Source organism: Sebastes umbrosus, chromosome 13, assembly GCF_015220745.1.
Source record: "Sebastes umbrosus isolate fSebUmb1 chromosome 13, fSebUmb1.pri, whole genome shotgun sequence".
Lineage (NCBI taxonomy): Eukaryota > Metazoa > Chordata > Actinopteri > Perciformes > Sebastidae > Sebastes > Sebastes umbrosus.
The window spans coordinates 2,208,366-2,322,781 of NC_051281.1; the positions used below are offsets into that span (position 1 = coordinate 2,208,366).

General features: G+C 40.7%; 4 protein-coding genes across 8 annotated transcripts; 3 read left to right on the forward strand and 1 right to left on the reverse strand.

Annotated features, from left to right (window-relative positions):
* Positions 1–19,639: 19,639 nt before the first annotated feature.
* rnf17 (ring finger protein 17) lies at positions 19,640–43,746 on the forward strand. Its single transcript, XM_037790427.1, has 38 exons — positions 19,640–19,795; positions 22,617–22,729; positions 22,885–22,982; positions 23,116–23,200; positions 24,091–24,180; positions 24,326–24,429; positions 25,012–25,183; positions 25,368–25,444; positions 25,705–25,779; positions 26,493–26,782; positions 26,874–26,963; positions 27,618–27,776; positions 28,227–28,398; positions 28,750–28,891; positions 30,273–30,460; positions 30,547–30,676; positions 30,903–31,065; positions 31,723–31,838; positions 32,162–32,279; positions 32,508–32,646; positions 32,836–33,072; positions 33,312–33,459; positions 33,735–33,847; positions 35,073–35,163; positions 35,384–35,505; positions 35,798–35,984; positions 36,987–37,098; positions 37,212–37,375; positions 37,747–37,866; positions 37,970–38,050; positions 38,146–38,268; positions 38,363–38,419; positions 39,873–39,983; positions 40,160–40,283; positions 41,189–41,324; positions 41,547–41,733; positions 42,851–42,982; positions 43,514–43,746. Exons 1-37 carry the CDS (start codon positions 19,729–19,731, stop codon positions 42,944–42,946), a joined length of 4,797 nt encoding a protein of 1,598 aa, XP_037646355.1. The 5' UTR covers positions 19,640–19,728; the 3' UTR covers positions 42,947–42,982; positions 43,514–43,746.
* Positions 43,747–43,822: 76 nt separating this feature from the next.
* Positions 43,823–57,201, reverse strand: cenpj (centromere protein J). 3 transcript variants are annotated; one of them, XM_037790428.1, is made up of 19 exons: positions 56,919–57,163; positions 55,592–55,977; positions 54,595–54,721; positions 54,248–54,472; positions 54,001–54,124; positions 53,704–53,809; positions 51,835–52,575; positions 50,915–51,722; positions 50,163–50,295; positions 49,898–50,063; positions 49,563–49,694; positions 49,107–49,244; positions 48,851–48,941; positions 47,317–47,486; positions 47,071–47,163; positions 46,669–46,809; positions 45,944–46,028; positions 45,168–45,288; positions 43,823–44,408 (listed from the first exon to the last, which is right to left on the reverse strand). In XM_037790428.1, the coding sequence occupies exons 1-19, from the start codon at positions 57,058–57,060 to the stop codon at positions 44,216–44,218; spliced, it is 4,122 nt and encodes a 1,373-aa protein (XP_037646356.1). In that variant the 5' UTR covers positions 57,061–57,163; the 3' UTR covers positions 43,823–44,215. The 3 variants fall into 3 exon arrangements, with proteins under 3 accessions (XP_037646356.1, XP_037646357.1, XP_037646358.1); XM_037790429.1 differs by having other exon boundaries at positions 55,592–56,021; positions 56,919–57,160; XM_037790430.1 differs by lacking the exons at positions 43,823–44,408; positions 45,168–45,288; positions 45,944–46,028; ... (1 more) ...; positions 47,071–47,163; positions 47,317–47,486 and adding an exon at positions 47,539–47,827 and having other exon boundaries at positions 56,919–57,201.
* A 236-nt stretch (positions 57,202–57,437) lies between these two features.
* Positions 57,438–69,696, forward strand: ttf2 (transcription termination factor, RNA polymerase II). Of its 3 annotated transcripts, none has more exons than XM_037790431.1 (23): positions 57,438–57,528; positions 58,645–58,750; positions 59,251–59,337; positions 59,724–59,793; positions 60,236–61,132; positions 61,651–61,771; positions 61,930–62,112; positions 62,691–62,848; positions 63,010–63,091; positions 63,297–63,419; positions 63,526–63,676; positions 64,074–64,179; positions 64,340–64,524; positions 64,852–65,005; positions 65,139–65,230; positions 65,360–65,445; positions 65,541–65,683; positions 65,790–65,972; positions 66,475–66,533; positions 67,117–67,270; positions 67,514–67,596; positions 68,334–68,408; positions 68,541–69,696. In XM_037790431.1, the coding sequence occupies exons 1-23, from the start codon at positions 57,453–57,455 to the stop codon at positions 68,683–68,685; spliced, it is 3,519 nt and encodes a 1,172-aa protein (XP_037646359.1). In that variant the 5' UTR covers positions 57,438–57,452; the 3' UTR covers positions 68,686–69,696. The 3 variants fall into 3 exon arrangements, with proteins under 3 accessions (XP_037646359.1, XP_037646360.1, XP_037646361.1); XM_037790432.1 differs by having other exon boundaries at positions 65,544–65,683; XM_037790433.1 differs by lacking the exon at positions 57,438–57,528 and adding an exon at positions 57,865–58,012.
* A 2,001-nt stretch (positions 69,697–71,697) lies between these two features.
* mphosph8 (M-phase phosphoprotein 8) lies at positions 71,698–104,703 on the forward strand. Its single transcript, XM_037790434.1, is given in 16 exon segments — positions 71,698–71,952; positions 75,432–75,593; positions 76,193–77,287; positions 77,625–77,721; positions 78,694–78,948; positions 79,102–79,224; positions 83,155–83,243; positions 97,010–97,048; positions 97,050–97,151; positions 97,333–97,419; positions 97,742–97,813; positions 97,815–97,897; positions 98,117–98,268; positions 99,383–99,507; positions 99,786–99,869; positions 101,384–104,703. Coding segments are annotated over 16 exon segments (2,709 nt in total). The 5' UTR covers positions 71,698–71,850; the 3' UTR covers positions 101,426–104,703.
* Positions 104,704–114,416: the final 9,713 nt, after the last annotated feature.

Consider the following 114,416-nt stretch of genomic DNA (forward strand, 5'->3'; position numbering starts at 1 on the left):
TATTTTTCAACCCTGTTTTCCCATGCTTTAGTGTCTCAGTGTGACAAACGGGTACATCAATTTTAGAGAGAATGCTGCAGCTGCTAAACGAGCTGTAATGTCAATGTACGTCCACTAAAGGTCTTGTTTTTGCTGCTGACAGGTTCAGATTGTTATTATACGTGTCTGACAACATCATGGACAGGACCCTACAGAGGAATAAAACCCTTTTCTTACCTTTCACGTTAGTGAATGTACATCGACGGTGAGGTGTTGCCCCAAATGATTACATCGCAGCCCATTTAGTGGCAGCCGTCTGCAGCGTTCTCCCTCAATACTGGAACAATTTCAAATACTGTTGTCCCCATTAGACACTTAGACACAAAAACAGGGGCAAATAGAGTTGAATAGGGTTGAAAAATAGCAGTAATACCACTGTGTAAAAATAATAATAACTCTTGCATTCAAAACCTGAATATACACAACAGAGTCTCACGGCAGTTTGTGAAATAGTCACGAAATTCAATCTATTCTGATTCGTGTAAATAGACACGTGACGCTCAGAACGACTTTCAACAACGTATTTTTTGTGCGTTTTCCTACGAATGTCCAGCAACACGTGACGCACATGTCAATTTCCGCTCCAGTCTTTTCAAAATAAAACTACTTAGTTAGGTTTAGGAATAGATCGTGGTTTGGGTTAAAATAACTCCGGTAGTGCTGTAACTTAAGTACGGAAGTTACGTGACAAATAAATCAACGTTGACTTCTGGTTTCACACGGGGACACAAACACCGGGTGAAAGTCTGGTGTTTTTTGACTCAGACATCCTCCCGTCCCTCCCTGAGTGGCGTTCGCCGATCTCTATACTTCCGTTATGTGGTTACATATTACAAATTGATTTCATGCTGACCATCACGAAAAAAATTTTGAAATTCGCGTCTATGTACACAAATCAATACATAACATTTCTTGGCTATTTCACGAACTGCTGTGCGACTGGGCTGATATATAATCAAATAATATACATAATAATATAATTAAAGTACCAAAAGTAAAGTACTCATTATGCAGAATGACCTTTGCCAAAAAACAGTCGCCTTTGGAAATGCCTTTGCCGAATAAATTCTGACGTAGCGAACATTTAAATCACATGACTGATCAGCTGTTTCTGCTGTCGGCGTGTCCTCAGATATATATTTATATTGTCTTCGTCTCCGGACAACATAAAACCTGACCAATACCAGCTGACATGAAAGAACTATTAAAACTGGCCAATTGTCCTGAAGACCTCTCTCCATGTTTCTCTCGTAGATGTAGATGGGGACTTGTTTTGTTTCTGGTTAGCAACTTCTGCTTCTTCTGCTTCTTCGTTTACTGGCGGATTACACCCATGCATAGCCTTCAGCACCAACCTCTTATGAAACTACAGGCTGCAGAGGTCACATTTAATGCATGTTTTTAAAGTTTAAACCAGTTTCTCTTTTTGTGACATTTAAAAAATGTGCTTTAAATTGGCTTGTGAATCGACTACAGTTTCCTTGATAAAATAATGAGTGAAGTTTCAAGTGAAGTTGTTGCAGCATAATGATGTTAAAGTTGTCACGTAGCTTTAAGCACTAACGTCATTACAGGAACTCCAACAGTAACACATTACACTACGGTGTTTCTGGGAATGTGATCACTGCATGTTGTTACACGTTACTCCGTCGTCACTGATAAAACCAGATAAACACATCACACCGGCAATAAAACTAGTTTGCTTTGAGGCAACAGATCAGTGAGCTTCTGGCCACCTGGTGAGGACGACGTCGGTTACTTTACCTTTTTAATCATTACTACTATGATGAGAAAACAATCCACAGCGATCCATCCTCCCTTCTGTGAACTGGAGGCCAAGAAGCTCTGCCAAGGGGAACACATCTCTAAGAAAAACACGTTTCTCTGCCAGCTGACCAAACCAGGCAGCCACCCGGAGATTTACTGTTGTTTCAGTACTAATCAGCTTCTCTGGCATTTAGTTCTCTTCTTTATTATTTCAGTAAAAATATCAAATACAAATTGGTGGTAAAGCAGAGGAAGAGGAGTAATTTGGGTTTCATACTGTGCATCTTTTTCCATTTTAAAAACATGTATTTTACAATGTTTTTATTGCACTTAATTCTATTTTCTATTTATGATTCTGGACTTTTCTTTTCTTTCATTTATTGTTATGCACCAAGGGCCAACTTCCTCATATGTGAAAACCTACTTCCTGATTAAAACATGAATATTCACATTGTCAAATATAAATGAAGTTATTTAAAATCAGTACCTGTCCCGCTCTATAGGTGTTAAATAAGTATTTATGTAACTTTGGGAGTTAGATAACTATTTAAAATAGTGTGTGTTGACAGCACACACACACCATCAGTGTGTTTATGAAACATCCCTCTGAAAGGATGTCTGGTCTTCTAACACATTACCTAACTGCAGGTGTTTTCACAAAACACATTTCCTTGAAGGTAACACATGACCCCTTCATTATTAATTAACCTAATGATGAGTTCTCCTCCAGAATATCCAGCTGTGTTTATATCCAGGTTGAAATGTATTACTTTGAATTCATCATTCACGTCTCAAGAGATGTCCTCAAACATTCATTATTTGGGATATTTTACTTTCTATTGCAGCACCTGGATGTCTTTCATGCATTTATACTGCCACAGGTGATTGATGAAAGTTCCCTTATTGATCTCACAGTACAGACTAATTGTGATTTCAACAGACTCTGTGACACCTATTAATATGTTCCAGGTTGAATATTTCAAAAAGAAAACTGTAACACCATCAATATATTCTGTGCAATGTCAACGTTTCATATTTCATATGTGCAAATTAGGGCTGTCAAAGTTAACATAAATTTGTTTTAACGCAACTAATTTCTTTAACGCATTAACGCAATCGATCTTTCAGAGGTTTTAGAGGGCTCAGTTATAAAGCTAGAGTCAAGATAATGGCCTCATATGACACTAGAAAACCTGATGGATCCATTGGTACCAACCAGGTCATACTAGCAGGTCATGAAGGAGGTTAAATAACGTTACGAACTTACACATACACGGACTTTGTCACTCTTTATACTACATCACCTGACTTCCTTAGCAGCAGCCCTGCACGTCCTGGCTCACGATTTGTACGTTATATTATATTATATATTATTACACGGCTTTGTTGAATACTCAATTCTGATTGGTCAATCACAGCGTTTTACAGTCTGTTATTTCTTCATAACAGACTGTTGCTATGTATAGCAGACCGTTGCTATGTATAGCAGACCGTTGCTATGTATAACAGACCGTTGCTATGTCTAACAGACCGTTGCTATGTATAGCAGACCGTTGCTACATATAACAGACCGTTGCTATGTATAGTAGACCGTTACTATGTATAACAGAGCGTTGCTATTTATAACAGACCGTTGCTATGTATAACAGACCGTGGCTATGAATAACAGACCGTTGCTATGTATAACAGACCGTTGCTATGTATAACAGACCGTTGCTTTTTGTGTCAAATAATTGATTTCTTCAGTAAGTAGCCGTGTAATAAGCGGGATAATGTACAGCTAGCAGGGCATTGTTGTGAAATGAAACCCCTTCAGGGGTGCCTTAAGCATCGGTATCTAACGCCGGCCGACGGCTGCGACAAAGCATCAGTATTTGACGCCTTGGGATTGAGAATGGACTGAAAGGAATGGAGGTGAAGGAAAGGAGCAAGCCTGGTTAAGAGGAAGGGAGTTAAAGGAGGAGGGAGGAAGAAAAGAGCAGAGTTCAAGGGAGGGTAAGACCAGGGGAGGTAGGGAGGAGGAAGAGGAAAAGCTAGTCCGGTTCTATTTTGGACTGAGACCCGGTGTGATCGCAGTTCGGTTCCAGCCAGCACCAGTCACCCCCGGTTAATCACCACCCGTCTGGACGCCGGCTGGCACTCAGAAAGGCCCGGAAGCAATCTGTGCCGGTCCACTGATCCGTCCACCCACAACTCCCCATCTTCTCCCCTCTCCACCCCCAAAGTCTGGGCAGCCCTCCGGGATGACTCGCCCATGTCAGACCTCATCTCGAGGTCTACATCCTGTGGCGTTTGCTCCGCCGTCGACTCACCTTAACATCACTACTGTTGCTCCGACACGGTGCCGTGACTCGGCGGAATCCCTCTTTTCAACCCCGATCCATATCTCTGTATTTACAGCAGAGTTAAGCATTAAACGCACATGAGGGGTCAGCTTAGGAATGCCTATTGTGTTCCTGTTGATCAGGTGTGTTGTAATCCCGCGCTATCAACAGTCAGACCCAGCTCTTGACGCTTGTTATCAACAGAGCTCACAGCCAAAGTCAACTCCTTTTGTGTGTGAAATTCCTCTCTGTGTGCAGCATGCCACTTGCATCATTACTGTACAAAGATCCTCCAGACAATGAGAGGGTGAAAGATGAAGTCATCTTTAATTTTGAAACATGCCAGGCATGCATCTGGGGTTTTATTGTCATCTTGAAATGGGGGATTAAGGAACGTGAGGCGTCGAGGAATGTGGTGGCGAAGGCACCGATCGGGGCAAAAGGAGTGTTTGTATTTCACTCTGTGAAACGAGTCATTCTCTGACCTACATTTAGCGAGACGGTACGAAGATCTGACGTTCCACACGGTAAAGCAAAGTAAAGACACACCAGGAAAAAGCCACACTGTGCTCAAATATTTACATTCTGATTCAAACAGAGAGCTGGGGAGATTTTACGATAGCCGCCACGCAGTGTTTTTCCAAAGCAACTCTTTTTTTTCCTGTTGTCTTTACAGGGTAAATGTACTAAACCAGTCCAGTGATGTTGTACTGGTAGTTTGACAGGAATAAACCTTAATACACATTAATACTTAAGCCTCATTAAATCTGTCTCTAAACCGTTTTCTTGGCAGGTGCAACGTGATATCTGCAACATCTTCCTAAAGAAAAAGTTTATTTTATGAAGTTTACTTAAGTAAAGTTCAAGTATATATTCCCCATGTAGAATTTATGCAGTAAATATACTAATATTAATGTACTAGTAGTATACGTATAAGCGTACTGCTCTTCTTGGGACTAAATTGTCCCACTTTTTAGTTTATAAAAGTATACTTTAAAGTATACTTTAAAGTATACTTTAAGTGTAAGAATAGTAAACTTTGGCTACACAACTAGTTTACATTTAAGTCTTATTTTGTACTGCATCTATAATATACAGACATATACTTATAAGTGTACTACTTCAATACTTCTTGGGACTAAATAAGCCCAGTTTTTAGTTTATTAAAGTATACTCTTTAAGTGTAAGTATTGTACTGATAGTTTACTAGTTTTATACTTCTAGCCCACTTTTTAGTTTATGAAAGTACACTTATACTCTCAGTAAACTACTAGTTTAATAGTTTTTATACTGCAAGTATACTTGTATATACTTGTAGCCCACTTTATAGTTTATTCAGTAAACTACTAGTAAAGTACTTTTCTTGATCAAAAGATTAAGTACAAGTATAAACCAAGTATACTTAGACTTTTCTCTACACTTGTCAGTATGAGCCAAGTATACTTAAGTATACTTTTGTTAAGTATATCTCTAATAAGAGGAACTATAAGATAAGAAGTATACTAATAGCTCACTTAGATAAACTTCTCTTTGGTAAGGGCATGCTGCAGGAATAAACCTTAATACGCATTAATACTTTAGGCTCATTAAATCTGTCTCTAAACAGTTTTCCTGGCACGTGCACGCTGATATCTGCAACATGTCCCGTTGTGACACAAGCTTTTAACAAAAGTCCAGTAATAGCGTTTACAGACAAGGCCGGGCCAAGACAAATACAAATCTATTCCTGGATCACGTGCACGTGCGAAAAAAACACCGACGTCATCCTTACATCCTTGGCCCCGTGCACTCTCTTTTCAGTGCACTTATAATCAACTCCATGTACTGTATGTCTCCCAACACCACCTGTTGCCGTAGTAACAGATAGTTTTACAGGATGATGCTGGCGGAGCGAGGCAGCAGGCGTGCACAGATAGAATGAGTTCCATGTGTGGATGTCGGTGGCGATGGTGGTGGTGGTGGTGGTGGTGGTGTTGGTGGTGGCGGCGCCGCAGCGAGGGACGAGTCATTAGTGTCAGTGTAAACAGGGAGGGTGTGGGCCCGATGTTGCCCGGCTCATGCTTCTCCTCAGACTAACACACAGTGAAGGCTCTGGAAAGAAATGAAGGAGAATTCATGATGGATTAACTAATGCTAGAACTCCAGCTGATTTTGCACGCTGGACTCCATTAATCCAAAAATAACATGACGCCGCTGTCGAGGCTCCCCGTCAGGTCCAAGGTCAACATCAAGAATCAAGTGGTTGTTCAGTAAACAGTGTTTGGTTAACCACGCTCAACAATACCGTCTCTTTTTTATATGTTTATATGGTTAGTATTAGGGATGCAAAACCGAACCATTGCAATGACGTACAAACCGAACCGTTGCACCACTATTAAACACGGACCTGCTAATTATCTGATGAGGTGCCAGAGTCATAGAAGAAGTAGTTATCTTCAGTTGAGCAGAGATGTTTGACAGGTTTTGATGCACATGAAATATATAATTTCAGTGTTTAATTGTACAGATCTGTTCATGTACTGATTATCCTGTGAAGCAACACGCTGTAAATGAGTCAGGAATGACTGACCTGACAGGCGTCTCATCAAACAGACAGCAGCGTCTGTTTACCCCACCGAGTATCTTTTCATTATACTGACATCCATCCCTCTGAGTCAAATGTACAAGTACTCACATGCTTCGCTATATGTGCATCGGTGCTTGTTGTCACGCTGCAGAGCAATGTGTCTCCTCTTCGTCTGCGTGCTTCAGCACTAATAATGTAGCTAATGTCAACGTAGAGCCTGAAGCTGAGAGCTGCACACTGGAGTTAACGAGAGGGGACGTCTAGTGAGCCGTTATTATGAAGGCCCATTTATGGGAACATATGAAACGTGACTGGCAGCGAGCAGCAGCAGCTCTGGGAGGGGACGGACAGACAGACAGACAGACAGACAGACAGACGGAGATGGGAAGGAAGGTCAACTAAGAGCCTGGAGAAACCAGAGAGAAGAGATGGAAGAGAGGCGATGCAGAGAAATGTGAGGGCTCGTACAGCAGGCGGAGGGAAGATCTCTCTACTGTCTATTGAATAAAGGCCCCCCTATAATAACTAATATGTAAAGAAGGATTATTGTAGCCTGGAAGGTGTTCTGTGCAAATGAATGCATCAGTTGTGAAAGCTGTCTGATGGCCTTCAGCAACATTTATCAACATCATGCAAACAAATTCTTTCCTGGACAAGAAGATGTTTTAAATTCTCTGGCTGTAAATCACTCAGTCTTCAGTGACACAAAGTAAAAAGTGAGATCAGGTGTCACACACACACACACACACACACACACACACACACACACACTGCTCCGATACATAACTGGAATTCTGTTGTTCTCCGCTGTCATCTCAAACATCCTTTTGTTTTTCAGCTCTCTTCCTCCTCCTCCTCCTCCTCCTCCTCCTCCTCTTCCTCCTCCTCTCTTCACTGGCAGACAGTGAGTCTCTATTATCACCCTCCTCTCTCTCTCTCTCTCTCTCTCTCTGTGCGTCACCGTAGACAGACAATGACAGCAATGCCATCAGCTGCCAAAACCAACAACCATAATTATAGCCCTCACAGCGAGCCGGGCCGTCCTCCTTGTCAGTCAGAGCCACAGTAAACCGTGACAGTGGCCGCAGAGGAACACCTGGGCAAATGTCTCAGAGGTGACGAAAGGCTAATGCGGTGGTGAAGTGTGGCGCCGCGCCACAAGCTCATCATGCACTCGTGGCCCTGTAATCTGGGGAAGGTGGAAGGAAATGAGTGACAGAATGACTTCCTGAAATGTTAGATCTGCAGTTACACAATCAGGAACGGAGTCGTCTCCTCTCACAGGGCCAGATGGGTGTGACGGTCTGAGCAGAAAGGATTCAGAGAGGATTGTTTTCACTGTTAATGTCTCTAAGACATTGGTGATGGAATTATTTTAAATACTTGAATAATAACAAATGTTCTCATCTGTGATTTTTGCACTTGTTTCCTCCAAGTCTCCATTAATCTCATAATGATAAAGCAACAAACATTGACAAAATGTTTTGCATATTTGTGCACTGATCTTCCGACCTGTCACTCATTCTCTTCTTTTTAATGAATTAACTCTTTCCAGGAACTGCTCACAGTACTTACAAAGGCATGTTTAGTATGTAAAGCTATTATGTAAACATGACAGCTTGTTTCCTCTTCTTTGACCAATTTGTCTTTTTTGTCACTAACTTGTGACATAATTGTTAAAAGACAGTTCAAAGCTGACTGATGGAAGTGTGTCTCTTGTTTTCTAGTTCAACATGACTGAGGCACATTATGTCCAACCCAGTCGCACTGACATTGTATGTATTGATTTGTGTACATAGACACGACATTTCACAGAGTCAAACTTTCTTTAACTCGTCAGTGCCTTCCTTTGTGTGAGGAAAGGAGGACAGCAAATGCGTTTTTGAAAGGCTAAACGGCAACAAAATATGGATTGAAGCAGAATTCACAAATCATGTTGTGAACTTTGGGAATGATTACATCTACCTTTTTTGCAATAAATCTTTGACTTTTGGACTTTACAACGCTCTGGAGTTATTAGAAATGTTTGTTGGAAGTCAATTGGCCAAAATGGGTTTTCTCAGGAGGGTGGCTGGCGTCTCCCTTAGAGATAGGATGAGAAGCTCAGTCATCCGTGAGGGACTCGGAGTAGAGCCGTTGCTCCTTTGCGTTGAAAGAAGCCAGCTGAGGTGGTTCAGGAATCCAGTAAGGATGCCCCCCCCCTGGTGTTCTAGTCACGACCAGCTGGGAGGAGGCCACAGGGAAGACCCAGGACTAGGTGGAGAGATTATATTTCCACACTGGCCTGGGAACGCCTCGGGATCCCCCAGTCAGAGCTGGTTAATGTGGCCCGGGAAAGGGAAGTTTGAGGTCCCCTGTTGGAGCTGTGGCCCCCGCGACCCGACCCCGGATAAGCGGTTGAAGATGAGTGATGAGTGAGTGGCCCTTACAATGGCACGTCGACCAGGGTTGCAGCATCAGTCACACTAAATTTCTGACATTGTCATAATTTTTCTGATGCAGGCTCTCATAACTTTGTAATGTCATTTGGGGGAAAACCCAGTTATTAATCTCTGAGCTTGAAGGATCAGTACCGAGAAGCCAGTTTCACAATCCCCCCTCTGCACACACAATATATTTCATGCTGCCTGCGAGGAAGCCAGAGAAGACGCTGCTTTAAAATCCCTCCTGAGTCTTTTGGACTCGCTTGCTCAGACACAACGCCAACTTTCCTTTCATTTGTCTCCTCCGTCCTGGCTCAAAGTATCACTCCTGCCTCTGGACCAGGTGTGTGTGTGTCACTGTAAATACTGTAAATCCCATCTTATTTAAACACAACATGCCTGATGATTAACAGTATCTGTGGTTGTACTTCACGGCAAAGCACATCTTAACACATAAATTGTGGTTTAAACAGCCTCCTCTGGTGAACCTGTCAGCTCACCACTCTACCGGGAAATGAATTAAGAACAGCTGATTCCTGCCAACGAGCCCAGGTGTTTGCCCCCCTGCAGTTCCCAGGAAAGACAGGTGAATTTGTGATTCAGGATTATGACGTAAGGGTGTTGATGTGGCTCTGGGGAAAGAACCGGTTCCCATTTTTGAACTCCAGTAATCCAACAGCTCCAGCACGCATTGGTGCTTCTTCATTTGATACCTGTTGCTTTAAATAAATCAAGTTTTCACCGCCTTAAGATACATTTTTAGAACAATAACCAATCTGCAAACTAAATAGTTTCCTCTACTAAGTACATACATAAACTAGAATGGCACTCGGAGAGCGCAGACCTCCGCCAAGCTGCCCGAGTACGATTGACCACCTCTCTGTGCAGCTGGCGCCATCATCCACGTGTATTCTTGTTTATGTTGAGATCAGCTGTACGTAGCGGAGCATCGTAAAACACTTCATTCAAACTGGACAGAAACAAAGTAAAACTCACCTAAACCGTCGTCGCTTCTCTTTCCAACAATCACCAAGTGTGTTCTGGTCGAACTTAACTCTAATTTCACAGAGTTTAATGTGAAAAAACGCAGAATCTATAGGTGTGCAATAAGTACGCCTTTCTTGATTTCTTTGTGTCATTTGTACGCCATATAGTCTGTACTGACTGCAATGTAAACGCATCTGCGTATAAATGCTACGATAAGAGTTAGTGATGTAGTATAAAAAGAGAGAAAGACCACACATTGAGGTAGACGGGTCCAACAATCACCGTACTTTTAACCAGGAGGCCGCTGTTGACCGCTGTTTTGTTTTGTAAGTTATGTTAATGACGTTTGAAATGTGACGTTTGTCACATGTTTCTGTAGTTGTGTTATGTGTTATGTGTTTCTATATTTTACTTAGTTTACATACTTTTTTTAAGCTCAACGATGACGTTTTCCCTTACCCTAACTAAGTGGTTACCTGAACCTAACTGTGGATGTTTGCGTAGCGTACAAACGACATGTGAAAAGGCTAAATGCGTTATCATGACACGTAATATCTGTGTAATTCCCGGTTGGAATATTTAATATGTACTCCTCTGTGGTACTGCTAGAAACAGTTCTTTAGTCTAAATTATTCAATAAATACTTTAAAGGTGCAGTGTGCAGGATCTGGCGCCATCTAACAGTGAGGTTGCAGATTGCAACCAACTGAAACTTTTCTTGTGTGCCAAGCGTGTTGGAGAACTACGGTGGCTGACCCGTAAACATGAAAACGTGAATGTCCATATCTAGAGCCAGTGTTTGGTTTGTCCGTTCTGGGCTACTGTAGAAACATGGCGGACTCCGTGAAGAGGACCTGCTCCCTATGTAGATATAAAGATAACAAAAACACAACGGTTCTTATTTTCAGATGATTATACACTAATGAAAACATACTTATTGATTTTATTATTAATATGCACACTGCTCCTTTAAAATACCCTTCAATTAGGCCACATTTAAATGAAAGACATACATGAACATGGAGAACATGATTCCTCCTGCGTCATGGGGCGTTCCAACATAAATCAGACGCATGTACATAAATCAAAGTTTCAGCTATAAACAACACTGTCATCATATTTCAGCTCACAGTGAAGGAAGAGTCTTTCTCTTTCTTCTGCCAAAGTTTTAAATTCCAGTTGAGTCACCCGAGCATCTGTTCCTCCGTCTGATTCATGCATTAATGATGAAGGTGGGAGAGCGGTTCAGCGCCTCGGTGGATGCCAGAGACCCGATGGTGGAGGAATGCGTCCCGGCCGAATCATGTCTCCTGACAGATGTCACCTCTTGACAAAAAGAAATCTGTCAGCGGTACGTTTTACCATCAGTCAGACGACACAGAAAGACATTCTGCTCTGCAGAGAGGAGACGTTTTTCCTTTTGTGTCTCAACGTGGACGTAATAACTCCTGCTGTGTCCATCAGCAGCTGGACTATTTCACTAATTACCAAGTTTATTTGTCTAAAGTCAAAATATCTCATAACATTTAATATAAGATACAATCTAACAAGTAGCATTTCAGCGAGATATATGTAGGGACTTGTTTTTGAGTATCCCGTTAAGTGAACAAATACTACTTTTGAACATTACAGGCTTATTAAGACACAAAACTCCCTAAAAGCAGTGAAATATAGTTCAAAATGAGTTTACAAGCTAATTTCAAGATCTCTTTTTTATCTCTAAAGGCCTAAATATTACATCTGATTTCAAGAAATCTTACCAAGCTAATTTTTACTTTTTCCACTGGCAGATTTTTTTTTACTTGTTACAAGTAAAAACACCTTTTATTTGTTTATTTGTTTATTTATTTGTTTGTTTGTTTGTTTATTTGTTTATTTGTTTGTTTGTTTGTTTATGTATTTATTTATTTTTTAAGTGTCTTTTTACAGTGTAGTTTCTCAAAGGTTTTCATTTAAAGGACCAGCGTTTAGGGGGATCTTTTGGCAGAAATGGAATATAATATTCATGACTATGTTTTCATTAGTGTATAATCACCTGAAACTAAGAATTGTTGTGTTCTCGTTAGCTTAGAATGAGTCCTTCATATCTACATAGGGAGCGGATCCTCTTCACGGAGTCAGCCATGTTACACCGTCATGTTTCTACAGAACGGCAGAACGCACACTCGAAAAAAAAATGTTGTCATATGGTGGCCGTCCAAAACGTATTACAAATGATCTTTAATATACCCATATAATTCAGCATCTCAGATATGTTTCTCCTGCATGTATTCTTACAGTATGAATGTGTCCTACTTCTAAAAGACTGGGGGGGTGTGTTTGGGTCTTTGGGTCTTGTGATAAGGTAAATCAGCCAACACTAACTTTGCCTTCCCTCCTTCACCCCTTCCTATCGCCCACCCAGGAAGGACGAGGCTCTCACGGCCTCGGTCCAACCGCGGGGCAGCTGACAGGTAAGAAAAACACACACACACACACACAAACACACTATCACACTTATACATGTTCTTTCTCACACACACGGTCAAAAGTGTCTCTCTTTCACACACACACTCCCACGTAGATCTGAGCCCTCTGTGCCGACCCCCACCTCGCCCTGAGAAATGTGCCATATCGATGCTGAGAAGCAGGTCAAGCATTCTGTAAGTGCAGCAAAGTGAGATAATTGCAACAGAGACTGCTCTCGGCTTACTATTAAAAACACCCCCGCCTCCCCGAAACCACCCAGGCTCCGCCCCCCCTTTAGACGCAACCCTTCTCAACATACAAAACAACCTGCTCTTCCAAAGGCGGCGGCCTCTGGTGTAAAAGGCCGAGCGGCGGTGGTGGTGCTGAGCTGATCATTTTGAGGATGGACGGGTCACGAGATGCTAAGCGACAGAGCGATACGTGAGCCCCGGCTAACGAGCTGCCCGATTGGTCTGATCTCTCGCTCTCTCCCGATCCTTCCCCTTGATGTGGATCCGTGTGATGTTCGGCGGGTTTTAGGTCACAGAGCCGGTCTTAAAAATGTACAGAATGACTGGCACCTCGTCCTCTAACCGCCACCGCCACCTCCGCCCTCTGACTATGCCTTTGAGGGGATGAAGAGTTGAGTGTGCAAGGAAGTGTGACCAAGCACATGTGAATGAATGTGAATGTACGGGAGGATGTGAGACAGGAGGGAGGGTGACTGAAGGTACAGAGGGTCCTTTGGGTTGTTTTTAATGAGGGCTTGTTGGAGCTACTGTGGCCTCTCTTTAGGTGGGATGTACGCTGCTGGCACCGGTTTGTTGTAGGGTTAACTCCACAGACTCGGATGTACACAATCCTGAAATAAATACTACCTGTGTGACAGACCATTTCACATTTAATTCCCACGTATGTAAATACGTTACACAGTTTATTGGGAACACAACTCTTCATGTGTATAAAGCCTCGGTTATACTTTACAAAAGGACATGAGCTGACGTGGAATTGTGACGAGGAAACGTTTGGATCTTTTATACTCCGTGTCGGTTCTCCTCGTGGCAAACCATCATTCTCAAAGCTCCTTAAAGTTCTGTATTTTCTACGCCGATCCGCATCAACGTAGTTACAAAAATTAGGATGTGCACGGACAGGCAAAAACCTACTGCACGAAACCCCTGAGAAGGGTCATGTCTGGTGGCGTGACGTCTGTTTGGCCACGCGGACACTCGCAACTCTCGCGGGTACAGCAAGCATAAATCATGCTTTAGTAAGGTCATATTTTGCCGCAGCCATCTTGACGCAGAAGGTTTGTGTGTGCTTAATGTTGTGAATCGTGGCGGTTAGGTTTGGACAACAAAACCACTTGGTTAGGGTTAGATAAAACGGCATGGTTTTATTTTTAAATAGGTACGCATGTTATGGAACTTAAGCTACAGACATAGCGTCATGTGACGTTACGTTGATGTTGATGACGTTGATGTTGATGACGTTGATGTTGATGACGTTGATGTTGATGACGTTGATGTCATGACGTCGTCAGTCAAAATAACTTGGTTTCACACGGGACACCAACGCCGGCCAAGACAGCGTGTATTTGGACAGACTACAGTAGGTTAAAGAGACCTCAAAAGGCCCCGAGCCTTATAAATCACTCAGGGCTGTATATTGGAAATCTGTAACCTCTGGATATAATGGGTCCATTTTGAGTGAACAAATATGAAACATCCCCCCACCCCCCTAATATCAACATCATTGTGCGTCACTTCACATTAAAAAAAGAGCAGTCCTGTGTGTGTTTGTGACAGCTGACCTGGATCTAATTATAACCTCCACTCTCAGGCAGACGTCCGCCAATCAACAACAAAACAGAGACGTAAAAAATGATGTAAAAATGTGTGAAACTATGTGTATGAAATTTAAGGAATTAGGCTGAATTATACAGCCAGATGTTACTCTGGTTTTTATCGGCTCTTCACTCTCAGATGTGCTTCTTCTTTGTGTGACGGCAGGTCTTTCTCTGACCAGACAAAGAGATCGGGGGAAACTACAAAGCAACCGTCATTTGCCGTCGCCCCTGCTCTCTTAATGCTGCGACCAAGTGGCCTGCAGGCGGGGCAACCACTTAAAGCCAGTCCATGAGTCTCCTGGGCCTCGCACGTCTCCTGACCTTTTCTTGTTTTTCTTCAACCTGAAAAGAGGGCAGAGGTTGTTACTGCACCATGCTCCCAAAGCTAGTGGGTCAGTGGGGCGTCTTCGGAGATTCAAAGGGAGATAAAAGGTTCCTTAAATGGAGAAAAACAAAATCCATGATGCTTCCTCGGAAGAAAATCTACGTGCTGACAATCGATTGGAGGAATCGGGTCCAAAATCAGCTTTATTCTTGTGTAATGTGTACCCAGCATTATGCAACAAAACTACTTAGTTGGTTTCGGAAAAGATCGCGGTTTGGGTTTAAATAACACGGGAAGTGGCGTAACTTAAGTGCGGAAGTTACGTAACAAATAAATCTACGCTGACTTCTTCTTTCACACAGGAAACCAGCAGCGGTCTGCTGGGTGAAAGCCTGGTGTTTTTTGACCCACCCATCCACCCGACCTCCTCCCTACACGGCGTTCTCTATACTTCTCGGTTCCTAATTAATTTTGTGCTGACCATAACAAAAAAAGTGTAATCCATGTCTATGTACACGAATCAATACATTAAATTTTGTGTGATTATTTCACAAACAGCTGTGCGACTGGGTTGTGCGACCTTCTGGAGGGAAACAAAGGAACAGGAGGGAGGTTGTGTGTTGTTTAATAAGACCTTTGAGGTCCACACAGATAGACGGCGTCCTATAGACATCATCCCCTGTCACCAGAGATCAGCCCCCGATAAGTGATTCAGGAAATAGCTGGATGATAACAATGAAGCGGACGGATGGTTGTACAATGTGAGACATCAGGAGGGAGCTAACGAGACCATGCCGCTTAATTAAGAGCATCGTTAAGTGACTTGATAAGGGTTATGGGCGGAGGGGGGTTATTGTTCGTACGGAAGCACGAGGGAAATCACCCGAGGATGGGAAGTGACCCACATTTGGGAAGATGGGGGGCGACCCCCCATTCCCCTAACCAGCACCCCCTCATCCCCCCCTGGGCGGCCTGCTGATTGGTTCATTACCCAGTAAACACGTCTACGACCCCCCACCCTGGTACACACGCACGCACACACACCCTGCCCCCCCTTCCAGTCGATCATCCGATGGCCAGATTCCTTCAGATTCATACATAACTCCACATTCGCTCCATCTGCTGGAATTCAGACGAGAAGATGGAGGGAATATTCTTTTGTTTGACAGAAAATTTAACAAAAACCTGTTGACAGACACGGAAAGAACAGATCTACAGTACTTTATCAATCTAAAGCAAGTTTTACAGGTTGTTTTCATTGATTAGATTCTTTTACACGAGCTGTGAATTAAAAAGAAAAACAGGTTCAAAGATGATTTTGTTCACAGAGGTGAAGTTAATTCATTCATTCATTCAGCCTTTAGAGATTTACGATGTCATCTAGTCAATTACAAAAACAAAGAAAACAACAATGAGATATACAAACTAGGTCAATCAATTAAATATATAATCGTGATTAATCACATGATTGTCCATAGTTAATCACAGTTAATCTTGCATACAAAAGTACCGGAAAACAGACAAACAAAATCAAGTATAAAAAGATAATCCCCATAATAATAATAATAATAATAATAATAATAATAATAATAATAATAAATAAGAATAATAAGAATAATAAGAATAAGAATAAGAATAATAAATAACAATAATAAATAAAAATATATATTATAATAATATAAAACTGACATTAAAACTAAAAAAAACAATAAAAGACAAGGTGTGCATGGCGCTTTAGAGTAAACAAATTCTATAGCAAATGATGAAAACAAACTTTACTACATCTCACAGCTGCTCACTTGTTATTTTCCTAATAAAGACAGAGGCTATGTCAGATCCATTAGTGGTGTTAAACCTCCCTGGGCCAGAGTGTTAACTGATCTGGGATGTGTTTCTGCCTCCTATTAGCACACAGGTGTATTTTTATACCTGCAAGCATTGGGACACCCCTCACCAAGGTGGTCTACTTTCACCTCAGATCAACGCCAGCAGCTGTATTCATTCGGACACTTATGCAGAGGTGGGAGTTGTTCTGTTAAATCACATGTACCTCAAGTTGTATCTTTGGGGCTGCATCCTGCCAACTCCAAAAGAACAGACCTCCCGTGATGCGCTGCACTTTCATCCCCCCATCCCTGCAGGGATTTGGGCTGAACGCTCTCTGAAGGTTAAAGTTTTGGTTCGTGTTGCATACTAGATGATTTTACCTTTACCATCTGATGTCTGTGCCTCTCTGCTCCCCATCGGCTGTCACTTCCTGTTACTGCTGCCTCGCTGGGTGGCTGTCCGTTGTCCTCCGGCGGCGGTGCTGCTGCTGCTGGAAGAGACGTGCTGCCATTAGGTGGAGCCTCGCTATTGGTTCAAAAGGAAACAAAAGAATATATCACAACATACAAGAGGATTGTGATACATAACAGAGATGATAAAACAGATAAGAACATACAAAAAGTAAAAACTAGGGCTGTCAATCCATTAAAATATTCAATCGTGATATTTTTCATCTGATCTAAATGTAACTTAAAGGGAGATTTGTCAAGTATTTAATCCTCTTATCAACATGGGAGTGGACAAATATGCTGCTTTATGCAAATGTATGTATGTATTTATTATTGGAAATCAATTAACAGCACAAAACAATGACAGATATTGTCCAGAAACCCTCACAGGTACTGCATTTAGAATAAAACAATATGCTCAAATCCTAACATGGCAAACTGCAGCCCAACAGGCAACAACAGCTGTCAGTGTGTCAGTGTGCTGACTTGACTATGACTTGCCCCAAACTGCATGTGATGATCATAAAGTGGGCATGTCTGTAAAGGGGAGACTCGTGGGTACCCATAGAACCCATTTACATTCACTGATCTGGAGGTCAGAGGTCAAGGGACCCCTTTGAAAATGGCCATGACAGTTTTTCCTCGTCAAAATTTAGCGTAAGTTTGGAGCGTTATTTAACCTCCTTCAAGCTACAAGCTATGTTGCGTTAATGCGTTATTATCGCGTTAACTTTGACAGCCCTAGTAAAAACACAACAGGTTAAAAACATGGTTAAATGATGCAAGCTCATACTGTTAATTCCACACCAGACACTTAAATGAGGCTTTCCTTGCATACGTAAGCATCTAATATCCATACACCATCACCTGCAAGCAGAGATCCAAAGACAAAGAGATGTCAAATTGGATATTTCCAACAAATGGAGATGTCATGTGATGCCAGAAAGATGCATATTTACCGTTTTTCAGGCTGTCTCACATAGTATCTGTCAAAAAAAAAAAACATAAAGTGAATATTTGCACATGTGAGGAGCTCTAGGGTATAATTTTCCATGTGGCCTTTGTGAACCCATCATCTCACAGAGCACCTGTGTAACTGCCTTAGTCTCTGTTGCCCCCAGGTGGCCACAGAAAAGAGCACACCGTTCAAAATAATGACATTATTAGCTGATTTTACTATCTCATTTCTATTTATGTTGCCATAACTGACATCAATATTTTCACTGAATGAAAACAACAGATTATGTCTTAGCTATATATATTATTAGAAACAAACAACAGACGGACAAAATTATATAATTGTTGGTATTTTTTTAATGAATTGCTTTTTTGGGGGTTGTCCCATATATTATTATTAATATGTAATTTAACACTGAACTTTGTAGTAACCTCAATACAATAAAGGGAATTTCATCAGTGATTAGTATGATGACAAAATGAGGGTCAGGTATATTTTTCAACAGATCAATCAATTAAATTAAATTAATTAAATTAAATTTAATTTAATTTAATTTAATTAAATTAAATGTAATATTTTTAAACACATTCAGACACGCTTACCTGTTTCTCCTTCTATTTATAAATCATTTGACAGTTTATGTAGGAATACTGTTCTTGCAGACCACGCTTATAAATAGCTGTGAAAGTTGGTGGAACAAGATAAAACCTACAAAGACTTCACATCTAGTGACACAATGCATGCCCATACTCATGCACACATCACCAGCATGTCAATAGAGCTACAGGGAGAATATTACCTGATGCAATAAGGCAAGACACATTAAAGTGCATTTAAAGTAAATGACTGAGCTATTAAAGCCAGAAAGGCAACGTAATTAGTTTGGTAATTAAAACACATTATTCTTCATTAGTCAAGGTTAACTCTCATGTGAACTGGGCCCTGAACGCACCTTCCTGGTCACGCGACAAACACTGGCCTGTCTAGAAGGGGAACCAGCAAACTGGGAAAACTCTCGCGAGATTATTAAGGTTTGGCATTTATCTTGAATAGTTAAGATTAGGATAGGTCAGGGGTCATTTTAGGCAAAAAGTCGGAATCTGACGAAAATAAAGTCATAACTTTACAAGAAAAAAAGATAGATAGATAGTAACTTTATTGATCCCGAGGGAAATTCAAGTCGTAATATTTCGAAAATAAAGTCATAACTTTACGAGAAAAAAAGTTGTAATATTAAGAGAATAAAATCATAACTTTACGAGAAAAAAGTTGTAATATTACTAGAATAAAATCATAACTTTACGAGAAAAAAAATCGTAATATTAAGAGAATAAAATCATAACTTTACGAAAAAAATCTTAATATTACGAGAATAAAGTCATAACTTTACGAGAAAAAAAGTCGGAATCTGACGAGAATAGAGTCATAATTTTACGAGAAAATAACACGTAAAATTACGACTTTTTTCTCGTTATATTACGACTTTATTCTCTAAATCTCAGATTTATTTTTCATACCGTCGTACCATAGACCAACAACAATGATAAATAAAAATGAAAATGTAAACAAAAGAACAGTTATTCATTTCCATGTTTATAACTCTGGAGAGGGACTGAAGAGCTGCAGGTTGCTGACCTCTGGGTTAGGTCGTCGGGCAGCAAGTCTCGCGAGATTTTGCAGTTTGCGGGATCCCTTCTAGACACCTGCCGCACCTTGCCGGTTGAGAGGCAGAAACTCCCCAAAGAAAGACATTAAAGACATTAAAGATGGACCGAGGAGACAAGCCCAGCGCTGGGATCTGCAGGTTCTGTGGAGAAGCATTCACTCTGCCTGGTAGGACATTTACATCCATTTAAATACACTTTAACGCTCCGTTATATCGAGTTTTATGACAACTAGAGTTACCGAAATACGTCAATGAACTTCTGATAGCATGCTAGGTGGTAGCAGCTAGCAACCGTTACAGTCCAGGCAGGCGAGGGTCAGGGGTTAGGGGTTAGGGGTCAGGGGTGAGCAACTCATTCAAAGTCATGGAATCAGTAGCTGAAATAAAAACGAGTAATACAACTAATAATCATATAATCTATTGATTTGTTTCAACCTCGCTGGAGGTTGTTGTTGATTTCCTCTGCGATGTGCTAAGCTAACGTCAGCTAACAGAACTTCAGCTCCACGCTGCATCGAGAACTTCACATTACAACATGGCATAGTACAGAACAGTTCACAACTACAAGGGAACAGACACGCCTGGGAATTGGTGTACCGTACATAAGAGTGTGGATGAAGAGAGAGAGAGAGACTTTTCAGACTTTTTTATCGGACATTTTTCAGACTTTTTTTTTTTTCATTTTTTGGACTTTTTTACAGGACATTTTTCAAACTTTTTTTTTTTTTTTTTCAGACTTTTTTTTCGGACATTTTTCAGACTTTTTTTTTTTTTTTCAGACTTTTTTTTCGGACATTTTTCAGACTTTTTTTTTTTTTTCATTTTTTGGACTTTTTTACAGGACATTTTTCAAACTTTTTTTTTTTTTTTTTTCAGACTTTTTTATCGGACATTTTTCAGACTTTTTTTTTTTCAGACTTTTATCGGACATTTTTCAGACTTTCTTTTTTCATTTTTTGGACTTTTTTACAGGACATTTTTCAAACTTTTTTTTTTTTTTTTCAGACTTTTTTTTCGGACATTTTTCAGACTTTTTTTTTTTTTTCATTTTTTGGACTTTTTTACAGGACATTTTTCAAACTTTTTTTTTTTTTTTTCAGACTTTTTTAATCGGACATTTTTCAGACTTTTTTTTTTTTTTTTTTTTTTTTTTCATTTTTTGGACTTTTTTATCAGACATTTTTCAGAATTTTTTTTTTTTTTTTTTTTTCAGACTTTTTTTTCGGACATTTTTCAGACTTTTTTTACCGGACATTTTTCAGACTTTTTTTTTTTTTTCATTTTTTGGACTTTTTTACAGGACATTTTTCAAACTTTTTTTTTTTTTTTTTCAGACTTTTTTTACCGGACATTTTTCAGACTTTTTTTTTTTTTTCATTTTTTGGACTTTTTTACAGGACATTTTTCAAACTTTTTTTTTTTTTTTTTTCAGACTTTTTTAATCGGACATTTTTCAGACTTTTTTTTTTTTTTTTTTTTTTTTTTCATTTTTTGGACTTTTTTACCAGACATTTTTCAAACATTTTTTTTTTTTTATTTAAGACTTTTTTTAATCGGACATTTCTCAGACTTTTTTTACCGGAAATTTTTCAGACTTTCTTTTTTTTTTTTTTTTTATCGGACATTTTTCAGACTTTTTTTTTTTTTTTTTTTTCGGACATTTTTCAGACTTTTTTTACCGGACATTTTTCAGACTTTTTTTTTTTTTTTCATTTTTTGGACTTTTTTACAGGACATTTTTCTGACTTTTTTTTTTTTTTTTTTTCAGACTTTTTTATCGGACATTTTTCAGACTTTTTTTTCAGACTTTTTTTTCAGACATTTTTCAGACTTTTTTTACCGGACATTTAAAAAATAAATAAATAAATAAAAATATATACATTTGAAAATAATAAAAATAAATGAGGGAAAATTAAACAGAAGACTAAATAAATAAGGGAATTAATACAATGATAAATGAATAAAGAAGCAAATTAAAACAGAAATATCAATTTATGTCACATTTTATCAATTAATTAATGGCTATATTTATTTTTAATATTTTTGCTGCATCTAATGACTTATTTATTGAGTCATTTATTTATTTATTAATTTATTTTAGATTTTGGCAGGTTCCGAAAAAAACACAAAACTATTTTTCAGACTTTTTTTTTATTTTACATTTTTCAGATTTTTTCTTTTCATTTTTTGGACTTTTTTATTGGACATTTTTCAGACTTTTTTATCACACATTTAAAAAATAAATAAAAATATATACATTTGAAAATAATAAAAATAAATTAGGGAAAATTAAACAGAAGACTAAAAAATAAGGGAATTAATACAATGATAAATCAATAAAGAAGCAAATTAAAAAAAAAATATCAATTTATGTCACATTTTATCAATTAATTAATGGCTATATTTATTTTTAATATTTTTGCTGCATTTAATAACTTATTTATTTATTTATTTATTTATTGAATCATTTATTTATTTATTCATTTATTTTAGATTTTGGCAGGTTCCGTCCTCCCTAGTCACCATCAACATCTTGAGTTTGTGCCTTTTCTTCTATTGAATATCTCACATGACTATACATTGCGTTAGCAGAACAGCTGAATTAAATTGTATAGAGTCAAGTTTGAATCAACACATCTCAGATTTTGACAAATGTGTCTGTATTGTTTTCGTATGGGATTATGGACCATCATTTTTTACACAACAATGCAGTACTAATAATAATCGATAACATGTCATACTCACAAATGAATTATACAACTACTAAACATGTGATGCATTGATAGTAGTATATATGCCAGCTTTTATGGCAGTGCAGTTCATTTAACATTATTTTAGATTCTTATCATCTAATAGTTGCTGCAGAGCAGATGACAGGGTCAACCTCCTTATCTGTGCACGAATTCATGTTTAGATTGCATTATTTCATTACCCTGATGTTGCATTATTCCTGCTTGTCTTTATTGTGTATTTCTTTTTCCTTTTCAGAGGATGAAGTAGACGGCAACCTCCCTCGAATGCTTTTATGTAGCCACATCTACTGCACATCTTGCCTGATGTCCATTCAATGTGACGGTGCCATTAGATGTCCAGAGTGTGAGGTAGGGCTGCACAATATGAGGAAAATATGCGATGTGCAATATCATTGTTCAATATTACGATGACGCAGTTGTGCAGCTCTAAATTTGCAAGTTCAAGGCTGCAAATGTTCAAGTGGTAGGATGACAATGAAAAAAACAAAGCTCACTCTCTGCAGGTTGAGTCCACTCTTCCTGAAGCCGGGGTGTTTGGCCTGCAGGAAGATAGCAGAATCATTGGCCTCATCTACACTTCTAAAATGAACAAGATGAAAAGGTAAAATGTCATTTTGAATGTTCGATGAACCGCACTACTGACACACCTGTAGTTTAACAAATCATCTCAACAACTTTGGCCTCCTCTTTGTGTAATCAGATTGTATAATATAAGTATTTGCAATCTCCTGAAGGTGTGAAAGATCAAAGAATCGCAAAAGGTACAACTTGTCACCATCAACAGACAGCAGCCACGCCAGTACCGAGGATGTAGAGCAGGTATGTTTGGGTGAACACAGGAGTGGCAGGTGGGGAATTCTAGTTGTCATGTCAGCCCTAATGTTAATGTTTAAACTGCCTGTCTTAGGGCTGGGCGATATGTACCAAAAATCATATCTCGGTAGGCTGAATGGCGATTCACGATGTACTGGATATCTCGGTATTTGCTACTAAGTGGGCTAAATGTTAAGTTGTAAGTCAAAGCCACATGTGAGAACACTTGTATTAAAACCAATATCATATCATATGACGTGGTTTAGCTACCTTTGAGACAAATAATTGAGGACTGCTTTAATTTAACAATATTATAGTGCTATTTTCAACCATTTATTGTTCTGGATTACTCATCTATAAAGTGTTACTTTTTTTGTTAAACAGACCAGATCTGTATTTGGACTAACTGACCAAATATTAAATGGTCACTATCTTGCCTGAAAACATATTAACACTTAATAAAGTGACACATATGAACAGCTTTAATCCTGTCGCTCCGCAAGTAATCTGATATTCAATTATATTCAATATGTTTAATATGTCTAGGCCTCTATCTTTATATGTTTCATAGGCTATGCAATGCTGTCAGAGAATATGCAGTATGTTGCTGTAGAAATAAAGATTTGATTGAGGAATAAAAACGCATTTGGTATATGCAAAATCTTTATGTTTTTTTTAATTACAATTAATTATTAATGTTACCAATTGATTTAGGAAAGAGCTTACAATTTGCAACCCTAGCTCAAATTCTACTTTGAGCATTTGCATTGCTGCATGGTGACATAAATTTATTGTCCGCTCTTAAATCTGTGAATTGGGCAGGAGGATAAAGGCTAAAGTTTTATGGTGAACATAAATGATTCAGATTAAAATGGATAAACTTCTGTTTTATTCAGCCAGCTGATATGGGCAAGATCAAGAAGGTGGTGGATGAGGTGTTGGCCCGGGCTGCAGAAAATCTTACCCTTCTGGACAACATCCATGAGGTGAAAGCTGCACTACACCAACAAAAACTGCATGCACTTTGTAGAACTCAACATTATTTTCAGAAAGGAAAAAGTAGATGAATAAAGAATTTTGTTCTGTGAGTGTTTTTCTGGAGTGTCCAATGTCTATGTTTCATCTGTGCAGACTCTGACAACCGGTCTGGCAGAACGGGTGAAGAGAGAGAGAGCTCGGCTGGAGGTTGAGATCAAGCAAGCTGCAGACAAAGCTTTACATGCTGTTCAAAAGTGGTACGGATATTGAGATGAAACCTGTGATACATACCGGTCTTTTCTTCTCTCTTCAGATTGTTTAAAGGGATAGTTCAGGTGTTTCTCACTGTAGTTGTATGAGGTACTTCTCTATAGTCTAGTGTATTACCTACAGTAGATGGAATTTGGAGAAACAGACAGGAGTACTAGCACGGGAGCAAAGCATTGTGCACAACACATTTTAGACGCCTACAAAAATCAGTTTAAGTGTACGCTATATTTAGAATATCTCACCGTCAGACAGCCCTTTCTGACGGGGAACTGAAGCTGTTATCTATGCTCTCTTCAAAGCCACCAGGCTCCATTGACAACCCTTTAAAACACCAAAGTCACACAATTACACAAACTAACTAACCGATCGAGGCAGCGGTAGACCAGCAACTCCCACGTTCTGCAAAGTAAAATGACTGTTTTTGTCAAAGGAGTCTGGTGGCTTTGAAGAGAGCATAGGTTATAACTCTTGAAAATCAAACAGAATAGTATCAGGTTAGTTCTCAGGTTTTCTGAAGAAAGTCTGTAAATCGACATTTCTCTTGATGCCTGTCATTTCTTTGTCAACAGGAAGGATGTGCAGTTGAGTAAGCTGACACAACAACTGGAGGCCCAATTCTCCACCAGCCAATCAGAGGTGTGCTGTGTCCAGAAGAGGATGAAGGCCCTGGAGATTGCCATGCAAATAGCCAGAGAAGTCCGCCGTGTCCCCTTCCTGGAGCAGTACTGCACCCTGGATAAGGTATGAAATGTTATGCTTATTTACATCCCAACAGATACTTCCAAGTAAATGCTGGTTAACACTGGCTGCAGCTTTTACATTCTTTTTTTCCAACAATTTTCTCCTTTTAAAGAAATAGAGTCAAACAAAATGATTCAAAGTACCATGGCTGCTTTTTATTATGCCGCTTGTTTGGTGGTGACAGGTTCTGGAGACGTTGCAGGCTCCTGTGGATAACCAGTCCCTCGATATGAAATGCATCACTATGGGCTCCGGTTTGAGGTTCGTCATTTGCAGTGTTTTATAATAGACCTTATGTGTTATTTCACCATTGCAACTGTATGTGCATGACACAAATAAACAGCAATAAAAAGTACAATATACTGTATACAACTGTGAAAAACTGAAACACACAGACATTTGAAATATTCATGTACTTGCCACTGATCATTTCCCCTGCCCTTCAATTTTCTCTTAATGCATGAAGCATGGGAGGCTGTCCAACGTGACGGGCTTTGACTTCTACTGTATTTGTGTTGTAGCTGTGTTTTCCTGTTAGAAAGTCTGAACCAGAGTCTGACTTTGTCTCTGAAGATGGAAGTCGGCGACCCAAAGATGTGAGTCCTTAAATATCTTCCAATTAGGAGTGGGGCTGTGTATTGTATAAGTAAGGAGATATATTGTGATTTTTTTTAAATCTAATTTTAGGAAAACTGACATGGTATAAAGAACACACCATCTTATGCATCAAATCTCAGAAGTAATTTTGTTATGCAATCAGAACAGTGGGATCTGCATTTGCATTTATCACAGTCCCTGTAACATCATAGCACTACTTTGACAGGACAGATACACTGAGAGGTTGCATCTATTTGCAAATTAAATAAAGTATTGACTGAGTTCATCTTTGCATGTAAACTATTAATTAAAAAGCGGTAGTGTTTTTGAGAATCAATGCAGTATCACAAAATGAAATATCGCAATATTTTCTTACACCCCTAGTTAGGGGTGGGCGATATATCGAATAAACTCGATGTAATACGAACATTGAGTACAAATTATCACATACTTGGAGGGCAGGGAGGTGCGTTGGTTTAACAGATTGTCTCACCAAACACACCTGTAACTCTTATCTCATTAAAAAGTAAGGGGATTCACCTGTTGGTGTGGTTAATATATTTTTGATCGGTTAAATTATTAAAGTTAATTAACCGATTACCTAATTACATAAATATTATGTGTGAATGTTTTAAAATGACATTCTTCTTCTTTCATCTGGCTCTTAACTCATGTGGCGTCTGTGTTTTGTCATCTTGCTGTTCTCTTTTAGCTTGTCCGAGTCTCCACCCAAAGGCCACCAGCCGAGCAGCTCCAACAGGAAGTCCCCCTGGCAGAGTGCAAAGAGCAGGAACAGAAACTGTGTCTCACCGCTGCTCCCCATCCTGCAGAAACCGGACGAGGAGAGCCCGGCAGCTAACAGTCCGTCATCCCGAGGCTCCTCTCCAAGCCCGACGCTTCGTTCCAACCGGTCCAACCGTTCTCGCCAAAGCTCCGCCTCAGACCCTGGATCTCCAGACGTGCTTGTCGAGGAGCTTTTAATCGAGGGACAAGAGAAGAACGGTGTGTTTGACTTTGATTTAAATATAGTCGGATCCAATCAGAACAGTAAGTCTTTTATGATGGAGGTTAAACGCTTTGTGTCTTTCCTCAGCTCTCCCTCTCACCGGTCCTGAGCTGGCTAATGACAAATGGAGAATCCACAGGAGAAGGAAAAATCAGTCGTTTGGCAATAGGAGGAATGGTAGGAAGAGTCAACTGTTTAATCGTATAGTTGTGTTGTATATTTATAACATGATACAACATTGGCCTGGATATAAGACAACCCACATTTTAAGACAGCCCCTTTCTTTGTCTAATTTTTACAGTCTCAAGATGTTCAGCTTCAAATCTTCTCACGTGACATTTTGTGACTTTCGACAGATTAATCTAATGTCTAGTTCACACTACACAACTTTAGCCCTGATTTTCTGCCCCAGATCTGAGGCAAATCGCCGTTGGCTCGCCGCTCGCACATCGGCCCTCGAGCGTCTTGTGTGAACTGCTCAAAGACGAGAGCCAAGAGGCTCACGGACACATTTCAGATAACTAGCATGCTAAATATCTGGACCTGTCGAGGACTCGGGTCACGAGCTACAGCCAATGAGAGCGCGAGACACGGGTTGAGGGTAAACCTCGGTGAGGAGGGGTCGCCTGTAACAACAGGAACTTACTGTATGTGCTGCATTTACAACACGGAGCAAAGTTGTTGTTGCATCTAGAGGAATAAATAGTAAAAAAAGAGTGTGGAAACCTTTTGTCCTTTTTCTCTCTTATCTCTGCCTACTCCCTTGTTTCCTCTCACCCCTACTACTACCGCCTCCCTCCCTCTCTGATTCTCTTTGCTCCTCTCTCCTAGTCACCCAGTGGGTGGTGGTAAGCCATGTTGTGAATCCAAGTCACTTCTACGTCCGCTACGTGGCCGAGAAGAGGGAATTCGAGATCCTATCTAAGAAGATCAACCACATGTGCTGCAGAGACAGTTGTCGCTTCACTTCCAGAGACACAGTGGAGACCGGTGTGTGTGTGTGTGTGTGTGTGTGTGTGTGTGCGTGCGTGCGTCCTCATGAAGACAATAATAAATATATACATACGTATTTGCAAAAAGCAGCATATTTGCCCACTCCCATGTTGATAAGTGTATTAAATACTTTTCTTATCTCCCTTTAAGGTACATTTTGATCAGATAAAAAATGTGTGATTAATCGTGATTAACTATGGACAATCATGCAGTTAATCGCGATTAAATATTTGAATCGATTGACAGACAGTTTATATTATAAACCATAATTAACCTTCTGGTTTCTTAAGGGTTCTGTCCTCGGGAGAACACTCTTAAAACTGTAAATTGAGCGCTATTATTATAAAAAAAAAACTAAATGTGATAACATTTTTGGCCATATCATCCAGCCCTGTTGTTTCCATATAGCAATGATGATTCAGCTGTCATGCCTGTGCTCCTCTCCAGGCTCCATGATCTTTGTGAAGTGGAGGGAGGGACTCTGGAGTCGGGCCACTGTGGTTGAAATCTTGCAGAACGGATGTGTGGAGGCGGTGAAATCCTGCCCAGTGACCCAACTGGCCAACATCCGAGTCTTCTTCCTCGACTGTGGCCTCGGCAGAACCCTCACCATGCAGAGGTACGCACACGAATGGACAGAAGGTTTACCGCGTTTCCAACAGGTTGAAAATGGAGGCTTGCAGCTCGGGCAGGGAAGGAAGCTATTTTAAAGACCCTGGACAGGTCTAGATCTGAATTTGAAATATATATCTGCATAATTTGCATATTTTTTTCCATATAATCCAGAACCGTGTCCCTTTCTGTACTGAATAACTGAAAGATGCAAGTCATTATATCAAGTTATTGAAATATATCAGCAAAACATCTTAACATCTCAGCATTGCTTCAGTTTAAAGAGATCATTCCACCAATGTGTTTTGACTGATGCCTATTTCTTCTGAGCTCCACTCTTGTCTCTCACCTTCTCCAGTGAGGACGAGACCACTGAGTCTTCATTGAAGGCTGTGAACGGCCTCCTGAGGAAGGTGGGCGAGGAGCTGAAAGCGGAGCTGCGTTACTTTGTTCCTCAGGCCATCAGATGTTCACTCAAGGACCTGGTCCCCTACGACCTGGTAAGACCACTGAGACTTCTCTGATGAGGGACACAAGAAAAGCTCTCGAGTTTCAAACATTTCAGAAAACACATTAAGGAAAGCAAAAATTAGGGCTGTCAAAGTAAACACGATAATAACGCAAATTCATTTTAACGTCACTCATTTCTTTAACGCAACTTGCGATTTTTAAGTTGCATCATCATATGCATCATAATTTAGCTGGGTACTGTAGTTTTTTGTCAAATATTACTCAAAAAATTTAAAAATTTAGTATTAGTTGGGGACTATTTTTTACTATTACAACAATTGAGCTCTATGACACAGAGGAATAACATACACTCACCGGCCACTTTATTAGGTACACCTTGCTAGTACCGGGTGGTCTTCATCTGCTTCAAGGTTGGACGTGTTGTGCGTTCGGAGATGGTATTCTGCATACCTTGGTTGTAACGAGTGGTTATTTGAGTTACTGTTGCCTTTCTATCATCTCCAACCACTCTGCCCATTCTCCTCTGACCTCTGACATCAACAAGGCATTTCCGTCCACACAACCCCCGCTCACTGGATATGTTCTCTTGTTGGGACCATTCTCTGTAAAACCTAGAGATGGTTGTGCGTGAAAATCCCAGTAGATCAGCAGTTTAATACTCAGACCAGCCCGTCTGGCACCAACAACCATGCCACGTTCAAAGTCACTTAAATCCCCTTTCTTCCCCATTCTGATGCTCGGTTTGAACTTCAGCAAGTCGTCTTCACCACGTCTAGATGACGTAATGCATTGAGTTGCTGCCATGTGATTGGCTGATTAGCTATTTGTGTTAACAAGCAATTGAACAGGTGTGCCTAAAAGTGGCCGGTGAGTGTATATAGAACTTTAGATAATACATTGTTGGTTTTGGTATTTTCATGAGATTTGTTGAAGTAAGAAAAACAGAGAATATTGCCGGACTTATCCTTTAGGTTGGGATGCAAAGTCTCCACTAACAAGTAAGCTAAAACTAAAAATGTCATTGTTTTGTTTTCGGGCTGTCAAAGTTCACGCGATAACACTATGAAAACAAGATGTTTTTTTTCTTATCTTGGTAAAAGTGCTCTTGGCTACTCTTAAAATGTTCTCTTACCTAAGAAAATAAGAAAACATTGGTGTATCCAAGCACTGGTTCTAACAAAATAAATACAAATCGTGGAAACAAACAAAAATAAGAGATTTGTTGGTATATTTCTTTCTGCATGAGGTCTGTTGTTTCTTAAAAGGATGTATTTAATATTATGTATTTAATGCAGTGTTTTGTCTTTGATTTGTTTTGTGAAATGTAGTGTTATGGTGTGATGTGTTTTTTGCAAACGCAGCAGTAGTAGTAGTAGGAGGTGTGTTTACTGTGTGTGTGTGTTTGTTCAGACGAAGGGCTGGAGTAAAGAGGCTCGGGTTGAATTCGTCAGTGTGGTTGGCTCTGCAGCGGTGGAGATGAGGCCTTTGGGTCAGGACAGAGACTCTCTGTTGGTGGACCTGAGGAAAGCTCCCATGGACCAGTCCAGTGATCTGCCCATCTCTGTCAGAGAGTACCTTGTCTTCATTGAAGTGGCCAGGTACACATTATCACGTTATTGAATATATATAATTTCTGAATATGGAGCCCTGCTACTTAAGTCTAACTCTGGCTGTGCTCTTCCAGATATTATTCTCCAGTGAAGTTGGGCAGGAGGCCTCTGCTGTACTACCCTCCGAAATATCCCAAGATCAACACCGAGCTCAACGCTGTGGTGTCGCACATCAACGACCCTGCTGACTTCTACATCCAGCTGGTACTAAATATGCACACATGCACTATAGTGTATTATTCCATCACTGGAAATATGTGAAATCGCTTGAAAAGCTGTTTGGTGTAAGGTCGGCATTAGATTAACTAGAGACTAGAAATGTTAGCTTTTTCCCATCTTCGTCCTTTTTATTGTCACTACATCTTTCTTTATGTCTCTCTTTTCTTTTTCATTCTTTGTCGATTCCCTCACCTCCCCTCTCTCCCACAAGGTTGATAACATGGAGTTCGTGTTGCTCTCAGCAAAGCTCCAGGATTGTTACGATGCGACGACAGTGACTGGAGAAGATGACCTCAACATCTACTGCCCCGTCATAGAACAGGCCTGTGTGGCTCGCTATGAGGACAAGTTGTGGTACAGAGCTCAGGTCATAGGTGAGAGAGAGAGAGAGAGAGAGAGAGTGTGTTTGTCACATGATGGAATAAATGTCTGTTTTACCACTGGGTATTTCTTTTTTTTTAATTCTTTATATAACTGTACGTTAGCTGTGAGCTAGCCAGAAATGGATGCACCAACTGTGTCTGTCTCTTTGGGTGCAACCGAGTATAAACACGTGCAGCTCCAGTTGTGGTTTCACATCACAGTTACTGTCGGCGTAAATTTTCATCAATGAAGGTCGGTTGGAGTCGGAGCAGCTCCGCGAAACTTGAGCATTTTCAAACAAGCAACACGTCGCTCAGCCTGTTCGCTGACGCAAGGAGCAGAGTCTGAGACTGGGGCTACTTGCAAACTAACGTTAGCTACTGGAATGTTTGCTATTAACCTATGAGCTAACTGTACATTTCAGCTGAAGATTGCTGGCTTCAATCACATAAATTGACACACGTCTTGAAGGTTAGAACATCTTCACTGGGAAAAAACAAAACAATCTGATGTTCGCACGTTCGCATCGCGTCCAGTTGGGAAGAGGTTTGAATGCTGTGGATGACTGACACTGCCGTCCCGATTTGTCGGCTGAAGGGTTACTTCACAAACTAACCAGAAGAGGAGCACACTAAAGTAACCGTGATGTGTTTTGTGTGTTTTTATAGGTCATCCAGGGGGCAGAAAAGTGGAGGTGCGGTACGTTGACTTCGGCAATAGGAAAATCTTGTCAGTCAGCGACTTGAGGAAGATCAAGGATGAGTTCTTCGCCCTTCCTTCCAGGGTGAGAACAAAGCGTTTCACTCATCAACTGAGATTTATTTCCTGTGCCATGCCGTGGAAAACAGGCATTTGTCCGTCCTAACTAAAAATCCTAAAGATTCTTGATAACATCTAGATCCTGTAAGCTGCAATCAGGCTGTTCATTTATGAAAGTTGGCTAAGATTAGTTCCTGGACATAGTTTAGTTTCCTGTTCATGCTTAGTAATAGTCCTCCAAAATCCTGTTTACATTGCATTATTTAATTTACTCATATGTTTATATACTTTACATTCTTGAAGAGTGCTGGGTTAAGGCAACAGGAAGTGTCTCTTCTGCTCTTCCAGGCAATCCACTGCCGTTTGTCAGATGTGATTCCTGTGGATGGAGACACGTGGAGCGAGGCCTGCAGCAACCGATTCATCAGCCTGGCTCACCAGAAACTGGTCACCATCGTGGCTACAGGTACTGTGTGCACGGCCGAAGAGTCTAGAAGCAAAGAGACGAAACTGACTTTCACTTCTTATCAATATATGTTGTTTGGCGTGGCTGTGTGTGAATTAGTAGTAACATGAAGTATTTGTTTGATTCTGACTTCTTTGTGTGCGTCTGTCAGATGCTAAGCTTGTATTTTTGATACTCGTGACTTTGTTTTTATCACCATATTTATTCTCTTCCTTGTACCCCTTCCAGTAAAAGTCCCTAAGTCAGAGCCTCTGCCGGTCAAACTGTTTGAAAGCGGCCTGAACGGACCGCTAGACGACATAGCTGAGCTGCTCGTCAAAGAGGAGCTGGCCTCCTTCAAAGAGGAGCGGGATTCCTCCAAAGAGGGGTGAGACTTCAACAATGTTACACTTCAACAGTGTTGTTGCAGTCAGATGTGATGAACCACATCTGAGGGCTAATAATGTAAATGGTGTAGGGGAGAAATGAATATCTGATTGGTAATGTAATCTGCAGATACTTGATGTCGTATGACCCACTCTCTCTTCTAATTCCTCCTCCTCCTCCCCTTCTGCAGACTCAAGTCCACGGATGGTGGTGAGGAGTCTGCCATATGGGATTCTCCGCTTCAGCTCGGCTCGGCCACGGAGGGCGTCGATGCCGCGGACCAAAATGTCCCCGAGGAGCCGCTGGAGTTTCAGCCTCAGCTTCACCTCCCCGATCAACTCAAAGACCTGAAAGTGAGAGTCAGCCACGTCAAGTCACCGAGCAGCTTCTACGTCCAGTTCTCCCAGTACGACTCTCAGCTCAAAAGGTCAGCAGTTAAAAACCAAAACCATGATTTTAAAACGAGCTATATGTGAGTAAAATTCTGACTGTCGATAAATTACTTTAAGCAGTTTATTAAGCAAAGATGACAAACTTTAGCTGGTTATGGCTTCTTAAATGTGAAGATTTGCTGATTCTCTCTTTTTGATATTGTTGTAAATTGAATGTCTTTAAATTCTTTGCAGTGATAGTAGGAAAAAACAAACAATTCAAAGTCTGTTTCAGGGTGTGTGAGATGGTGAAGAAGGAGTCTGCGCTCATAGAGCCCCAGGATGTGGTGTGGAAGGCAGACATGTACTGTGCTGCTCACATTAACGGGGTTTGGGAGAGAGGACAGATCTGCTCTGACGTCACATCCAGCAACATTGCAGAGGTATAAAAACTGTTTCTCCCAAAGAAAGTAGAGTTTGTCTACTATTACTTCACAGGAACATTTGAGTCCGTACGTCAGGGTTTTGGTATTTGTGTCCTCGTTTTACGATGATATGCTTCTGGGCTGCAATGTGAAGAGTCACAGGTATATTACCCATCGTACTGAAGAGAACGTTAGTTCATTCATTAAATGGTTTTATGACTTAAAGAGTCTTTGAATTGATAGCAGTGACTCTCTCTCTCTCTCTCTCTCTCTCTCTCTCTCTCTCTCACCAGGTGATGCGCTGTGACCACGGCAGCACAGCGAAGCTCCACGTCAGCAACCTGCACCCCCTGTCATCCTCCTTGACAGGCTCTCTGGCACTGGAGTGCACTCTCACAGACATCAGGTTACACACACACTGTATTTAAATATAGATATATATAGCTGTCAGTGTGCTGACTTGACTATGACTTGCCCCAAACTGCATGTGATTATTATAAAGTGGGCATGTCTGTAAAGGGGAGACTCGTGGGTACCCATAGAACCCATTTACATTCACATATCTTGAGGTCAGAGGTCAAGGGAACCCTTTGAAAATGGCCATGACAGTTTTTTTCTCGCCAAAATTTAACGCAAGTTTGGAGCGTTATTTAACCTCCTAGTAGTATTTGTATCTTCATTCTACCTTTTAAAACTGAGCATTCTACAACCGAAAAAACTAAACTTGCGTCAAAGAAATTTGCACTAACGCGTTAATTATCACGTTAACTTTGACAGCCCTATTTCATACGTCTAGTGTCGATGTAGTTTTTTTATGAATAAGGTATTTTCACCAAAAACAATAAATAGTTGTATGATATATAGCATGTTATTTTCAATCTTATATTGACTAAAATATGACATCAAACACAAACACAGTGGAAACAGTTCCGTTCTGACTCGTGTGCAGAGTTCCACAGTGACCGCTGCTCTTTAAATGTTTACATTCAGTTTAATGTGATCAGTTTGTTTCATCTCCACTCAATAAGTCAGCATTTCATTTAAGGGTTAAATACAGATGTTTTTAGGATTCGCCACAATTGCTTGTTTGTGCATACTCTTAAAATACGTCCATGTATGTGAGTTTAGAAGAGTAAGAATTTTCCCACTAACCCCCTACTTTTGCCGCTGACAGGCTCAGATTGTTACATATTTATTTATTAATTTATTTGACAGAGACAATACATGTAGGCATTGTTACACTTAATTAAAGTGCAACCGATGCAACGTATATAGGACTTCTAGCCGTAGCTAGTTTGCAGACCTTGTCCCTGGTTAGGCTTTTAAGAACAAAATAAAAATACATATTACAACATGGTACATGAAATCACATATTACAACATCGTACATTACAATCAATTTACATTTGTCACATGTTCCATATGTTATTATAGCCTAAGTGTCTGACAGCATTATGGAAAGGACCCTTCAGAGAAACACAGCGTTTTTCTTTACCCTTCACTTGATCCGGTCTGTTCGTTATTGCGTCCAAGTCCTCGTTGTGAAATCTGAATATCCGTATTCTAGAGAGACAGTCTTTCATGGTTCACTTTTATTCTCACCTTGACTCACTCTCCTTTTCTGTCTTCCAGGCCAGCAGGAGGCCGATCCACCTGGACGGCTACAGCCTGCGACTTGATCTCCTACTACCTGACCGGAGCCTCGGCTGTCGTGACCATCAAGGTCTTCCTCTCTTCGTCATGCCCGCATTTCTTTCTCCCTTTCCTTTTGCTCAAGTTTCCTTTCTCTACATATTGTAGTTTGTAAAGACGAATCATTTCTTCGAGTCAACGTCTACAGCAGTGCTCTTGAATACTCTTTGCTCTCCACTATGCACCTCTTTTCTTTGTTGCTGCACTGACCTAGTTTCAGCGTGTGTCCCTCTCCTCTTCTTGTTGTCCAGGAGGTGACAGATGAGCGTCCGTGTCCCGTCACGCTGTTCTGCTCCAATAAGATGGGACAGTTCGTCAGCATCGCAGACTTTCTGGTCAGCGAGGGCCTCGCCCTCAGGGAGAGAAAACCAAGGTCTGTGTGTCCGTGTGTGTTTTATTAGAATTTATCGGTCTTAAATAACAAAAGCAACCTTTCTTTTATCTTTCTTCTCCATACTGTATATCTCTTCCTGGTAGACATTATGTTTTATCTACTTTTGATGATCATTATAATCTTCCATTGGACTATTTTGCTAGCTTTTCATTATCTTTTTGAGAGCCAGTACTTTGTGCCGATAGTCAGTGGCTGATATTCTGTTTTTAATGTCCATCTATTGTTGGTGGACACCTGTTTTTTTCTTAAGCGTGTTTCTATCCTCTTGCAGAGATGCTGTCGTTCAAAAATCTAAAGAAAGTGATGCCCAGTCTCCAGCGAGCGAGACCCAGACTGATGGCTCTGATGCTGAGAAAAAAGAAACTCCCCCAACTCCTTCCGTCATCCCTCTCCCCGCCCCATCTTCCCTCGTCGCCACTCCAAAACCAGCCCCCCGCACCATCATGTCTGCTGAGAAGGTGATGTCACAACACAAACACTCTCTGAGCAGGAAACCATTTCTATCCACCTGGATTCTGTGTAAATACAAAAATACATGTTATGCTAAATGCAGTACCTGTGAGGGTTTCTGGACTATATCTGTCATTGTTTTGTGTTGGTAATTGATTTCCAATAATAAATATATACATACATTTACATAAAGCAGCATATTTGTCCACTCCCATGTTGATAAGAGGATTAAATACTTTACAAATCTCCCTTTTAAGGTACATTTAGAACAGATAAATAATGTGCGATTAATCACGATTAAATATCTTAATCGATTAACAGCCTTAATATTTACAAATCTGCATACGCTTCTTAACCTTTCTCTGTCCAAATTAAATATCAATGACATTCATAGAACCCATTTTCATTCAGATATCTGGAGGTCAGAGGTCAAGGGACCCCTTTTGAAAATGGCCAGTTTTTCCTCGCCAAAATTTAGCATAACTTTGAAGCGTTATTTAGCCTCCTCCCCGTTAAGCTAGCACGCCACGGTTGGTACCGATGGATGTCTTAAATTGTCTAGTTTCATATGATACCAGTTTTTTCGCTAGCTTTAAAACCGAGCCCGCTACAACCTCTGAAAGACAGTCATATCGATACTGCAGGTCTTAGAGGGTTAGACTACATTTGGGACTATTTATTCAGATCTTGCACTGTAACTTTACTATAATTTATAATTTGTGTGTTTTTCCTTGGGTTTCTTTTATATATGATCTTGTCCTAATGCCTTTTATGTCTTATTTAAAGCTCTTTGAATTGTCTCATACGTATAAACCTGCCTTGCCTTGTAAAAGATTTGAGGGACATCATGAAGAGAACATTTTTCAGACTCTAAAGTATATAACAAAAACAAAAACACATATATATATATATATATATATATATATATATATATATATATATACATATATATAAATAGAAAAGTGTACGTGAATAATATACTTGTGGTTGTGTTGTGTGTGTATGTGCAGGTGAAGACTCAGTTGTACGAGCCCCCAGAGCTGCCGTGCCTCGGTCACATCCAGATAAGTGTTTCTGCCATCGGAGAGGACGGCCTCATCTACACCAGAACACAGAACGCAGGTGAACATACGAGCACATCGTCACTGAGACGATGCTGAAATGATTCTGGTCAGAGAATAGAACGACAGATGAAACTAGGAGCTACATGAATGTTTGTTTGCTGTGTGTGTCAGAGTGTCAGCTGGAGCAGCTCAGGGAGAGGATCCAGCAGAGCATGAGCACGTTGCCCAGACAGAAGCCCTACACCTGGAAGTCGGTCCAGGGCTGCGCCGTCATCGGACCTGACATGTTGTGGTATCGAGGACAGCTGCTGGAGGTGCTGGGAGGACACGTTAAGGTCAGGAAGACGCTCACAAAACAAGGAGACCTTTCATGAACCATTTAAACTACATTCAACATCCAATAATAATTAAACAACAGACAAATTTATACTTACATATTTTACCTTGAGAGATAAAAGCCTTTTAAGAAGGCAAAGTTGGTAAGGTGGTGGCTGTCTACATTTTTATCTTATATTTTACTCATCAGCCCCCGAGCACTTTATCTTTGTCTTTGTTATTATTGTCTACTACATTTCTGGTTTCGTGACATCCCTATACCGACCACATTATATGCTAAACTGCATATACAGTAAGCCTTTCCTCACAACTCTAATGTGTTTTGTTGGTAAATGTTTATGTGTGTGTGTGTGTGTGTGTGTGTTACCAGGTCCAGTATGTGGACTACGGCCTGGTGGAGAACATCCCAGTGGTCCATGTGTACCCGATGCTGCTGTGTGACGATGTTCCTCAGCTCTGTATGCCCTGCCAGCTGCACAGCATCAACCCTGTAAGAGTTTGTGTGTTGTGTGTAGGTATAGCCAGGTAAACCGTGTTGTATTTATATGTTTAAATCCATGATTAGTGGAGTGATCTCTTCTCTGTGTCTTCAGGTTGGTGGGAGGTGGCAGCGGGACGCGGTGGCTTTGCTGAGGGAGGTGTTGCTGAACCGCTGTGTGGACATGCAAGTCATGGTAGAGCTACACTCAGTACCTTGTTATAGTCTCACACCTGAAGGAGCTGGCATCCCCTATTGTGTATATTGTGTATATTTGTGTGTGTGTGTTAGGAGATGCCGGCGGACCGGAGGGGACCCCTCACCGTCGAGCTCTTCTTGGACGGCCTGAGCCTCAGCAGGATCCTGTGTCACCACGAACACGCCACCGTGGACCGGACCGTCTCCACACAGAAGGTCCGTCTGCGTGTTTGTGTTGGTTTACTGTTTCCCAAGATGAAGCAGTGCTGCCACAGTTCGCTCAGGAATATGTGTGTGTGTTTCTCTGCAGGGACACTCGGTGATGTCTCCAGCCCTCCTCCTGGACGACTGGGACATCGACACCAAGGTACTAGAGTTAGAAGGAAGTTTAAGAACAGTCACTTGAATCCTTTGAACCAGATTTACAACTATAATTTAAAGTGTCAATAAAGCAGTAATTTGCTTTAACTTCTCATTATGAAGTAGTTAAAGTAGCTGTTGATTGCACAATGTAATGGCTGTAGAATAGTGACACCGTCGGCATTCAGCGTTGCCAGATGTACGATAATTATCGTATTAGTACGACTGTAACTCACTTCATTTTGAACTGAGATTCATGAAATCTGTTTTGTTATAAACGTGAGAACTTGAACATGATATTATGCAGACGCATAGCAGCGACGCACAGCAGCGACGCATAGCAGCGACGCATGGCAGCGACGCACGGCAGCGACGCACGGCAGCGACGCACGGCAGCGACGCACGGCAGCGACGCACGGCAGCGACGCACGGCAGCGACGCACGGCAGCGACGCACGGCAGCGACGCACAGCAGCGACGCACAGCAGCGACGCACAGCAGCGACGCACAGCAGCGACGCACAGCAGCGACGCACAGCAGCGATGCACAGCAGCGGCCAAGCGTACATCCGGCCTTGCCTCATCTTCTTCTTCTGTTAAGAGTGTTGCATTATGTCTAGTTCACACTACACGACTTTAGCATTGATTTTCCGCTCCCCGACAGTTTTTGGAATTCCCCGACAAAAGCCCCAGATCAGAGGCAAATCGGCGTTGACTTGGCGCTTGCACATCGGCACTCAAGTGTCATGTGTGAACTGCTAAAGAGCCGAGAGGCTCGCCGATGCCTCGCAGACACATTCCAGATATCTAACATGCTAAATATCTGGACCTGTCTGGGACTCCGGCCACGAGCTACAGCCAATGAGAGCGTGAGACACGGGTTGATGGTCGCCTGTAACAACAGGAACTTACTGTATGTGCTGCATTTGTAACACGGAGCAAAGTTGTTGTTGCACCTAGAGGAATAAATAGTAAAGAAGAGAGGGGAAACAAGCTATTTTGTAAACACATGTGCCAACGACAACATCAGTAACGTGTCTCGGGGATGGTATCACGTCATTTACCGTGTATTTCTCACGTGTTTTCGTGACAAAACGTAGTTTGGAGACGTCATCGGGGATTCCTCCTGGTGAAAGATAGTGTAGTAGTGTGTGACCACCTGACGCCGGTCAGTCATGTAGAGTGAAATCCACAACGACTTAAAGATTCCCGATTTCAAGACAGCAAGTTGTGCAGTGTGAACAGTGCAGTGATCTGATGACTTTGAAAGTTGTGTAGCGTGGACTTAGCTGTACCACCATCTGCTGGACTGTCCCTTGCCCCGTCTGTTCCGGCGTTGCAATGGCATGTGTGGAAAGGTGCAAGATGTAAATGTTCCTGAATGTAGTATATGTGTGAATAGTGAAGATCACTAGCGGTAACTGTGTGTGAAAGGGGCTTAAGACTGATGCTGTGTCTCCAGGATCTGAGGGGCCCAAAGGAGCCGATGCTGGGGCCCTTTATCTACCCAAACCTGCCACAGGAGGGAGAGCAGTTTCAAGTCAGGGTCAAGCACCTGTGGACCCCCAACGAGGTAACCACTAACCACAGATTCTCTATTTACCCATGAACTAACCAAGTACGCACTGATGACAGGATAACGTTTAAATGATTACAGATGTCAGCTGTCAGCCATTAACTGGTGATAAATGAAGCTAAACTGATGTTTAAACTGATACTAAATGCTTTATCTGTCCATCTGTCCTGCAGCTGTTCCTGTGGCCTTTGGAGGGAACAGCTGACGTGGAGGTGGATGGAGAGACGCTGGACGAGGCTCTGACCCGGATCAATGCCGACCTCAGTGGTCTGCAGAGACTCACCAACTTCCCTCGGGGTAACGTCTCACCGTGTTCACTGCCTGTGTTTCCACGGATGTTAAGAAGTTCCCATCATATCAGCGTTACCTTGGCATTTATTTACAAAAATGAACAAGTGACAAACAGTCAGTTTTGGAAATGTATGTACATCTTATCTTAAATATTCTGATGCCAGATGGATCTTTGAATATCCTACTGTGATCTAAACAGTTTTTAATCTTTTCATCAAGTGTTCCAGTGGCCTTGCACCTTTTAGTAATGTGAATAAAATTATTATTTTATCAGAAATTAGATAGATAGATGGAATGATTATCAGAATATACAGTCAAATGTTAGGAAGCTTATATGTAACCACAGAGAGAATTAGTTGAGTTTCAGTACATGATGTGGAAACATCTGCTCATAATAATAATAAAGTTTATTTGTATACCTCTTATCAAAACAAAGTGCTTTACAGCAAACACATAAAACACAACAATAAAATACACAATGTTTGAATAACCAGGCACGAATAAAGGAAAAAAGTTGTTTTTATCTGACAAAATATTCTGCTTCATCCATATTTGTTGGTGTTTAGCCTTTCAAAAAACAACATTTTCCCGGCACCGACGAGTTATATTCATTAAAGAAAGTTGATTTAATACAAAAAGACCAACTCATTAAATACACTGAATCCCTTTATTCAAATTTAAGGATTTTGTTTGAGGATTTAAAATGTTTTGAGTGACGACGTCATGAAATATGACAAACGTTCAAAGCTTCATTAAAAAAAACCTCAATAGAAGCTTAGAATGTAAAACAGATGACACGAAGTACAGAACTAATCGATAGCTAAGAATACAAATAAACCTCAAAATGAAAGGAGAAATGATCTTTGGATAAAGAGAAGTCTTGATGCTGACTTGTTGCTGGTGGTTTTCAGGCGGTCCGTGTCTGGCAGAGTACAGTGATGGGAAGTTCTACCGGGCCAAGCTGATCAAGTTCACCAGCGTGGAGCCCGTCATGATCCTGGTCCAACACGTCGACTTCGGCTCTGACGACACGCTGCCCACCAGCAAGTATGAACTTCACACACTTATTCAGATATCTATAATAAATTTCATTATTTAACCAACAACAGGACGACAACAGTCCTCAGGTCAGGACACAGACTTTTAAATGACGTCATGTAAACGTGGTTATTAGAGAAGTCATTAGAGGTTTTCAACGTGTTTGTTTAGCTCCAAGTTGATCTACGGTTGCTATGGATACACTGATGTTCTTCTGTCGCTTCCTGTCAGGCTGCGTCAGATGTCGGCCGAGCTGCTGCGGTTTCCGTCGCGGGCGCTCAAGGTCAAAGTCGCCGGCTTCAAGGCTCCGAGTGTGAGCAGGCAGGAAGACGTGCTGCCATACAGCCCCGGCTGGAGCGTGAGGGCGGCGATGGACATGATCGACATGCTGCACGGCAACATCACCGCCTCTGTCGTGGTAAGAAATGCATTTTGTGGCATCCTTTTACATGAACAATGAAGATCTTTAGTTTAGTCTAATGGATGTTCAATATGAAAATATGATGTAGAAACTACAGACGCAGCTCTTGGGTGGACTTCATCCGTCTCTTTACATGATAAATGAGGAAAGGGAGGTCACTCAGGTTTCTGTCCATCGCCATTCTGCGTGCTCCAAACCTCGCCTTCAATCGCCCAAAAGCACATTCAGTCACCATTCAGCCTCCACATGTTTAATGTGTTCCTGCTTTGGTTCCTTGAGACTGGAACGTTTCTCAAATGTAAAGTAGGAATTAGTCCGGGCAGTGCTAACAAAATGTAAAAAAGCTGGTAGTCCACCATCTGTGTTATTGTTTCTGGGGCATGCTCATTTCACAAAGCAACAATGGGCATGAAATGAGTTCCAATTCGCTCCGTTTTACATTTCCACGCCGATACTTATTACACGGCTTTGTTGAATACTCGATTCTGATTGGTCAATCACAGCGTTCTACGGTCTGTTATTTGTTTATAACAGACCGTTGCTATGGGCGCAGTTCTGATGTCGGACTCTGGCGGACCGTTTTTGTGTCAAATGACTGATTTCTGAAGTAAGTAGCCGAGTAATAAGTAGGATAATGTGGCATCGCACTGTCGGGGTTTATTTCACAACAATGACCGATTGGCTGTATTTTATCTTTTATAAAGTAACCAGAGCTTTTAAAAATCTGTACCTTTAGAAGGCATTTTCTAAAATATCTGTTTTTGCGTGTGGACAAGAGGCCAAAACGTAGAGGAAAATATTAGTTTTTTAAAATCTGTGTATACGTGTGGACACGGCCTGAGTGTCTTCCAGTGCTTCATCCTCTAAACACCACAGGGTGGCGACTGGAACACACAAGCTGCAAGATACACTGCTTCTCTGAACTTAGATATCACACAAGAGATCATCTCACATCCCATTCGCTTCTCAACTCGCTACTTCAGGCTGCGGCCGACACATGGCCTCTCTTTTGTTCCTGATATCTTAATATTGATTTTGGGACAATGACATGGCTGGATAGAGAATATTAATTAATGTTCGTATTGTTTTTTTCTTCTTCTTGTTGTCTGTTAAGGCCCGGGAACCAGAGCTCACAGTGCTGCTGTACAACGAGGATGAAGAGTTGGTCCATCTTCCTCTGGTGAGCAGCGGACTGGCTGAGATCGAGTGAAGCCGAGCAGAGACGACCCTTCAGGGTTCAGTTCATGTAAGTTCTCAGCTTCATTTCAAAACGCTTTTTAAAGGTTTCTCTGAACTTGGATGTTATTTTTACGGAGTCTGATTTGTAAACATCACATTACGTAGATTTCGATTCCAGACTTTTTATACACTAAACAATTGATCAGTTTAAGGGAAAGTTCACCACCTTTTATGTGGATGTCGAGTCAGTGCTGATGGTAAATGTACATGTAGGCATGCCGTGTCGGCTCTGCCTACATGTACCAGGATGCATTGCACATGAGCAGCGAGTTTACTACGTCTGATAAATAAACCTTTATACATAATGTCAATGAGCCAGCCCAAGTCTAGAGTAAAAACTAAACTGATGTTTAAATTTAAACTTTAATTTGAAGCTAGTTTTAAAGTCTGGTGCAGGATCATTTAAAGTTAAACCATGATTTTGATCCTTGTTGGTGCAACCTAGCCTAAATGTTGTAAACAAGTGAAACCAGCTGAGTCTTTAGGACCTAAAACAACGAGCTGCTGTTAATAAACTCCCCGTCTCGTCTTCCTCCAGGTTTACTGGCGGACGTCCTGTTTTCTCTTGATTTCCCTCCTTTGTGCTGTTTGACTGCTGATTTTAGTTTTTACATGTTCACAGTGATCCTGTACGGCAGCGTTTTATTTGAAGTTTGTTGTGTTTCAGTGAGCCGTGTCGACGTGGCACTTTGTTTTCTAGTTATTTGACTCCTGTGAGACGGCCGTGTCTGTGTGATGAAGGTGCAGATTAAACCTTCCAATGCTGTCAAACCTTTCTGAGGTGTTTTCTTTAAGTCAATAATATTATAAAATGTCCAAACGACAAAAACAAAGATTCATGATTCTAAAAAAAAACACATACATTTTTATTTTACAAAAAATATACAGTCAGCTAAGAAAATAAATATGTATTTAACATTTATACAAATTAAAATAGTTGTAAACAAACACTTAAAACCAAAAACACTCCACTCTGAAGCAGTTGTGTACAGCAGGCCTTCACTGAATGATGTAAACATTTAGATTCATAAGACTGATCATAAGCCCATAAATATCCTGTTACAAACAAAAGACTTAATAACGGAGTTCATCGCAAAACTTCAGACACAAAACATATTCTGTACATCATTAAAAGGTTCCTTCTGGTGTTCCTGTTAAGAAAACGTGTTGAGTAAAACTGAGGTAAAAAAATGTGTAAGTCTCTGGGGATGGTATCCGTACTGAGACGGCGTGTCCCTCCCTACGCTCCGCTGTCCAGGACGACGTTTCCGTCTTTGTCTTTGACCCGGAGCCGTCCGTTGGGATAGCGGGTTTCCTGCCTGCCGTCGCTGTAGACTGTCTTCACGGTGCCGTCGGGATACTCCCTCCTCTTGTAGTCGGCCGTGTGGATCTCCTTCTGGCCCGTGTTGAACAGGATCTCCTTGGTGCCGTCCCTGAAAGACGCAGCACGCGTTCACACCCAGTTAGTGCTCATTTAAGGTGGAATTTGAAATAGAGACAAACTTGTGTCACAACGGAGGAAATACTCCAATCTGTTGTCTAGAGCTGCAACAAGTATTCCATTAATTCAGTAGAAAAATAGCTGCCAACTATTTTCAGGATCGCCTTCGCCTAACCTTCGTCATTTCTAAAGCAAGTCCCGTATGTCTGTTCCATTCTCGGGAGGGAATTTCCTCACATTTGGCACAAACGTCCACTTGGACTCGAGGATGAACTGAATCGAATTTGGAGGTCAAAGATCACCGTGACCTCACAAAACATGTTTTTGGCCGTAACTCAAGAATTCATATGCCAATTATGGCAATTTCACACAAATGTCTAACAAGATAAAATGATGACAACTGTAGTTTAATGTAACTTGTAAATACAGTTGGAGTAGAAGTATGAAGTACCTCAATATTGTACTTAAAGGTACATTTTTTGTTATATTTGAAATTAAATTATAATTGAAATTCTCTTTACATCCTGACAGCAATCAATAAATCAAATACTCTGACAAAACAAAATCTGGTATCTGTGGCTGCTAGCTTGGATCATTTTAAAATCAAACTCTCCCACCTGCAGGAAGTGTCAACACTGGACAACAGTGAGCATTTTTAAACAGAAACTGTAATGTTCCTCCTCACTTGATGTAAAGTTTTCCTCACAGACTGAATTAGTTGATTTAGTACCAACAGAAGCAGTTTCCTTACGGGTTGACTTGTATGATGGTGCCGTCCGTCAGCACGCTCTCCTCCCGGCCGTTGGGGAAAAGATTCTTGACCGTCTGGTCTGGGAAGGTGATTTCTTTACGGCCGTCTGGGAAATGTTTCTCTGGAGCGGAAATAAAATAAACCAGCGTATTAATGTACAGAACAGTGTAGTAATAACCAAGCTGGTTTCAGGCGTTGACAGCCTGGGACAACATTTTCATTTTGCCATGCAAAATTCATTACCAGCTTTCATTTTATTATTTATTTTTCAATGTACTCCTTGTACAAATTTAGCCAGTACGCATATCATTTTTATTTTTTTTTATTTATCTGCCAACTGGATTAAAATAAAATCAGCAGTCTGTCAAAATCCAATGGTGGAACGCAACTAAGTACATTTACAGTTTTGAGGAACTTGTACTTGAGTAATTTCATTTTATGCTACTTTCTACTTCTACTCCAATACATCTTAAATGTTGTACATTTTACTGCACTGCATTTATTTGACAGCTATAGTTACTTTGCAGTTTCAGATTATCAAAATATAATTTATACAATTATTTATACAAAATATAAATCAAATAAATTATGATTATTTATTAATATACATTAAGTTGCACAGCAGTTTATAAAGTAGATCAAATGAGCCCCACCTTTACTATCTGCATCATTAAAGTGATCATCACACACTGATGCATCAATAAATATAATCAAATACGCTGCAACTGTTTTGATAACGGATTGATTTCACTGATGACTCGGTGAGAGCCTCTCACCGGTCTGGTTGTTGGGGAAGTGCAGGACCTCGATGCCGTCTGGGTAGGTGATGTGAGTCGTCTGGGCGTCGGCGTAGAAGTAGATCTGAACACAAAGAGCAGAGCCGTGATGAGAGAGTTACCGGGAGGTGAATTCAGATTTATGACATTAAACTGTGAGCTCTCAAGGTACACAAAGAAAAATCAACTCCTCTATTATTAGAGAAACTTAAAGTAAGTTCAATTGTCCACGTCAATGTCACAGCCAAGACTTTTCATATATAACTTCACAGTGCTTACAACCTTCCTCACTTTAACGGTGAAAACAAGTTTATTTCTACAATAATTAAGTCTTCAAAAGTCCATAAACAGCCTCACTAGAATACAGTCCATGTAAAACAATATAATCTCCTTTTTAAGACTGAAGATACCTTTTGCCAAAAAGATGGTATGAAAAATGATAACTAACAATTTGCTCAGTTTTAGTATTCCACATGGAGCATATCTGTGTTGAAATCCCAGCAGAGCAGGTAGATGGTGTTCATTTAAGCCCAGCTGGGTGCAGGAGAAAACAACAAGAGACCTTGAAGGTTGAATCATTACATCATAAACTATTTATGAGTTGCAGTATTCAGTGCGTGCGGGTTGCCTCTCGTTTTCCTGTGTTCAAATCTCAACCAAGGAAGTTTGACTGGAAAAAGTTAGTCAAAAGCGTCTGCCACATGAATTTAATGTAAACGTCTCACCACTCTCTGGTCGGCTGCGACCTCTTTGGTGTCTCCGTTGAAAAAGGTGACTTTAACCGTCAGTCCGTCGGCTGAAACCTCCTTCTTGGTCCCGTTGTTAAAGACGATGAGGCGATCGCCACCGGCCAGAACCTTCTCTATCTGGAAAGATCACAACACCAGCAGAGCTCCATCAGCAAAAAAACAACTACAAAACAACTTCTCCATACTAACACCAACTGGTGTGGCTTTGGTGAATCTGAACTAACCCTTTAAAACACCAAAGTCTCACAATAACACTAACTAACTAACCGATCAAGGCAGTGGTAGAGCAGCAACTCCTGTGTTCTGAGAGGTAAAATTACTCTTTTTTTCCAATGGAGTCTGGTGGCTTTGAGGAGAGCATAGATAACTGTTTCTCACCCTCCCATCAGGGTGTGTGATGACCTCCTGAGCTGATTCTGGCTCTTTGGCTTCGCTGCACTCTTTTGGTTCTTTTGGCAGAGAATCTCTTTTCTACGATGAGAAGATGATAGAAAACAAAACATTATTAAACAGTGGTAGACAGCAGCATGTCCACGACCCTGAACAGGACGAGAAGGTAAAGAACATGGATGATTGGTGGATCTGTTGAGAGGAGAGAGCAGCACTAACGTAAGCGTCTCTTACTGGAGAGCAGCTGTGTGAGTGTTCTTGGTTTGGCGGTCTGTCCTGGATCTTGCTGGCAGGTGTTGAACTCTCCTCTGTCCTCCTGCCAGGCAGCGAGGAAGAGGAGGAGGAGGAGGAAGATGAAGAGAAGACTGGCGCTGATGGCCTCCTCAGGCTGCTTTTTATCCCGCCTGACAATCGACCCAAAGCAGAAACATTTTAAAAACAAATCTCGACCTTTCTCAGATATTAAAATGTTCAAGGTTGATTAAATTAATTGTGGAGACTAAAATTGGGGATGTTGGATTACAACTAATTAGTTTTGCAGCCTGCAGGACTCAGGGGGTTTTGTGAGTCCAGTAACTTTTTCTTCTTTTCTGGTCTCAGACCAGCTCCTGAGGGAAATCTCTGTCTCTTTAGCTGTCAAATGATCCACTATGTTCACCAGCTAGTCCTTCACTTAGTCTGTGGTGCTGATCAGTAGTGTACAGTGGGTTTATCTCAGCTTTGCCTGCTGCGGCTGAAAACGACACTGAAAGCAATGAGAGTGAACCAAAACAGTGAAGTTACGGACTGAAAGTCACTATAAAGCCCCATTAACCAAGACATTTAAGCGGGCATTGGTAGAGTGCAGGTAAACAGTCCATGTAGAGAGCAAAAGAGGTGGAACACATTGCCGAAATGCCGGCTATCGTCTTGACGATTTAGCATTTATTAGCTAAAAAATAAACTGTTAACGGAGGGTAAATTGGCTACTTGTGGAGCTGCAACAATTAATCAATTAGTTGTCAACCATTAAATTAGTTGCCAACTATTTTGATAATCGAGTTGAGTAATTTTCAAGAAAAAAAAAAGTCAATTCTCTGATTGCAGCGTCTTAAATGTGAGTATTTTCTGGTTTCTTAACTCCTCTATGATAGTAAACTGAATGTCTTTGAGTTGTGGACAAAACAAGACATTTGAAGACGTCATCTTGGGCTTTGGGGAACACTGATCCACATTTTTCACAATTTTCTGACATTTTATAGAGAATTAATCAATTAATCAAGAAAATAATCAACAGATTAATAGACAATGAAAATACAGTAGTTGCAGCCCTAGCTACTTGTGAAAAGATCCAGTCGTCTCCCCAGAGGCTGAATCGTTGTCAGACCTACGGTATAGCCGACGGGCTACGAGATTGTGTGATCCTTCGTTAATATAAAAAATATTGATTATAGCTGCTTAAAAGTCAGATCTTTGGGGCAAAACAACCAAATGTGAGTCTGGTTACATATCTGGTGGATTAAAGAGCTCAACAGTAACACCACACAAATGGTTTAGTGATCCAAGGTAGAGTACTGTCCTGTATATCAAGCTTTGAAAAGAATTTGCTGTTTGAAGAACCTCCGTAGTGCCGTATGTTTCCATCAATGCTTAATTGATTTCATCCTCAAAACAAAGCACCATTATGAGGTTACGGGTCTGCAAAAAACCTGTAGCTGTAGAACCCATGTGCCAGATATCTATACATGGTGCTGATTTTGTTTTCAGTAGTAGAACTCTCCCACCGTACCTGTAGTACTCTGACTGATCTCTCTGGAGCTCCTTCTAGCCGCGCTGCTCTCTGGAGGACTGATGCTGCTTCTTCTGGTGTCAAGAGGACTCTGAAAACACATTTCAATATTATAGCAAGGTAAGTAAAACACACACATCGTCCAAGTCGCACTGATTTAAAATATTTAATTCAATGTTATATTTGTGATCCTACAATTGAAAAAAGTGATCTTTGACAATATATAACCAATAACAACTAGTATAAACATGCTTACAGCGAATTTCACTCCTTTGGTCACAGATGTCCCGTTGTTCTCACATATTTTGGGAGCGTCTTTCATTTCGTTGTCCTTCTCTGCAGTGACAGGGTTTTTCTTCCAGGCACTGAGGCGGAGCTTTTCCAACATACGGATCTGAAATTAACAGAGAAATTAGACTTTAAACATATTTAAATGGCTGCAACTACGACTAAATCATGACAGCAAAATAACACAAGAGTGTTATTATTCAGAGACTCAAAGATTATTTAACTATTACACTTTAGCTACAAGCATTCAGCAAAGATAAACACGTTTTTTAAAACAAATTTCATCCGATCACAATGCAAGGCTGACCACCTCAGGATGTGGTCTGGCTTTCTGCATTTACACCTGGCATTAACATGTGTTTCTCCTTATCCAGATACAGATGTGTGTGAATGGGGTCAAAGGGGTCAGAGGTCAGGTGGGTACCTCGTCCCGGAGAGAGCCGTTCTCCTGGCTGAGGGAGTCGATCTGCTGCCTCAGCCGGCTGTGAGTCGACGCCCAGCGACTCTCCCTCCCCCTCAGCTCCTCCTGGAGCGAGCCCAGCTGCTGCTTCAACACCTGGCCGGGACCACAGGGACAGATTAATATTAATATCCTCCTTTTGTGCTGCTCAACAGGTCAATTGTCTGTCAACTTGTTAGCAGACAGTTGCTTATTTACACATCCAGCAAACGTTGAAGTTTTAAGGAATGTGCATGTAAAGTTCATAAAAAGTCAACCTAACTATCCTGAGACCGGGCATGATTGACGTGTGAATTCACCTGGATTTCCTCTCGCTCCTTCTTGTCAGGGATGGCTCTGGCGGCCGACGCGTGCTTCTCAAACAGTTTGCGCTCCTTCTGCAACTTCCTGTTCTCCTCTTTCTTGTACTCCTCAAACTTGGCCAGCTCCTCCGCTCTCCTCTGCTCAAACTCCAAACGCTCTTTCCTACAAAGTAGACATAAAATTAACAAGTGAAGGAGGAGGAACAGGAAATCCAACGCTGTGGAAGGTAATTGAAAGGGTAAACATTAAGGGATGCATCACCTGAGATGTTCCTGGTTTTTCTCGTTCTCCTGTCTCAGTTTGGCAAGGGCGGCGTTCTCCTTCTTAAATCTCTCGATCTCGATCTCCAGTTCCACCAGTCTCTCCCTCAGCTGTCTAGACTGGACCTGCTGGCCTGGACACGAGGACACAAACACACATAAATTAAACACCAATTGAACTGTCTCTGTGACCAAAATCACACTGAAAACTAAAACTGCTGATCTGTAACCTTTTCTATTGGAGCTGCCTGCACCAATATGGAATTTCGGGGCCGATAATTATCTGTTAGATGTGGCCGATTACGATACAATGATCATACAAATGCAATAACGTGAAGAGGGCAATAAATACCTAAATTTTAGATTGACAAGTTTGTAATACAACACCAATAAAGATGTAAGGTGAAGTGGTTGATAGTGCACTTGTCTCCACAAACACATTTCAGAATTTTTTTTTTTAAAAAAGCTGCTGTTGATAATCAGAAGATTTTTAAAATTTAAGCCAGGACATATTTCTACCGTTATATAAATTCTTGTTGAGGTCTCATCTTCAAGTCTCATCATCAATAGGTAAAATCATAGGTAAAATAATAAGAACCGATATTGACAATGAAAATAAGTCATGAATCAAATGCCAATCAAATTCATGTGTTAACAGCGTTGAAAATGTGCTTCCTGTCTGACTGTAAATAGTGAAAATAAAAGTACTGAGTCAGGTTATGATGTTTAAAAGACCACAGGTGTTAATCTCACCTGTCTCCTCCTCTGACTTTTTGGACTCAGGAGCAACAGGAGCAGCAGGAGGAGGAGGGAGAGGTGCAGTCTGGGCCTTTGGCTTCAGTGAGGGGAACAACCTGGTCATGAGCTGTGAGGCAGGAGGAGGAGGAGAAGGAGGAGGAAGAAGATCCGAGCCCTTATCCAGCTCCACTACTTTGCTCGCTGCCACCTTCCTCAACAGAGTCCGCGGTGGTGGAGAGATCCCATTGGCTGGACTAACTCCTCTACTGTCATTGGCCGTGCCGACCGCGGTGTCCTCCAGGTCGTTCCACGTGTCGTCGTCGTCAAACACAACTCCACCCTGCTGCCCGTCTCTGTCCTCTATCAGAGTGGACTCGTCAGCGTTGCTGAGCGCGCCATCGCTCTCCCCGCCGTCGTCGCCTCGTGTCACATCTGAATCCCTGCAACTGTCCTCGTCCTGATACGACCGCTTGTCGTATGGCGGGTTGGACTGTGCGGGAAAGCAAAGGCTGCTGGGAAACGAAGCTGGTTTGACCGCCACTTCCTGGTCTTCAGATTCAGAGCTGCCACAGGATGAAACATCAGAGATCTCCTGTCCTTCCTGCTCCTCCTGATCCTCGATGCTCGCCTTGTTCTGGAGGGCGTCGTCTCTCATCTTCACCACGACCACTTCTGAGTTCACGGAGCTGCTTTTACACGCCAAGCCACCGCTACTGTCAACACCGCTGCACCTCTGACTGCCTCCTCCGGGTGGCGACTTGATGGGGGTGGAGGAGAGCCGCCGTGGGTGCAGCCCCCTGTAATGCTGGTCCATCTGGAGAACCTGCAAGTACAGAACAGAGTCTTTGAAACCACACAGTCGACAGGTCAAATATAGTTGGATAAAATCCACACAATCAGGTCTGTCATATTTGAATAAAGGTTGAATAAAGCACCTTTATGACAAAGGAGGAGTTGGAGGAGAAGGACAGCTCCTCGGCCGCTTGCTCCAGCAGCTCAAACTCTCCCAGCTCCATGTTCTCCACCTGCAGGTCACAATCCCAGCGCCCGAGCTTCTCCTGGAACGACAACTCAAACGACTCCTGTGGAACTCCGTCTGCCGTTTCCACTCTTGAACCACAACTTGTCTCTCTAGCAGCATCGTGTTCAGCCTTCTCTGGTCCTCTTAACACACCCACCTGTTTGGTTACAGGGTTTGGCTGCGTGTTAGGACCGGTGTTCCTCACAGTCTGAGCCAACTGACCCACTTTCCTATTATCCTGCTCCTTTACTTGCCAAAGGTTATGTTTGGTTTGTCTCCCCTCCGGGTCAGTTTGAATGGACTCCGGTCCGTCTGTGTTCTGTCTTTGATGACTACCCAAAACCTTCATCCGTGCTGCCTTACTCTCAACTCTGATGTCCCGAGGTGGCGAGATGAGACCTCTCAGTCGGTTTTCCTTGTTGAGCGTGGCGGTTTTACGCTGAACGGGAAGCCGCTGCTGGACGCCACCTCTCTGGATAGCTGTAGGCTCTGAGTTGCTGCGGGAGATTACTCTGGCCTTGAGCGGTGGTTTTAGGTCCTTTTTCACCCCCATTTTTGGTAGCGAGGCTTTGCGATTGTTAGTAAATCTCGAGAGGCCGTCGCCTCGCTTCAGGAAGGCCCTCTTAGGAGGGACAGCTTCAGCTCCATCTTGGCTCTGTGAATGTCAGGAAACACAATGAAGGTAATGTGAATTTGGATGTTTGTTGCAGCACTTAAAACAACTTGGTATTGTAGCAACTCTAAAGCCTGATGCAGTGTTCACACTACAAGTGACTGACGTCTGACACTTACAGTGAGAGGGGATGAAGTAGCAAAAATGAAATGATAAAAATGGAGATGATGAAATTGCATGTGAATTGAAAAATGGAGCCATAAATATGGATGTGAAATGAAAAATAAAGGGATAATTATCAAGTGATTTGATTAATTTAAAAGCTGATTTGACTAAAACAGTCGTGAGATGATGAAAACAGAGCCATGTTTCATCATTTTCACCATCTTACATTCATTATTCATTATTCACAACACCCAACTGACATTTGTTTATAGCACACAATTGTTTTTACTTCCACCCTATCATAAAAAAAAAAAAAAAGAACACATCCACTCAGCGAACCGCAATCTCGACTTTGTGCAGACATTCGCCTGCACTGTAGTCAGTGGGCGTGGTTTTTGATTGACATTTTGGGAGGAAGTAACAACAATCACGACTGTTTTAGTCAAATCAGCTTTAAATTAATCAAATCACTTGATAACGTATCACTCCATTTTTCATTTCACATCCATTTTTACGGCTCTATGTCTCAATTCACATGCATTTTTATCAAGTAATATTTGTGACCTCCACCCCTCATAGACACTGGTGGCTGCATGATACACTACACATTAAAGTTGAGCTGGCTTCTTTTTTTCAGCGCTCCAATGACGCAGCGAGTGTCAACAAATCATATTTTTTGTTTCACCCCACAATTCCTGTTCCGTTACATCTAAAAGAATTAAAGAAAAACATATTCTTACATCTACGAGCGCTTGAGCAACACTTCAACGGCAACTCAGCGACAATATAGCTGGCCACACGCTGACCGTTTAGTTGCTTTTGTTACTCGTAGTGTGAACATTAGATGTCAAAGCTTCCTTGAATGCAACAATACAGAGAGGCTCTGCTTGCAACTACATTACCATTTGATCATAATAACAGTCAGTCCACTGTCCACTGTGTTTTCATACTGACTAATGATTTACTTTTCTTGTTTCTAAGGAGACCCTCGTTATATTCTCTGACCTGCTGTTGCCGGGCAGACCTCAGCCTCTGCTCCTCAACCCTCATCTGCTCCTCCAACAGCTCCTCAAACGTCTTCTTCTGACCCCCGATACCCGACTTTATAGGTCTGGAGAGGGACACAGACACACAAACACGGTAAACGTATGTACACAGGAGAGTTTGTCAACATATACACTCATAGAAAACAGTAAATATAGGAGCCACACTGGTATGTTCCTGCTGTATGACTGGCTGGGTTTATCTCTTCCTGAGATTCTAATTTTAACACTGAATAAAATATTAGGATATAGGATTTACCTGTCATGGAAGACTTCATCTTCTTCTCTGCTGTTGTCTTCAGTCAAAGCCCCACCATTACTTGGTATTAACGTGTCATCATGCTCATGAAAATGGCTAGTATCTTCTCTGGAGTTCCACATGCCTGTAGGAAACACACACAGTTAGAAGTGATCTATCTTCACAATCATGTCATGAAAGGTAAACTTGTGCTGGCTGCTGTACTCCAGATGCAAATACGAAAACTGTACAAAAACATTTCTCTCACCCTCTTCCTCATCGTCCACCTCCTGACAATCTTGACCTCTTGGTAGCCGCTCCGGACTTTGTGCAGGTGAGGGCTCTCGTTCCTGTCGGAGGCCACAGGTGGAGCCCTGTGAGGCCCCACGGCAGTTTATGGAGGGGCTGTATAGGCTCTCTGTGTAACGACAGGCTCTCTGCAGCGAGTTGTCCTCCCATTCTGCTCCTGACAGCCCTGAACTCTCTGTGTCATCTGTAAGATACATTACAGGAGAAATTATATACACATAAAGAAGCTGGAAGCAAATACACTCTCCAACCTATATATTTTATATCTTAAATGAAGCAGTTATTCTGGTCATTATCTTGTTTTACCTTCTATGCAGTGCTGGGATCCGTTCATCATTCCCAGCAGCCTCTGCTGCTCCTCTTGGAGGCGAAGCAGCTCCTCCAGCTGATGAGCTTTTAGCTGCTCCTGCATGTGCTGCTGCCATTTCCTCAACTGCACAAACACACAGTATTATATCTTAATTAGCCATGTAGGTATCACTCTTATCCACAGTGTCTCACTGTCTTTTTCAGTCGGCTTAAACACATTTCAACTACACACTCGGCTTTATATTAACTCACTGGTCACAGTGACCTCACACACTGACACTAATTCCACCTCAGTGCTTGCCAACACGACTGTACACTGTCTGCACATACTATTAGTTAACATATTAAAAGTGCTGACTGAATTGCACGCACAGTTGCACACGCTAACCGTCACTATTTGAGTCCTCGCCGACATAAATAGTCTTCGAGGAAAAAATACTAATAATAGCATCGAGAGGTAAAGAGAGTGTGTGGGAGTGTGTGTGATGAGTCTGGGGGGTATTAAGTAGACAGGAAGCAGCGATATAGTCATCATTTAAGTCCTCACAAAGTGCTAGAAATTCACTCCTTCAGGATATCAACTAATGTCCTAACATTTGTAATGAATGTGTTGTTGCAGGACTATTTCCATTTGGTTTAATATGATGAGATGGTAAAACTAAAAGGACCTTCTCCCAGTATCAGAATATATCACTATCTGTTTAGGTATGGAAGATCAGCACTTAAATTGTAAAGCATGGTAGAGGGAAGAGCGGTCAATTTCAGCTGGCATGGTCAGGTATTTCAGATATTATTCTGGGAGAAATCTGACTCAGAATTTAAACTCTTTGTAGTGTTAATTTTGACAACCAGACTGATGATTCTGATTGAGAATAATAACCAAAACTAATGATATTATTACAGTGACAGGCAATTAATATGTGTCCCAGCCTTGGCAGAAAAACAATATCAATTGTAGGAGACAACCAGATTCTGAATAATGTCCTTACTGTACCTGTTCTAGCTTCATCCTTATGGGCACATCCTGTGATTTGCTCGCCATCTCACCCAAACTGTCCAACTCTCCATCTAGATTCCTCGGAGCCACAGAGGAGGACAGCCCGCTCACTGGCCTGTCAGTCCCGGCCTTCTCTCCTCCAGGCGACCGGGCAAACCCATCCACACCGAGGCAGCAGCTGCTGTCTACAGAGCCGGGCAGAGGGGCGAAGTCGGAGGCGAAGGAGTCGTCTGGCTCAAGGGAAGGGGATGATCCCACGGCAGTGGAGTTGTACCGCAACGAGCCAGCTAAGTCAGGGCAGCCCGGGCTGAGGATCACCCCGGCTCTTGTGCTACTTGGCAACCAGCGTGCCAGGAAGTCTGCCTGGGAGTGCTGCAGCCCGGCTGGAGATGACATGGTGACACCACTCTGTCTCAGGCAGGACTCGCTAATCCGGGATTTGAGTAACGGGTTTAGGTGACAGGTTAATCACACCGTGATTAAACACCGGACAACACGCTCCAGATGAGGCCCAGGTCCAAGAAAACTAGCTATATATAAATTAGTAACTGGGTTACGTTGAAATAACATTAGCTAGGACAGGGTTCGGCAACCTTCACTATCAAAAGAGCCATCTGTCTGGAGCCGCAACACATGTGAGCATTGTGATGAAGGTAACACAGTTTATAGTCTGAGTATAGAGTATATCAGTGTAATGCAGTGAGGGCCACAGAGACAATGTACTACGGAGTATAAGGGCCACATTGAGGGGAAAAAAATCTGAGATTTACACAATAAAGTCAGAATATTAAGAGAAAAAAAAGAAAATAACTCGTAAAATTACTACTTTATAATATTGACTTTATTCTCAGAATATTATGACTTTATTCTCATAAACTTGTGAATTTATTCTCATAATATTATGAATTTATTCTCATAATACAACTTTTTTTCTAATAAACTTGTGACTTTATTCTCATAAACTTGTGACTTTATTCTCATAAACTTGTGACTTTATTCTCATAACCCTGTTATAGGGTTACCTAGTCAGCATGTCACGACATCAGTGTCACTTTTAACTGACTGTTTGGTTAGCAACGAACTAACAGCTGAAAACATGAGACTGAATCACTAACAGACAACATGACGTCATCTCTCAGCTCAGATCAGATCACAGTTTGATGGAGCTCTTCAGTGCATTTAAAGGCTCCCCGGTGATATCTGACTGTTGTTAGACGGCTACTACACATACTACAAAAAGTGTTTAAACACGTAGTTTACACTGTAGTAACGAGGCAGAAACATCAACAACATTAATAAAGGTGTGAATAAACGCGTTATTTACCTGTAACATCGACGAACGTCCGTGTAACCGGAGTGAAAACCTGCGCTTTAGAAACATAACAGACAGGAGATTCGAAGCCTGCCGCCATTATCAAAACAAAGCCCGCGAGAGTAAAAGAACGACTACAACCCAGGTGTTGCATTATGGGTAATGCAGTTTTACTGTTTTGTTTTTTTAAACGCTTTTACATTATTTGTTTTATTTGGCTTTTTGTTTCATATAACGACTGTACTAGTTAGACTACGCATCAACTACTCGTTTTTAGAATATTAAAAATTAAATTAAATTTAAAAAATCAATAAATAGTGAGTTGTATGCGGTTTAACGGTGCTTCGCAAAATGCATTTCACAATAAAAATCATCAAGAGAATAAAATCTGTTTGAGTATGAGTTTTCATTTTTTTATACTGAGATTCTTATGTAGTATTTGCTATATTATATATACGTTGTTATATCTTTACTTTTATGGCAAACATACGCGATTTGTAGTAACTCATTTTTACGTCAACTTTTACACTGATATTTACACACCGGATGTACTTTCTGACTGCTGTGATTGGTCGATACGAAAATGCTAACTTTTATGTTCAGATTTTATGTAATATCCACGGTAAGTCTCAATAAGTTAATGATAGTTAATTGTTTCTTATAAAATATATTTAGAATATTAAAAATTAAATTTCTGTCTAATAAAAAAAATAATAAAACTAGCGAGTTGTATCCGGTTTAACGGTGCTTCGCAAAATGTATTTCACAATAAAAGCTATCAAGAGAATAACATGTCGCGTAACGTTGAGTTTTCATTTTGTATGCTGAATTTCGTAATTAGTCTACGTCACATTTTATATACGTTCTTTTATCTTTACTTTAATGGCAAACATACCTGATTTGTAGTAACTAATCTTTACGTTAACTTTTATACTGATATTTACACACCGGATGTGCTGTCAGACTGCTGTGATTGGTCGATACGAAAATACTAACTTGCATGTTCCAGGCAACTGAAACTGACTGACTGTGTTTCAGTGTGTTTCAGTGCTTCAGTGTTTCAGTGTTTCAGGACACAATGGAGAAGATTTTATGTAATGTTCACGGTAAGCATCAATAATTTAATGATACTAAATTGTTTTTTTATAAAATATAATGTTAAATATTGTGTTTAGTGGCCAGAAGTCATCTTTACAGTGTTTGTAATGTGCATGACAGGGCAAGCTAGCTAACTTCCAGTGAAAGAGAAAGATTAGCTAGGACATTGGCACATGTCCTAGGACATTGTTTATAGTCTTGTCATGGACAATAACAAAGATGACTTTCTGGTGAATAACTTTCTCATTCTTGGGAAAAAATTTATTTGCACAAATCCAAGTATATGAAAGTGAAACCTATAAGTTTAATGTGTTTCATTCTGAGTTTCTTTCTGACATAAAAGCCCTTAAAGTCATGAAAAACTAAAATGCATTGAAACTTCTTAGTATAATAGAAGAATATGAATTACAGGTACAGCCCTATAGCCCTTAATTTAATTTATTATTATTTTAATGTATCATTTTACATATTTATTTGTTCTTGTTCTGTGTGCACTTTGTTCTTTTACTCTAATGCAATGATCTATGAGCCATGTTGGTTGTAAATCTGAATTTGTTCAATAAAAAAAGAAACCTGTATGATCAGCTACTAACCTGTATGATTTGGTAATAATAACTCTACTCTCTATGTCCCCATACAGGCAGCCTGTGTATGCTAAAAACAGGTGTTAGAGATGGACCAACTAAAGGCAAAAGCTTCTACGTCTGCGTTGACAAACAAGGCTGTGATTTCAGTCATGTGGCCAGGTAAACATGTCCTCACTGATCCCCCTCTGTGTCTGACAACTTAGAGAGGATTTGGGAAGGCTTTGGCGAGAGTTGATCCAAGTACCCACCACTGCTGTGATATGATTATTAATCCTTATTATTGTGATCAAAATCTACAGTTTCATCAATTAAAAAAAAGCCTTGGGAATACTGTAGTCCAACCCAGAAGGGTCCAAAGATGTAGCACCTTAAAGTGGAGCTGCATGAGATGAGACCTCTTATATTCAGTTATATACAGTTTGCTTGCTCATTTAGTCTTAACTATATTTTAGGCATGGCTTTCATGGTATTAATATCCCAATCATTATCAATTATTCCACTCATATCAACCATTACTTCATACATAATAATAATAATAATGGCATAATTGTTTGGCAAATTATAGATTCCATTTCCAACTTTTGTGGTTAGGAGAGATTTTGCACAGAATGGTATTCCTGTTTTTTGATTTGCATTGTTATTATTTTCATCTCCTCCAGCGTCTCACCATCCCACTGCCTCCAACATGAAGATTCAATGGTGGACCTCCAAGCTCTCAGCTACAGTCTACAGCAGCAGAGCCACAGGTTGGTTTCATGGTCCAAAACAAGAAATGAAAAGTCCTTACTGTCGATCTTAAAGCTTTCAGAAAATGAACAGTAGCAAGACTGACATAGTCCTGATAAATCCAGATATTTGAACTTGCCAGTCTAACGCAGACTTTCAGTAAGTGTTTAAAATGATGAACTTATTTCTGAGTGTCACAATCATATCAGAGTTTCTAACGTGGGAGTAATGGACACAATATGCTTTTTTTATTGGCGCAAATGGTCCCCATCTGTAGATATGCACTTATAGCAAATTATTTTGTGGACCCCCTGACAGAGTGCCATGGACCCTACTTTGAGAATCACAGCTCTAAGTGACTTCACATCTTTGGACCTTTGACTCAGAGTGCATTCTCCTTTTCCAGGTTGTACTACAGGTGTGTCGCGGGTAAAAAAGCAGGCCAGAGGTGGTGTGGAAACTTGCCCTGGACTGCAGTAAGACAGCACCCGTCACAGATTATACCATACACACCCTTATTCTCCTCTAACACAGGGTTGTCTTCTTCTTTGCCTTGTCAACGCACTGTGTGCATGCAAGCCCTGCATTTTGTTGTTTAATGCCAGCCAACCTGTTTATGTCTGAGTGAAGTGTGTTTTAACCATGAAAGCAATATTTTTGATCTAATACAGATCTATATTTTTAACATAACGCTGCTTCCTGGGTGTGTATCCCTTAACGGCATGACTATATGACTATAGAGATATAACTGGACATATATAAATGTACACTTAAGTCACTGACCATACAAGGACAGCATCCTCAGTTTTAGTCCAGCCAGGAATCTCTGTTGCATGTCACCCCCCATCCCTCTTTCCGCTGTCTGTCCGCTACCCGTTTTTTAAAATGTCTGTCGTCCGACGTCCTCCATCATTGCAGCCGCCGGAGAAAGAAAAGAGAAACCCTCTGTCGGACACCCAGCTACAGCCCTCCTGCCTGCCGCCGGTCCGGAACCCCTTTAAAGCCCCCGACAAGACGGACAAGGACTCTGAGTGGAGAAGGATGCAGCGTGGTGGAGGTGATGAGAAAAGAAGCAAGGAGAAAGACAGCGAGGCGAGTCACAAGGCCGAGGGACGAGAAGGTTATCAGAAAGAAAATGTGGAGAGCGTCGGTGCAGGAGCGGAGGAAGAAGAAGAGGAGGCAGGGAGTTCAGCGGTTTCTTACCGAGGTAAACAACTTCCACCGGGGATGAAGTTAAAGAAGAGAGTTTCACATGAGGAGAGAAACTGTCCCAAAGCCGGCAGTGAGGAGAACACGACGGATAAGGGGCAAGACAAGACTAAAGAGAACCACACCGAGAAGGGCGGAGTAGAAAAAAGGATTTCTACCTCCAGTGTCCAGGCTGTTCCTCCAGAGAAAGTGAGTCAAACCTCACAGGATCCTCACAAGGACTCGCCCCAGCGACCAAATCTGGTGGAACAAACTGACCCTGCTGTAAAAGAGAGCGTCTCTAAATCTGCACCAAGTAGTAGCACCCCGACTTCCAGAGATAACACCAGAAACCCCATATCTATCAAACCAACACACTCCGACTACCGTCAAACTGGTGATGATGAGGATGAGGATGGAGATGATGATGATGAGGAGGATGATGATGATGATGATGTAGTGGTGGTTTCAGTGAAACCGGCCACTCAGAAAACTCCTCCTGTCTCTGCTGTTCAAAAGCCCCTGACCACCTTCGCTGGGTTCCAGCCAGCGTCTAAGGTCAAAGGTCAGCAGGGCGATCCCAGAGTGCTGCACAGCGTGCTCACCGCTCAGCTCCAGCAGAAGAAGGTGAGTAACTGTGACAGGAATGATACGCATAGATAAGCCGTAGATAGCTGCGTCTAGATGATAGATGCACCTTTTTATGGTACCGATTAGAGCACAGAATTCTGATCAAGATATCTACCTCCGACGTACACTACCGTTCAAAAGTTTAGAATCTGCTGCCCCAAAAGCTTCATTACAGTCCGATGTCTGAGAGGAACAATCCGTGTTTGAATGGTGTTTCATGTAGAAAGTCCTCTTTACAAATACGTTATGAAGGGTTTGTTTTTGTACATGGAGAACAAGTTGGTACAACTGAGAGGGCAGAAAGAGACGTCGATCCCTCTGAGCAACACTTGAATCAGAATAGAAGAAATCAGCAGTCGTTGGTAAAAGAAACAGAAAGCTGAGCATCAACATGTGAGCAGATTTAACCAGGAACAGGTTCCGGTTTCCGTCTAGTAGTAGGGTTAGTTTATCTTCTCTGTGTGTCCATGTTTATCCGTCCATCCAGTCTCACCCGTCTGTTTCCTCCCGGTAAGGCGACTCTGTCTGCGGTGAACTTGGCGGCTCTGCCAGATAAAGGGGAGCGGTTGAGGACTCAGGTGAAAGAGCTGGAGGACACGCTGGACTCTCTGAGCATCACTGCTGCTTCTCAGCCCGGTAACTCCCCCCACTGTTCAGGAGGAATAATAATAACAATATATTATCTTTTAAAGATGCCGCTGCATTCTACTGCTGTTAGTGGAGATGAATGTGTGATGACAAATGTCATGAAGTGAAGAGCAAAGAGAAAATGAAAAGCTGGTTTTACCTTTCAGGGTCCCAGGGTGGAGGTACCAGCGGTGCTGCCGGTCCAGTTATCAGCCAGTTTAACCCATTCGGCCGGCCGGGCGGCACCATCCTGCTCCCCGCCCCCCAAGCCCCGGGTCCCTCCAGAGACCAGGCCTCCAGCAGCTCCCTGGGGCTCCAGATGAGCCAGGGACACAGCCAAATGTATGGAGGTAGGCTGAACGAGGACGTGGAAGACATTTCTCTAATTGTTTGGAGTTTTTCTTTTTACTTTATCAGTTTTAATTTAAGTATTCAAACTTGTGTATTTGAATCTATCTGAAATCTACGATGGCGTATCAGGGCCCTTGTAGGTACAAAAATAAATAATTATACGGAGCCGGAGGAGGGGGGTAATATCCTGAGAAAAACTCTAAATTCAGAGATTAAAGTCGTACATTTATGAGAAAAAAATTTGATTTATCAGAAAAAAAAAAGATATTTTTCTGAGATTATAAAGTCAAAAATCTGCGAGAAAAAAAGTCAGAAATTGTGCAAAACCGTGGCAACGCCAGCCATCGTCTGAATTCCGTTGCTCCTAAAGTAATGTTCTTATGGTGACGATAGTCCTGAAAGATATTTATACACGTTTTCTGTCATGTTCTGTCATGGCGTCTGTGGTTTGATCCAACAATCACAAATGTAAGATTTTATAATCTCAGAGAATATCAGAGTTTTTTCTTGGAATATTATTCCGGATTTATTTAATCATTCATGCGAACACCTGACTCTCCGTCCCTCGTGTTTCCAGCTAACCCACAGGTCCAGTCCTTCTACGGAGGCAGGATGACGTCGGACCGTCTGCTGGCGGTGAAAAATGCCACCTGCGAGACCATCGACCATCTCCACAAATCCATGGAGTCGTGCCCCGACACTGAGGCTGAGACTGCAGACCCCAAGGGCATCAAGGTCACACCCTCCTTCAGTTTCTCATCAGTCCTTTACTCAGAATATCTGACAGCACTAATGAGAGTCTGACAACAACGTCATGGAGTGATTTATTCATTGTTGTGATTGGTTTATTATTATGTGACTCTAATAACATAGTCCTCTTGTGATTGGTTGGTCAGGTGACGCTCCTGGCCCATCAGAGGAGAGCTCTGGCCTGGCTGCTCTGGAGAGAAAACCAAAATCCCTGTGGAGGAATTCTGGGTATGTTCACCTTTACATGATGTTTATTAAAGAGGTTCCAGTGAAGACTGATGAGAAACCTCAATAACGTTTCTGTTTTTAAATCTAATGTGATCAGAACGTGACAAACCGTTTACGTCCAGTGAACGGGGAACTTCTTAACAAGGTGTCAGAGAAGCTTCAAATCATAACTGTTTTTTCTTCTTCTTGTTCTTTCTGGATCCAGCGGATGACATGGGTCTGGGGAAAACGCTGACCATGATAGCTCTCATTCTGGCCACGAAGATCAAGACTAAAGAGGAAGAGAAGAAGGAAGAGAAGAAGCTGGAGGACTGGGTCTCCAAAGCTGGTAACTTAAACCTTTTTTATATTTAAATGAGATAATACCTCCTTTATCTTGTCTCAATAATACTCAACATAAAGAGTTCTGATCAGTTTGTGTATTGATCCTCCAGACTCCAGCCTGGTGGTTTCTAAAGGCACCCTGATCATCTGTCCCGCCTCGCTGATCCACCACTGGACGAGGGAGATCGAACGACACGTGAAGACGGGCAGGCTGACGGTGTACCTGTACCACGGCCCCAACCGAGAGAAGAGTGCCAGAGTGTGAGGAACCGTGCACACATTCACACTCACACATCACTGCACTCTCTAAAGCTAAAGGTGCAGCAGTCACGTGGTTCGTCCTCTCCCACTCATGTAAACCTGTTGTTTACCTGAGTCATGTTCAATAAATGCAGCCTATGTTTCGGTTTGCTTAGAAAATCGAGACGACCTCTCCTAAGCGGTCTTGAATCGGTTGTTTTGATCCGCACCAAAGTATTATTACTGCGTTCACAACCGCCCAAACGAACCACATCAGGGGTTGAACCGCACCAGAGTTTGATTAAAACAGATTAAATGTTGTGAAAGCGCCCTTAGACATCAACTTCCAGTCCAGTTTAGAGGATTGTTGAAGCACACACAGTCAGACTGAATGAAGTGTCCTCTGTCCGTCCTTCAGGCTGGCAGATTATGATGTGGTGGTGACCACGTACAGTTTGGTCTCTAAGGAGATCCCAGTCCAGAAGGAGGACGCACAGAAGCCCAGCAAAGATGATACTGCTGTGGTGAGTAATATATATTTATTATGACATAAAGCATGACGTGATTACTTGTAAGATGTGAATACAGTCATACAGTAGCTACACTGAACGTGCTGGCAGCTGATTCCAAAGAATGAAATACTCTCAGACACATGTAGACTTCATCCCGCGTTGTCTTCCTCAGACGCCATGCTCTGCTCCTCTTCTGCGGGTGACCTGGGCCCGGGTGGTTCTGGACGAAGCCCACAACATCAAAAACCCCAAAGTGCAGACGTCCATGGCCGTCTGTCAGCTGAGGGCCGACGCCCGCTGGGCCGTCACCGGTACGCCCATCCAGAACAACCTGCTGGACATGTACTCGCTGCTCAAGTAAGAACACCGAGTTAACGTATAAAACTCCTCCGGGACTTCCTGCGACCGCCGAACAGCGTCAGAGAAACACTGATTTTTAACGTGAAGCTGCTTTATTCAGTGTTTTTTACCGGTTTTAATCAGCGGATCCGTTTGGTTTGGAGAGGAGGAGACCTCTGTGGTCAAAACCTCCTGAACGATGAACACTGAAGGAATCCTAACTGGGAGAAGCTGACTGACATGAAGACTCCCATGATCCCACGCTGCTTTCACCAAACGCTGTCTTTTGTTATTGTTTTGGTTGAGAGGGTTTCTGTTCATCCACCGTCTGTCTTTGTCCTTCAGGTTTCTGCGTTGTTCTCCGTTCGACGAGTACAAAGTGTGGAAAGCTCAGGTGAACAACGGCTCGAATAGAGGCCGAGAGAGACTCAACATCCTGACGAGGACTCTGCTGCTCCGACGAACCAAAGACCAGCGGGACTCCAAAGGAAGACCTCTGGTAGGAAAACCCTGTATTCCTTATGAAAACATGACATTGTCAAGGCCACAGCCTTTGTCTTTGATTTTGTATTTGTATTCAAACATCAACACACACTCTCCATCCTGTCTGAATGAAATGTTGAATGCTTCAGGTGTCTCTTCCTGATCGGACCTGCGAGGTGCATCAACTCAAACTGTCCCAGGATGAAAAGGCGGTGTATGACGTGGTCTTTGCCCAATCCAGGTAACAACAATTTGTCTTACCTTTTAATTTAACAAGAGATTTATGTGAAAACACATCCCATATCCTTTTATAGTCTTTTATATTGTTCTTTTTTGACACTAGAATGATGATCTTTCTCTTTTCCTCCAGATCTACTCTGCAGAACTACCTGAAGAGACACGAAGGAAAAGATGTGAAAACGGGAAACGCTTCCACTTCCAATCCCTTTGACAAAGGTGAGATATCAGCTGGTTGTTTTTCAAGTCTGCCTTGTAAATCAAACTCTTACTAATAGTGGTGTATCTAAAGTGTGTGTGTGTTCCCTCCCCAGTAGCCCAAGAGTTCGGTATGTCCCAGGCGGACCCTGCTGTGTCGAGTTCCCAGCAGCCCCGGCAGGCGTCCAGCACCGTCCACATCCTGTCCCTGCTGCTGCGCCTCCGACAGTGCTGCTGTCACCTGTCACTTCTCAAGAAGGTACGTACTGTACACACTCGCTCTGACGAGGCTCAACAGTTTTATCTTTAATCAAAACAGCAGCACAGTAACAAGCTTTGATTTCCTTCTTCCTCTCTCTGGTCAGACTCTCGACACGTCGGAGCTGCAGGGTGACGGCATCGTGTTGTCTCTGGAGGAGCAGCTCAACGCTCTGTCGCTCTGCTCCGGCCCCTCGTCATCATCGGACCCTCACCCCACCGACACCGTGGCACTTAACGGCACCCGCTTCCCCTCACGGCTGTTTGAGGACGCCAGTGAGAGCACCAAGGTGGGCGACCGTTCACTGCTCAGCATCCTAAAGTCACAAAAAGGTCACGGGTTAATTCAGTTTTATCTTTCTCTGCTACACAGTTTTGAAAAGTCTAAAAATAAGTAAGAGAAGAAGGAAGTTCAGCTGTTATTGTTGATGAAGATCTGACTGATCATATCTTAGATAGCTACATTTAAATAAGCAGATTTTTAAAAAAGTTTTTTTAGCCTAGCTCCGTTCTAACCTTTGGGACCAACATCTGTAGAACATTGTGAGAGCGCAGGCCATCTTGATTGCGGGTTGTGCACATGTATGTACACAGATACAAACTCCAAGGAGTGATTTATATATAAGAGCCAACCAATGTAGAATTGGCAGAGATTAAAATCTGTTTTTGTCAAGAGGCCACGGGGAAATATACAACATGCACGGTGAGAAAACTTTGATATGTTGGAAAAACAAGTCCATGTTTATTATTACAAAAACAACAAATGAACTAATTCAACTTTCATTTTTCCAGATTGCTGCTATTATCTCTGAGCTGGAGGCAATCAGACAGCAGAGTGACGATCAGAAAAGGTAAGTAGTTATATTCTCAATCTGCTTCAGTTTGAGTTATTGTTTTATTCTTTCAGCAAAAATCAACCCATTCTTTTGGCAGACAAATGCAGCTGCCAAATAATGCCATTGGCAAATCAATCTCCCCACAAGATCCACTCAGAAGCAGATAGAGTTAAGGGGTTTTCATGTAAATGAAATGTGGTGGAAACAGACACCTTTTCTCACCCTTGTATTTCCAAGTGTTGTTATTGTTGGCGCCGCTGTCATGAAGACAACCGGATCGGTCTTAACGCAGATGGCATCATTATTCTACACCCTATACATGGTGTAATCAACATTTACTTAATAATAATAATAATAATAAGTTAAAGCAAAAACAAATTGTCAATTGCCATTTTAAATTTTTAGGACCGTCTTTAAGGACTTCATCTGCTGAGGAAGATTATCTGTCCTTGTGATACATATTCACTTTCCTCACGCACCTCTTTGAAAGGGACTATACATTAAACTGAGCTGTAAACTACCAACATCTGTTCACTGCAGTTCACCACATTAAATGTCCCCATCATCATCATGGTGTCTCCTCTCTGGTGATGTGTAGCGTGATCGTGTCCCAGTGGACCAGCATGCTCAAGATTGTGGCCGTTCATCTGCGTCGGATGGGCCTGAGATACGGCGTCATCGACGGGACCGTCAACCCCAAACACCGCATGGACCTGGTGGAGGAGTTCAACACTAACCCTGACGGACCACAGGTAAAGCTCACCTCAGACTCTACCTCAACCTGTCACTGCTTTTAAATGAATTAGGTATGAACACTAGACTACAGTTAAACCTTTCACAAATATTCTCTTTTGCTGGTTAAGGTTTGTGTACATCAGAAATGTTCATGGAAGAAGGTTTCCACAGTTCTGCTCAGAATACATTTTCAGAACTGGCTGTAGACTAGTGTTGTGAGTAAATGTATATATATATATATTTATGGTTTTCTGCCGAAGGTGATGCTGGTGTCTCTTTGTGCTGGAGGGGTTGGACTCAATCTCATCGGTGGGAATCACCTCTTTCTCATCGACATGCACTGGTGAGACTCACACAACAAAACCACATCAGTATTAACAGCTGATGTTTGCTTCCCTCTGCTGGATGCAGCCAAAATAGTAAAAACTACAGTGTTGAAGCCAGCGCTCTAGATTGAAAGCTATGCTATAATAGAAAGCATGATTTTATGCTGTAATGGCTTTGGGTTCAAAAATTGTGGTTTTAATGGGGACATTTTTGTCCTTAAGGGGTGTCTGTATTTTGGCGACACGGTTTATTATATACGTTGCCAAAATGTATGCCATAGACATTAACACAGCCAAAACCATCTAAAAGAACGTCTCAGTTGTTAAGATTCATTACAATCCGTTCACACATTGGCAATACAAAGCGATTAATACATGTAAATTGTTTCATATAGTCCCTTTAAGAAATGAAATACTGCTACATCAGGTTGCATTTTGCCAGCATGTTTTTCTGGCTATTCTGACCCACAATCCTCTGTGCAGAGGCTATATGAGCAAGAGGGTCAAACTTCAGGCGCCATGTTATGATGAAGTAGTACTACAGTATGTCCCAACTGAATGCATCCTGCATGCAACAGTACGCACTTTGTAAGGGCAGCTGCAGTACGTCGTACTAAAAGTAAAAAGAAAAAGTATGCGATTTGGAACATACCCTAGGAGTTCATCACAAACGGATTAATGTGAGATAATCTTTGACATGTTCAGCGTAAGAATGGTTGAGTGTTTGACCTCTAACCCCTGAATACTCTGACAGGAACCCAGCCTTGGAGGATCAGGCCTGTGACCGAATCTACAGAGTGGGACAAAGTAAAGATGTCACCATCCACAGGTAACGAATCAGCGGGACATCCCATATGCGTGTTTGGATATTATTATTTACATCATACGACATTGTTGCTAAAGGGGCAGTATTGAGACAAGTATACAATGAAGGAATAGTTTTGTGTTTGTGTGTTTCCAGGTTTGTGTGTGACGGCACGGTGGAGGAGAAGATCTCCACGCTGCAGGCGAGGAAGAAGCAGCTGGCCCAGAACGTGCTGTCGGGAACGGGAAGCACCTTCACCAAACTCTCCCTGGCTGATCTCCGGATCATTTTTGGTGTCTGAGATGGGAGAGAACCAGACAGCTGTTCATACTCACATTCAGGGTATACGTCTGAAACATCTTGAAATAACCAGATGCAATAAATGACCTAACTCTAAGATGCTAGAGAGCTTATTTTCCACCGTGTAATGACGGGTTTCTTTACAAAATGTTATTGAACTTAATGTGCCTTAACATTTTATTTCAGACTTTCCTTTACTTCAACTATTTGTCCCTAATTTCAGAACTGCTATTAGCATCTCTTTACTCATGTTATAGATACATGTTGTTTTAACTGATGATTTATTTTAACAGCATTCATTCTGAAACTAATATGTTACTCCAATGCAAAACTGTTTACTTTAAAGACCATCAGTTTCTCTTATTTTATTTATTTTTTAAGAGGCACATGAAGCTGTTTATAGAAGAGGAAAGCTTGAGTATCTTAATTTTTATAATTTTTTTTGCTCTTTAGCCGTTAAGAAGCAGTTTCCTCTGACAGCCACTGCAGCACTGTTGTGGAGTTACACTTAACAGCATGATCATTTTAGAAATATTTGAGGAATTTGTAGCTGGATGAAACAGAATCTGCAGTATCTTTACTTAAAATGTTGTATCACAAGACAATCAGGTGATGTGCTCTTTTTTGTGTGTGGCAAATAATTATGTAATATTTTTAATTGTATGTCCTTCAATTTCTTATTATCTTATTATGTTAACTCACAGGGACACTCTGTCAAAGTTATATTCATTTCTGATTTATGCTGGCTCATTATTGGTGTGAGGCAAATATTTCTTTCTATTTGTGTGTCACCCTATTTCCTTTAAATATGTTTTTAAATGCCTTTAAGTAAATATTGAAATAAATGCAGATGACTCATTTCATGTGACTGCTTGCTGTATAAAGTCATTTGAATGGTAACTTGTGATTTATCAATTCAAAATGTTGGGAAATCATGTCAAAGTGTACTTTAATTTGCTCCGGCTTGTTTGAATTTGAGGATTAAATCAGAACTATTTACTGCTTCCAAAAATGTGTTGCTCATTCTGTACTATTTAAGATAAGCAAGAGATATTAAAAAAAAAAAAAGCATATCCTTATATTTGAACATGAAGATTGTATTTATTTGAAACATATTTTGAACACTGAATAATGATCATATATATAATTGCATATGCTCTGTGTATATAATACATTCTGGCCACATAAACAGTTTAATTTAATGGGACAAAACTGCACATTTTGTATGTGTTTAAAACATAACAGTATGTGGGAGATTATATAATGTATACAATTTCATTTCATTTCAAAATGTATTTTGAACATGTAGAATACAAAAATACTTGACAAGACTAAACGAGGCAGATAAAACATATAACAGGTAAAACACACAGTTATAAAGCAAATAAAACAAGTAAAGTAGATGTAATATAAACAGAAGTGTTACACTAGAAATATAAAATATAAAAATAGATGTGATGTAAACAGAGGTAATTGCACTTGTAAAACAGGTAGGGTAGATGTAATAAATTAAATGTAAAGAAAGGTAGTTGCACTTGAGGTGTATAATGCATCTAAGGATATATTGCACAGACAAATGTATTTTACATTCAGTGTATTAATATTGCACAGATTTATTGTTATTATTTATAATTATTCTAACTATAATTATTACCTTTAATCTTATAAAAAATCTAAAATTATAAATATGCACTAATATTTTGTATCATATTTATCAATTATTATTATTTATAATTATTCTAACTATAATTATTACCTTTAATCTTATAAAAAAATCTAAAATTATAAATATGCACTAATATTTTGTATCATATCTATCAATTATTATTATTTATAATTATTCTAACTATAATTATTGCCTTTAATCTTATAAAAAATCTAAAATTATAAATATGCACTAATATTTTGTATCATATTTATGAATTATTATTATTTATAATTATTCTAACTATAACTATTACCTTTAATCTTATAAAAAATCTAAAATTATAAATATGCACTAATATTTTGTATCATATTTATCAATTGTTATTATTTATAATTATTCTAACTATAACTATTACCTTTAATCTTATAAAAAATCTAAAATTATAAATATGCACTAATATTTTATATCATATTTATCCTTTAATTCTTGATATGACCCTTTTATCTGCAGTCCACCATGTTTTCATCCAGAGGGCAGCTTCATGTCCATGCTGCGTTTAGGAAACATGGGAATTTGGGATTTCAGTGTATGAACTAAAGAACAGTACAATGAAGATACCTTCTAAAATCGTCCTTTTTTACCTTTGTAGTCATATAATCCATGTAGTTAAGATATATCTTTAAGGGAAACTTTTTTATGTATTTAAAAAAACATGAACCGGTAATTTAAATAAATAATATGCCTTAATATGCCTTGTACAAAGTATTTCTTATATCAGAATCAGAATGGTGTTTATTGCCAGGTCTAAGAGGTATACACTAGGGAATTTGCTTTGGTTTTGTTGGTGCAAATAGCAGTATAATAACAAAGAATAGATAAAAACGTGAGAATAAAATAAGAATACAAAAATTGAAATTCTACCAATATACAATATAAGCTATAATAAAAAATAAACATGATATAAACAGATGTAAAGATATATTAAGTAGATTACAAATACTTTAAGTTATATTACAATTATAATTACAAATACTTTAAGTTATATTACAATTATAAAAGGAAATACTTTGTACAAGGGCATATTAAGAACATATCCATTAAGAACATATACAGTATATACAGTATAACATATATTTTTGTGTGAGAAGGTGTCGTATGAATTATCTATTTAAGAGTCTGATGGCCTGGGGGAAACACTGCTCCTGTAGGATGTAGTAGTATGTCCAAATTGTAAGCATTTACTGCATGCAACAGTACATACTTTGTAAGCTGCAGTACGTACTAAAAGTAAAAAGAAGAAGTATAAGATTTGGAACTTAGCCTTGAATCTTGAATCTTGTAAGAAGCTGTAAATTCCGAGGTTGTGAGTAGTGTGTGAATGCAGCATAGTGAGAGCGGGCGGTAGTTGGTCTCTGAGCCGCAGAGCAGAGCAGCAACTCCGGGGACAGAAACAGAGCAGAACACGGCCTCTACTGTCTGGATCAAAACAACAGACACACTACAGAAACCCCCGCAGCCATGGCGGCTGAAACGGAGAAGGTGGAGCCGGCGGACAGCGAGCAGGACGAGGAGGAAGATGTGTACGAAGTGGAGAGAATCATCGACATGCGGGTGGAAGAGGTACGAGCTAACCTAGCCTAGCATTAGCCTAGCCTTTCCTACTCTATCCTAGCCTAGCCTTAGCTTAGCCTAGCCTACACTGTAAAAAAATAAGAAAAAAATACTGACCGTTAAATAACATAAATAAACTGTAAAAAAAAAAAAAAAACAGTAATTATCTTTATTTAATTAGCCTTTATTACTTTAATTTTACAAGAAATATTTTACTTTTAACATATATTTATTGTTAGAATAGAGTAATACACCGTAAATTTAAGACCATTTACATATAAATCACAAATGAAACATGTCATATTTCGGTTGCAAAAGCCCAAATTTACATTAACTCGAAAGAAGTTTTGCAAAAAAAATCTGTATTTTTACAAGAAAAAATAGTTATAAACCTCTAAAAAACATAATAATTATCTTTAAAAATGATCTATTGTGATTACAAAAATACTGTAAATCTAAGACCATTTACATATAAATCACAAATGAAACATTTTTTTGTCATTTTGAAATATAGACAAAAAATTTAAAATTTCTTGAAAAATACTGTAAAAGAAATGTAATTTTTTACAGTGTGGCCTAGCATTAGCTTAGCCTAGCCTAGCCTAGCTTCTACAGAAACATAGCTAGCATTGCTATGACTCCTCTCTCTCGACGCATAGTGCACCATAGTCCACTAACACCTCTCTATACTGTATTTACAGTCTGTTGTAATGCATTAAATCTCTCCTGTGCTCGTCTATATACGTGTAGCATGGTTGTTATTTAGCATCATTAGCATGATGTCAGCTCTCCTGCTGAGGCCAAGGACGGAGACTCTGCAGCTCAGCTACTCTCATCATCTGGTTCAGCTGCACAGCTACATTAACAACACATAACCAGAATACTACTGGTCTGATTGTGCATTAAACATATCAGATAGTGAGGTTTCTTAGTGGTAAACACAGTCAGTTATCTTAATCCCCAGTGTGTATTTCAAATGGCAACAACAGACTGATTAACCTTTTATTTATAACAGATTAAAGCCTCAATGTTTAATAATTAACTACAGCTGACTGATAGATTTGATCTCAGTTGGACTGATTGTCCTTAAACCTTTAAAATACAACAGATTTTAAGTGAATAACTGACTGATAATTAACTTTAACTCTTGATTTTTCATCACAGGTTGACACACTGATTACATTGTAGTGCTGAATAGAACAAAAGCATATATATATATATATATATATATAATCCTACCCAATTTATCCTCCAGATTGTATAGTGAAATTATGCAACTGTTTATTTATGATCATAACAAATTAAACAGGATGTTTCAGCTCTGTGGGTGATTACACAGTTATTTTGTAAAGTTTGTTTACCTTTTTGCAGCAGTGATCCGTCCTAGTAGATCTTCTCATATTGTGTTTACAAAGTCATGTTTTGTCACAAGATGGTGCCACATATACACACCTAAATATGAACTAGCCCTTCTACTGAGGGATTATGGAGGTTGTGTGTATGAGAGGAGGTGGTGCTTGTTTTAGTTTGAAGGATTTTTCCCCATTTACTGTGTTTGTTTACATCAATTTAAGTAATCAGATTATTTTCCCAGCTTTTGAAACTTCTCAAGTTGATTTATGCGATCAAAGGATTACAGTTTTTCTCAATCAAACAGTCGTAACTTTCTTTAAACTGTAAATGCAATTGTCACAACTGCTTGATGGGACATTTTATTTATTTATTTATTTAAAAGGATTCCCATTAGCTGATGCCAAATGGCACCAGCTAGTCTTCCTGGGGTCTGAAATTCAGTATAAATCATATTTATCATATACATACTTTATACAACATCATATTTGTGTTACGCTGTGTTCAACTCATATTCACTATTAACTACCTTATACATTAAAAAGCAAATTTCCCCGACATTCATAAATTTTACATTAATTTACATCATCTATAATTATTTATCTTCAAGGTACATTATCAGAGAAAAAGAACAAAACATTATACAATACTGGACTATCGATCAGCTGCTTAAAGGTCCCATATTGTAAAAAGTGAGATTTTCACGTCTTTTATATTATAAAGCAGGTTTAAGTGCTTTATAAATACTGTAAAACTATCAAAACGCTCAATATACGGAGAAATACACACAGCCCCGTATTCAGAAATTGTGCTTTTGAAACAAGCCGTTAGGATTTCTGTCCTTTTGTGATGTCACAAATATACAATATATATAGATCATTACACGGTTTTAAACGTAAATATTCTAAATGTGTCCCAGTTTATTTGCTGTTGCAGTGTATGTAAATAACATCAGCTGACAGGAAGTAAACATGGACCAAAGCTGTTGCCTAGCAACGCAATTCTGTTGAAATGCACTAAAACGGAGCTTTTCAGGCAGAGGGTAAATACAGGTATATTCAGACAGACAGTATGAGGAAAATAAACGTGTTTTGTTTTTTTTTACATTAGAGCATGTAAACATGTTCTAGTAGAAACACAAAATACAAGTATGAACCTGAAAATGAGCACAATATGGAACAATGTTTATACACTTAAATAACATATTGTATTATTGTTTACTGAATATCATACAGAAGAAAACGATTACGGACCAAATATTGCCAGAAAGTGAATTCAAATCTAAGTCAATTTAAAGCAAATTAACTTAATAGCGGATTAAAAAGCGGCTGCTTTGTCGGGAGACTTGAGGTGCAGGATGAGGGTCACGTGGTCAAGGAGGTAGCTGAGCTAAATGCGAACCCTAGTGAGTTATTAACACACTTGACGTACTGTTGGTCTCAGATTATAAAGAGTCCCTTTAGAGGCTCCCTGGGTTTCTACCACCTGTGTAGAGAAAAGCTCAGGAACACCGAGGAGAGTGAAAACAAACACAGTGAGGAAGTAAGCCTGACCTGCTGGCAGCTCTGCAGGAAGATGCAGCCATTAAAACAGACTGTTTATAATGGTGGTGCACTGATGCAAAACATGTGAGCGCTGGCTCACTGTATAATAATCACAGTGTACATGCCAGTCAGGATGCCAGGAAAGCAGAAGGTCAGACCTCAGATGGATATAATCATTATGATATGATCATAGAAAGATTGTCCTTTGTGTCCTGTTTTTTATTGCTGCAAACTAAGACACGCTTAACTTTGTTTTTTGTGCTGTTGTCTCCAGGTGTTAGACACTTTCAAATGCATCATCAGGCAGCCCTTAAAAAAACATCAAAAAAATCTAAAATATAGATGATAGATGATGCGTTTGATCCTGTAAATTCTGCTTTTTAAGCTTAAAAAAGCTTTAAGTGTTTTGCTTTTTCTGCCCAATGAACTCTTGCTGTCTTGTACAATATATCCTGAAAACAACCAATGAATGAAGAAAAGAAAAAGTCAGTCATGTTTGCATGCAGCAGCCATGATCAGATTCTTGTTTTAACTGTGTCAGGTTGGTGTGGAGGTAAAATGCTCGAGTTTCATGTCTTCTCTCTCTGTTCTCAGGGTGAAGTTCTCTACAGAGTCCGTTGGAAGAATTACTGCTCGGATGACGACACGTGGGAGCCAGAGGCCCATTTGGAGGACTGCTGTGAGGTCCTCTTAGCTTTTAAGAAGTCCATGGCTGAGCTCAAGGCCAAGAAGGAGGCAGAGGCCAAGAAGACTGTGGTAAGTCAGAATACTACTGATACTGTATTCACCAAAACAATAATACTGGTGTTGGTACAGCGTTTAAGGAGTACGGTGTTGACTCTTATGTTGCGTTCACACCAAGAGCAAAGCAAATTTTCACCTCGCTTTACTCGTACGAGTTGGACCGCCGGAGAGGAGAAGGGGTTTGTCTCCATAGATACCAACAACTTCTCTTTCCTCCATCAACCAGGGAAGAAATAACCACTGGTGCTGCTTTGTACATGTTGTGGAAGTCCCAGATATGTCAGAAAACCAAATGCCGTCGTGTCTGGGTCAAAACATCACCCGGCGGCGAGCTGTATTCACATACAGTGCCGTTACACTGATTGTATCTAGCAAGCCAACTTAAAAATGCTTGTTTTCTGAATGGAGTTTGGATAGATAAGTGCCAGCTGCTATGCTACTGCTCCATCAACATAAAGTCATCTCGACATAAATACGGCAGCGACTGAATAGTTTGGTCCGCTCTCTGTACAGAAATATGATGTACTATCGTAGCTCTGGGTGCCTGCAATAAGTTTGTCAAAACAAGATATTAATCTTAGAATGTGACATTTCTTGTCCCTTTCCGTTAGAAGCTGCTGCCCATGAAGAGCGATGTGTTTGATCCCGACTCTGAGATTGACAGCGACAAAGACCGTCCGACTGACGCACCTGTGAAGAAGAAGAAAAAGACAAAGATCCAGGAAGGAGAAGAGGAACCGCCTCCAAAGGAGAAAAAGAAGAAGAAGAAGAAAGACAAACGGAAGGAGGAGTTCAGGCCTCTGCCGGCACCAGAGACAGACGACAACAACGACAAAGAAGAAGAAGAAGAAGGAGAAGAAGAAGAAGAAGAAGAAGAAGAAGAAGAAGAGGAGGAGAGAGCCCCGACTCCTCCACCCTCTCCTCCCAAGGAGAAAAAGACTGAATCAAAAAAGCGTGTGGTTGACTCTGAAGAGGAGGACGATGAGCCGGCAGTTCCCTCCAAAAAACACAAGAAGGAAAAGGGAAAAGAGGGAGGAAAGCATAAGAAAGAGAGGGGAGAGGAGGGGAAGAAAAAGAAAGGGAAGAAGGAAAGGAAGATGGAAACCTCTGAAGACGAGGCCGCTGCTCCTCCGGAGGACACCCTGAGCGACGGCCCGTCAGAGCCCCAAATGGACGATACGGCATCAACGGATGCGGCGGCAAAGTCGGCCGAAAAAGCACGATTAGAGGACAAACAAAAGAAGGGGAAGTGGGAGGTGAAGCTGCAGGGCATTAAGGACCTCATCCACGACAAGAGGAGCAAAAAGCCAGATGCCTCTCAGAAGGAAAGCAGCCTCCTAAAACTAAAGAGCCTCACCTCTAAAGTCAAGGAGGACGCCGCGCCTCACTCGGACTCCAGCGACAGCTCCACGCTACATAAGAAAGCCAAGAGCAAAGGGCAGGAGAGCACGTCGGCGCCACCCAAAGTGCCGTCTTCCTCCACATCCTCGTCGTCCTCGTCGTCCTCCGTCACAGCAGCCAGCAGCAGCACCAAGCTCAAAGAGGAGGAGGTGGCTAAAGAGGAGGTGCTGGGACCGAAGGACGCCACGGGTTCCACTAACCTGTTTGAGAAGTTCCTGTTAAACTGCGAGGCCAAAGACCGCGCCCCCCGCAGGCAGCCGGTGCATCAGCCCGCCGCAGAGAAGATCAGCAGCAAACCCACAAAGGTACAGTATCATATACAGTGTTTATTCTTTTATCATATGATGTAAAATGTTGGAGTCGAAAATTGGACACATGTTGATTTAATTTGACAAAAATCAGAAAAAATAGTTTTTGGTTTGCCGGGTTGGAGCTCTGCCTGTTTTGTCTTCTCTTGGCAACGCATTTGTTTTTATAAAATCTGGAAACCTCTCCGTGTTGAACTGATTAAAGGCCCAGACTCAACAAGCCAACATCAGAGAACAAGCTGCGATGAAAGCTGCCTCACCCTGCAGCTCAGTGATTTACCTGGAAAACTACAAGCTGTTAACACTGTATTATTATTTTGTTTTTCTAACATAGCTAATAGGAAAGATTGAGAAGATCTCCAAGCCAACCAAAGAGTCTCCAGGTCAGAAACCAGAGCAAGAGAAGACGGAGAAGACCAAGCAATCAGATGGTATGAACACAGAAAAATCACATTTTAAAAAAAAGTCACATTTAGTTTATTGATGTTCGACATAGTCACGTCAACTCAAACTGACTTCAGTTAATGAGCAACCAAACACCTGGTAAGAACAAACCAAATGCATTATAGGTGAAACCGGTGAAAACAGAGTCTAGGTGTGATTGCACCTTTTAGTCTCTTTGTTCAGTGTCCCTAGTCGTGTAGACGCCGGCGTCTACAGTCGGTTTACATGGGAAACAAGATTGTCATTAAAACAAAACTAAAGATTATATTGTACAAATGGGGGTCTCACAATTTTTTGCACTTTTATAAGCTACAAATATGTGAAATTGTGTGGCACTATTGCTAACAGGCACTTAAAAACTTTGGACATTTTGTTTTACAACCAAGAAATCATTTAGTGTCATAGCAACAAGGAAAAAATTTTAATTTCGATAGGTTTGATTAGCCGGGTTTCCACAAAAGGTTCCGGCGACTTTTAGTCCCTGGAACTACTTTTCAAGGAACTAAAAGGTTCCTTCAGCCCACTGTTGGCTGTGTTTCCACCGTGGTCTAAAGACCTGCAAAGATTAGCCAAATTAGTCCGCTGACGTATGAAAAGCGAGATCACGTGGGATGAGGGCTGCTGGTGATCGCAGCGGTAAACACACTCTGCAGCCTGACGTTCAGTGTGTCCGCCTGTTTCATCTAAAAAACACATTAAAACAAATATAAACATTTGGTTTTGTCTCACTGCGATGATATTTTTGGGGTAAAAGGCCCTGTAAAATGTCCCCAGAACTTATTTTAGATCCTGGTCCCTGCAGTCAAAACACAATGAGTTCCTCAAAAAGGTTCCTAGTTCCGTGTGAAAGTTCCTGCGGTGGAAACGGGGCTATTGACAGCTGTGTCGACAGCCATCGAGACTCTCCATGACTCCCAAGAAATATGACGACTTGTCTGCTCCCCCCCACCCCCCTTTAGCCTCCAGATCTAGTCAGAGTTACGGCTTCAGCCTGGACAGCGACGAGAGGGAATCAGAGGCGTCCACGGCGAAGTCGAAGCCTGGAGAGGATTCCCGCGAGAGGAAGGAGAGGTCAGAGGAGCGGCCCGGCTGGGAGAGGAAACCCCCGACGGAGGACAGGAGGAAGAGGAGAGAGGACAGTGAGCCCCGACTCTTCATGGCATGTGATGATGGTCAGGACACCCAGGACCCACCAGGGGGCGCTGACAAATCTGGTAGGTTTCTGATTGGCCACTGAGCTCATGACGATGGTCATGTTGATATTGTCATATTGTTAATGAGCAGGAGAGAATAGTTTGAGTTGCAGTATGCAGTGTTTCAACCTGCCAACCAATGAAGCATCTCTCTCTGCGTTGTGTGCTGTACAGATAAGGGCCAGGCCACCTTGAGTCTAGGAATGGACCTCAACCTGGACTGGATGACTCTGGACGACTTCCAGAAACATCTGAATGGAGAGGATGAGATCCTGTCCGGTCCGCCGTTGTCACCAAGTGAGTATCTCCATTTACATCTCAGACTTCCCAGAACTTGTGGTTGTTAATCAACACATTGGTAGTATTTTAAACTTCCAATCATGGAAATTTAAACTCACATTTTTCTAAACATTACTTCACTGTTCTTCAACTTTATCTTCTCATCTCTTCAGTCCCAGTGAAATGGCAGTTTCATTTTGTCTTTAGCTTCTTTAATGTGGCGTACTTTCAAGTGAAACTGAATATGTAGTTACAAGTAGGGATGTGCATTCCAAGCAAAAATATTATTCAAAAATCTCTGGGAATAAGTGAATTGTTTTTTGTTTTCATTTTGTTTTTCCTTTATTTGTTTTTACTCAAACAAACATTTCCATAAATATACTTAATTAGATACAAATATAAAGTGAACCAACTTTTCCACTTTTTACAATGAAATTATAGAACACAAAAATAGAACATAGGGTGCTTTTCTTTCGAAAACAAATTAATAATAATAAAAAAAAATTACAGTCTGAGAAAAAAGATCTGATAAAATAGATCTGAAAAATGTCTGAAAAAAAATATCTGAAAAATGTCCGAAATAAAAGTCTGAAAAAAAATATCTGAAAAATGTCGAAAAAAAATATCTGAAAAATGTCTGAAAAAGAAGTCTGAAAAAACATATCTGAAAAATGTCTGAAAAAATGTCCGAAAAAAAATATCTGAAAAGAGTTCTGAAAAATGTCGCACAAAAAAAGTCTGAGAAAAATGATCTGATAAAATAGATCTGAAAAATGTCTGGAAAAAAAGATCTGAAAAAAGTCTGAAAAAAAGTCTGAAAAAAAAGGTCTGAAAAAATGTCCGAAAAAAAAGATCCAAAAAATGTCTGGAAAAAAAAATCTGAAAAATGTCGGACAAAAAAAGTCTGAAAAAAGAGATCTGAAAAATGTCTAAAAAAAAAAGTCTGAAAAATGTCTGAAAAAATGTCCGAAAAAAGAGACCTAAAAAAAAGTCTGAAAAAAAAATATCTGAAAAAATGTCCCAAAAAAAAGATCTGAAAAAAGTCTGAAAAATTTCCTAAAAAAAAGTCTGAAAAAAGAGATCTGAAAAATGTCTGAAAAAAAAGTCAGAAAAAAAAAAGATCTGAAAAATGTCTGAAAAAAGAGATCTGAAAAATGTCGGACAAAAAAAGTCTGAGAAAAAAGATCTGATAAAATAGATCTGAAAAATGTCTGAAAAAAAAGATCTGAAAAATGTCTGAAAAAAAGTCTGAAAAAGAGGTCTGAAAAAAAGATCTGAAAAAATGTCTGGAAAAAAATATCTGAAAAATGTCTGAAAAAAAAGATCTGAAAAATGTCTGAAAAAAAAGTCTGAAAAAATGTCCGAAAAAAAAGTCTGAAAAAAAAGATCTGAAAAATGTCGAAAAAAAAGATCTGAAAAATGTCTGAAAAAGAAGTCTGAAAAAAAAAAGATTTGAAAAATGTCCGAAAAAAAAGATCTGAAAAAAGAGATCTGAAAAATGTCGCACAAAAAAAGTCTGAGAAAAAAGATCTGATAATATAGATCTGAAAAATGTCGCACAAAAAAAGATCTGAAAAAATGTCCGAAAAAAAAGTCTAAAAAAAGATCTGAAAAATGTCTGAAAAAAGAGATCTGAAAAAAAAGTCTGAAAAAATGTCCGAAAAAAAAGTCTGAAAAAAAAGATCTGAAAAATGTCGAAAAAAAAGATCTGAAAAATGTCTGAAAAAGAAGTCTGAAAAAAAAAAGATTTGAAAAATGTCTGGAAAAAAAGATCTGAAAAATGTCTGAAAAAAAAGTCTGAAAAAATGTCCGAAAAAAAAGATCTGAAAAAAGAGATCTGAAAAATGTCGCACAAAAAAAGTCTGAGAAAAAAGATCTGATAAAATAGATCTGAAAAATGTCTGAAAAAAAGTCTGAAAAAAAAGATCTGAAAAAATGTCCGGAAAAAAAAGTCTAAAAAAAGATCTGAAAAAATGTCCGAAAAAAAAGTCTAAAAAATGTCTGAAAAAAAAGTCTGGGAAAAAAAAATCTGAAAAATGTCGGACAAAAAAAGTCTGAAAAAAGAGATCTGAAAAATGTCTAAAGAAAAAGTCTGAAAAATGTCTGAAAAAAAAGTCTAAAAAATGTCTGAAAAAAAAGTCTGGAAAAAAAAAATCTGAAAAATGTCGGACAAAAAAAGTCTGAAAAAAGAGATCTGAAAAATGTCTAAAGAAAAAGTCTGAAAAATGTCTGAAAAAAAAGTCTGAAAAAAGTCTGAAAAAAAAGTCTGAAAGATGTCTGAGAAAATGTCCGAAAAAAAAGATCTGAAAAAAGTCTGAAAAATTTCCGGAAAAAAAGAGATCTAAAAAAAAGTCTGAAAAAAGAGATCTGAAAAATGTCTGGAAAAAAAGTCTGAAAAAAAAAAGATCTGAGAAATGTCGAACAAAAATGATCTGACAAATGTCTGAAAAAATGTCCGAAAAAAAAGATCTGAAAAATGTCTGATAAAAGAGATCTGAAAAATGTCGGACAAAAAAAGTCTGAGAAAAAAGATCTGATAAAATAGATCTGAAAAATGTCTGGAAAAAAATATCTGAAAAAAAATATCTGAAAAATGTCTGAAAAAATGTCCGAAAAAAATGTCTGAAAAAAAATATCTGAAAAATGTTTGAAAAAATGTCCGAAAAAAATATCTGAAAAAAGAGATCTGAAAAATGTCGCACAAAAAAAGTCTGAGAAAAAAGATCTGATAAAATAGATCTGAAAAATGTCTGGAAAAAAATATCTGAAAAAAAATATCTGAAAAATGTCTGAAAAAATGTCCGAAAAAAATATCTGAAAAAAGAGATCTGAAAAATGTCGCACAAAAAAAGTCTGAGAAAAAAGATCTGAAAAATGTCTGAAAAAAAGTCTGAAAAAAAGATCTGAAAAAATGTCCGAAAAAAAAGTCGAAAAAAAGATCTGAAAAAATGTCTGAAAAAAAAAAGATCTGAGAAATGTCAGACAAAAATGATCTGACAAATGTCTGAAAAAATGTCCGAAAAAAAAGTCTGAAAAAAAGATCTGAAAAATGTCGGACAAAAAAAGATCTGGAAATTGTCGGACAAAAAAAGTCTGAAAAAAGAGATCTGAAAAGTCTGAAAAAAAGTCTGAAAAAAGATCTGATAAAATAGATCTGAAAAATGTCTGAAAAAAAGTCTGAAAAAAAGATCTGAAAAAATGTCCGAAAAAAAAGTCGAAAAAAAGATCTGAAAAAATGTCTGAAAAAAAAAAGATCTGAGAAATGTCAGACAAAAATGATCTGACAAATGTCTGGAAAAATGTCCGAAAAAAAAGTCTGAAAAAAAGATCTGAAAAATGTCGGACAAAAAAAGATCTGGAAATTGTCGGACAAAAAAAGTCTGAAAAAAGAGATCTGAAAAGTCTGAAAAAAAGTCTGAAAAAAGATCTGATAAAATAGATCTGAAAAATGTCTGGAAAAAAAAGATCTGAAAGAAATGTCTGAAAAAATGTCTGAAAAAAAAAGATCTGAAAAATGTCTGAAAAAGAAGTCTGAAAAAAAATGTCCAAAGAAAAATGACGGAAAATGCACTTTTTTCACTCCTTCCAAATTTCCATCGAATTGTTTCCTCAAGCCTCATTGAGAAAGTAATTCTTTCTATTTCAAATATTTCATAAATTACATCATACCAGTTCTCTAATGATGTATCTGTATGAGGTATCTGGTTTAAGCCATTTCTTAGTAATTGCCTTTTCTAGCAGCTACACTCAATATTCCAAATAAGTATTTTGTTTCAATATTTGTAGATAATTAGTCGATTATTAAGCTACATTTTGAACGCATAACAAATGTGTGAATAATCGATTAACTATGGACAATCATCATGACAGCCCTATTTAAAATATGTTTGATTGTGAGATCTTCAGTGTACACTTCCTTTAAACTTCACTCTAACTTGTCCCTGTCAGGTGAGTTGCGGGATGCTGTGAAAAGTGGAGATTACATGGCAGTCAAATTGGCTCTAAATTCCAAAGAGGACTACAATCTGGACCAAGAGGTATGTTTATTCATCTTTAAAATGATTTCTTCACCCAGATCTTATCTTGTGTTTATCTGCTGATTAGCTTGTGCCTTATTTTATTTTAATTTGTATATATATCTCAAGGCTTCTTGAGTCTTCAATTCCAAGACAAAAAGCACATTTTACAGATTTTACAGCACCTTGGTTGCCCCCAGTGTATATGTATGTGTGTGTGTGTGTGTGTGTGTGGGAGTGTTTGTGCAGTCCGATATCCAAAAAAAAATATGAATTTTGTGGATGAGCAGTATAACACAGTGCTGCGTCTGTCACATACGGCACTAATAAAGTTAAATACTTGCCCTGCCAGGTCCTCCACATTACAAATTCATGAACTGACATTGCGTTAAAATTAAGCTTCATTCTGCGGACGGAGAAGCAACGTGGTCGGAAATATTAAAGAAGCAATTGACATAGATAGGGCTTTCTATTACGGTAGAATAAATAAGGTAGGCCTATATTCTTTTTTAAATTTAAATTCACTTATTACTGTTATTTTCATTTTGCACTCAAGTTCTTAAAATGAGAAAATACTCAGTACTTTTCATTTACCAAGTATTTAATTCACACAGGAGTATAAAAAAATAGGCTTTACCATATGATTATTTCATTTAAAACATGCTACATCCTGATATACACTCACCGGCCACTTTATTAGGTACACCTTGCTAGTACCGGGTGGTCTTCTGCTGCTGTAGCTCATCTGCTTCAAGGTTGGACGTGTTGTGCGTTCAGAGATGGTATTCTGCATACCTTGGTTGTAACGAGTGGTTATTTGAGTTACTGTTGCCTTTCTATCATCTCCAACCACTCTGCCCATTCTCCTCTGATCTCTGACATCAATAAGGCATTTCCGTCCACACAACTGCCGCTCACTGGATATGTTCTCTTGTTCGGACCATTCTCTGTAAACCCTAGAGATGGTTGTGCGTGAAAATCCCAGTAGATCAGCAGTTTTTGAAATACTCAGACCAGCCCGTCTGGCACCAACAACCATGCCACGTTCAAAGTCACTTACATTTTTTCTGTCTCGGACACAATCATCTGTTTGTGATTTGAAACTTCTGGAACCTCTTCGGAATATCTCAAGAAACCCTAATAAGTGTGCGAGTTACACAATATTATCAACAGGAATGGAAAATACTGAACGGTAAACATGCCCGACTAGAGCTACAGTACGTGATGTGGCAGAGATGACTCGGTTCCATCACGTTCAGCGGATCTTAATAATTAACTCGTACAGCGCATCTAAAATCACAAACTGTTCACCAAGGAGAAAGATGTCTCTTCAAGATCTACATCCACAGACTTCACTGTTTCATGTCTGCTAATAATTCAACGCCTCAAGATGTTTTTCACAACTCCAAAGCGCCTTCTCTTCTGCAACAAACCCAGGTAAGAGTGTGACCTCAAATGCTTTCATTTTTATATGTTTAAGGGATAATTTGGGTGTTTCTCAGTGTGGTTGTATGAGCTACTTCTCCATAGTCAGTGTATTACCTACAGTAGATGGAGTTTGGAGAAACAGGCAATGTACTGCTGTGGACGGAGGCAGCAGCAAGACGCATTTTAGACACCTAAAAAATCTATATCAGTTTAAAGCTGGGAAAGGCAAGTTTATTTTTGGCGTTATTGGGCAAAATTTCAATAATAACCTTTCAGCATATTGTGATTCAGGTGGTAGACCAGGTTAGGCAGTTTATGGAAGAAAAAAAACTCCAGCAACTCCTGTGTTCTGCGAGGTAAAATTACTGTTTTTGTCAAAGGAGTCTGGTGGCTTTGAAAAGAGCATAAATAACGGCTTCAGTTCCCCGTCAGAAAGGGTTATCTGACAGCGAGGTAAAGCGGTGAAAATGTTCTAAATATAGCGTACACTTTGCCCGTACTCGCCGTCTACTGTAGGTAATACACTGACTATGTTTAAGTACCTCATACAACCCCACTTCAAAACATCCAAACTATCCCTTTAAGCGATGTTGTAATAGTGTAAATATTTTTAATGTAGTCATTTTAGTCTGATTGAAACTTTTATTTTATGAAGCGGGAACAACTGTGTTGTAATTTGTAGATTTTAAAGTTAAATTACACGTGTAACGTATTGAGAGTTAAAGGGACATTGCTTACTTTTAATCTAAATTGAATTGTTTTTGTGTACAAAATATGTAAAAAGCTAACAAAAATCTTCACTAAAATGTTCTTTGTGCTAATTAGTCGTTGCTGTTAGCAGCTAATGTGTAATTGTACATTGGTAACTTTTCATTCATCATTATACATTCATGATACTGTGTGTGCACCTTAGAGACTGTGGTGTCATCTTTCTTTGCAGTGAACAACAAGCCAATGGAAGAAGACACTGAACACATGATGTAATGGGACAAGATGAACCCTGTGAAGCAGGTACATACTGTTTTCAGAACATGCATCATCATCATAGCACATATGTTACCAGTAACTATCATGTATTCAGGATCTTTATTTATCTTATCAAAAAATTTGAAACCATAGATGACATCTAAATAATATTAATTAATATATTTGTGGCCGAACACCATTGAAGTGTTCCCATGTTTTGCATCTATATCCAGTCGCCGGTTTCATAGATTTTACCAGAAAAACACCGCTATGCTAAGCCAAAACCTTTTGTATATGACATCAAAAGTTATTTGTTTTGATTGAAGCCATGAATGTAGGTCTAGTGCATATTCTGTTCTCTCCATGTAGCATTTCATCCAACACCCCATGACTACATATACTTGGTTAGGCATTTACAATGTCGAAACGCTGCTTGATCCAATAAAGCCATTAACTGTTCTTGAATGGGTCACATGTGGTTTTTATTACTGGAGACTTGAGAGGTGTCAGGGGTTTTATTTTGATACCGATGTTGGACTAAAAAAGTGATGTGTGGCCATCACGTTGACTTCAGTTTGAATGGGCCTGGATTTTGGTGGGGCATTGCCAAGGTGCTGATGTGTTAACTGAAAAATGTGCAAAGGATTTTAAAAAGGGCAGTACCAAAAGAAACACCCGACTTAACCAAAAATTCAAACCAAAATTTAGCTTTAGTTTGTGTTTTCCTAATGGGTCTGTGTTTTAGGTTCACTCAGTCAAATTATTCATGGGGTCTGATTTGGCAATGAGTCTTACATATGCTTGTTCTTTTACAGGCTTGTACTATTGGTGAGACGAGGTCATTTGAAGGAGAGAGGAGCTTGATTGAAGAGAGAAGTTCGAGTGATGCTCTTAGGTTGACTTCTAACCTTGACAGTGCCAGAAATGACGAGGGTACTCCGAGAGTAAAAGAGAATATCCCACAAGATTTGGATGGTCCAAAAGATGGCGAAAAAATGCCAAGCTGCCCTGCCAGTATAAACACTGAGCAAGTGACAGTGAGGGAACATGAACAGATCCAAAAAGGTGGAAAGGATATAACTGAATCCAAAAATACTGCTTGTGATTCAGCTACCAAGCAGGAAAGTCAAGGAAAGGAAGACCAGAAGCGATTACAGGAAGACGAGATGTCAAATGGTGGTTTATCAAGTAAATTGAACTTTGATCATTCAAATCCAACCAGAAATGCAGAAGGGATGCTGACAAGGGGCAAAGACAAAACAAAGCAAAAGGGCGAAGCTGACGAGCAAAGGTCCCCCGGGGAAGCGAATGACTCAAGTGATGAGGCAGATCAGTCAGATGGTGCGGATCAAGTTCAATCAAAGGAGATTCCTAGAAGGCGATCTGGGCGCCGCAGGAAAACTGAAGAGAAGAGGCAACCGACACGATCCAGTTTAAGGACCTGTAAGAAAGTGCTTGAACCGCCCCCTAGCAAAACGAACGATGAGAAAAAGGAGTCAAGTAAAAAGCACTTCTGTTTATATTGCAAAATGGCTTTTACCCAACTTGCAAAGCACTTGGAAAGGAAACATGCGGACGAAACAGATGTTGCCCACGCAATACGCTTTCCCAAAGGTTCCAAAGTCAGACAGACGATGCTTGACCAAATTCGCAATAAAGGAGATTATGAACACAATTGCCAAGTTCTCAAAAGTGGTGAGGGGGAAATTGTGACCAAGAAACAGGTTAAAAATCCCACCATATCTGTCCGCGACTTCCTGCCTTGCCAGCACTGCTTCGCTTTTTATCGCAAAACTGATTTGTGGAGACATGAGCGGTCATGTAAGGCCAGAAAGGGAGATCAGAAATCCTCTGAAAGGACAAATAGAGTCAGCAGTGCTGCCTCCCGGCTGCTTCCAATGTCAGAGTTCTTAACTGGAGGCTGCGAGGAAATCATCCACATCATGCATCAAGATGACATCTCGAGGCATATCAGAAATGACCCACTCATTTGTAAATATGGCAATGCATTGTCTGCCAAGTATGACCATGACAAGTCTCAGTTTGCTTATATTGCACAAAAGATGAGGGAACTGGGTAGATTTGTGGTCGCCGTAAGCGAGCTTGACAAGAGCGTGAAGTACTTGCATGAAATATGTCAACCGTCCAGATTTGAATTAGCCGTTGAAGGAGCTAAAAAAGCTAGTGGTTTTGACCCCAGTTCCAGTAAGTTTAAAACCGTCTCCCTCGTCTCAAAGATCGGCTACTCTTTGAAACGAGCTGCGGAAATAGCTTTCGGGGAAAGTCGCATGACCGAGGACAGTGAAACTGAAGGTGAAGTGAAAAAGTTCATACACCTTCTTGATACAAAATGGAGTCAGTGTTTTTCTCGCAAAGCTCTTGCATTATCTCTTAAGCAAGATGTCAAGAAAGTGGAAGTAGACAAGTCAACTGTGACAGAAGATTTGGTAAAACTCCACAGGTTTATCACAGGGGAAGAAGAGGAAGCCAGGAAGGAGCTGAAAGAAAGTCCTAATTTGTCAACATGGAAAAAGCTCAGCGAGGCCACTCTGGCAGATGTTTGTCTGTTTAACAGAGGAAGGGTCGGAAATATTGGCAGAATGCTGTTGCAAACTTACACTTGCAAGAAGAGTATGGGAACATTTGTGCCCTCTGCGGATCAAATAAGGAAAAGCACAAAATTGGAGCTGGACCTTGGTAGCAGTTTCACCAGGTTAGAACTAGAGGGTCAGTATGGGAGGAACATGCTGGTTCTGCTAACGGAAAGGATGGTTTTGTCAATCGACTTACTCATTGAAAATCGAGAACAAGCCGGTGTGTCAAAAACGAACCCATACCTGTTTGCACGGACTGAAGGTCCATCCTTCATCAGAGGATTGGATTGTTTCCGAAGGTCTGCAATGGAATGTGGAGTTAAAAACCCAGAAGCACTTCTGTCCTCGTCATTAAGAGAGCAAATTGCCAGCTGCTGGCAGCTAATGAGCCTCAGTGAAGGCGAGATGGATCAAGTGGCCAAGCTGTTGGGAAGGAGCAGCAAGGAGTGTTACAGGCTCTCAAAGAATGCATCGCAGCTGGAGGAAGTGAGCAAACAACTTCTCAAGATGGATCGAACGCTGCCATCAAGTCCACGCAGCACTGCAAAAGATGGTGAGTACCATTGGATCCTTTTGCATTAATGTGATCTTTGATTACAAAGTGCTCTCAAAGTAGAGTTAACATACAATACATAACAATCTCAACTCTTGTGCTGTGTCTCAATTCGGATACTTTAAATACTTGCGTAGTGCGGGAATTTCAACAGGGTGGTGTCAAATCAAACATGGCTGTTCGATGCGCACTTACCACTAGTGATGATCGCAACATTTGACTGCTTCTTATTGCAACCCTCAACCGGACGGAGCATTACCGCCAACATTTGACCGCGATTGTCGCCTGCTAAAATATATGCCGGCTTGGTTGCTCACTTGATAACATTATTAAAACTGAATAGAAGGGCAACCTTATGGTCTGAAAAGTGAAGCCAATACTGATGTGCCTTAAATTTACATTCTCTCTAACAGCCAGCAGGGGGTGACTCCTCTGGTTGCAAAAAGAAGTCTGATTGTATAGAAGTCTATGAGAAAATGAGCCTACTTCTCTCTTGATTTATTACCTCAGTAAACATTGTAAACATGAGTTTGTCTCAATCGCTAGTTTCAAGTCTTCTTCAATACAGCATGATGTTCATTTAGTAAACTATGGTCCCATTTAGAGTCAGATAGACCATAAAGCAGGGGATGCTTTAGGTCGTGGCTACCTTGTGATTGACAGGTTGCTACCACGGCGTTGTCCGGTCTGGAAGTTGTCCGTGTTTTCGTCTTAGAAATGTAACATTTTCAGTGTGCTTTCAGTACATGAAAGTTAATTATAACCTAAAAATGTATTATTCAGCGTTCGGTTGTACTGAGCTCCAACCGATTGAAAAAAACAAGATTGCGACGGCAAAAATGCCGAACTCGATGCTTCAAAACGGCAGTCCACAAACCAATGAGTGACGTCACAGTGTCTATGTCCACTTCTTATACACAGTCTATGAATAAAAATGAACATGTTTTTAAATTTACTGGCTTGCGTGTGCCCCCTGTTTCAAGCAAGGTGGTGGTAAATACGCCGCCATCTTTGCCATTTCACAAGTTTGATGGTCCCTCCCCTTCCACTATGTAGCCAAGATGGCGACCATTGTGGGTGAGAAGTGTTCAGCGTTCCACACTCCACTCTTTGACCGTTATGTGTACAACATCAAGGAACTTATAGTGCGCTGCATTTTGCCTTACTTGTCAGTGTGAACGCACTTATGCCCTCAAATAACAAGTGTAAGTATGGAAGAACGCAAATTGAGACACAGCACAAGTTCACTTACTTGCTTGTTCGGGAACTTTCAACTGTATCACACAGTCTTCATCAACAGAACAATAGATGTTCAAAACTTACCATATTTCTGATCCCTTTCAGGAATTGACAGTTCATTCTTGACCTTTTTGAAACAGTAGTTCACAAAACGGTCTTCACTCAAGGACTACTTTTTTGACAATATCGAACAGTCTTGGAAACAGCAGCTGATGAAACAAGATCGGGAATGAACTGTCAAGCTCTAGAGTTTTAGCATTTTGAATTGAGAGACTACTGCATTCTTTATTTCTCTTATATAACCATGATACACTCTTTATCTTTTTTTAGGAACTGTACAGAAGCCCGCTTTAAAGAGAAGACCTTGGAGTGAGATGGAGCAGGCTGCAGTGAAGCGTTTCTTGAGCGAATTTATAACAGGGATGAAGGTTCCGGGCAAAAAGGAGTGCAATGCTTGCATAGCTGCTGAACCAGATCTCGGTGGCAGATCTTGGACAGATGTCAAAAACTATGTACACAACACACTACAGACAATACGGAGGAGAAGTAACCAGCACAAGTCTGACGGGAATGTAAATGAGAGTCCAAAGAGCCCGAAAGCCGGAGTCGAAACCACAGAGAAAGATTTGGAAGACTCGAGCGTTGTCTGTACTTTGACAACAGTGAATCCAGATCACCTGAGAGAAACTTCAAATTGCTGTATGACAATGGCTCCAACCAACTTCCCCCAAGAGATGACCTCAACTTACGCAACCTTGTGTTCTACGAGTGCAAACATGATCCACACGGGTCAACCGCTGATTTCTACTTTCACGCCGTTGAATGCTACTGATACACAAGTGGTTCCTACATTTACTCCACACAACACTACAAATGCACTAATGCCTCCATACGCACCAGAGAACAGCATACTTATGCCATTGTCTTCTTATACGCAGAATGCCACAAGTATGCCACCATCTTCTGTGTATACCTCACAGGACACTATGGGTTCACCTTTGATTCCTAGTTATACCACCCTTACTACTCCGAGCACTTCAATGGTTCCTACATTCACGCCATTGACCACAAGTGCACCAATGGTCCCTGCATTCTCGACACTAAACGACAGGAGCAGGCCTATCGTTTCTTCATTCACAGCCCTGAACCATTCAATTGCACCAGCTTACCCCGCAGTCCCGCCACCACTTAGGGCCCCTACAACTGCACAGGTTGTCCCAACAATCCATAGACCCAGCGTTCCCAACAGAACGCCAGTTGTACAGGAAAATATGTCCGCCGCAGGAAAAAAAGTCACTCCAGCTGACAAGCCTCAAAAGAGAAACAAGAGGTTGTGGAGTAAGGAGGAACAGGCTGCGGTGAGGCGTCAGTTCGGAGACTTCTGTAAACTGGTCAAAGTGCCGGGCAAAAAGGATTGTGATGCATGTTTAGCTGCCGAACCTGCCTTGAACAGCAGAACGTGGAGGGAAGTCAAATATTTCGTACATAACTCAATTCAATCGATGAAAAGAAGAGGGCATGTTGTCGCCTCCAAACCAAGTACAGGAGTACAGGAACCAGAGACTCATCATAGTAATAATAATCCAAACACGGAGTGGGATGGTCCCGTTTATCTGTCCCTGTAAATATTTGTAATGGACTCATTGAAAACAATAAGTGAGATTTTAAGAGGTATGCGAGGGCTGTGGCTTTACGCTCAAATTATGTGGGGCTTAAGAGTTGAGCAGATGTGAATTGTTGTACAATGTACTGTCAGTGAACCTTGGTCTCAGTAGCCGGATGGATCTTGACAATGATTACACACTGCCCTGCCGTCTTTTAGTCACACTTTTTAAAAAGTTCCTAAAGTATTCAGAATCAAGTCCACCGGACCAAGCTATTGGTGTACTGTTGCATGAATACACTAAATCGGTGGAACTGAGGATGTTTGTACTGTAGCTTTGGCTCAGAAAAAGGCTGATTATTAATGTTTTAATATGGTTAGATTGCATATAAACGTGTGTGACACAGTCAATTATGTAACACTGTCAATTCGTCGGATCATCACAGGTTATCTCTTAGAAAGTGCTCTAATTTAGATGTGTGATCATTTAGTAAATGTGAACCTCATTTTGCTAGGATTTGCAACCTGCCACCAGTCATTGGCTGCGGCAAGTAGGGATGTCACAAGAACCGATACTTTGGTACCAAGTCAATGTCAAAAGTTCGGAAAACGTGACGATACTCCTTTTTTCTACAGTACCGTAGGTACCGGGGATCAGGGCTCGAGACTAACGTCGTCCCGGGGACGATTGAACATTTCCCTGATGATGCTATACTGTGATCAACAAATCCGTGTTGAAATCGGCAAGAGGAGAGTTAGTTAACGTTAGCTGTTAGCAGCCAGGGGGAGCACAAGCTAATTTCAAACTACAAGACTTTCAAAGTCGTCAGAACACTGCACTATTCGCACTACACAACTTGTAATCGGGAGTCTTTAAGCCATTGTGGTTTTCACACTACATGACTGACCGGCGACAGGATCACTACACTAACACTACAAGATCTTTTACCAGGAGGAATCCCCGATGAGGTCTCCAAACTATGTTTTATCACGAAAACACACGCGACAAATACATGGTGAAATGGCTTGACACTATACGTGAAACACATTGGTGAACACACTCTTTTTTTACTATTTATTCCTCTAGGTGCAACAACAACTTTGTTCCGCGTTGTAAATGCAGCACATACACTTAAGTTCCTGTTGTTACAGGCGACCCCTCCTCTTCCAGGTTTCCCCTCAACCCGTGTCTTGGCTCTCATCGGCTGTAGCTCGTGAAGCTAGCGCTGATGTGCGAGCGCCGAGCCAACGTCGATTTGCCTCTGATCTGGGGGAGCGCAAAATCAGGGCAAAATTTGTGTAGTGTGAACTAGGCATAATGGAGATAGGAGCTAACAGCTAACATACGGAGGTTGCATTGATTATGATGCGTTCAAGCTCTATTAAGTAAAAATGAGCATTGGGCTAAGGTAAAATTTTGCTTTTTGTGAAAAACTCGAGGCGGATCATCAGGGATTAATAATAAATTCGCAAAAACCAATATGGAAATGGTAATAAAGAAGTGTATGTTTAAGTACATGGGATTTATAGTTTCAAGAATCATGGAATTTCACTGGTATTGGTATCAACTGCTAAATTTCTAGTATTGTGACATCCCTAGTGGCAAGTAGCCACCGTGGCACCCAAACACGCTTTCACAAAAGGTGAAAGCAATGGCTGAATAGTTTGGGAGTCCCCAGCCACCGTGATCGGGGCATTTCCCACCCTGCACTGAGCAAAGGTAGCCTCGGTGACTGTACATTTCCAGAGGGATTTTTACTCTTCTTTACTTCAAAACTTACCTATCTTTCTGCCTGTACTGTTTTAAGTAGCATTTGTATGAATTTTGATGATCAAAAAAAGTAAATAGAAAACCTACCAGCAAAAATATTTGCATCCAGTCCCTCCAACATGATAGATGTACGTAGACTTGCTTCACATGATTCCCAAATGCCTGGCCCAAAGTTGTACTGTATTCTTGCTTTAGCCAGTAGCCTATATTGTAGATGGCCCCTGATAGCCTGCAGCAGTAACGGCGTACCTTCCTTGCTGATGTTAGAGAATTAGGAGCTCCGTGTGTATACCTCTCACTTAAATATGAAACACATTTTATTTTTTTTCTTTGAGGATCCTGTTGATAAATGTTCATTATCTTTTCATTTATATGTTTTTATTTCCTTTCTTTTTTTCATGTGTATTAACAAGCTGTCGAAGGGTTTGGTTGTATCCTTGTATCACTACTCAGCAACTGTGTAGAACATTTTAGTACTTATTTGATATACTCTAAGTTGAGGTAAATACACTACATTGGTCTCTTTACTTCATTTTAAGCTTTTTGTTATCTGGATGTTTGTGGCATTAATACCCAGTTGCCAAGATCAGATTGCCTTATCATGTTGATTATTTGCTTTTTTTAAGTCTAACACACAGCATAGATTTTGTTTTGAAGAAGTGAAGCCAAAAGTTCATTAAAAACAAGATCGAAAATGACATCCCTTTACATTTTTAAATATAAAAGGATGGGTATAGATTGGTGAGTGTACCAGGCATTAGACAGTGACTGAAAAGGTTATGGATAAGATGCTAACTAAAGTCAGATTGTCCTAAGCATTATCACCTTTAAAGGGACTGTTTGTAGCTTTGTGTCCCATGCGCGCTCGCGTGTGTCTACGCTGTTCAGACAAGACTCCAACAAAAAACTACACGAAAGCACCAAAACCGCAAAGTTCTATCTAGTGAAGCCCGTCTGTTGGCCGCGGTCGGAGGACGCGGGGGAGACCGTAGCTTTGGTATCCAGGACCAGAGTCTCTGCTCCTCTGACTGCCTTCACTCACACACCGCGCTCATTCTCGCTCAGCTCGCTCCACACTGCAGAAGAGTTAGTTTAGCTCCGAGAATATCTAGTGAATGTACAGTGGACGTTTGTGCAGAAATAACTGCTGCAGCTCCTCCAGACCAACAGAGGTTTCCCGTGTCTTGTGAAGTGACGGGGCTCCGCAGAGAGAAACGTTATCGTCTCCAACCAAAACTCCGGTGTCTCCCCTGTTCCCTCCGGCCGCGGTCGGGAGGCTGAGGCAGGAAAATCCAACACTAGGATCAGATCTAAATCATGTTCATGGAGAGACCTTCGTCTGGTCAGCTAACATTACTGCCGAGCAGCTGAAATATAGAGTGATATTGTGCTTTTAGCTGACGTGTGTCGCCTCACTGTTTTGAGCGATGCTCGTTCATGTCTATGTAGAGCGAGCACAAGCGCGAGCAACAGGACGCTGACTTTAGTTGACTTTTTTTTTGTTTTTTTTAAAGTTATTTTTTTGGGGGCATTTTCCATTTTATTGAGAGGACAGTGGATAGAGTCTTGGAAAGGGGGGAGAGAGAGAGTGGATGCGGAAAGGGCCACAGGCCGGATTCGAACCCGGGCCGCCGCGGTCAGGACCAAGCCTTGATACATGGACGCCCGCTCTACCAACTGAGCTAACCCAGGCGCCAGACTTTCGTTGACTTAACGGCCACAGGTGTCGCTGTTAACAAGACATTTCTGATTCTTACATAGAGTCCCTTTAACTGAAAATATAGTTTAATAATTACCAATAAACAAAATGCACATTTCATGTTAAACTGAAGTTTTGTTTGTTTCTGTCACACACACACAGACCGTGTTGAAGGTTTAAAACAGGATATTGAACCTGCCTAGACGGGGTCGTCACATTTCAGGTTCACAACGTCTTCTCTGCAGTGTTTATTTTACACTGGATATTCAACAAGGTGCGTGTGGATCTGCTGTTTGGTCGCGTCACTCGACTCTGTAGGTGTCTTCATTAGGACATGCATTTTATTTCTTTATTATTTTCAGAAGGAGTTTAAGTTATGGTTAAGAGTTCCAGATAACACTACTGCTGTTTGTCATGGACAAAAAGGTTTTGTGTTCTCCTCAGTAGCAGCTGTAGTGAATCTGTTTTAGAGTAACCAGTGTTCACCCTTTCATACCAAAGCCATTAATGTCATAAACCCCTGACTGTGAGCAGGGTTGCAGACCCGGGTCAGATAACACATGTCGACTCATTCAAACCGATGGCTAACTGATTTTTTCCTGTGTGACTGCTTCCTTGTGGAAAGAGGTTATATCTGTGTTTGGACACTCCCATTGCTGTTTGGTGTTGCAAAGCAACATTTCTTTTTTCCACTGTATAGTAGATAACTTTCTTTCATTGCTGTTGTATAAGCACACAGTGCGTGTTACTCTTCATCCTGTTATTGTAATTATGTTGCCTTCAGTTAATGCTTCTTATCAAGTATTGTAAGGAACTTATAACTTCAGCTTGTACAATAAAATGCTTCTTGGCTTAAAGATTTTGTTGTTATGAAAAAGATTTTATGTATGATGATTAATCACCATCATCCGTGATTAATCGCATGATTGTCCATAGTTACCTGTAGACATAAATATGTGTGTGAATGGTTGTTTGTCTAAATGTGTAAGCCATGATCGACTGACGACATGTCCGAGGTGTAAAAGGCCTCTGGGACAATGTCAGATGAGATTGACTCCTGTCCCCCACAACCCTGCAAAGGATAAGCAGGTTTAGATGATGGATGAATGGAAAACAAATCAATTTGTTTTTTGGTATCTGAATCAGAATGTTTGGATTCGACCGCTGCTACTGGCTCTAGGTCGGCTTGGAAAGGCCCAGGGTGAAGGTGGCTCATGGCTCCGGCCATCTGCCACCTGTCAACCGGGACAGACTGTCCTCAGTGCGTCAGGGGTCTGCAGCGATGTCGGCAACACACCCGACCCGTCTTCCATGTGACCGTCAACCAATGTGTTTATTATTAAATTATTTACAAGAGCACAATGCTCTTCTAAGATCCAGCTCAAAGTGCAACATAAGCTGACAACATAAGCTGATGCACACTGACATTTAACAACAGCAAAACTATATCAGAACATCCGTTTACAAACTCTCACACAACGGGTGCAGCATAATCCAAGTCTCATTGATCCAGTCGTGTGCTCACTACTTCACAAACACGTGCATCTCCACTATAACCTTACACTGCACAACTCATCCGGCCTGAAGTGTTTTAAATACGGGTAGTGAGGTTTTAATGAAGATGCATGTGTTTGTGAAGCAGTGAGCATACGACTGGATCAGTGAGACTTGGAGGCATGCGAGAAAACGTTCTTCAAGAATTCATGGGAACACGGGGTGAGTAATTGATATACAAATGGTCATTTTGGGGGTGAAATATTCCTTTAAACGTCTGTAGATGCAGAACTCACGCCATGCCTAATAGCTCAAAACAGAAGTTAACATATTGTAGTTGATGTATACAAAATAATAATAATACAGTATAAACAGCAAATGAACAATCCCCAGCAGGTCAGTGAGGAGCTGCTCATTTAACCCCCTTCGTTTGTCTGCAGGATGTCAGCGGGATGTCCCTGAGCATGCTGGCAGCGGCGGGGGGGGCAGGACGACATCCTCCGGTTGCTGATAAAGAAGGGAGTGAGGGTGAACGGACGGCAGAAGAACGGCACCACAGCGCTGATGCACGCCGCTGAAAAGGTAACGCAGAGTTTCACTGTGACGTTGTACTCCGGTGGTGCACCAACATTTCATTTCCAAAATAAGGTGTTTGTTTCTTCTCATGCTGTTTTCGGTTGAAATTGGCAGCACCATCCTACCCAGTCATCACGTTTCTGTATTTTCTCTCACCTTTTATTTTTATTTCCGTCCTCTCTGTCAGAATTTCCTGACAACCGTTGCCATCCTGCTGGAGGCGGGCTCCTACGTCAACGCTCAGACACTAAACGGGGAGACGGCGCTGATGAGGGTAACGCTGCATTTCACACACAAACCTCCCAACCATTAACCGAAGTTAAACCATTTACACCAGACACACGTCCTCCTGGGACAGGTTATCAGTCTCTTGTTGGATTTCCAAAGATGTTGAACTGTTCTTTAAAGACGGTAACCAGGTTGATGATTTATCCCTTTTATCGCTGCATCGTCTAAAAGTGTTAAAAGTTAAAGGTGAAGAGACGCGGCAGAACATTTAATGCCCCTTTAGGCCTCTTATCCCAACAGTGGTAGGAGGATCTGTACCTGGGACTCTGTGGCTGTGTTGGTAAAATGTTTCCTGTGCTTCACTTCAGGCATGCAAGAGAGGGAACGCTGACGTGGTGCGCCTCCTGCTGGAGTACGGAGCCGACTGCAACATCGTGTCCAAAAAACAAGACCGCGGCCATGTACTTCGCCAAACTCGGCAACAACCTGATGGTGTGCGACCTCATCAAGGACCACGTCAGCGTGTGAGTCTACAGCTTCAATATGAGGGACTGTGTGTTGGAGGAGAAACAAAAATCTAAATACTGTGTTATATTATTATATTACAACTACTGACCAATAAACACCAGGTACATCTGGTGACACAGCAGCAGTTTAAAATACACTCCCTGCTGTATCCGTCCTGTGTTCTCATGCATTTTGCCCATAAAGTCACTCGGACTGTTTGTCTCTGCGTCTCTCAGGCTGTCCAGCGTGGCGGAGGACACCATCCGAGCGTACTTTGAGTCTCGTCTGGTGCTGCTGGAGCCCGTCTTCCCTCTCTCCTGCCACCGGCTTTGTGAGGGACCCGACTTCTCGCTGGAGTTCGGCTTCAAGTCACAGCCACAGCCTGAGGGTAAAACACAAACTCTGTGAACAGCTGCTTGCAGGGTCTGAAATTCACTTTTTGTCACTTCCTTCCACTGTGGCAGGCAAGGATTTTTTTATCTGCCACTTTTGAAATCTCTCCACTAAATGAAGGAATAACATTTTAGATCTGATGTCATTCAATGTTCGATATATTTAACATAAATAACATTATATACACGGTAAATTACAGTGTTTGAATTACACCGTGGAGGGAGGACAGTGTACTCAGTGCTGTACTTTGTTATTGTCATCTATAGTGGTTATTTACATAAAAATACACAATTCAAATGATTATGATTATTTAAATATTTGCTTTGATTCAAAGAAATCTTGGTAAGCTGTTATGAAGTTAAACAGGTCATAATTATTTCTCTAATATCTATTTTATATTGATGTGAAAACATCTCCTTCAAACTACTGGATTTATTCAAGTTTCTCGCCAAAAACTTAATTTTACGAGATGATCATAACGTTGTAATTAACCTTCGTCCAATAGTCATTTAAACGTCTCATAATAATAACTCAATGGCACCTCCGTTAACGTTAGTAGCGCCGTTATTTAACCAAGCAGGACTGTGCTGCTAACGGCTGCTAGCCGCTGACGTTACTAACTCTCCTCCTGCTGATTTCAGCACAGATTTGTTGTTCAGTGTTGCATTATCAGGACAAATAGGGTGCATCCCCTCAGGTTTAGTAGCGCCACGCTGTTGAGCTCTTTTTTTTTTTCTCCGCCGTGTCTCCGGTCCCAAACAAACTGAAACATGATACAGCGTGCGTATGCATCATTGTGCAGCGTAACTATCAGAAAGCGAGGAAGAGGAATCGATAATCATGGAGGCATGAGATGCCAAGAAAGTGAAAAACTACGGTTCTCTATTCCCATCACTAGCATTTTCCCTGCCTGCCAAAGTGGCGGATGTCCTGATGATTTCACCCACCAATCTCAACAGTTTACCAACATTTGGCGCGTGGCGGCTGCTAATTTCAGACCCTGGCTGGTTGCATTTCTAGATACACCTAAGACTCTGTACTTGTTTTATCCTTCACTTCTTTTCACCTCTATCCCTCCCTCCCTCCTCTTCCCCCTCCTCCTCCTCCAGGCTCAGGCATCCTCCTCTTCATCTTCCACGCCAACTTCCTGAATGAAATCACAGCGCGGCTCTGCGGACCGTGCAGCGTTCACGCCGTGGTGCTCAACGACAAGTTCCAGCTGCCCATCTTCCTGGTTCGTCCTCAACAACAACAACAACAGCAGTTCAATCACACTAATAACACTTAAATATACCAAGTGGTTTATCAGAAGAAATAAAAAAAAAACAGGGTTGCTAAAATACAAATAGGTCAAATAAAATGAGAAAACAAACCAAACAGTAGCTATTCACATTCAGTCATTACCTTTAGCTAAAGTTCAAGTGTTTCACAGGATGCTACGCTACGTATATTTATATGTTTATTCTTGTTTGGCCTCATTTTTTTTCCTCGTTCTTGTCTTCAAACATTCAGGACAGTCACTTCATCTACTCCTTCAGCCCGGCTCCTGGCATCAACCGACTCTTCATCCGTCTAGCAGAGGCGCCAGCAGCCAAGGTGACACACATTAAAGATAATACAACAGACACAATATTAGACACATAAAAGCCTCTGCTGCCAGTCAGGTCATCATACAGACTGAAGGGGGTTTTCAGGGTAACGAAATATTAGACTTTTTAAGGAAGAATAAATGATCCGTCAGTCAGCAGGTGTAGAGACACCGTTGTATAGTAACAGTCAAGATTTAAATGTACTCTTGAAAGTTGCACTATAGATCGAATCACCGCTAACAACAACAATCACTACTGTGGAGGTCGACAGCCGGCCGTTGATTTGAATTGCAAAGATATGGGAATTCAGCAAACTTGTTTATTTCTGTTGCCATTCTCAGCCGTAACGGTAACATTTAAAGATATATAGTTAAACAGGATGATCCGACCTACCAGAGGCCTGAGGCCTGCACTACGAAGCAGGATTTGTGGTTAGCGAGGTCACTTCAAGGTTAACCCTTCAGGGTTTTCCATCCTACGAAGGTGGTTCACTTCTTACTGGGGTAGATCGCCATGGTAACTGATGCTGAACAACTAACCTGCTCCGGAGCAGGTTATGTTCCAGATAAGAGATCAACTCGTATAAAAGCACCTCCTACTGACCAATCAGAGCTCAGTGCAGTGATTGTATGATAATATTACACACATATGAAGAACTTTAAATCATAATCCAGCTATAAACAACACAGTTTAAACTGATAAATGCAGGAAGGACAGCCAGGTTTATGCTGTGGGTGTTTACCTCTTTGTGTTATGTTTTTATATTTATTTTTTTACTTGGTCTTGAATCCGTTTCACACCGCCGGAGACGGGACGCAGCTGAAAGAAGGCTGAAATAGTCATTCACGCCACATACTTGTTAAAGGACATGAGAAGGCGTAATCCATTCATTCACTACATTTCTAAAAGCTATTCATATCTAGACGACTATATTTGACTTTTGAATGTTCCGTTTAATTAATAAATCTGTTAATTTACGCATTCACACATCGGGAGTTTTTTCTTTCACCAGCTGTTCTTCCTGCATTTGGCAGCTTCAACTGTGTTACTTTTAGTCTGGATTAAGTGTTTAACTTCTTCGTATTTGTCTAATATAGTTTACTCTTCCTTTCTTTGTAAAATGTGCCGCTCTGCCTGTCTGTCTGTAAGTGTTATTATTAATGAGATATTAAAGCATCAAATGTGCATTTTAGATGAATCTCTCACTTCAGTTCAGAGAACATTTTTTACATTTTCTACCCTGAAGTCATTGTAAACAAACACTATGATTGCTTATATAGGAAAACTGTGTATTTAGGCAAATCCAGATTGTAAAGAGATGTTTGAATGAGTGATTTCTTACGTTATATTCTAACCCAGAATCTGATTTTTCTCTGCAGAGAAACAAGTTTTACCATTTACAGAGTGAATTATTTATCATGTTCTCGCCTCAGTCAGTATCAGAGGCTAAAAGGTCAAACTGTTATTGTAATGAAGCAGTTGTGGATCCTTTAACAGTGTTTATGTTCTCTCTTTCCTCAGGTCAAGCTCCTCATTTGTGCGTACAGAGTCCAGCTGCAATGATCAGGTCAAAGGTCACGCCAAGCCTGACCGACACAACAAAACACACTCACACATACTGAGCAGCAGCTGAGATGCTCTACCGAGGTCCTCGTCACTATGGAAAGAAATTAAACGCTGGCTTCCTCTGACGTCAGTGCAAAATTGATGAATCCTGTCCAGACCACCGCTCCGCCTACGTTGGCGTACACATGCAGCGCAAAATCTGAGGATCTCGAGAGGTCGATTTAACCCTCGAGCAGTCCGTCCATTCGTTGGTGAAACCATCGTTACACAGCTTCCAGGAGCTTCCCCCCCCCCCCCCCCCCCCCCCCCTCTCTCTCTCTCTCTCTCTCTCTCTCTCTCTCTCTGGAGTAAACCCCTCCAGGGTCGTGCCTTTCTCCGAGTCCCGCCTCCCGTCAGCGTGGATATGATGGATGCTGTGTGTTGTTTGTAGCTTGTGTGTGTAGACTGGGTGCATAAAAAGGGGGATTTTCCATCTTTTTTATTCTGTTTTAATCATTTTTTTCTTGGACCAAGCTAAAGCTTTCACACTCATGTTGTTTTCTGTTACTTTATGATGGACTTATTTCGGTGCATTAACCTGTGTGTCAGTGTTGAGGATTTGGTGGAACAGTCTGGAACTCTTTCCTAAAGATGTGATGTGTTTAGGATGTCAGATCTGGCGCTGCTCCGTTGACAACAAACGGGTGATTTCTGTGTACATTTCTACACCCAAACGAGGTTTAAATGTTCTGTCATAATTGCTCGCCAATCCAGATTTCTATCATCTTTTTGTTTCACAAAATCAGCGACCAGTTTGTCACCAGCTGAGTTACTATTGCTGCCTTCAAATGGAAACTTGTGAGCTCGTGGTTACGACGTGGGAAGTCGTGTATATGATATGCTTGCCGTTCAAGTGGTTGAGAAACATGGACGCTACTGTTGGCTACTGTAGAAGCCACTGAAGTTAACAATTTAGCAAGCTAGCGAGCGGGTTACCTAATGCAGGAAATGCAAAGGCATAATGACAGAGGAGGAAGATGAGGCCGTGGGGAATATCAACATTTTCCTCAGACATATTATAAAATAACAAAGATAAACTTAAATGTCTCCGCCATTTCTGAAAACGTCAACAAACACGTCACAACTCAACAAAAAGAAAATGTACACTTACAAAGTCGTGAATACGACAAGACACACAACCCCATTTGAAGGCAGATCTGGTGCTGCTCCGCTGACAATTTCTGTGTAAATTTCTGCACCCAAACAAGGTTTAAATTTTCTGTCAAATTTGCTCTCCAACCTAGATTTATAACATCTTTTTGTTTCACAAAATCGGAGACCAGCAGAGTTATTAATGCTGCCTTCAAATGAAAACTCGTGAGCTCATTGTTACGACATCGTGTACATGATATGCTTGGCGTTCAGGTGGTTAAATCGTGAGAACACCGCTGCTAGGGAACGGCAACATGGACGCTGCTGTCGGCGTCTAGAAGCCACCGAGTCTAACAATTGAGCAAGCTAGCAAGCAGACACATTCTAAAATTACAAAGAAAAAAATCTATACGACTAATTTCTGCCATTTCTGACAACGTCAACAAACACGTCACAACTCGTAGCTTTCAGAAAATGTCCACTTTGGAAGCGGTGAATATGACAGGAGGAGGGCGTTCTCCTCATGAACACAGTAAACACGACCCTATTAGAAGGCAGCATCAGTCACATCACTTCAGAAAAGAGAGGTAGAATACATGCATCCTTAAATATGGGTGTCATCCCCCTCTTTACTTCACACTTTCCCACAGGTTGATCCACCAGAATGAGGCGATTTGTAAAGATGTTTTTAATGAATGAAGCCTCCCGTGCACAGAGCTGCTGTTTACATTTTCTGGTCTGTACATATTCACATACTATATATAGATATAAACATACATATATACAGTTCTAACGCGTCATCTGATGGTGGGTTTTTTTTATGCCCCCCTGTAGGAGGAGTTAAGTTATTTAGTGTGTACAGTAAAAAAGCTCTGATGTTTTAAGGGCTCTAATGCTTCAGCTTTAGATCGACCGCCCTGTTTTTAAATTGTAAAGCTTCTTTAGTCGTGATCCTAACGCTACTCTTCGCTCTCCTCTGACAATCTCTTCACTATTTGAACCCCAAATGTTGTGAGAAGACGCCTTGATTCTAGCTGTGTGATATCGCCTGTATATATGAACTCAGCTCAGGACAGCAACATGTCTTTAAACAACACCTGTTGTCAGAAACTCTAAATCGACGAGGCCTCTCCGTGCTGCCTTAATATATCCACACGGTTCCCTCTTGATGTTCTTTTCTTGTCCAAATTAAAAAGTTGAAGGAGAAATAAACGCAGTTGTTCTATTTATGACTGTTTAAAAAACATCATAACGAAACGGCACGCGTGTGAATCTGGACTCCAGTTGTTGCTTTTAATCCGTAGAGTTCAATAGTTTGCTTCCTGTTTTGTGATTTTGTCTCAACATACAAAATGTTAGAAGACGACAGAGGTTGCGGAGACGACGTGGACGCCTGTATTCAGTAAAACATGATGCAGATAAAGGTTATTTTGTGTTTACATTCTAGTCCTAAAGCTTCATCAGAATATGTTGTGGATAAACAGCAGCGTGTTCACATTCAGCTCCTCATCCAGACGGCTACAGTTTGATTCTCCCTTTAACTGTGTCCTGTTTTTACGCCACTTTATGAGCATCATCTTGTCAGTTATTTCACTATGTGCTCCAGAAATCTAACCCAGTGATACTTTCCTTCATAATGTCACAGTGTAAAAGGCTTTAACTTTCAGTTCCAACTCTAAAAAATGCAGCCAAAGCAACATCCGAACTGGCTTTAGAGAGTTTTCATTTTCATCTTTTACCCTCCGTGTCTCCTTACAGAGCGAGGAATCACTGTGTTTTGTTTTGGTGGTGGTTTTTGGGAGGTGAGCTGTGTAGCTCTTTAGTTAAAGAGGACCTATTTGTGCTTTTGTGCTTTTTCTCCCTTTCCTTTAGTGTGTTTTATAGTTTTTTGTGCATGTACACTGTAAAAGGTCTGCAAAGTTAGAAAGCCCAAAGTCAACGCCAAAGGGAGTTCCTCGCCCCCACAGAAACACTGCTCCTGAAACGCCTCGATTGGAGTCCCGCCTTTTCTTCCGTAACATGGTGATGTCACCAAGTAATGCCGACCTTAAACCAAACGACTTTTCAAGCGATTTTACTGTCGCAGACATATTTCCAATGTCAGAATAAAATCGGTTACGGCACACTCCTGTGATCTCCATCGTTTTAGTGTGAGGTGGTCATAAAACTCAGTCCAAGCGGTATTAAAGGTCCCATATTGTAAAAAAGTGAGATTTTCATGTCTTTTATATTATGAAGCAGGTTTAAGTGCTTTATAAATTCTGTTAAACTATCAAAACGCTCAATATACGGAGAAATACACACAGCCCGTATTCAGAAATTGCACATTTGAAACAAGCCGTTAGGATTTCTGTCCGTTTGTGATGTCACAAACATACAATATTTAGACCATTACGCGATTTTAAACATAAACATTCTAAATATTTCCCAGTTTATTTCCTGTTGCCGTGTATGTAAATAACATCAGCTGACAAAAAGTAAACATGGACCCAAACTGTTGCCTAGCAACGTAATTCCATTGAAATGCACTAAAACGGAGCGTTTAAGACAGAGGGTGAATACAGGTATATTCAGACAGACAGGATGAGGAAAATAAAGTGTTTTTTTTAACATTAAAGCATGTAATCATGTTCTAGTAGAAACACAAAATACAAGTATGAACCTGGAAATGAGCACGATATGGGACCTTTAAGTCTTTTTTCTCATCTTGACGTTCCGGTAAAATCAAACAAGTTTAATATTATCGTTAAGTTCAATGACGTGAACATCAACCACCGATAGGAGCGCAAACGGGGTAGAAAGTCAACATGGAGGAACTGGTGGAGTTGTGGAGTGAACGAGAGCGTCTCTTTGACGTGTCCTCTCGTTTGTACCGCGATAGAGTGGAGAAGGACAAAAGGACGTTTCAGCTGAAGATTGCTGGCTTCAATCATATAAATGTGGCTGCAGTACTCGCTCTCTCTCTCTCTTTCTATGAGTATGAGGAAAATAAAGAGTTTTTTTTAACATTAAGGCATGTAAATGTACAGTAGAAACCCAAAATACAAGTTTGCACCTGGAAATGAGCATAGTAGGTCCTCTTTAAGTGATGAGAACCAATCAATGTGATCGGAAAAGATGTGAAACTTTTCTTTGGCTTTGGGAGGTCTGTTTAAGGATTACTAGTCGTGTCCCGTCCGCGGATCGTCTGGAAAACCAAAGTCTCACTTATTCCAAACTTTACAGTCACAACGAACCATTTTGCTAATCTTTTTATTACAGTTTTTATTGTGTTTCTCCTGCTTTCCACGCAGCCATTGGTTCCCATTTATCACCAAAAATGGGATGAAAATCAACGGCAGAGTCACAACAGAAACTTGCTTGAGATGTATAAACCATCACAGTTAAACCATTGATTTAGTTTCTGTTTACAGTTCTATTATCATTGAACAAAAATCAGTTATTATACCACAATAATGGACCTTTAAGAGTCCAAGAGTCTGCTGATTGATTTTCACAATGCATGGATATGAATAGAAGTCAATGGCTGCAGGGAAGGAAGGAAAACTCTGTTTAGAAATCTCATGAAAGAAATAGTAAAGAAATAATATGCAGGGTGTGTAGTTGTCTTGATTCTCTTGTTTGCTCATAGTTTTAACCCTTAAACTACTTTGCCAAACCCCCGTGCACTCTCCTTCTGTCTCGCCTCTAGAATAAAACTCACCGTTGACTTCTTGTACAGATCTTCTGGGTGTGAATGTTCCTGCAGGTAGTCGTGTCCTGTATGTGTGTGAGAGATGTTGTTTGTATAAAGTGCTTTACCCCGAGGCTGTGTCTCTGTCCTAAATAAAAACGTGTACATATATTTCCACACTGGTTCCTCTGCCTGTTTTATCATCATCATCATGAGTGGGAAGTCTTTAACCCTCCGAGGATCCCGACCGATTTCACTCTGTTTCAGAGGCGGCACCAGGTTCACTTTTAGAGCTGGAGCTATTGTTGTTCATTCTTTTTCTTTTCCTCATTTTCTGCATCGAGGTAACAAATGAACAAATAAATAAATACAGAAAGAAAGAAATACACTTTTCACATCTGTAACTCTCTTTCATCTGCCCGACTGCACTTATTTGTTAATAAAAGTATAAATTGTGAAACTAACTAAAGACTTTTAAGCCAACAATATCAGGGACCAAGTGTTTATTTATATTATAATAAATACAGTTATTAAAGTTTATTTAAAATAAAAGTCTGATCATAAATCACATAGGTCATCTGGAAAAAATCAATTATCCTAGAAACTACTATAGAGGAAAATAGAAAATAGAAAATAATATTATTGACCCCAAAAGAAAAGAAAATATGTAATAATATATTATATAATAATAACAAAATAATGATAATTTAAAAAAAAATGCTGGTGGCCGCCGTTCCTCATTTTCTGCATTGAGGTAACAACTGAACAAATAAATAATAAATACATAATAACAATATAAACAGTTATTTAAAGTTTATTCAAAATAAAAATCTGATCATAAATCATAGTCATCTGGAAAAAAACAATTATCCTAGAAAATGCTATAGAGAAAAATAGAATATAGAAAATTATAATATTATTGACGCCAAAATAAATAAAAAAATATGTAATAATAATAAGAAGAATAATAATAAGAATATAATATTATATAATAATAATAACAAAATAATGATAATTTAAAAAAAAAATGCTGGTGGCCGCCGTTCCTCATTTTCTGCATTGAGGTAACAAATGAATAAATAAATAATAAATACATAATAATAATAATATATACAGTTATTTAAAGTTTATTTAAAATTAATTATAATAAAAAATGTAATATTATAATTTAAATGATTTTGCGGTGTGGGGGCTCCAAATCTTTATCTGGCCCATAGGGCACTAGAAGGTTTAGAGCCGGCCCTGGAAACTCTACAAGGTTAGTTAAGAGCCTCTTCTGGCTGTTTTGCACACATCAGAGCACCAAAATGAAATGAGGTCAGTGACACCTCTCACACACACACACACATACACTGTAGTTTCATAAAGACTATGTATACTGATGGAGGTTATAAAGGATAAAGTCTGTATTGCTTCTTAAATCTGGATCCACCACATATTTTTATACATTTAAGTTGGATTCGCGTGTCTGAGCACTGAAATATCCAACATTTTGCAGCAGAAAATAGATTATAAATTATTTTTTATAATTCTTCTTTTTTTTATTTCTCATTAAAATTGCACTTTTTAATTTAGTCTATTTATTCACATATTAATAAATACATTTGTAAACAAATGTATTAATGCCTATTTTTTTATCTATTTATTTATGAATTAATAAATGTATTTTTGTACTTATTGACTGTTTTATTTATTTTTTTGTAAATCCCTTTTTAATTTGAACTATTTATTGATGGATTCATATTTCATTTGTAAATATTTTTTTATAATTCTTCTTTTTTCTCATTAAATTGCACTTTTTTTGTAATTTTTGTTATGAAGAGCTCGTTATCCGTAGAACATTTTAAAAGGCAATAATCATCACATTTAATTTATGTCTAATTATTTTTTGATATGTTTAGATATATTTTATTTTCTTCTGTACTGTTTTTCGTATGTATTTCATTGTTTTTATTGGATTGTTTTCCACTGTTTGGTTTTTCTGCATATTTTGTGTGCTTTTTTGTTGTTGTTTAAGTTTTGTTTTATTTTTAAAAAATATGTTAGTTTAGATCTTTCTTCCTTTTTTGTTATTGTATTTTTTTCTCCTGGGGTTATAGTGAGGAGCCTCTTCTGGCTGTTTTGCACACATCAGAGCACCGAAATTAAATGAGGTCAGTGAACGCCTCTCACACACACACACACACACACACACACTGTAGTTTCATAAAGACTATGTATACTGATGGAGGTGATAAAGGATAAAGTCTGTATTGCTTCTTAAATCTGGATCCACCACATGTTTTTATATATTTTAGTTGGATTCTGGTGTCTGAGCACTGAAATATCCGACATTTTGCAGCAGATCTGGCAACCCGACAGCTCATTTTAACAGACTGATTTAGACAGAAATCCGTACAATCATCCTCGTCCTCTATCTGTTGAGTTTATTTCAGATATGCATGTGTGTTTGGGTTTCTGCAGAGGTGCAAATAACCTCTGAAGTGAATCACATCTGCACGTTTGTGGTGTACCTGAACGCACCTGATCCGCCATATTAAAACGTGATCCCCACTTCCCTCCACTTTGCTGCAAAAAACACCAGATTAGCCCTCTGATTTATTTACTAAAGACTCATAATTGTCTTGTTTTGCTCAGTTTGCAGTGATTTTATTGATCTTAAATGTGTTTTAGCTGCTTTTGCATCCTCCTGATCATGCAGGGACTTCTATAATGACTTCTTTTCTGACACTTTTAGTTATTTTCTGCACCGTTTTTAGTTTCTCCTGCATGTCTGGATGAAATTAGGTGAATTTAAATCCACCCCTCTAATTTATTGATTTATGTCTCATAATTGTCTTGTTTTGCATCAGTTTGCAGTGATTTCATTGATCTTTAATGTGTTTTTGCTGCTTTTGCATCCTCCTCATTATACAGGGACTTCTATAATGTGGCTTTTCTAATACTTTTAGTTATTTTCTGCACCGTTTTTAGTTTCTCCTGCATGTCTGGATGAAATTAGGTGAATTTAAACCCACCAATACAGAACTGAGAACAATATAATAACAATTATTATTATTATTATATTTATCATTATTATTATTATATTGATTTGTTATTTATGTTTCACATTTTCTTGTTTTGCTCAGTTCACAGTGATTTTATTGATCATAAATGTGTTTTTTTTTGCTGCTTTTGCAACCTCCTGATCATGCAGGGACTTCTATAATGTCTTCTTTTCTAACACTTTTAGTGATTTTCTGCACCGTTTTTAGTTTCTCCTGCATGTCTGGATGAAATTAGGTGAATTTAAACCCACCAACAACATAGACCTGAGCACATGAACTCTCTGAACCCGGATCCGTCCTCCTGATTGGACCTGCAGCTGTAGCTGTGTGTCTACTTCACTGCAGCTTGTTTTTATAATAAGAAGCCTCTCATGGCCTCATAAAGCGGATCTGGAGTCAGTTTGCACGAGGAGACATGATGAGTATCGATAAGGTGAAATCAGCTTAATGGATCTGTTTAATTGCCACCATGCTGCGACCCCTCTGATTGATCCTTCTGCGCATGCGCAGCGAAGAGAAAAAAAACCCTGAAGAAATACGAATGGATGCAGTCAGAGAGGAGGATGAAGGAGAGGTCTCACTCTGACTCTACTTCTGGACACAGTAAACCGGAGCACATAATATGCAAGACTTAAAGGACCATACCTGTGTTTGTAGTTATTAACTGGATATTACTGCACTGGTGGAAGAAGCATTCAGATCATGTTACTGAAGTAAATGTAGTAATACTACAATGTAAAAATACTATGACCAAAAGTACCTACCTACCTGTCTGTCTGTCTGTCTATCTACCTACCTGTCTGTCTATCTACCTGTCTACCTACCTACCTGTCTATCTACCTACCTACCTGTCTGTCCATCTACCTACCTGTCTGTCTGTCTGTCTGTCTGTCTATCTACCTACCTGTCTGTCTATCTACCTGTCTACCTACCTACCTGTCTATCTACCTACCTACCTGTCTGTCCATCTACCTACCTGTCTGTCTGTCTGTCTGTCTGTCTGTCTATCTACCTACCTGTCTGTCTGTCTGTATGTCTGTCTGTCTGTCTGTCCATCTACCTACCTGTCTGTCTGTCTGTCTGTCTGTCTATCTACCTACCTGTCTGTCTGTATGTCTGTCTGTCTGTCTATCTACCTACCTACCTGTCTGTCTATCTACCTGTCTGTCTGTCTGTCTACCTACCTGTCTGTCTATCTACCTACCTACCTGTCTATCTATCTACCTACCTGTCTGTCTGTCTGTCTGTCTGTCTGTCTGTCTGTCTATCTACCTACCTACCTGTCTGTCTATCTACCTACCTGTCTGTCTGTCTACCTACCTGTCTGTCTATCTACCTACCTATCTGTCTGTCTGTCTGTCTACCTACCTACCTACCTGTCTGTCTATCTACCTACCTACCTGTCTGTCTATCTACCTACCTGTCTGTCTGTCTACCTACCTGTCTGTCTATCTACCTACCTACCTGTCTATCTATCTACCTACCTGTCTGTCTGTCTGTCTGTGTGTGTGTCTGTCTATCTACCTACCTACCTGTCTGTCTATCTACCTGCCTGTCTGTCTACCTACCTGTCTGTCTGTCTGTCTATCTACCTACCTGTCTGTCTATCTACCTACCTGTCTGTCTATCTACCTACCTGTCTGTCTATCTACCTACCTGTCTGTCTGTCTGTCTGTCTGTCTGTCTATCTATCTACCTACCTACCTGTCTGTCTGTCTGTCTGTGTGTGTGTCTGTCTATCTACCTACCTGTCTGTCTGTCTATCTACCTACCTGTCTGTCTGTCTGTCTGTCTGTCTGTCTGTCTGTCTATCTACCTACCTGTCTGTCTGTCTGTCTGTCTGTCTGTCTGTCTGTCTATCTACCTACCTACCTACCTGTCTGTCTGTCTGTCTATCTACCTACCTGTCTGTCTGTCTGTCTATCTACCTACCTGTCTGTCTGTCTGCCTGTCTGTCTATCTACCTGTCTGTCTGTCTGTCTGTCTATCTACCTACCTACCTGTCTGTCTGTCTGTCTGTCTGTCTATCTACCTACCTGTCTGTCTATCTACCTACCTACCTGTCTGTCTGTCTGTCTATCTACCTGTCTGTCTGTCTATCTACCTACCTACCTACCTGTCTGTCTGTCTATCTACCTACCTACCTGTCTGTCTGTCTATCTACCTACCTACCTGTCTGTCTGTCTATCTACCTACCTACCTGTCTGTCTGTCTGTCTATCTACCTACCTACCTGTCTGTCTGTCTGTCTGTCTGTCTATCTACCTACCTGTCTGTCTGTCTGTCGATCTACCTGTCTGTCTGTCTGTCTGTCTGTCTATCTACCTACCTGTCTGTCTGTCTGTCTATCTACCTGTCTGTCTATCTGTCTGTCTGTCTATCTACCTACCTGTCTGTCTGTCTGTCTGTCTATCTACCTACCTGTCTGTCTGTCTGTCTATCTACCTGTCTGTCTATCTGTCTGTCTGTCTATCTACCTACCTGTCTGTCTGTCTGTCTATCTGTCTGTTTGCCTGTCTGTCTATCTATTGGCCCTAACCGTCGTGTTACGTCACTAGTGAGAGTCGTCCATCCTGCTTCGTAGTGAGTAATGAGTAGTGTGTAGTGAGTAGTGAGTCATCTCCTCACTATAGTGAGTAATGAGTAGTGAGTAGTGAGTAGAGAGTAATGAGTAGAGAGTAATGAGTAATGAGTAATGAGTAGTGAGCAGTGAGTAGAGAGTAATGAGTAGAGAGTAATGAGTAATGAGTAATGAGTAGTGAGTAATGAGTAGTGAGTAATGAGTAGTGTTTAGTGTGTAGTGAGTAGTGAGTAGAGAGCAATGAGTAATGAGTAGTGTTTAGTGTGTAGTGAGTGGTGAGTAGTGAGTAATGAGTAATGAGTAATGAGTAGTGTTTAGTGTGTAGTGAGTGGTGAGTAGTGAGTCATCTCCTCACTAAACGATCTTCAGTCGGCAGAGTGGAGTGTCCGTTGTGCGCATGCGCTCCTCGGGATTAATGTGAAGGCACAAAAGTGGCGCTACACCGTCTCGAGCTCTCCTCCGGTAAGAGACCGTTTACACCGACGGGCTTTTCTTTCTCTACATTATTACAGCTGTTTCACCCCCTCATTACTACAAAGTTTAGGGAAACTTTTGTGCGGGCCGTCGGGGCGTGTTACCGGGCTGTCCTCCGGGACTGTTACCGGGACGAGAGGACACGGTTAAAGACCGTTAAACCGTTAATATGAACAGATTGCTCCTCTCTGTGCTGCCGCCTCTGGGCTCCAGTATTGTTCAGTTGGAGCCCTAATGGCGGCCGGTAGCAGGCTGTTACCGCCGGGAGGAGGAGGAGAGGTGGGGAGAGGGGGAGGAGGGCTATATGTGGTTACCGGGGTTTAAACCCGGTGTTGTCACCGTGACTCCCAGAGAGACCCCCGGTAACACGGTGTCTCTCTGCGCCTCGTTGTTTACCACCATGACACACTAATGCTAGTTTCATGTGATATGTAACGCGGGAGGGCGCCCCCGGTGGCTGCTGGGTAAATCTGCCACTGATTGCGTCCCCCGGTGGCTGCTGGGTAAATTAGTGGATGTGTCGTCTCGAACGAGCCAGTTCAAAGAGCCGGCTCTTTTTTGTTATTATTATTATTAAAGGTACTGTTTTTAGGATTCAGAAATGCTTGTTAACAGCGACACCTGTGGCCGTTAAGTCAACGAAAGTCAGCGTCGGGCTCGCGCTTGCTCGCTCTACATAGACATGAACGAGCATCGCTCAAAACAGTGAGGCGACACACGTCAGCTAAAAGCACAATATCACTCTATATTTCAGCTGCTTGGCAGTAATGTTAGCTGACCAGACGAAGGTCTCTCCATGAATCACTGCTGATCCTAGTGTTGGCTTTTCCTGCCACAGCCTCCAGGAAGCAGCGGGGCTCCGCAGCGAGTAACGTTATCATCTCCGACCGCGGCCGGAGGGAACAGGGGAGACACCGGAGTTTTGGTCGGAAACGATAACGTTTCTCGCTGCGGAGCCCCGTCACTTCACAAGACACGGGAAACCTCTGTTGGTCTGGAGGAGCTGCAGCAGTTATTTCTGCACAAACGTCCACTAGATATTCTCAGAGCTACGAAGTCTTCTGCAGTGTGGAATGATCGCGCGTTCATGTCTAGAGGTGGAGCGAGACAGCGAGGATGCGCGCGGTGTGTGTGAGTGAAGGCAGGCAGAGGAGGAGAGACTGCGCGCGCATGTGTCCCGACCCGGTACATTTATACGCTTAAAAAGTTACAAACAGTCCCTTTATTAATAATAATAATAAATTGGACTTATAAAGCGCCTTTCAGAAACCCAAGGACGTTTTACAAAGGGGGCACACAAAATCATACAAACAAATAACACAGAGGAGAAACTATAGCTAAGTAATTCAAACGAGTGATGTGTAGGAAGAGTCAGCCTGTGGCTACTGGGTAATCTGCCACTGATTGCGCCCCCGGTGGCTGCTGGGTAAATTAGTGATGTGTCGTCGCGAACGATCCGGTTCAAAGAGCCATCTCTTTTTAGTGAACGATAAGAGCCTGCTCCCCGTTTTTTTTTTTTTTTTTTCCTTTCTTTAATTAATTCAAGGCAGAATGGTAGGACACTCCATGCACTGACTGTGACTGAATGTTGTGTTATTGATGTCAATTGATGTTGTGTTATTGAGTTGATTCACCTCAAAAAGAATTATCCGCTGAGTTACAGACGTCTCTTTCCCAATGTAAGTCTATGGGAAAGAGTCTTTTTGGGCACAACGGCATCACGTGACGGACACAGAAGTTGTAGTACCACCGTTTGACCACTATGAAAGTCCGGATCGTCGACCAGCGCTCTTCCTGGTGGCTTGACTGACTGACTGAATGTTGTGTTGTTGACGTCCGTGCGACCAATCAGGTGATGACAGACAAGGATCATACCATCAAGCAGGGAGGGACAGGGGTGTGCGGCGCGCTGACGGTCTACAGGTACAGAGCATGGATGTATTAAAAGAACTGGATACAGCGTTGGAGGCGGGGCCGCGGTCATTCCTATGAGAGTTGCTCAGTGGCGCATGAAACCTAAATGGCTCGACTTCCGTCTGGAAAAGTACCCGGATCTTGGCGGATCTTGGGCAACTGGGACATG

What these genes read in the sequence shown, in the direction of transcription:
- rnf17 (XM_037790427.1), top strand. Translation starts at nt 19,729, where the DNA reads ATGGACCGAGGAGACAAGCCCAGCGCTGGGATCTGCAGGTTCTGTGGA. An exon ending in GTACCGAGGATGTAGAGCAG is followed by an intron (nt 23,201 to 24,090) that starts GTATGTTTGGGT and finishes TGTTTTATTCAG; the next exon opens with CCAGCTGATATGGGCAAGAT. An exon ending in CAGAGACACAGTGGAGACCG is followed by an intron (nt 27,777 to 28,226) that starts GTGTGTGTGTGT and finishes GCTCCTCTCCAG; the next exon opens with GCTCCATGATCTTTGTGAAG.
- ttf2 (XM_037790431.1), top strand. Translation starts at nt 57,453, where the DNA reads ATGTACTTTCTGACTGCTGTGATTGGTCGATACGAAAATGCTAACTTT. An exon ending in CGAGAGAAGAGTGCCAGAGT is followed by an intron (nt 63,677 to 64,073) that starts GTGAGGAACCGT and finishes TCCGTCCTTCAG; the next exon opens with GCTGGCAGATTATGATGTGG. An exon ending in ACGCCAGTGAGAGCACCAAG is followed by an intron (nt 65,973 to 66,474) that starts GTGGGCGACCGT and finishes TCATTTTTCCAG; the next exon opens with ATTGCTGCTATTATCTCTGA.
- cenpj (XM_037790428.1), bottom strand. Translation starts at nt 57,060, where the DNA reads ATGCAACACCTGGGTTGTAGTCGTTCTTTTACTCTCGCGGGCTTTGTT. An exon ending in GACGTTCGTCGATGTTACAG is followed by an intron (nt 55,978 to 56,918) that starts GTAAATAACGCG and finishes TGTCATCTCCAG; the next exon opens with CCGGGCTGCAGCACTCCCAG. An exon ending in GGTGGACGATGAGGAAGAGG is followed by an intron (nt 54,125 to 54,247) that starts GTGAGAGAAATG and finishes TGTTTCCTACAG; the next exon opens with GCATGTGGAACTCCAGAGAA.